The 144,179-nt window shown below is 44.5% G+C and overlaps 1 protein-coding gene and 2 long non-coding RNA genes across 3 annotated transcripts; 2 read left to right on the top strand and 1 right to left on the bottom strand.

Annotated features, from left to right (window-relative positions):
• Window positions 1–40,229: 40,229 nt before the first annotated feature.
• RTP4 (receptor transporter protein 4) lies at window positions 40,230–43,450 on the top strand. Its single transcript, XM_015064352.3, has 2 exons — window positions 40,230–40,532; window positions 41,459–43,450. The coding sequence occupies exons 1-2, from the start codon at window positions 40,282–40,284 to the stop codon at window positions 42,471–42,473; spliced, it is 1,266 nt and encodes a 421-aa protein (XP_014919838.1). The 5' UTR covers window positions 40,230–40,281; the 3' UTR covers window positions 42,474–43,450.
• A 37,099-nt stretch (window positions 43,451–80,549) lies between these two features.
• On the top strand, window positions 80,550–111,329 carry LOC128315220 (uncharacterized). The gene is made up of 4 exons (XR_008297757.1): window positions 80,550–81,321; window positions 107,982–108,174; window positions 108,829–108,899; window positions 109,264–111,329. It is a non-coding gene; the product is annotated as an uncharacterized LOC128315220 (long non-coding RNA).
• LOC128315219 (uncharacterized) lies at window positions 82,110–117,932 on the bottom strand. Its single transcript, XR_008297756.1, has 5 exons — window positions 117,285–117,932; window positions 95,912–96,051; window positions 94,527–95,236; window positions 93,292–93,447; window positions 82,110–88,186 (listed from the first exon to the last, which is right to left on the bottom strand). It is a non-coding gene; the product is annotated as an uncharacterized LOC128315219 (long non-coding RNA).
• Between the last annotated feature and the right edge of the window lie 26,247 nt (window positions 117,933–144,179).

Below are 144,179 nucleotides of genomic sequence, written 5' to 3'. Positions count from 1 at the left end.
ATAGAGAGATAGTCAACTTTTCCGATCCGAACACCAAAATTCTTCTCTGGCCCCTATTTCCGTCCCCATCTGGCTTCCATTCTCTTTCTCATTTTCTTTCCAGGTCAGGCTTCTAGAGGGAGGGAGAGCCCCTGAGTGTCCGTATTTCTCTTTTCCAGTTACTTCTGACCTTCTATCGTCTGGCTCTGTCCCCACTGCTCCCACAAAACCGCTTGCAGGATAGTCATGAAGGACCTCCTCATTGCCCAAAGCCAATCACCGCATTTTCTCTTCATACCTAATTTAACTTTCCTGGTGAGTTTGCTTTGGGGAACCATTCCGTCCTTAAAACAATTTTCCTGTGGTCTTATAGGCACTGCTTGTTCCCTTGTCCCTTCCTACCCCTCCAATTGGTCCTCTGTAGCTCCCACCACAAAGCATCTTTTTCACAGCCCCGTCTCTCGCTGTCCTTGGCCCTTGCTCCCCTCATTCTTCTCCAGTGGTGCCTCAAGTGCGGCCTTTGAGTCGTTTGTAGCAGAAGCTTAATTCTTGCTAAAAATGCCAAGTGCTGGGGCACAAGCCCAGACCTGCTGAGGCCGAATCCCAGGAGGGGCCCCGGGACTCTGCTTTAGAAGCTCTCCCTCCTGGAGACCCCATAGCACACTAAAGTTGGAGAACACCAGCTCTATAGACTTTTCCTGGGCCACGTTCTTTATTCTAATGTTTCCGACTTCATTGACCCCACTGCTGCCCAGACCCCCATTTCATTGTTGTCTTTAAAATCCTTTGCAGGGATTTCACCCCTAGAAACAGAGGCTAAGCTCCCATGTCCTGGCATGAGGAGCCCTTGTGAGTTGGCCCCCAAGTTTGCCTTTCTCATCCACAACTCTCACATGCATCCTGTACTCCAGATATACCCTTCCCACACCTACTTGTTCATATCTCTGGGGCTGGCTGTGTCTGCTGTCGGATGCCCTCCACCAAGGGCCACCTCCATTCACCTTCAAGTCTCAGAAACTATCTCGAGATTCACAGCCTCACCCCAGTGTTTTCTCTCTGCCCTTAGGGTACCTCTGTGTAGGACTCCCCACATCATATTGTGATCCATACTTGACCTTGCTGGGGCTCCTCCCTGACTAGAGCACCACACGATAAGGACCACATCTTGTTCTCTTCAGGACCCTGAACTATAAGGGGTCCACAGCATGGAGTAGGAAGACAGTGGTCATGGTGACAGGGGCAGCAATGGTGCTCCTGGCCCGCATGCATACTGTACTGCTCATCTGGGTGATGGGGAACTTCGTGCATCTGTCCGTGTGTTCCAGGCTCCAGGCTGGGTCCTGGGATACAGAGTGTGAACAGTCTCTGCTCTCAAAGGTCTCTTTTTGAGTGAGGGATGCAGAAAAGTCAGTAGGACAACCTGGGTAGAGAAGGCCATTGCAGAGGGGAACTTAGAGGGCTTTAGGAGCACAAAGGAGGGCATTCAGCCCAGACATTGGTTCCAGATGGAAAATTCCTGTCCTGGGAAAAGGGTGAAGTGGAACGAAAAGTTAACATTGCACAGGGTGGGAGAATGCTCCGGAAGGAGAATGGGAAGGCCTGAGCTTCAATGTAGTCTCTGCCACTGATGAGCCACCTGCTATATCACTTATGCAATCCCTGAGCTTCAACTTGCATGTCAGTAATGGGCGGAGTTTGAACTGAGTTCAGTTTTGAAATCGGTAAAAAGCAAAGTACAAACTTAGTGCTAAGTCTGTGTTGCAAAAGGTGCATTCATAAGTAGTGACCACCAGGTGGCACCAGAGAATCACTTTTAGCACAAACCCCGGGGTTTCGCCTCCTTTACTGAACCCTGGAAGGGGTGGGGCGGGGTTCTTTAGAATTTGAGGCTGATGGATGCCACCAGCTCAAGGCTTGGCTTCTATGTAAGGCTCTTCTGAGACATAGGAGCAGAAATCTCTTTTGAAACACGCCACTTTGGGGGAGCTAGGCATTAGTTGTCTTTACACGAAGTATAAAATCATCTTCTATGCCTGCTGATGTCCTCTGGAGCCTGTTCCAGCATTCGCATGCTACCGTTCCGGCTCTGACCCCATGTGTTGGACACGAGGAGGGAGAGGCATTGCTCTAGTCCCATTGGGACCACCTACTCACTTTTCATTCTCTGTGGGAGGCAGGCAGTGACCACAGGAAACAGCATGCATTGTCTTGCTAAGGACATGTCCCATCCCTGGGGCTTTGAGCAAAGCCAAGTAATTGGGAAGATGCCAAGTCCATTCTAGATCTTCATGTGGCTGGAACTGAATCAGAGACCCCTGTCAGGATCTGATGGAAGCCATGGACCCTCTCCTTCAGAACACTTACAACATGCATGTTGTTTCAACTGCTTCCAGACCTTTGCCTAAGGGACCCAGGCTGTGGTCCTTTCAGGGTTTCACTGGACCTTAAGAACTTAATGTCGTGTAGTCATTCTCGATGGTCAACTATGCACATTAGCCTCTTAATTTGTAGTAAGACTATTTCCTCCTGAGACGGTTATCTCTTCCAGAGAACAAAGAGTGGCAGTGATGGGTCCCGAGTCTCAGGATGGTTAATATCTAAACAGTGGACCGTGCACAGATGAGTTAGACATAACCCTGATGTGTTTGGATCTGGCTTTCATGGGAGCACCTGGGCTGCTGGAGGAGGCTCCATTCTGGAACTCTGCTCCAGGAGAGGCTGAAGAGCTGCGAATGTTCCTGGCTGGGGACCGCTTGCTGGGAATGCACCTTTGCTGCACCAGGAGGACTGGGAGCTTCTGGCCAGCTACTCATCCACATCTCTGTCCTTTCTTTGTGAATCTTGCTTGTTGCTAGAAAGCTCCAGAGGTTCTGCCTGTGCCCTGTACAGATGCTCCACACATAAATGCCTTCGGGATTCTTTGCTTCCTGAGGCTAATGACCTAGAAGCATCATAAGACAAAATAGCTAGCAATGACCTGGGGATGAGTGTCTCCACTTGGGCCTGGCTCTGCCATTTATTAACTGCGAGACTCTAGGCTTCAAATATAAAATGGGGATAATGACTTGTCTCCTTTGCTTCATAGCGTTCATGTATTCAACAAATACGGATTGGGCACCTGTTATGTGCCACTCACTGCTCTAAACACTGTGGATGCAGTGGATGAAACAGACACGATTTCTCTTGTCTTGATGAAGCTAACAGTCTAGGGCAGCTTGAGAATCAAATCTGAAAACGTATCTGAGTACCTTCTGTTGTCTCTGTAGTGTTGGGCTGGGCTGCCATTCATACACTCTTCTGACTCTTTGTCGTTGTTGTTTAATGGTTTTGTGGCCCACTGTGGCAGGAGACACAGACTCGGGCTCACAAATGTTACCAATGTGGGAAAGTTCCAAACAAAGTTGATGGCTCTCAACTCCAGTTAATGGGAAATTGTAAAGGGGCTGGCCACACCTGTCTTCCTTCCTCCTTCATAGTCTCTCTCCTGGAAGATAAATCGGTGGGACTGAGACTTCCATTATTTAAACAAGCCAGAAAGTCTATTGAGGTTTGGACAGGCAAGATCTTGCAGAGCGTGTAGGTAGGACACTTCCATCCCATCACCGTAGGGCATCCTGCGTTTCAAGTCTCTTGAGGGTTTCTCTCTCTGATCCCACTGCACTCACCGTATCTGATGCTGGGGGCGCAGCTTCACACCCTCCCCTACTCTGCACCCTCGCCTCTTGCTTTATTTCTTTTTTAGTGAAATTTAGTATGGCATGGGGAAGGAATCTTGTTAACAACCGAAAGGAAATAGAAAAGAAAATACCGAGCTGTACCAAATGAGACATGTTCATGGAGAACAGGGTCTTGAGCAGAAGCCAGCACTAACAACTTCCACCCGAATCTCCTTACTGACTCTGCCCCATCTTGTTTCCTGGTCACTTGGGCTTGGGGCCTACTCAAGAACATGTCCAAGTTTTTGACATGCGTTGAAGTCACAGCTGATGGGAAGCCACCTCCTGCTTTTCTCTGTGTTTCTTGTATGCATCCCCTCTCCTTAGCCCGCCTCTGCAGAGGATTGTTAGATGATATACAAGGATTGCTTCCTTGGATCTGTGCCCTCTGGTTGTGTCTCTCACATGGAATTTTGGCTCAGCCAGGACACTTACTTTGGAAAATGGAACACTAGCAAACTTGATGCAAGCAGAGGCTTTAAAAAATGCCTGATTTCTTTAGCTTTCACTCAGACGTGCTGAAACAGCAGCACAAATGTATGGCAAACAAGCCAGGTTGTCCCTGAAGGCACTAGCTCAAAGATTGGAAACAACCCAAAGGTTCCCATGTACTGATTTGAAAAGATCACCATGGTTTAGTATATAAAGAAGAGTAGTATATCCAGCATAAGAAGGTTTTGTGTCCAAAATATGGGAAAATAAGAACATACATTCATGTATGGTTGTGTCCTCGTTTAAAAAAAAAAAACAGTGGAGGGGTGCCTGGGTGGTTCAGTCGGTTAAGCATCCGACTTCAGCTCAGGTCATGATCTCGCGGTCCATGAGTTTGAGCCCCGCGTCGGGCTCTGTGATGACAGTGCAGAGCCTGGAGCCTGTTTTGGATTCTGTGTCTCCCTCTCTCTCTCTGACCCTCCCCCACTCATGCTCTGTCTCTCTCTCTCTCAAAAATAAATAAACGTTAAAAAAAATAATACAAAAATAATTTAAAAATAAAAAAACAGTGGAAAAGTATATGAGAAATGAATAAAAAAGTGTTATCTGTGGCTGGGAGAGGGCTGGGAGAATAGGGCAGACTGGGGACAGGAACAGGGAGGAAGATTTTTCACTCCTACCTTTTTACAATGTTGAACTCTGTTTTGATCAATTCAACTTCTGTATTAAAATGCTATTAAAGAAAATACAAGGAAAAAGTAAAAAAATACATAGAAAAAAAAAAAAGCCTGATTTCTCACTTAGGCCTCCGCCACTGCTCTGAGAACATGTTTGGGCTAGGCTGCTAGAGGGATGTGACAGAGAGCCGACCAGAGAGTCCCCAAGCCAACCTGCCCGCCGAACAACCACAGACACATGCATGGGCCCAGTCAGGATTGGTCAAGTAGGGCTTCTAGGTGACCTGTAGGTATTGAAAAATAATAGGGAGTTTTAGGGTGATTTGTTACTCAGCAGTTCCTAGCTGATACAACTGCTGCTCAGGCCATTATCATGCCTTTCTTAACATAGCTTAAGAAAGGTATTGGTAATTTAATAGTAATTCATTGGAATTTAGTGGTAGCTCATCTCCTGGCCTCCAGGCAATGTTCTTCCAGTCTTGCCTCCACTCTGATGTCAGAATGATCCACTCATGTTATGTTGGACTGAACTGAATTATTGAAGAGGCCATGAGGATCATCTGATCCTTTTCACAGATGAGGAAACTGAGCCCTAGAGATGGAAAGTGACTTTTTCATGTCACAAAGATTCAGGGACAGCCCCCATCAGCCTCAAGACGGGAATATACATCTCTGAGTGCCTGTTTGAGGCTCTATCCCTGCACTGGAAACCTGCTACATGATCAGAGTAGCTCCTTGCCATCTTTCACTCTAACAGGTCCATTCCTGGTAGTGAAGGTCTACCCTCTCTTTTCACTGAGGAGCATTGGGGAGGTCCAAATGTCTCTCCCCAAATGTCAAAGGAGAGAAGTGTGTGATGGCCCCATTCCAGTGACACCCTAGGAAATGACAGCTTCCCCCAACACAGCTCAGAGGCAGGTCTGGGCCCTGCTCAGTGTGGGAGGTGGGTCCTCTGTTCTGGGACAGCTGTCCCTAATTCCCTAACCTTTTTTGATGATTCCGCAGATATGACCGGTGAGGTCCCTTGCCAGACATGCTCCTATGGTTCTTCCCAGGGTTACAAAACATGCCCAGCTCGAAACTTTAATTCTATTTCATTGACTCCTTTAAGAAGGCAAATGGGACAGGATGAGGGTGATATTATCAAAGGAAAAACCTTGATGGCACCTTGATTTAGAAAGCAGTGAATCACCGAAGAGCTGTGTAGCACGGTGCCTCCAAGAAAGCACGCCCTTGTCACCAGGGTCGCGCGCAGGCTCTCTCCTGGCTGTAACCGAACCCATTTTAGGTGTCCTGGGCACTGGCAACAGCAATGCTTTTATGTCATGTGTGTTCTTCCTGCAACGCCCAAGCCTTCCAGGCAAAACGATTCTGAAAGCAACCAGTTCAAGGTTTCCATTTGATCTGTTTTGTGTGGTTCTAAATTCCCACAACCATAGGTGGTATAGACAAAGTACACTGATATTAATGGTGGGGATCTGCGAGACCCTGGGCCCCCACTTCCTGCTCTTACCCCCTTTCCCCTCCAGCAAGGCCGTCTTCCAGGCCAGGCTCGTCTCTGGGTGAGATGCTGTCGGTGAACAGGCTAACACTGAGTAGCAGCAGAAACCCAACAGCCCAGAGGACTCTGGACTAGAAATCAGGGCACCTCCTCACCCCAAGTGTTTGCAAAGGTAAAATATAATCCCTTTCCTCTCCCTAGGACCCTATCAGTCATTTGAATACCCACCCCTCTTACTGGGTGGGCTTTCAAACCACAATGTGGTTTGCAGAGGGGACCTGCACGTAAAGGGTCTGAGTGCACTCAGGAAGGGGCGGAGAGGGGGACCCGTCGCTAAAATCACCTTTTTATTGAAGAATAAAGGACTGGAGCTATTCTGTTCTGTGGAAATTATTCTGGAAACTAATTTTCTTGGACAGATGGAAAAAGTAGGGAACGCAGGAAAGAATGATTAGGGGTTCTGCAAGACGAGCCCTTCTCTCTTGTTTCTGAGAAAACTGAGGCACTTTGGTCCGTCCTGTTTTGAAGAAGACATAGGTGAAGGAGACGTGTACAAAACAGGTTACTCAATCGCCACCCTGCCTCTGTCCCCAACCCAACCCATGCACATACCTGAGCGCACGGAGAGTATCTCGGGAATCCTGTGAGCTGCTCTGAGGCCCCCATCCTTCCAGGCACTCGGCCCCCAAACTGTACTCCACACTCTCTCTTCAAAATTACAGAACACAAGGGTGTTCTGTAAAACACAAGCCACATTAAATCGATTCCCTTGCAAACCCTTTCATCAAAACGAAACCAAATTAAAACCCATTCGTATTCTCTACCGATGGCTGGACTGTCTTGCCGGGCTGTGCAGAATCTGCCCGTGCTCCGTTCACCAGCATTAAGTATCATCGGCTCTTGGGTTTGGGCCTAATTCTCTTATTTCCTCTGAAAGGCTGAAAAAAGTCCTGAAAATGACAGAACAGCAGAAATAGGCTGAGAACTCTTTGAGGTTATTAATTTTTATTTCCCGCTGGGTAAATTGGGCCCGAGGTTCTCCCGAGAAGCCCAGAGCAGTGATTTCAGGGGGCCCTGCCAGGGTAGGTCCAAGGGATCCATCCAAGGCTGGCACAGGAGAGCAATTGGAGGAAAACCAAAAAAGCCCATGCAAGTCAACTGGAAATAAATGAAGCTTGGATAAGCTTCATTGCCCGGCAAGTCTCCCCCCTTACCCAGTGTCCTTCCTTTAGGGGGCACGCTGCCAGCCAAGTTCCTAGATCTTCAGTCTACACAATCTGATCTGAATAATAGGAGGTAATATTATACAGGAGATAATGGCTAATAATTATTAAGCACTTACTTTGTGCCATACGCTATTCTAAACCATTTATACTCAGCCATTCATTTGTTTACTCCTTCAACAGATATTTATTGGCACTTAATACATATATAAATAAACACAAAACAGAAAAATAAACCCCTGCCCTTCACAGCTTACATTCTGGTACAGGGAGACACAAAATATACAGTAAATGCAATGAACAGGTAAATTGTATTGTATATTAAGAAGTGATGGGCTAAGGGAAGGAAAAGGGAGTATTGGAGAGCAGGGATCAGTTTTTTTTTTTTTTTGTAGCCAAAAATTTTTAAATTTTTTTTTATTTTATTTTGAGAGAGAGAGAGCACAAGCAGGTGAGCAGGGGGGAGGGGCGGAGGGAGAGAGGGAGAGAGGGAGAATCTTAAACAGGCTCTATGCTCAGCGTGGAGCCCAACATGGGGCTTGATCCCACGACCCTGGGATCATGACCTGAGCTGAAATCAAGAGTCAGATGCTCAACCGACTGAGCCACCCAGGCGTCCCAAGGGACCGGTTTTACATAGTTGGGCCAGATGGGCCTTACTGAGGAAGTGACATCTGAGTGGGGACAGAGGTGGTAAGGAAGGTATCTATGTGGTTAGCTGGGGGACCAACACTCCAGGTAAGGGAACAGCCAGTGCAAAGAGAACAAGCCGGATGCTCTAGGACCAACAAGGAGCCCCGTGGCTTGAGCGGAGGCAGCAGGGAGGATGGGGGTGTATAAGGTCAGAGATGTAAGGGTTTGTAGAAGCTGTGAGAGTCTTAGGGGGCCACTGTAAGGGCGTGGCTTTCTCTCTTACCAAGTAAGGAGCCACTGGAGGATTCGACTTAATGTGACTTACATTTTACAGAATCTCTCTGACTGCTGTGTTGAGCACAGAGTGTGGGGGGCAAGGAAGAAGTAGGGAGACAGTCAGGCGGCTGCTGCAATAATCTTGCTGAGAGATGATGATGGATCAGCAGAGGGGACAAAAAAGGCTTAGATTCCAGATATATTTAAAATTTAAAAAAAAATTTAATGTTTACTCATTAAATTTTTTTTTTTAAATGTGTATTTAGTTCTGAGAGAGAGAGAACGAGCACAAGCAGGGGAGGGTCAGAGAGAGAGGGAGACACAGAATCTGAAATAGGCTCCGGGTTCTGAGCTGTCAGCACAAAGCCCGACACAGGGCTCGAACTTACAGACCACGAGAATGTGACCTGAGCAGAAGTTGGACGCTCAACTGGCTGAGCCACCCAGTTGCCCCATGTTTATTCATTTTTGAGAGAGAGACAGAGAGAGAGAGACAGAGCAGGAGAGGGGGAGAGGCAGAGAGAGAGGGAGACACAGAATCTGAAGCAGGTTCCAGGCTCTGAGCTGTCAGTACAGAGCCTGATGTGGGGCTCGAAGTGCCGAGCTACGAGATCATGACCTCACAGTCATGCTTAACCGATGAGCCACCCAGGAGCCCCAAGATACCAGATATATTTTAAATGTAGAGTCGACAGAGCTTCTTGGATCTGTGGTCAGAAAGAGAGGAATTAAAAATGGATACCAGGTTTTGACCTGAGTGCTTAGAAGAATAGAGTTTCTTTTAGGCGAAATGGACAACGCTGGTGAATAAGCTTTTGGAGGAAGATCGGGAGTTCCGTTTGGGACATGTGGCGTTTACCAGAGCGGACAGTTGGATATGTGAGCCTGGAGTTCAGGGGAGAAGGCCAGCTGGAGCTATAAATTTGGGGGTCGTTGGCACACAGGTGGTAATTAAAACCTTGAGCTTGGATGAATTCACCCAGGGAATGTGCATAGGTAGAGGGTGGATCGAGGACCTTGGGGTGTCTCACATCCTGGGTCTGGGAAAAGATGAGGAACCCCCAAGAAGAAGGAACAGTCAGACAGGAAGGACAAAGCCAAGAGGATGCTGTCCCAGAAGCCAAGGGAAGGGAGAGTGTCAAGGAGGCAGCAAGGATCTGCTGTGTCAAATGTCACTTGCTCACAGATAGGAGCAAGACGGAGAGCTGGCCATTGGGTTTAGCAATGTGGAAGTCACTGGTGACCCAGACAAGAATGCTTCGTGGGGAGTAAAGGGCATCCAAACCTAGTCTAAGTATGTTTAAGGAGAAGTAGGAGAGGACTTGAACACAATGAGTACAACAACATAAGAATAGGTAGAGAGGGGAAAATAAAGGCTCTAGGAGAAAAAGACGAGTACTGTTGGAACCATGTCTTTGGGTCACCTAAACAGGGTTAAGAATCCAGTCACTTTGGATCACTGAAGGGCTGGCTTTGTCATAGTTTTCTAGGGCTGCCAGAACAAAGTACCACAAACTGGGTGGCTGAAACAATGGAAATGTACTGTCTCACAGTCCCAGAGGCGAGAAATCCAAGGTCAAGGTGTTGGCAGGGTTGGCTCCCTCTGAGGTCTGTGAGACTTTCTTCCAGCCTAGTGGTTTGCTAGAACCCTTTGTCATTTCTTGGCTTGCAGGCACAGGACCCTGTTCTCACCTTCTTGTTCATATGACGTTCTTCCCATGGACACGGCTGTGAACAAGTTTCCCCTCTGTGTAAGGATGCCAGTTGCATTGAATCAGGACCCTTCCCTACTCCAGTATGACCTCATCCTAACTATGTGCAATGACCCCATGTCTAAATCAGGGCATATTCTGAGATGCTAAATTTTTAGAGGGCACAATTCAACACATAATAGCTTTACTATTTTTTATTTCTTAAACTTTCCTTTTTTAATGCTGATTTAATTTTGGGAGAGAGAGAGAGAGACAGAGACAGAGCATGAGCAAGGGAGGGGTAGAGAGAGGAGACACAGAATCTGAAACAGGCTCCAGGCTCTGAGCTGTCAGCACAGAGCCCAACATGGGGCTCGAACCCACAAACCGGGAGATCATGGCCCAAGGCAGAGTCGGTTGCCCAGCTGACTGAGGCCACCCAGGCACCCCAACACATAATAGCTGTAGATAGGGGATGGGCAATATATCTTTCGTAACAGGAGAGAAGGTAGAGTACTTGTCCGAAATTGCTGCCAGGCTTATAGATACATTTGTGAAAGTCTGTGGACCTGCTCTTCTGATTGCTTTAATTTTTTCAGACGTGGAAATCAAGGTGATTAGCTGAGAGTGCTGGCAAAGGCAGATTGAGGAGAGGGATGTTGTCAAGTTGTTTCCAGCAGGGTGAGAGTGAGTGGTCTAAGGAAACACAGCATGACAGCTGGGCAAATTTATGGGCGCACCTGTGGTCCTTGGTCCTGTATCTAAAGCGGGGCGGTTTGTGTGGCGTTGAATTTTTCTCAAGCTCCCTTCAGCCACACAGGGGCAGCAGAGAGTGTGGGGAGGGTTGTGATTTACTAGGGCCTCGGTTTTACAAAGCAGATTTCAGCAGGGGAGGAAAAGGGGGGAGAAGGGAGCAGAGAGTAAGTGCAAGGAAGTTGTAATGATAGACTGTGAAAGCAAAACTGGCTAAGAGGGAAGAGAGGACCCTACGTGGAGACACTATGATTAAGCCAATTTTACAGAAGAGGAAAGGGATGGAGAAGTGAAGTACTTTTTCGGGTTGGATTAGTGGCAGAATCAGAATCCAAACCCAGCTGTGTGGCTCAGAGCCCACGTCTTTAGAGGTGGGACCAGAAAGGTGGGAGGAAAGAGGCAGGACGGAGGGACGCATCAGATTCGTTTGGGGACTGTTCATTCCAGTGGCTCAGCTTACAACCATTCTTAACCTACAAGCAAGGCATTCCTGATCCCTGTAACATGACATTCTATGATTCCAGTGGTTTCCTCCTCTTTGGAGAAGGATCTTCCTCTTTGATTCTGACAGAAATAGGTCTTTTATTTAGGACAGATATCTGTTTCCCTACTAACCTCCCACACTCACTTCTTTTCCTCTCTTAAATGTATATATAGAGTGTTTCATTGTTCCAAAATACTTTTATATTCATTTTCAGTCTTTGTGTCTGCAGCCACCCTACTATGGCAGTTATTGTTATTCCTATTTTCAAGATAAGGCAATGAGGCTAAGCCTCATTTGGAATTCAAGAGTCAGACAATGGGGCGCCTGGGTGGCTCAGTTGGGTAAGCGGCAGACTTCTGCTCAGGTCATGATCTCACAACTCGTGGGTTCGAGCCCCGCGTCCGACTGTGTGCTGATAGCTCAGAGCCTGGAACCTGCTTCTGATTCTGTGTCTCCCTCTCTCTCTGCCCCTCCCCTGCTCACACTCTGTCTCTCTCTCTCTCTCTCTCTCTCTCTCAAAAATAAACATTAAAAAAAATTAAAAAAAAAAAGAGTAGGACGTTGCTGTGACCAACATGATGATGGGCAGGAAAGAGGGTGTAAGCGGGCAGAACTAGGGGTCCTCTGAGCTTCTTGAAAGTTGTGGTAACTTCATCCAGGCTTGTGGTCAGTCTTGTGTTCCTCTAACCAACAGACAAAACCAAAGTCTTCCTGTTTGAGAGGGAAGTACAGAGGACTGGTGTGGATGAGACCCGGCCAATGACCTGCTGACTGATGGATTCTTGGCCTTCTATTTTTCCTCCCTGGGCCATCCTTCATAAATTACGGAGCTGATATTGCTAATTGTAATTGTTTTGTGCATGGATTATTTTTCTTTATACGATTTTATGTCTTCTGTACTTTCCAAATTTTCTACAATGAGAATGTTTTAACTGACTTTAAAATGTGAATGTATTAGTTAACCTTTACAAAAGTGAAAATGAAGGAATTGAAGTAAATGGCTTCTGAGATCCTTTCCAACTAAAAATATGACTTTATTATATTTTTAGAGAGAGGGAGGGAGGGGCAGAGGTAGAGACAGAGACAATCTTAAGCAGGCTGCACATTGAGTGGCTCATGATTTGAGCCAAAATCAGGAGTTGGACGCTCAACCGACTAAGCCACCCAGGTGCCCTTCAAAAATATGATTTTAAAAAAAGATTAGAGGGGCGCCTGGGTGGCTCAGTAGGTTAAATGTCTGACTTCGGCTCAGGTCATGATCTCACCATCGGTGAGTTCGAGCCCCGCCTCGGGCTCTGTGCTGAGAGCTCAGAGCCTGGAGCCTGCTTCAGATTCTGTGTCTCCCCCTCTCTCTATCCCTCTTCTGCTCACACTCTGTGTCTGTCTCTCAATAATAAATAAACTTAAAAAAAAAAACAAAAGGAAAAGTTAACTATTGAGGTCACGGAGCACAGAGCAAGCTGTGAGCTGCAGCTGAACAGTTACGCCAGCTCTTAGAGCAGGAGCGTCGACAGGTGAAACATCGAGCAGAAGGTCCAATTACTTGGAGGAAAGAGTCAGAAGTCCACCCTCTCTGTGATATAAGTTCAAGATGGAGACAGTGGACAACATGAATGAAAGAAAATCAGAGATTTCACTGAGGAAAACATCCCAGTACCAGAGAAGGGTACATAGGTACATAGGAACACACGAGGCTTCTGGGTAGAGTGAGGAGAAAACTCAGCCCTAAACTCGTCCGAGTGAAAGTTGGGGAAATGAAAGGAACAAAACCCAAACACAATCTAAAAGCTTTCAGAAAGAAAACAGATTTATCTACAAAGGAAAAAGAATCAGATCACCAAGCTTTTGATTGTCGATAATGGCTGCAAGAAATAATGGAATGATGTTTCGTGTTAAGAAAGAAAATGATCTTGAGCCTGGACTTCTATAATGACCCGAGTGATCATTAAAATGTAAGGTCAAACTCAAAGCATTTTAGGCATACAAAGTCTGTACAGTGACTCTCACTACCAGAATTTCTGAAAGCTCTAGTCTAGCAACCGGAAAAAAAGAACACAAGAGAAAATTATTGCAGAGAGAAACATTCTTGAGTAAAGAAACAAGGACAACTTAAAAATAAAATTAGTGTTGACTATTAAAAAATTAATACTATGCTAGATTTCAAATCCGTAATGATCCCTATGTCTAATCTGGGGTAAGAGGAGGTTAACATTTTTGTTAGAAATAGGGGGAGATACAGATACAGCTCAATTTTAGGGTATAGAAAAATAGACTTATTGTATTGTTTGGACTGCAGCACTAAGTGGGAATTGCTTTCAGACTTTGAAACGAAGATCGGGAAGTTACATATAAAAGAAAAAAAAAAGACTCTGCCATCAAAATGGAAATAGCAGTCTTACCCAACACCCCGATCGCTGAATAACTCCTTAATTTGCCTTCAACACCTATTGGTTGACTGGTTAAGAGTAAGGATGGACGGGTCTCAAGTTTTGCTGTACAATAAGATCAGCTGGGTAACCGTGTTTATAACTCTCAATAGCAGGTTTCACTCCCTATTAATAAGGTCAGAATCTCTGGGGTGGGACACAGGCATCAATAGTTTTTAAAACTCTCCAGATAATCCCAGCATGCAGCTGAGTTAGCTAAAAGGAAAAGGTCTCACTTCATGTGGAATTAGATGGCCATGTGACAGTGGTGAGGTCCTTGCACCTTCTGACATTCCTCTTACCCATCTCTGCGCCGTAAGAGTTAACATGGATGCCCGCCATGGGTTCTGCCAGAGCTGAGAAACTGATTGTCTAAAGCCAGTTCAGAAAGAAGAGGGTGTGTTTACTTCCTTCTGAAATGTATCACAGGGGACCCATCTGAGTACCATGCTCACCCCCTTCCTGGTCATCAGAGTTGGCACCCACATTATTGCTCTGTCTGCTCTATTATAGCCAAACTTGACCTCCTTCTCATTAGGAGCTTATTAGGTGGCTGCCCACAGCCACAGGTTGAAAAGCCTATCAAGACATTCTTGACCTAGAATAATGGTTAGCCTCCTTGCTGCGCTCTGCTGTTGGTCCCAATGCCAAGCCTGCAATACCTTCTCCTCTCCTCCCTGTCTATTCAGGACATACGCAGCTTATCTAGGAAGACACTGTTTGTTTTGTTTTGTTTTGTTTTGTTCTCTCTACTCACTATCTTGGCTCCTGAGTACATGCCAACCTCCTTTTTGCCAATTATTTTTAACATCCTCCAAATGCTTGTTTGATTGTAAATCTGATACTATGAAGAGGCATTTAAGCCTGCAGTCTTTGGTTTTTTGTTTGTTTTTTGTTGAGTTTGTTTGCTTGTTTGTTTGCTTGAAGTAATCTCTGTGACCAGTTTGGGGCTTGAACTCATAACCCTGAGATCAAGAATTGCATGCTCTGTTGACTGAGCCAGCCAGGTTCCAGGCTCCCCAAGTCTGCGGTCTTTAAATGCGTTCTCAACACAACCCACCCGAGTGTATGTCAGTCTCCTGCATGTCTTTTCCTCTTTGACATGGTGAAATCTAAATGCCTTTGGTGACGTCCATGCACTCATCAATCTAGCGCTCATCAACCTCATGAAACACCACTTTCTCTGCCTTCTGGTGAAATCCATTTTCCAGTCATGTCTCCAAGTCTCCATGCCTTTACTGCTGGGAGAACATGCTACCCACACAGCCTCTCCACTCAACTTCTCTGAGAAGCACTCTTGGAGGCCGCAGTCAGAATTGAGTTCACCTGCCTCTGTGCTCCCATACTACTCTTTTCCTCCCTCTATGATGGAAGTCATGACTGTGTGTTATAATTACATTTCTCATGTGTTGGTTTCTCTTGCTAGACCACAGGGAACTCTGTCTTCATCCATGACTATCACAGTGCCTAATGTTTAATAAATACTTATCAGATGAATGAATGAATGAGAGAAATGATTTCTAGATCCTGACTTGGCAAAAAAAAAAAAAAAAAAAAAAAAGACCTTGAGCTTGGTCAAAAATCAGGCTTAACGTGAGAGTGTGTTAAAATGCTTATTCCCAGGCTTCCGTCCATAAACGTTTTCATTCGGTAAGATGGGGATAAGACCTGGCAATCTGCATTTTCAAAAGCCTCCATATATGAGTCTGATTTGTCAGATCTGGGGACTTGCCATAGCCTGGGGGATTTTCCCTGGGAAATGATGTGCTTTTGCCATTCTTCCAGTGTGTGGAGTCCAGAGCAACAGGGCTGGTCATGGGGCTGTTTGGCCTCTCCCTTTCCAGGAGGTTCCAAGAGACCAGCTGCCCCTCCAGCATGCTCACCCGAGTGACGAAGAGTCTGTCCAGCTTAAAACGTTCTATGGGCTGTGCCCTAAAGACAGCAGACCTGTGCCCACGCAGACTTGCACGGTCATGGAGCCCAGCCTGACAGCGGATTTACATTTTGGCTGCCTTCTAATCCAAGAGGATCTGAGGAAAATAGAGCAACACTTTGCTCTCTGGGTCCTATCATCTTTTCACTTTCTGATGTGACTGACAGCCCGGGTGTGGGCAGTCTGTTTTTTCAGCCTCCATCCTTCTCTAAGCGAATATTGATGCTGTGTTTACCTCTAATTAATATTCATTGCAATAAAAGAATTACACTCATCACTATTAATTATATCCTTCTTGCAGAAACCGGCTTTTAATAACATATATTCCAGGGTGGAAAAAACAAGCTGCCTGTCCCCAGCCTTGTCTGGTGCCAGGAAAGCTGCCTCTGTGAGTGATACAGGCGGTTTCAATTTGTTTACTTGGTGCGGTGGGAAGAGCTGTGGGTGGAACGTTAGCTCCTCGAAGTTCTAGCTCCAGCCCCACGCAGCTACCGTGGGTTCTTGGGTTAATCCCTTCCTGCCCGGGCTTCACCTGCACGTCTGAAATGTGGTTGGACTGGATCATTCTCGTCTATGGCTGCACATTGGGATCACCTGGGGGAATTAGTGAACAAGGCCAAAGCCCGCACCATATTCCAGACGAAATAAAACAAAGTCTCTGTGGACTGGGCCCAGGCACCGGTCCTTTCTGGAAGATTCTCAGATGGAATTCTTTTGAACGTCGAGAATTTCAGGGTTGGTAACTGCTGACGTGGGAGTCCTCCTTACCAGTCTCCTAGTTGCTTATGGCTCCTGCACAGCGTCCAGAAGGACGCTCAGCTCTGCCCTGGTTCTCCCTTGTGCATCCTGGATTCAGCTTCGTGGCGTTCCCTAGGAGCGGAGAAGAGGGAATAATATTCACCAGACATCTGCTATGTGCCAGGCACATCCAGTATCTCATCTGTCGGTCATCAGACACATGTCTCATGTCTGCTATGCGCCAGGCATGGGGTATTTAATGTTGGCGAACAAGGAACCTTATGATCTAGTAGAGGAGAGAGAGTTTAAGCTGATAAGTAGCAATTAATTACAGGAGATTAAAGAGTTGCAAAGTAAAAGCAGAGGTTATCAGAACACATAACGATGATGCTGGGGAGTGTTGGTCCAGGAAACCTGCTTGATAAAGGCACATGTAAGATCTAAGGCCTAAGAACAAGCAGGGCTTAGTTCACTTAATCGACCGGGAGGAGCACTGGAGTCAGAGATAACGCCCTCACGAGGCAGATGCTGCGGTTCCTGTTTTACAGATAAGCCAACTGAGGTCCAGTGCTTTTCCTGAGGTCGAGGCAACCACCTGAGTTCTAACTTTTTGGCCGGGAGGGGTTATTAGACACCACTGAAACCACGTGATGGGGCAGAACGGGTCGAAATGACCTTGGCTGCAGCTGGACAGAGTAGGAATCAGGTTGGAGCGGGAATGGAGTGAAGCCACAGGCCCAAGGTGGGCTGCAGGTAGAAAACGCCACCTGCTTGGTTGTGCGGCAGACTGAGCGTGGTCCCGGAACACATCACAGTGTTCACGCCCATCTCGGATGGGAGTAGCGTTCTTGGTAAGGCAGACAGGACATGTGGGATGCAAAGAGGGGTCCAACAGCAAGGGATACTCGGATGATGCCAGCAACGGGTCTCCTCCCGTTAGCCTGGAGTTCAGAGATGGGATCCCAAACTCGGAGAAAGGCAAGACAGTGCCCTGCCAGTCAGGACTAGACAAGCCCAGCAATGCAACTGCCTCTGGGAACAGGGTAACACCACATCTTGACAACTGGCCAGGGCTCAGAGGTGAGAGTAAAACAGGAAGTCAAAGCCAGTGTAGCGCCGCCAGACTTGATGCTGAGGTCCAGAGCTTTGACCCACAGGATCGGTGTGGGAGGTTGTGGGAGGGCTTACCTGAAGATGGGAATCAAGTAGTTCCGAGTGTGGAGGGAGCAGGTATATGGAGGGGAGGCAGGAGGGGTGTGACTGTCCAATCCAGTGGTCCTCGGTGGTTATGCGATTCTGGTATCTCCTTAGAATTTTCTGCAATATGTCTGGGGTAGAGTGCAGGCACCTGCGCTTTTAAGAATCTCCATAGGCAACTCTAGTGGATGTAAGGATCACTGATTTAGACCAATCCCTTCAGTGTTGCAGATGAAGAAACTGAGGCCTACAGAAAAGAGACTTGCCCAAGGTCATATATCATACTAGCAGAAATAGGATTTAAACCCTGGTTTCTTCATCCCCAGTCCAAAGTACCTAAATGTTCAAGTTGGCAATTAACGTCAACAGCAGTAACAACAGCTCCTTAAGTGCATACCCCTAGGCCTCTGATTCCATCTGATCTTCACAATCAGGGACTATTTATGCCCCAGGTATCAGATCAGCAAACAGAGACTGTGTGTGACTGGAAATAATTTACTTGCTCAAGGCCATGTGGCTGGGCTGGGACAAGAACACCTTCTTTGCTAGTCCTGAGATCTTTCTCCGGTGTCAGATGATAAAAGTAGGCTTTTTTTCCCAAGAGGAAGGCCCGACCCTTCTCAACCTGGACAGTCTAATGGCCCCCAATCCATTTCCTGTACATGTCGCCAACAAGCCCCTAATGGAGTGACGCAATAAGGCCAAAGGGGAGCCTGGTAATTAGTGGCCTAGAGGCATAAGTGACATTTGGACAAGTGGACAGCTGGCTGCAGTGCATTTGGCACCCCAAGGGTTCCAGCAACCGGAGCTAAAGCGCCAAGTACATCAAACTCAAGTGTCACCAAGGTCTGAGCTCAGCTGCTCCCTTAGCATTTGCAAAATGTCCTGCCCGCAGTCTGCCCCTCGCATCCTCTGTTGGCCATTTTCAGGAGCAGATGAGCTGAGGTTACATGCAGCTGATCCCAGACCTGCTGGTTAATTATCTTGGCCTGTAATTAGTGTTTCTTATTCCTCGCTCCTTGCCAACTTCCGCAGTTAATGTATCATTCTCTCCCGGCAGATTCTCCTTTGGGAGGGCGCCGAGGCCACGGAATGAAAATTTCCGGTAGGGGCAGCCTTTTGGAGTTGTTCGGTCTGCGGACATCACCCCTGGCACCATCCCTGATTCCTCTCTCTGCCTCACAGTCTATATCAGTCACCAAGTCTTCCGGTCTCTCCTGAACGTTTCTGTACCATGCCTCTGTCTCCCCATCTTTGTGCGCTCTGATTTGCTCAGGCTTCGTCGACTCCTGCAGTATTTTCTTAATGCGCTTCCTGCCCGGGTCCTGCAAATATCTCCTATGTGATAAAGGCAGAATAATCTTTCTAAATTTTCTACCAGGCTGCATTACTCTCCCATCTAAAGCACAACCTTTTTAGTTGGGCATGTAATGCCCTGTGCAGTAGGCTCTATTTTTCAACTCTTTCTTTCACATGGTTTTTACACTTCACTAATTTGGAACTGCTGTAACTCTCTCCTCCTTCCCTTGCACATCCCAACATATATGTGTACATGCACACACACGTGCAGGCATCATCCGTCCACGCTGCTCCGTCACCGGGAGGATGGAAGAAGGGGCAGGAAGGGGGCCTGACTGATGTGGGTGCACCCTAAGAACCATCCCAAGGAAAGGGAGAAAAGACTCTATGTGGCTTTGGGAGATAGGACTAGAAGCTGTAAGTTCTTTTTAATGTACAGAATAATTATTCAATGGTCAATAGTGTTTGAACACAGGGTGGGCTCCCCCAGGAAATAGTGAAGGTGGCCCCTGGGGGATTCAGGAAGAGGCTATCTGTCCAAGCTGCTGGAGGTGCGGTTCTCTGTCTCGGCACAGTCTGGGAGTCCTTGGCCCTCCGCTGACATTCTAATCCCAAGGTTCCGTTAATTTCTGATACGAAATCCGCATGAAGTTTTGCTGGATCCACAACGAGTTATCTCTTCGGGAAAATCTCTCACCTCTCTGCACTCCGTTTCCCTAGATGCATGCACACAACTGCTCTGCAGACATCCCCGACATGGGCAATCTCTACGAGGCACAGGGCACTGCCTCACACAGCACGCTGCCTCACACAGCTTCAAGTATCTAGCGGAAGCTAGAGTCTTACACTCATGCAGCTACGCAAGCTTGAGGGAGAAGAAGAGCAGGAAAATCATTCGAATGATGCGGGGACGCCACCTGGCCTTCCACTTGGTACACAGGGCCCCGTGCCGGGGGAAGTGTGGTGGCAGGTGAGAGCGTGCCAATCCCTCATCACCATCTCATTCCCCGAGTGCTGCTTGGGGGTGGAAGGCACCCTCAGCGATGTGGCGATGACACCAGCCGCTTCATCTAAGGCATCTCCAGAAAGTTCCAGCCTGGAAAGGCCAACGGGCGGTGTTGGACTCAATGGGAAACATTACGTCAGGTAATGTGGGGCTTCCTGAGGGACTTTAGAGGGAAATTTGGGTGCAGTTTGATTTTCCCTCAGATGCCAACTTGAGTTCAGGTAGAACTCCGCTACGTAAGGCCTATCACCATTTCCAGTGTGGACCACAGAACTTCTCTCATCCTCCACAGAAGCCTGAGGAAGCATGGTCATGCCCACCCCCCCATCTCAGGAATTAGTGATGAGTAATTGTTTAGAAAACAAGCTACGTTAGTCTTTCAGGATTACTGTGGCAGAAAGAACATTACTCTAATGGTTAGTGACCCCAGTTATGGTCCCTTACCAGTTTTGTGATTTTAGGTAAATCTCTTCCTTCCTGGGCTCAGTCTCTCTATGTGTGTTGAGGGGAGGGAGGGGATAAGGGACTAAATGATCTCTGTTCTTCCTTCTGATATGAATGTGCTAGAATGCTCTGATTTCTCTATGTCAAAGGTCAACAAACTTTTTCTGTAAACGGCAAGATAGTTAAGAGTCTGCATGCCCCATGGTCTCTGTAGCATCTACTCAGTACCATTATTGCATGAGAGTAGCAATAAACTAACGATCGTGGCTTTGTTTCAATAAGACGTTATTTATAAAAACAGGTGGCAAGCTGAATTTGGTTTGCTGACCCCTGGTTTGTCGACTCTTGTTCCAGACGATTCTATTTTCCACAAAATAGGACTGTCTCCAGCCTGAAGTAAGCGGTGGGACTCCATTCTATTCCAGTAAGTTGACTCTTTCATGAAGGGACTCGCCCAAGGCTCCTTCCTTCACCTCTGCCAGAGTCAAGTGGTTCCAGCTTATAGTAAGCCTTTCCTTAAATCATCTCTGAGTTCTCTTGAATTCAGAACCGAGAGCCATGTGGTAAAGTAGTGGGAGTTGACCATTTTCTCTCTGTAAAGTAAGTCTAGGTTTTCAAGATTTCTCAAACCCCTATGATGAGTGGAAAATGTAGTGAATAATAGAGTTATTGAATCTTTCCAATAATACGATCTAGAAAGAATATCTCAAGAGCGAGGCACATTGATCTTAACTTGGCATTATCCTCTTGATCTAGCATCAGTGACTTTTATAAATATATCCTCCTATAACTATCACCGACTATTATATCAATTTTATCACTTCTAAGCTGGGTGTCTTCAAAGACGTTAATCTCTCTGGGCTTCAGTTTCTTAATTGAGTGAAACAATCTGTTTAAAGAGCTTTGCACAGCACCTTACTAGCACACAGTAAGCACTTGATAGATAGATACCTTGTCCTGTGAATATTCTCCATACTTACCCATCTCTGGGCCTTACTTGTCTTCACCCTTGCACATCTGCATTCTTCCCATTCTCCAAGATTAAGTGCAAATATTAATTGGCCAGAAAGTGTTTCTTAATCTTCCTGGTGAGAAATAAACTTCCCACGTCCCGCTAACCCCCTTAACGGAGACTCCTACTTCCTGGTTATTTTCTCCTTTGTCAGAGTGTGTCGGCACCTGTTACCATAAACCTGTTAGGGACAGAAAACCTCACCAGTTCTTGTCTGGATTCTCCCCATGGTGGGAGCCCCGTGCCTAAGCGCACAAAGGAGTCTTTGTTCGGGTTGGTCAAATTAATGAATCAAGTAAATGATGAAAAGCCTCACTAGCCAGATTCGACTTTCTCTTCCACTTTGCATTCTGTACTTGGTTTCGTGAGGATGGGGTCTCCTGTCAGTTTCCAGTAGAAATCTAACAAGGCTCATTCGTCTTCAGATTATATTGGATACGATAACTGACAGAGATGTGATTCTTACTCAGGTTCGTTTGAGTACGGGTGGATGGTTTTTCTTGATAACTTGCAGCTATGAACGCATCCATTTATACCACAGCCAGGCACAGACTGGAGACTTGGAATATGGGCCTGGGAGACAGCAGGAGCAGGTGGGCTTGAAGCCTAGGGCTCAAGAGAGGATTTGTCACATTTTGCTAATTAAGTCTGGGGCCCCTCTTTCCCTCAGCCTGTCAGGATGATGAGAATGGGCTGCAGCTAGCTATTTTACTAGAGAATTCCCATTGTAATATTTTTTTCCTTGTCCTTAGTGAAAGAGAAGTCTGTGTGCACTAGCCATGTATTGAGGCCATACTTTACCCCAGTTTAGAATGTATATTTGTTCCTACTTGACTTCCAACTTACAGAGTTTAGTTTAACTTTGGGGAAATTTTGGTTCCCAGGCCTATGATACTTCCACGTGTCGCATGAATTACAGACTTTTAGAAAATTGAAAAGGGACTCGGAGATCAACGACTCTGAAGTCCAATGCATTCCTTTTCCCCCGAACGTCTCTAAGGGAGGGCCATGCATCTCGCTCTGAATGCGCCCAAGGACAGGGAGTCTTACTGCTGTGTGACAGCGCATTTCTTTTTCATTGTAACACCAGTTCCTATTGATGTTAATAGTCACATCAGCTTGCATTTTCATAGTGACATACTTGCAACAAAGAATCTTCCTGTTCATAACGTTTTGACTCTCACAAGGTTGTTGGGAAGAGGCATCGGCGCATTCTGTCGGCAGTCTTCACTGATGACGGATGACTGCCACCACGCCAGGGGTCTCTTTTTTCAAAAATAACAGCTGCTTTCCCCTTCCGAACTATAAATAGTGGAGCGTATGTTCTCAAAGTGCAGAGGGGAAAGAAAACACTCTGTTTTGAACTCAGATGCTGTCTCAGTACTCCTTTCAGATGGCTTGACCACGTGGCCAGAGTTCAGGGACCAAAGGAAGCCTGGAAGAGGTCCCACCTGCCCTGACTGGCACTTCAGTTGCCATGGAGATGATTCAGGCAGTCACCTGGGATCTGCCTGCAGCGGGTGATGGTTCGCATCTCAGAGAGCCCGGGGCCAAGCCCGGGAGCCGCTGGCCTTGAAGTCAGTGCAGCATTTTCAGCCCCAGGACTGGCTCTCGGCCCCTGCTGGCACCAGCTGTCCTGGGTGGGCCAGGCCTGCTGAGGGGCGCTGCTCTTTTGCAGTGTCCTCTTTTCCTTCTCAATAGCCTGGATAAGTTCATGAACCCAGTGGCCTTCCCCTTCCTTAATTCAAGAATCCTAGCCTGTCTACCTGTTGCCATGGGTCTACCCGGAGAGGGTCTAATGCCTTTCAAGGCCTCAACAGCCCAGCCTTAATTGTGTTGAGGGAACCTACACTGGCTGATGGGGCTGACAGGTCTAAGCTGTGTTCATAAGAATGAAAATTAATAATAATGATAATAATAACGCTAGGCATTTCAGAGAATGAAAGGAAAGCTATAACACTGACACATAAAAATAAAACAGAGCCCATTTAAATAGAATGGAGGAAAGAGAGAGCAAGAATGAGAACGCTTTGATACAAATTTTGAGTGAGATTCAAGAAGATGTTACAAAAGAGAAATAATGAGAAATAACAACAATAGAGGCGCCTGGGTGGCTCAGTCCGTTAAGCCTCTGACTTCAGCTCAGGTCATGATCTCACGGTTCGTGGGTTTGGGCCCTGCGTCAGGCTCTGTGCTGATGGCTCCGAGCCTGGAGCCTGTTTTGGATTCTGTGTCTCCCTCTGTCTCTGCCCCTCCCCTGCTCGCACTCTGTCTCTATCAAAAATGAATAAATGTAAAAAAAAAAAATTAAGAAATAACAATAATAAGAAAGAACCCTCAAAAGTTAGGAAATATAGTTAAAAAAATTTTCTAAAATTGAAACTTCCCACAGAAGCAGTGATAATATATGCAGGGACTGAAAACTGGATTAGTCATCTAAGAAAGAAACCTAAAAATATAGTCCAGAATATAGACCAAAAAAGACAAATCAATGAAAATTTTTAACGCAAATAAAAGAGAAATGGAAGGTGGACTCAGGAAGTATAATTGACAAAGACAAACAGCTCCAGAAGAGGAAAAGGAAAGAATGGAGAAACAATAATTAAAAATTGTGATTTCTTGGAACTGAAGAAAGAGAAATGCTTTTGTATAAAAAGTCACAGGATTATAGATGTAATTAATAAAATAATACGAACACACATTTTGCGGTGAAGTTTTAATTTCCAGAAATAAAAAGTATATTTTACAAGTTTTTCAAAAAGAGAGAGCAGGTTACTTACAAGGGGAAAGAATGATTTTGACATTCATGTTCTTATCCGCAGCAGTGGAGGCTGGTAGACTTAGGAAGTATTTAAAGACGATCAGTGGAAAAGCAGAACTGTGATTCCTTTGGTCCTCCAACCAAGGGCTGCAAGGGCTCAAAAGAGTATGCACCTGTGAACATCTTACAAAGGACTTGAAGATCTATGCCTTCTAGATTAAAATTTAATCAGGAATAAAAAGTTCAGATTGGGGAAAATGAAATATACAAGAAAAAAATGCTGATTTTCAATGAATCCAGAAAATATCATTTTAAAATATAACTCAGGTTTCTTAAAAGAGAAGAAATCAATATTTTAACAACTCGGACTAAAAATTCCAATCCTGTTAACAGGAAAAAGGAGGATGGAGTGAGGGAAGGCACGCTAATAGTCTCTTTGTGAGGGAATATAAACACGGTTAGTAAAAGATTTGTAGTTGGATAGGTTAAAATAAGCAATCCCTAGGAATCTGGTTTTGGATGAATGAAGAAAATAAAAATATAAAGCATGAGGAGTGGGAAAAGTATAACAACAAGAAGACTCTAAATGAAACGCATAATTCTTCAGGAGAGTTGAAATAACCAAAACTGACTCCAGACAGGGCTCTCTGGCCCTCCCCACCGTGCATATATGGGTACAGGGGCATCTGTGGGCGGGGCTTTTGTGCCAGCAGCTTCCAGTGACTGGGCAGTTCGGTTCAGGAGGCCCCCATTTGGGCTGCAGAGCTCAGCATGTCCTTCGGGCCATTTCTGCCAGTATCGTAAGGTCTACTATATTTTCATTCCCTCCTGGGTCCAATGTCTACTTTTCCATGTAACCTGGAAGTGGAAGGGGGTGTGGATAATTAGCTTTCTAGCATATTCCAGAGTGTAAACAGAAGGAAAATTTTCCCGGATGTTTTAATAAGACTGGCATAGACCCGACACCAGAACTCGATAGAGAACACACACACACGTGCGCACGCACACACACGCACAGATACAGACAGCTCTGATTTATGAGTGTTACATTCATTTCGTCAAATGGACTTCGGGAAGACAATGGAGCTAACTCGTTCATGTTGCTAACAAATATGGGAGTGTGTCTTCCGGCATGCTGAAACTAGGCACTTGAAGCTTCCTGTGTGCTGCTTCCAGGCACCCTTTCTCCTGGGTGGGGCAAGGTGGTCCCCAGCAGGTGCAAGCCGGCAGTCTCTCAGTGGGGAGCCGCAGCAGAATAAGAGCCACGTCTGTACTGACAATTCCAGTACAAGTCCTGAGAAGGGAACTTATTGGTCCGGCTTGGCTCCCATGTCCATTACTGAGATTCCTTCTGTGGCAGATCTGGTGCTCCAGCAGACCCGGAGGGCACCATGGGTCCACGTCCAGACCAATGGTAGAGTTAGCGTAACCCGAGCCTCGTGGGCTCAGAATGAGTAAGCGGTAACTGTCCAAATGAAAACAGGGCCCTTTATGATGAGAAAGGAGAATGGATTCTGGGCAGATGGAACAAACACAAGTCAGACACACACAGACAACAAACAAAAATACAGAGGCGCCTGAGTGTTTCGGCTGGTTAAACGTCCAACTCTTGATTTGGGCCCAGGTCATGATCTCATGGTTTGTGAGTTTGAACCCCACATCGGGCTCCATGCTGACAGTGTAGAGCCTGCTTCGGATTCCCTCTCTCTCTCTCTCTCTCAAAATAAATAAATAAGCTTTAAAAAATACAAAACAACAGCAGCTAATGTAAGGTTAGTCATAAAAATCTTAGCAAATCAAATGTAGCTGTATATTCAAGGAATAGTACACTACTAAAGTAAAGAGTATCCCAGGTATGCAAGGATGGCTCAGCATTGAGAAATCCATCACTGCAAATCAGAACAGTAATTGTTTTAAAAACAAAAAACAAAAAAACAACAAAACAACATGTAGGGGAAAGGCATTGGACCTGATTCAGCGTCTATTTCTGGTTGACTCATTCCTCCGGCAAATATTTCTTGAGCACCAACTATGTGCTAAGCACTTTTCCAAGGAACAAAATGGAAAATGGAAAAGTGAACAAAATGGACAAAACTCCCTGCCTCATGGAGGTCATGTATTGGTGATTAAAACGTCATGCAAAAATAGTTAGAAAGTGAACCATCCTAATATTATGATAACAAATTATCTTTCAGATGCTAACAGTAAACTTTTTATTAAATGTTGAAGCACTAAAGTTCTTCACATCCTAGAGTTCTTATGTTATTTATCTTTCAGAGCACAATTTTAATAAGATTTCTGAGAAGCATCAATATAGGTACTGAGTCCTTGCTTGTTAAGAACATCTTTTTACCCCCTCGCAAGTGAAATAACTTGATATATTTTTCAGCCTTGAATATTTTCCCTTTAAACTTCCCAAATGTTGTTTCTTTTCCTTCTGGCTTTTAATATTAATAAGAAATGATCTGAAGCTAACTTGATTTCTGTTTCTTTGTAGGTGAGCCATTTCTTCTCCCGTTTGCTGGGATACCTGTAGGTTTTTGTGTTTCTTGTCTTCCTCTGAAATGAAAAAGAAAAAAAAAAAAAACTTACCAGAGTATGTGCACGTGTTAGGACTCTTAATTAATGATGGCCTTTCTGAATCCTTTCTTTCTTTTATTTTTTTTAAATAATGTATTGTCAAGTAGGTTTCCATACAACACCCAGTGCTCATCCCAACGGGTGCCCTCCTCAATGTCCATCACCCACTTTCCCCTCTCCTCCACCCCCCTCAACCCTCAGTTTGTTCTCAGTATTTAAGAGTCTCTTATCGTTTCAAACTGAAGCAGAAGTCTTTCTCTGAAGCGTAAGTCTTTCTTTTTCTGGAGCTCTGTATTCTTTGCCAGGGTTCCTTGTGTGACCTGGAAGTTTGTTGGGGGCAGTGGCCTCATTTGCCCGCCTTCAGAGTCCACTGGCACCAGGCTCATATGTCCTTGGTCATGCTCCAAAGTAAGTATACCCTTTATGCTACAAGGACCAAGAAACTTAATTCAAACATATTCGGACAATAAAGGGGAACAACAGTGCCCAGTTCACTGAGATAAGGTGAACTCTTGAAGAGTGTTTTGTCAGGGCCCAGTGATGTTGTCAAGAACCAAGTTTCTTTTGATCTCCCTTCTCTGCCTCTGAAGCGTCAACTTGACTCTGAGACTGAACTTCCTCAAGGAGACAGAGGAGGTGCATGCAGTAGGGTCCAGATATCTTATCTGTACCCTACACGACCCAGCAGGAGTGGGATCTCACCGGCTCAGAATGGGCACCCGAACTTATAACTGTTGAAGGGAAATGCACTTTCACTGATAGGTTTAGACCCATCTTGGCCCCCCTTCGGCCCCCAAGGCTGAGATGGGGTCCATTCACTGCTGTTCCTTACCCCACCACACCACAGCATTATGGGTGACAGGGAGTTACCTATAATATGTTCAGGTTTTTAATGTTTCTTTTAGTGTGTTCTCAGAGTTGGAGGCAAGTTCCAGAAGTGGTCTAAATACTGCAGAAGCTATAGTCACTTAGCTATGTGAGCCTATTATATTAATTACCCAGTTTATGAAAATTGTGTAAAGATTTTGAGAGTGAGATTTTGGGAAAGCCCCTTAGCCATTATTTTGGTTTTATTCCACTTTCATAGTCTGTCAATCCAAACATCGATGAGAGGGGAGCAAAGAGGCTAGACTAGAAGAATCTCATCGAATAACACTAAATTTCGATATTAAGAAATGGATGTTTGGGTTCATTTATTTCTGTAACAATTTTTTTTCAACATCTGCTACTTTCCAGGTATTTCATCCCTTGATGTGAGGGTACAATGTTGTACCAGGTAGAAAATGCTCCTGCTCTCAACGTGTTTAGAGTCATAGAAGAGATTGGCCCAATGTGAATTTATTTCTAAGTGGGAAAGTGTTATAAAAGGAAAACATCAGCTGCTCTGGGAGCACATGAGATGGGCACCAAATCCAGGCTCCGGGAAGGAGTAAATGCTTATGTATTATTAGAGAAAAAGACATCTGAGATCAGCTTTCTGGGAGGGGTGATAGTTGGCCAGGTGGAGATGATGAAGGAGTCTTCCAGCCAGAGAGAGCAACCTGTGGAAAGGGCCAGAAGCGAGAGGCAGTAGAGCAGGATTCTAGAGTTAGAGCCCATGGTTTCGAATCCTGGCTTAGCCGCTTAGCAGCTGTGTGACAGTGAACGAATGAAGTTCTTGGTGCTTCCATCTGCAAAACGTGAATAAGAATGGGAGCTACCTCATAATGTTGCGAAGAGGGAGCAAGTTAGAACAGTGCTTCATTTGTTACATAAGAAATAAACCTTATATAAAAACCAAAATACATCTTTCCACATTGCATCAGCCAACAGTGAGTAAGAATTTACTTTCTGGTGTCTCTCATTCAAGATAGCCATGCTTATTCTCTAACTTCCAGAGCAGTGGGTCCGGCTGCCTAAACAAGGCTGCCTGCTCGATCCTTCCCTGGACTAAACCGGCTCACTCAAGAGGCAGGCTAAAACACAAGACCAGAAGAGGAGTGAGTGGGAAATGCAGTTCAGTCAATAAGTCAGTGTGAAGGGGGTCAACGAAGATCCAGAGAGATGGTCATGGAACAACCAAGATGGCGGCAGGGGCAAGGCAGCAGTCAGTGAGCCACACCAGTGGTCCAGAAAGCCTGACAGCAGGTCCTCGTCAAAGCTTCTCTACCCTGTGAAAAGGCGAGCCTCCATCTCTGGGAGGCCTAACCAGGACTAAGTCAGGCCCAGATGCAAGGACACCACAATACAGGCAGGTTATCAAAGCAGTGACTCATTCTTTGATTCATTCATTTAACAAAAAAATTACTAAAAGGCTTAGCATGTGCCAGGCAACAGGTCAGGTCCTAGAAGTATTAATAATAACATGATATCTTTGCTTCTAGTTGTCTAAACTGTTCAGAACAGTGAGTAGGATAGATAATACCTAATACAGTGCTTTGATAAAAATATGCACAGGCAGGATGGTACCAAGCCCAAAGTTCTGATCTCACCAAACCCAGTTGCAAGGATGAGGGGAGAGGCAAGGAAGAGGGGCAGGATAGAGAAAGAGGATTACGAAGTCTTCACCAAGGAGAAACCCAACTACTAATATGAGATCAGCGCTAGCTGGCTTCTCGAATGGCCTGTTGAGGCCACTCTTTAATATGACTCTTTCTAGAGCTTAGGTTGGAGACTGCAGGTTGCAGTGTGCAAGGACAGAATCATATAATAAAGTTAGGGAGACTACCCAAATAAGAAAAAATGCGGAGTGTCCATAAAATATGAACAAGCCTCAGAAATATCATCGGTTAGAATAGTATTCAGCAACAAAAAAAGAGTGAAGCACTGAGATCAGGGATGCTGCTAAGTATCTTGCAATGCACAGAATAGGCCCCCATAACAGTTATTTAGCCCAAAATGTCAATGGCTGAGGCTGAGAAACCCTGGCCTGAAGAGGGAGGCAGAGGTCATGAAGGGTTATGGGGTCATGCCAAGGAGTTGGGCCTTCCATTTAAGAGTAGTAAGGAAACAGGGGATTCTGTGGTGGTGGGCGGGGGGTGGGGGGGGGTTGGCATGATAAGATCTGAATTTTAGATAGATTACTTTCAGTGCAGCACATTGAAGGGTCCTGTGGAAATCAAAGTGGAGGGTGGAGGCGGTCAGGAGACAATTGCAGATGAGGTTATGACACTCAAAGGGACTGGACCTGTAGGCGGGCAGCAGGGTGCATAAGGCCATTATAGGCAGGAAAGCCTGGGCTATCCTAAGAGTAGAACATCAGACAAGACGGCAGAGCTCTGAGGGCCACTGCTAAGCACAGGAAGAACTTGCACAGGAGGCTAAGAGAGTGGCTAGAAAGCTGAGCAGAAAACCAAAACAGAACAGGACTGTGTGGTATCATAGAAGTCAAAGGAGCTTTTGTTTCAAAGAGGCCGAAGCCCTGCCCAGAGATCAAGTCATATGATGACTAGGAATTACCCAGTGGGTTTAGGAACAAGAAGGGTAAGGGAGACGATGGTGAGGCTGGGATTAGTGGGGTGTAGGGGACAGAAGTCAGGTGTAGTGGGAGGTAAGGAAGTGGAGGCAGCGAGTGTGTGACTCATTCGAGAAAGTGGCTATGAGGGGGAGGCAGGATGTCAGTGATGGCTGGAAGGGGAGGTGGGGTCAACACATTTAAATGCCAAGTGGAAGCATCAGTAGACAGAGACCATCAGAAATATGAAACAGGGAAATGAAAACGTCAAGATTTTCGGGAAGGATGGGAGTCATTGCTCGACGTAGGTGGAAGGACACCTCATTAAAAAGCAGGAAGGAAGGACAGAGAGATGGGCACAAAGGAGTTTGTAGGTCTGGTAGCAGGACATTGAAGAGGTCCTCATCTGAAGCTTTCGGCTTTCCTGGTGAGTGGGATAAAGCCATCTCCTCAGCGTGAGCTGGGAAAATGGCAGGTTGGGATTTGGGGGAGAGCGTACACAGTTCGAAATAGCTGCAGTAGAGTGGAAGAGAAGGAAGCCGAGAATTTTCTGGACAAGGTAGAGGGCTCTACTGAGACCGGAAACATAAATATGCAATGGCATCCACAGGTGTGTGTTTTCCCAACAGCATCCGGCAGGCTACTTACGTACTTGACCAAAGCAGGAAGCAGGCTCACCCGTGGTTGGGATTTTTAGCAGTCAGATGGGACAAGTCTCAGTGTCAGACCACCTTATCTAATCTGGAGACGGAAGGAGGTGAAGGTGGCAGGGCAGGGGCTGGCAAGGTCTAGCAATAGCTTTGGTGGGAGTAGCCGAAGGAGAGAGCTGGTTGCAGCTGGACACTGGATAATCTGGGACATGACAAGGTCAAGTATGAGGCCGCGGGATGGTGTGGCTTAACTGAGTGGAGATGAAAGTCCCTGAAAATGACTAGAGCCAGGAATACAAGATAGATTTTCGTCATCAAAGCTGCCTTGTCTCGGGAGGCTAGAAGTAGAACATACCTTTCAAGGCAAGAGCAGATCCTAAGGAATGTCCTGTTTTCAGTTCTTCCCTGCATTTTATCTGTAAATCTAGACCCACTCGTACTTGTTACGCATCAAATCTATCTAGCAGCCGGCACTTAAGGAAATCATGCAGAGAAAAGTGGAAACATTTCTGAAGGCTACAAATGAATGCGGACCATTGTGTGCTCACTGACTTGAGGGTCAGAGCTACGGAAAGTGTGGTAGCCTAGACTTTATCATAATCTTTTTGCAAACAAGCACCCACTTAGCCCACTTACACTGACCCTTGGACTTGCACCAAGCCAAGCAGGGCCATGCCAGTTTCTCCTGCACTTTATTTTCAATACCAGGGGAGAGGGAGGTGCATTCAGAGATTTTAATAAATCCAGGGAGACGCCCTAGAGTCCTCTCCTCCAGCCGACCTTTGGTGGTGAACTGTTCAATATCCTCTCTATGGGGATGCCCTGTCCATTCCTGGAAGAGTTTGAATGTCAGTCCCCGTCTTTAATTCTTAATCCGGCCCTCTGTGTGTTACTCAAAATTCCTGCGATGCTGCTAGAGAGAGGGGCTGGTGGGTAGGATGAGCCACTCCGTCTCTGTGCCGCTTGGAATGACAGTCTTGTTCAGTTGTCCCTTACGTTGTATGAAAGCTCTTCTTGTAGCTTCCCTCTCGGGTCAGCCCTTGGCGTTCCCAGGGACAAGCTTGCATGCTTCTGCACACACCTAAGGTCTTTGCTAATTCTAGTTAGACCTCCGTCTAGTGGATCTTCCCTTCCTCAAGGTACATAGTCCTGTTTCCTTCACCACCCCTCCCTTGTCTTAGGCACCGACCTCTACACACTGTCCTCCTGAACGTCTAGATCTCCTCCTCAGCTTTACCTACTCCCCAGTTCTCTTTGAGGGAAAAGTAAGCTCTACCAGGAGGAAGGCTTTCCACCTTCAGAGAACTGCTCTAAGGTTCACTACCCTACCACCGCCTTGGGACAACCTGAGGCTGTGGATCACAAGAATCTGGGATATGGAAAGACCCTTTTGCACCCCCTAATGTGGATCCATAACCTCAACCCTCCCACAGAATGCCAGTGCTAGGACTGAAAGGGCTGAGCCCAAGACCATCTGAACCAATGCTTTATTACGCGGAAAGGAAGCTGAGGCAGGGAGATGCCCGGCAATGGTGCCTGAGCAGACCATGGCAATCTGCCGTGGATTCAAATCCGGGTCCTCTCCCCCAAATCCGATCCATTTTGTTTATCAATTTCCCTGGGGATAGTAGCTCGTTTTCTTCTCCCTAAATATCTGTGCCAGAATAATTTTTCAGCTCAGTGCCACACGGGCGTGCTCTGAATACTCATTTCCCGCGCCCCGGGAGCTTAACGAGAACAAAAAGTGGATCCGAAAGTTAATCGGTTATTGGGAGACATGGATTGTAACAAATGCAAAATGGGAGAAAACACACAGAAAGTAAAGCCTCGCAGTGTTTGCAGCCTTATGACATTCACCAGGCTGTGGCTGAAATCGGACACGACAGAGCATTATAAATCGTGGGGCTGGCAGGGAAGAGCCAGGGGAGAAAACAGTGCGGCAGTGCCGATGCCCGCAGCCACATCCGTCACCTGCAATCTCCCAGCCCGCCTGCCTTCAGAGCAGGTCTTGTGCACTGCGCGGTTTGTTCAGAAGCAGTTGCTCTCCTTACTCACTGAGCTCTCTGCGGACCTGACACTTGCTACTGATGCTCAATAATTAAAGGTGCTCCCAGGGCCAGCTGAGCCCCTCCTCACCGAAACAAGGTGATAATGAATCTGGATTTTGAAAACTGAAATGGAAAAGAAAAAAAAAATCTCTGAAGAGTTGGCAGGGAGAGAGAGAGAATTGACCTCTTTTCCTCCAACAACAGTGGAAAGCCTAACCCTCCATCTTGTGGCCAAGAATGAAAAGCGCCCCACAGGGAGGTATGGGAACCAGGCTGTGAAATTGATCCGGGGAGTGAACTGGGAGAAATCAATAACTTCGTGTAAGACTTTAGGTCAGATTCTGAGATGGCTCCAACACCCATCTCCTAAACTCTCCTTGGGGGGGGAAATATTGCCAAGCATCTACCTAGAGATCGGGATCAGGGATCCTTTAACATACTCCCCAAACCATCTCTGGGGGACCTGTGGCTTTGAGCCCGCTTGCCTCCTGCTGCCGGCCTGGCCTCTTGGCTGCTCTCAGCACCGCTTCAGAATTCTCGGTGATATCAGGATCTCCCCAAGGCCTGGGCTGCACTGTCATGGCCAGCCTGAGGCCGCAGAGGTAAAAAGCCAAGTTCCTGCTGATTGGAGTGACCAATCACAGCTGCAGGCCATGCAGTGTGTCTGCAGCTTTGCATCGCGATGGCCAAGGCTGATCTGCCTCCATTGCTCATAGCCCTCTTCCCTGGATTTGAGTGTATACCATTGTTGATTAAATTCGTACAGGACGACTGTGGCCTTCTCTTGGACTCCATCCATCAGAAAGCAAGCTGCTTTCTGATGCCAGGGCCACTCAGCCTTGGCAAGTCAACGACTGGACTAATCAAGGCTGACCTTGCCTTCCCAAATCACACAGTGCAAGAAAGTGCACAAGTGGGACTCAAAACACCTGGCTGAGCCTCCTGTCGCTGCCACTCAGAATGTTAGATCTTGGCGAGTGGTTCGGACTGCCCAAGCCTCAGATTTTTAACGTATTAGTGACTTTTAGGCAAGAGTGTATGCCAATATCATTCTTGGAGCTTTTAAAAACTACATGCCCTCTCCACCCCTCAACCTGCAGAATCAGAATTTTCAGAGGTGCGCCTGGACACCTTGTATTTTATAAAGCTCCATTAGATGTGTCCGTTCTGGAGCATTTCTTGTTTAAGAGTCCTAAGCCATCACGTTACTAGAGGGACAACATAGATGTGGGGATAAAGGTACATTCTAGCAGATGAAATGCTTCTACTTTTCTACATACAGACACAGACACAGACACTTTCTAAGTTCTTAGTCTGTGTCTCTTCTTTTCACAAGTGGGTCCTTGTCTCTTCCTTACTGTTGAATTATTGAGTTCAAATGCTCTGGCCCATCCAAGCACAACTATTTCAAGCTGCTGTATAGTCTTCTTTTTTGAAGTGATGCTACCTGATATTTTGTAGTTTTTTTTTTTTTTTAATTTTTTAAACATTTATTTATCTTGGGCACCTGGATGGCTCGGGTGGTTAAGCGTCCGACTTCGGCTCAGGTCATGATCCCACAGTTTGTGAGTTCAGGCCCCGCGTCAGGCTCTAGGCTGACAGCTCGGAGCCTGGAGCCTGCTTCGGGTTCTGTGTCTCCCTCTCTCTCTCTGCCCCTCCCCTGCTCATGCTCTGTCTCAAAAATAAATAAAACATTAAAAAAATAAAATAAAAACACATTTATTTATCTTACAGGATGGGGGGCAGAGAGAGAATGAGACACAGAATCCGAAGCAGGCTCCAGGCTCCGAGCTGTCAGCACAGAGCCGGATGTGGGGCCAGAACTCACAAACTGCGAGATCATGACCTGAGCCAAAGTCAGATGCCCGACCGACTGAGCCACCCAGGCGCCCCTAGTATTTTGTAGTTTTGATTCATATTTATATCATATTAGTGCATACATCATTTAATATAGTGGGATGGGTATTCCCATTTCATAGATGAAGACATTGAGGTTCAAAGAGCTTAAGTAACTCGGTAAATGTTAGAGGGGGAATGTATACCCTCGTCTTATTTGTAGCCCAAGCTTTTCCCCCACTGACAATTCTTCCCCCAAGAATTGTATCTGAATTTGCACTTATAATTCAAATGTTAACCATTACAAAGTGAACCAGTCAAGGATGGGACCTAGAGAGCCTTTAAAACCTCTTCCGTGGTTTGATGGTTTAATGATTCTAGCACATGTTTGGAAATCTTGATGGCTGACTGAATTCTTTTTTTCTCCCCCAGATATTATGAGCTGAGAGGAGAATGAGTTCGCCCTGTGTGGGACCTGGCTCCTCTCCCAGAGAACAGCCCAGGAGTAGTTCTGCCCTGTGGCGCTTATGCCTGGCTCTCTTCTCTCATCATTGCAAGATTGGTAGGTTTGTCCTTGCGGCAGGCAGAAAGGAGGTCACACGTGGGAAGCGCCGGGGTCATTCCCATGTGTATGGTGGAGGCCAGCTGCTGTTGGCTTTGGGTATTTCCCACCCGTCGGTTCAGTTAGGCTTTTATAAAATCCAAGTGTGATTTTGGTGACATAGCTTTCCTTGACAAAAGACCTTGTTAGGAACAGAGAGGTCTGGGTATCTTTAGGTTTTTTAATTTTTTTAAATGTTTATTAATTTTTGAGAGAGAGAGAGAGAGAGAGCAGAGGAGGATCAGAGACAGAGAGAGAGGGGACACAGAATCCAGGCTCCAGGCTCTGAGCTGTCAGCACAGAGCCTGACACGGGGCTCGAACTCCGGAACGGAGAGATCATGACCTGAGCCGAAGTCGGACGCTTAACCGACTGAGCCACCCTGGCGTCCCCCTGGGTATCTTTAAAAAATGGTTATTTTCCTCCTTCCCCTGCTGAAAGCACAAGAAGAATTTTGTCCGTCTTCATAGTGAAGAGACCTCGTGGGGTTCTTGGAGATAGAATTCACGAAAGGATGGGGATCTCTTCTAAGACTGGGCCCTCCTGGATTTTCAATTCTTAAGCTAGTTTTCGTTGAGCCCCCAGCAATTGGCCGATGACAGTTTCGAGTGTTCTGGCCAGTACTAGTTTCAGCTGTGGTGGCTTCTGCTCCTGGGCTTTTGGCTCTGGTAAGCTGTGATCCTCTGTGTCCCCCTGTTTGTCTCTCCAGTTGTCTGGGTAGCAGTTTGCCCTGCGTCCCCAATTCTCTAGTGAATCTAAGAAGAGTGGTTCGTTTTCAGTTTGTTGAGCTTTTTTCTTGTGAGGATGGCAGCGATGTCTTCTCAGCTCCTTATGCGCCAGAGCAGAAAATGCCTTTGTACTCAAAGGAGGGAAGTGAAGAAAAGTTACTTGGGCTCTTTGTCTCGGTTGGGGTTCAGGATGCACACCCGAGATCAGAGCGTGGTGTAGGTGGTTAATTCGAGAGGTGATCCCCGCGGGCTGGAACAAGTGGGTAAAGTGAGTCAGGGACAGGAGAAAAGCCAGTGAACCGTGTGGCGTTAACCTGCTGGCTTTCCGGCACTGGTGTGCCGTGTGGGTGGAAGGGTTTAAAGACCCTGCTTTAACATATCTTTATCTTCATCACAGCCTTGGAATAGGGCCTGACTAGTTCTGACTCTGGTTTTAAGGCTGCCTGTAGTGCAAAAGAGGAAGTGCTGTCAAGAATGGGAATGTGGGGGTAGGGGGCGCCTGGGCAGCTCAGTTAAGCAAAGGGCTCTTGATTTCCGCTCAAGTCACGATCTCACGGATTGTGGGCTCGAGCCCCACATTGGGCTCTGCACTGACCGCCTGGAGACTTGCTTGGGATTCTCTCTCTCCGTATCTCTCTGCTCCTCCCCTGCTAGCATGCGTGCTGTCTCTCCCTCTCTTTCTCTCTCTCTCTCTCTCTCTCAAGATACATAAATTAATTAAAAAAAAAAAAAGAATAGGACTCGTGGGCTCTACTCACAGGGGCTTCTGGGTGGCCTGTGGTTGGTCACCTTCCTCTCTGGGGCTCAGCTTTCTTCAAGCTCACGGAAGATCTTTTCTACTCCTAACATCCAAATGGGTGCCTATGGGGGGACACCCCAGCATCCTGCATGGACCGTGTGAGGCCTGAAGCCAAATACATTTTCACAGAAATTGTGAAGTAAGCTCCCCCTTTGAAAACTTGTGAGTTTTTTTTTTTTAATTTTTTTTAATGTTTATTTATTTTCGAGAGAGACAGAGACAGAATGCGAGTGGGTTAGGGGCAGAGAGAGAGGGAGGCACAGAATCCGAAGCAGGCTCCAGGCTCCGAGCGGTCAGCACAGAGCCCGACGCGGGGCTCGAACTCGCGGACCCTGAGATCATGACCTGAGCCGAAGTCGGATGCCCGACTGACGGAGCCACCCAGGCGCCCTGAAAACTTGTGAGGTTTTGAGTTGTTCTGACTTTACATAGTTCTTCTGATTCTTTCTAGGATATTTATTTATTTATTTATTTAGTGTCCTTCTGGTGTGATTTTTGCTCTCTGCAATGGCGTTCTCAGGGGGCCTAGGCCTGGGCCTGAGCAGCAGTTGGTTCTGGGGTTCACACTGCTTTGCTTCTTGGCTCACTTTTTACAGGTAGCTGGCTATCGGGACGGGGCCTGGATGTGAGTCTTCGGGGAGCACTGGCTTCACCCAAGCAGGTCCCAGAGTGGGGCTGGGGCTTACATAACAGCAGGATGACAGTCCTGAATGCATATCTGGAATATCTAGGAATGGATCTATCTAGGAACATATAGTGATAGGAATTCATATCCCTGCCCAGTCTGAATTCTTTAAAAAAAAATTTTTTTTTTAGTTTATTTATTTTTGAGAGACAGAGAGAGACAGCATGAGCGGGAGAGGGCAGAGAGAGAGAGAGGGAGACACAGAATCTGAAGCAGGCTCCAGGCTGTCAGCCCAGAGCCCGATGCGGGGCTTGAACTCACAGACCGCGAGATCATGACCTGAGCAGAAGTTGGACGCTCAACCGACTGAGCCACCCAGGCGCCCCATGCCCAGTCTGAATTCTTAAGGGGCTGTTGAGCTCTCTGAGTCCTTATGTGCACATTTATTTGTAGTTTTTTTCATCCTGTATACTATTTAATATATATATACATATATATATGTATATATATGTATATGTATATATATACGTATATATGTATATGTATATATATGTATACACACACATATACATATACATATCATATTATACATATATATAATAATTTTATATATTCTATATAATTTAGCTTTGTTTTTATCCTCAACATATTTAGGAAAGGCTTTATGGTAACTTAACAAGGAAACCTGTAATACAGCAACAACAACAAATTGCAAACGCTTCTGTCTGCTTGCTAAGCGCTGGTAACTATTTTTCAACTCATTCGATCCTCAGCACAGCCCTGTGAGGTAGGTGGTATTATTATCCCCATCTTTTAGATGCAGAAACCAAGGTACAGGGAAGTGAAGGCGCTTCCCTGAGCCTCCAAGGGAGAGAGTGGCGGAACGAGTACCCAAACCTGGGTGGGCTGGCTCTGGTCTGTGCTCTGAGCTGAAGGGACAAGTGGAGAAAAGTGAGACAGGGACGGTGAAGGTATATATCTGTCTTTCCTGATAGCCTGAGAATGAGGACGAAGAGATGACGGTACGTAATAGATGTGTTATTTGTTCTTTTAAAGACAACTGTCTAATTCTGCCTTCCCTGTTCTACGTAGTGGTGAACAGCCATAATCATGCAGCATAGGGGCAGTGGTGTGGAGAACCAACCCCTTCCCTTACGTTCTTCTATGACAATATGATTTCAACACCTTTCCTCCCCTCTAGGCTGATCTTTGGTTGAGAAGCAGTCCTCACTGGACCAACAGTCCTTCCTAGGATATGTCCAGGAGTCCCAGCCCAGAGAGGGCAACCTTCAGAAGAGCAGATTGAAGACCCCCATTTGGATTTCCCCAAATTGCTCCTTCTGCCTTCTGCCTATTCTTCTACCATTAGAAAACCATTCCTTCCTCTTTTTTTTTTAAATTTTTTAAAAATTTTATTTTATTAGAGAGAGAGAGAATCCTAAGCAATCTCCATGCTCAGTGCAGAGACTGATGTGGGGCTCAAACCCACGACCCTGGGATCATGACCTGAGCCGAAATCAAGAGTCGGATACTCAACTGACTGAGCCACCCAGGTGCCCCTCAACCCCTCCTTTAGACAAGCCCACACTTTCCTGGGATTCAGTGTGGCCTCAGAGAAATGTAAGTCTTCCACTCTGCCACTCATTCAACAAGTGATCCTGGGGTCCAGGAGGTAAAGGTATGGCTGGTGTCACCCACAAGCAGGGACCCCAATTCTAGTACTCATTTCTCCTTATTCTGAATCCCCAAAGCAGGAGATATGGACTTAGCTTAGGGGTCATCCAGCCTCATTATTCCCCAGATTATTCCTTCAAAATTTTCTGTTATCTGTTCTGCATATACCTATAGAGTTTCTGGGAGTCGAAGAGATGCTTAAAATTGAAGTAAAATTATTGTTACATCAGGGACTACATTTCTAGTTTCTTGTTTCTCTCCTTTGATCAAACCAAATCCTTCCAGCCCCTTCTACCCCCAAGCTCGAGTAACTACAGAAATAAATTATCAAGTGGATGACTGCCATAAAGAGAAAAAGTTGATGCTTAAAGGGCTTTCCAGGCTTTTTTTTTTTTTTAAGTTTATTTATTTATTTTGAGAGAGGGAGTGAGGGTGAGAGCAAGGGGGAGGGGTAAAGGGAGAGAGGAAGACCGAGAATCCCAAGGAAGCTCCGTGCTGTCAGCACAGAGGCTGACAGGGTGCTCGAGCCCATGAACTGTGCTATCATGACCTGAGCTGACATCAAGAGTTGGTTCCCTAACTGACTGAGTCATCCAGGTGCCCCTAGGCTGGGAGGGAAGAAGGGGAACATGTTAAAATCTAGAAAGCCAGAGAAGGCTTAGACTGATCCCATTTGGGACACAGTAACCCTAGTGGGGCTTCCAAGGACATGAGGTCCTGCTTGTCTTATCTCTCCCATTTGAGTTTAAACTCCAGAGTTACTGGGTGCATGAGACCAACATTGACCACACGCTCCCACACTACCTTCCCATGTCTGCGTGAGAATGTGAGCATCTGCGGGGGTAGAAGCTACTTTCTTAGTCAGTGGTATTTATCCCAGAGCCGAGCAAAGTGCTTGGCCTCGTGTAAAAATAAGAGAAAATTAAAATACTTAGGTAACTTACAAATGCCCCCAGAATCTAGAACAGAGCTCTGTATTCAGATATCTCTTAGAGAGTTCTGTTCACAAACTAGCAAAACTCTGCTGCCCTCTGTCTTCTGAACAAAGACCTGTTCTGTGTACTCAGTCTAAAACGAAACCTAAGAAAATAGCTGACGTGTGCTCCTGACAGAGAAACTGAAACTGATGTTTTTTTTTTTTTTTTCTCTTTCCCCTCTTGCAAGTTGCCAAGTAAAACTGAGTTACTCACCAGGCATGGCTCCCCAGCCTCAGGAGAAGAAAACGGTTTTAGATGTTGGGACATGGGAGCAGATATTTCAAGAACTGATGCAGCAGGAGAAACCCCGGGCCAGATGGACCCTGAAGTTGGATAAGAATCTCGATCCAAACTGCCTTGCAGAAGGGTGGAAGCAATACGAGCTGAAAGGATTCGGCAGGTGAGTGAGAGTTTGCCTTTCAGTGGGCATTCTTGGACGAAGAGGCCAGCTTAGCCTCAGCAGCATCCTTGGGTTCCTTCCAGAGCATGTTAAAGGAACAAGGGTCACCAGGATCTCCCTTTGCACGGTGTTCTTTAGGATGTAAATGCCTCCATTTTGTTTAACGCAGGAAGTTTCTTCTTTTACTAGGCTTCCTCCCTTAACCTGAGTGGAAACCACAAATGGGATGCTAGGGTTCCCCGGGTGGCTCAGTTAAGCATCCAACTTTGGCTTAGGTCACGATCTCACGGTTTGTGAGTTTGAGCCCCTCGTCAGGCTCTGGAGCCTGGAGTCTGCTTCGGATTCTGTGTCTCCCTCTCTCTCTGCCTCTCCCGCACTTGCGCTCTGTTTCTCTCTTTCCATCTCTCTCAAAAAAACGAATAAATATTACAAAAAATTTTTTAAATCTCACTGGCAGGGGGCAGAAGGACCCCTCCCCGTGAGACACCCAGAGATATTTTACTAGCAAAGAGGCAAACGTGGGGCCACATAGGATAGAAGCTATGGTGGCTCACAGGAAAAAGCTTTGTTAAAAACACAATCCCTTTCATCCTTTTTTTAAAAATGTTTATTCATTCATTCTGAGAGAGAGAGAGAGAGAGAGAGAGAGAGAACCCCAAGCAGACCCTGAGTTGTTAGCACGGAGCCTGACAGGGGCTTGAACCCATGAACTGTGAGATCATGACCTGAGCCAAAATCAAGAGTTGGACACTTAACTGGCTAAGCCACCCTGGCGCCCACCTCTCTCATTCTTATTTGGCAATGTGTCAATATCATATGGACTTTTTCAAACTAGAAGAGATCTCAGAGACTGAGGCCAGGCAGGCCAACCTGCTTCGGGTCAGCAATCACCTGAAGGCACACGGCCTTGTTCCTTTTATCTGCAGGTTCCAGTGTTCCTCATGCCAGCGGAGTTGGGCTTCTGCTCAAGTGCATATCCTATGTCACATGCACCTGGAGTCCCACAAATCCCAGGGTCAGGTGATTATGCGCCTCTTCGCTCAGAGGTGCAAGAAGTGTTCCTGGTCTCGATTTGAGAACCCTGAGTTCTCCCCAGAGAGTACCATGAGGATTCTGAAAAACGTGGTGCTGCGTATTCTGAAGAAATTCTATGACTTTAAGAAGCTTTCAGAGCTACCGATCATTCGGGAGGTGCCTTTGGATGGCTCCCATGACACGAACAATTGTGAAGGTTGCTCTCTGGGCTTCTGCTTACTGAGATTGCGAAACAACACGACGGAGCCATCAGTATCCCCATTCTCTCCCACTGGTTCCTCATCTCCCACTGGTGACGTGTTCAGCCAAAGCCAATGGAATGGGTATTATTATGTCTATAAGGCATCAGGGCCCAGCCACACCACTGCTGAGCCCAAAGGGGAGACCAGCAGGCAGCTCACCCCAAGTTCCGACAGGCAGGCTGCACAGGGAAATTTACAATCCACACGGGGGACAGCACCACAGGCCCCCTGCAGGACATACTCTGAGGTTGTCAGGAGGGTAGGACAACAGTCCACACAGCAGGCATGCTCACAAGCCACACAAGGGGCAGGTGTGCAGGCCACACGGGGGACAGACCCAAAGACCACGTTGAGGGCAATCCCAAAGGCTACATCAGGGTCAGACACTCAGACTATAGGGAGAACAGTCCCCTCTAGGTCAAACCTACAGCTCACGTGGACAGACTCCGTGGCTACACACGGGTTTTCGGCCTCCAGTGGAACTCAAGCTGCCTGGAGAAGTTCACCCAGAAATGTTCCAAACAGCTATCCCATATACGCTCCGGTAGTGCAACAAGATTACTTCGTTGATGAGGAGAGATTGAGCCTGTTCTACTTTCTCTGCGGTATTTGTATCATTGTCGTTTTCATAGCCAAATGGTTAGAAGAAGGAAGATGGCGATAAGCTTGTCTTCTTTTGTCTCAGTTCCACGGTAATCAATGAACTGGTTGCCATTTTAGTACGACACAGAACATGCTTTCAGACCGTGCAGGGTCAAGTTTGTAAGAATAAACACTAGTTTCCTAGATCTCCCTAGCAGATAGTCTAAAACATAACCTAGCAGATAATGGACCCAATAATAAATATTTGATGACTCACTAAAAGCTCTTCATTCATTCATCCACTCATTCATTTATCGGTATCTATAGATATCGATAGACACCACATCTTGACAAGAACTGAGGGTCACGAGTGTTATCAGAAAGTTATTGTGGTAGGCAGAATAATGACCCCCCAAACTTATCTGTGTCCTAGTTCCCAGAACGTGTGCATATGCCACAGGCAAAAAGGACTTTGCAGGTGTGATTACTTTAAAGATCTTGAGGGGCGCCTGGGTGGCTCAGCCGGTTGAGCGTCCGACTTAGGCTCAGGTCATGATCTCACAGCTCGTGAGTTCCAGCCCCACGTCAGGCTCTGTGCTGACAGACAGCCCGGAGCCTGCTTCGGATTCTGTGTCTCCCTCTCTCTCTGCCCCTAACCCCCTCGCATTCTGTCTCTGTCTCTCTGAAACATAAATAAACATTAAAAAAAATTTTTTTTTAAAGATCTTGAGATGAGGCGCTTATCCTGCACTATCTGCATGGGCCCAACATAATCACAATGGTCCTTACAGAAGGGAGGCAAGAATGTCAAAGTGAGAAAAAGGAGATTTAATGATGGCAGGAGAGCTTGCAGTGATGGGCTTTGAAGATGGAGGAAGTAGCCATGAGCCAAGGAACGCAGGCAGCTCTAGAAGCTCATAAAGACAAAGGAACAGATGTTCCCCCAGAGCTTCCAGAGGGAACCAGCTCTGCGGACGCACGACTTCAGCCCGATGAGACTGATTTTAGACTTTGGACCTCCAGAAGTCTATGATAATAAATTTGCGTTGCTTTAAGTCACTACATTTGTGGTCATTTGTTATAGCTGTAATAGGAAAGTAATAACAGCTATCAATATCACTCCAAGGATCAGGCAATTATGTTTTAGGTATGCTTCCGTTGAAACAATAATAAAAAGAGCATTTTGTAGATTAGAAATATCTATAGGCCGATCCCCTCTTGTTCTTCTTCCTCCCCTACTTAAATCTATCCAAATGCCCCGGTCCAGAAGAGACTCCCTTTGATCTGGTGACCCTTGGAGCTATCCTGTTCTCTCCCTTCTTCCAGCACTGGATGGAAACCTGGGCCTCAGTTTCCCCATCTATAAAACAGGCTAATGTCTTCCAGTGAAACATGGTAATTGAACACGTGCATTTCCCTCTGAGCTTTCCTGAAATCTTACTGAGTGACGGCGAAAAGGGGCGGGGGGGGGGGAGGCATCAGCACACAAGGGTAAAGAGAATGGGTAGAAGCCAGCAAACCGAGGGACCAGTGATAGGTCACTGACTTGGCAGAGTAGGGAGATCCGGAATAGAAATCAGGTGAGGGAAAACTGAGGCGCAAAGCAATTCATGCGGCACAATTTCAGAAAGTTCAAAACCGGAGGCCACAGCCACGCTGAAGGAAGCTGCTGGGGACGTGGAAGCAGGGGGATTGGCTGAAGGCGTTTACAGCACGTTTCTTTCCTCCAGCCCTCTGCAGCCCAGTCACCACTCTTAACTGACTCCAGGTTTATTCTCTGAAGACATTGACTTAGAGGGACTCTGGACTCAGGGACTAGGGTGATGTTATGGGACAGAGTGCCACCCAGCAATCAGAAAGGTAGTCAAAGTCTATACACTGACTATGGGAGTCCCTTACCCACTCCCAAACCTAGGAACCATGCCAGGCTTATATCCTACGCACCCACACCTCAAATACACAGAAGAGTGGATGGGTCCTCTTTGGGAAAACCTATCAGCTCAAGAGAAAAAACAATACATATCTATGAAAAAGGGTGGGGGGGGGCGTGGTGATGAGTTTCATCTAGCAGAATGACTACCCAAAGTAGCTCCAGAGTAAATCCACCAGATGCAAGAGCCCTGCAGAGGGTCGGACACCTCATGTGGACAGATTGCCGAGGGCTTATCCAATATTTGATATGTGTGAAGGGAAATACCAACTGTGAAGGCGAAGAAGAAAACCAAATTTTAAAAAAAAGTGGGGAGTCAGAGAAAACGGATACTTTAAAGATAAGAAAACAAACCAAAACCTATTTCAAAATGATTATTTATGCCTCAGAGGGACAAGAGAGGGTATCATCTTCGCGAAACATGAATTAGACCGATTCTCTGCAGCACTCTCAGGTGAGGCAGTTATCTCTGGCTGGGGGTGAGTCTTTGGGGGGAATCTCAGCTACAAGTCTTATGCAGGCAATGCTCCTGAAAGCTGGAGGAATGAACACCCTGGTCCTGAAGGCCGGGCTCTGGCCAGGGGACCACAGCCTCCACGACAGGCAATATTTTGCACCACTCCAATCCACTTGCTTGGTCTAAAATGCTCCCTGAATCCTCCAGGATTTTTTTCCTGAAGAAACGTATAAGAGGAAAGATAGCGAGCAAACTAAGCCCCATCACTGCATCTGTCTTGGGATGGCAACTATCTCCCTTTACTACTCATTCTCCATTCCCCTTACCTGGGCACCTCTGCCGTTCGGGTGGCTTACCTGCTCAGCCTTTCCAGACCTTCATCTTGGCGCTGTGGACCCTTCCTCACAAGGCCTTTGTCAGTTGTGGTTTCTGCATTTGTCCATCCACTGTCAAAAGTACCAAGTACCAAAAGAGGAAAGTACCAAGAGAGGCGCCAGTGGATCACTTGGGTGCCAAATATATTCTTCCTGGGCACCCTCCTCCCCGCGTCCTATTTCCTTCTGATGATCAGGAGAGTGATGCTTTTTTGCCTGCTGTTCTCTCGGCAAAAAAGTCTTCGAGACGACCAGCCGTCGCTGGTCATGCAATTCTTGCCACAGTCCCTAGTGGGAGCAGTCCCCACCCGGGGTGGCCAGACCTGCAGAGCCTTGGGTTGTGGTGATGGGACACCTGAAAATGGCGCCTGATTTAATGTGAGCGATGGGAAACAAGGTCGCTCCTACTTCCATCTCTTGATTTCCAGATCCATATGCTCCGCCACTGGGACCGCACACACAATGGTCATTGATTCAGAACGTGTACTACTCTGCCCCGGTGGACGGTGACTCATCTTTGCAAGGCAGCATCTCCAAGCAGCATTACAGCCACCTCTTTAAGGGGCTGTATCATTGATCCGTACCTCAGGCTGGCCGCTTCTGGGTGGTGTTGTAGTTGAGAAAACCAGGAAACTGCAAGGCCTTATCACCTCTGCTATAACTCTTTTGCTCCACATTTGGTCATTTCTCTAACGTGATAATATGCGATGCGTTAGTTTGCTAGGGCTGTGGGAAAGAATCCGTTCCGTGCCTCTCACCCAGCGTCCCGTGGATTGCTGGCAATCTTTGGGGTTCCTCGGCTTGTAGCAGCATCACCTTGCTCTCTCCTTTTACTTTCACGAGGTGTTCTTCACATGTGCGTTTCTGTGTCCAATTTTCCCCTTTATTTTTCTAAATAAAAAAAAAATCTTTATTTATTTTTGAGAGAGAGAGAGAGAGCAAGGGAGGAAGAGAGAGAGAGGGAGACACAGAATCCGAAGCAGGCTCCAGGCTCTGAGTTGTCAGCACAGAGCCCAAGGCGGGGCTCAAACCCACAAACGGTGATTTCATGACCTGAGCCGAAGTCGGACGCCTAACCGACTGAGCCACCCAGGTGGTCCCCCCCCCCCTTTTTTTTATAAGGACGCCAGTATGATTTTATCTTAACTAATTACTACCACATAATCGAACTAAATTACTGGTGAACCAAGACTGGCCTTTACCTTCCTCTATTGACTGGTCTTAAGTAACAATCTCTTCCTGACCATGTGATCAGCTGTGAGCTGAGGGAGAGGCGTGAGTGCACCAGTGGAGGCTGGTTTGTTTTGTTTTCTCCATCCCTGACTTCTGTTCAATCCCGGGCCCTGTCACTTCCATATTCTGATGTATTGTGCTGGGCCTGCTCAACCTTATGACTAAACGAGCCTTTCAGAATCTGGCTCACAATGGGCATCTCTGGCCCCATTACATTTTGATATGTCACGATCAGGAGTCTTACCTCTATGAGGCCAAGTGGCTTGTAGAAGTTGGTTTCTGAATGGTGTGTAATTCTCTAATGCGGATGGGCACCCTGGTACCAAAGGGTCAGCCGGGTCATACGGCCCACGTGGCAGGGCCACTTGCATTGCATTGTGCTTCCTTTTAGAGGTGTGAGGGTCAAGATGCTATAATTTGACCTTCCCGTTGGAAGCGCTATCCTGCCGTGCTCCAAATGACTGTGCCCCTAAAACCTTTACTGATATGGCAGGGAAACTTTGTAGGATTCTGTAGGACCCCCACCCTGTGAAGTGTGAGGTCTCCGATGCACTTGCCACTTCTTACTCCTCTTGTCTGATTAAAATGGTATCGTTGATGGAGTAAACCAATGTGACGTTCTGCAGAAAGTCCAGATGGTTCAGGCTCTGCAGATTGTATCATGACCGAGGATGAGAGAGAAAACATGGTCCTGGGACAAAAGCGTAAATGTAAGCTGCTATACTCTCTGTATGAATGTCCTCCAAGATTTGACTGGCTTCTATAGGAGCTAGACCGGGGAATTAATTGAGAATCGGCTGGAGATCACCACCTCTGTGTCTTTTAGGTCTGAAGGGTGACTCTAATCTCTACCATTCTCTGTGGGACATGATAGTTTTGGCTTTTATGGTACTGTATCATGGTTTTTTGAAAGAGAAATCTTCAGCTGTGCTCATTACAGTAGCTCTTACCCAGAGGAAAAAGAACCAAAGAAGGGTTCTACTTCCACTGCATGCGTGCATTCCAATTATCCATTCAGGGACTGGGTGAGCCCATGGATTCACTGTATTCATCATGAGCCTGACGTGAGCCGGGACTCAGCTTATAACGTGGCCCCCAGATACTTCTACTCAAACAGCAGTCCATGATTTGTTTCAGATCCCTGGGGATCAATATCAATTCAGATCCTGAACCTAAAAGCCCTCAATATGTCTAGATATTCCCCTTTCCCCAGCATACAGTTACCCAAATAAATGGCCATACATCTGTTTGAGGAAGGACCGGGGACTTTGCCTCATTCTTTCCCCTTGGGAACCAGCCTCTTTGTCAGCCAATGAGTTATGGGTCTGAAAAGTGGCTCCGATCTTACTAAATAAGCGTTCTAATTTTTTTTTAACTTTATTGCTTCAGCTTCCCTCATATTCCTGATCATCCATTTGTGGTTTCTTTTGATTGTATAAATTGAGAAATATTCTTACTGGCTGCCTACCTGTTTATTGTCTACATAAAAAATAGGAAATAGATACAACTAGTATATTGGTACAGAAGGCCCAATATCCAAACAATAGGAGCTCCAGAGAGAAAACAGAAAATGAAAAAACAAAACAAAACCTTTAAAAGCCTTTCTTAGAACAAAAGGACAGGACTTCCTGCTTGAGAGGGTCCCCGAGGGGCCACCTACGCAATGAATGGACAAGGGTCACATCTAGACACATTATTATGAAATTTCTAACACCAGATATAAAAAAGACTCTAAAAGTTCTGGAAAGAAAAACAAGACACAAAAAAAACAAAGACAACATGCAAAGGGCCTAGAGCTGTAATTACATTGGCCTTCCAACATCTCAATGTGTCTCAGTGGCATTCATGCTTTTGTGTATTTGCAGATGTCATTTTCTGATTCGGTAATGGCTCTTTCTTCTTTTTCTCAAACTTGTTTTGGCCTCTGTTTTTTGTGTTAGAGGATTTCCTCAAACATCTGGTAGTCCTTGGCTCTCCATCCAAGTTCAAATACAAGACACTAGAAAGTGGACTGGCATAGGGTATGCTGGAAGACAATGGAACGAAGCCTTCAAAATTCTGAGGGGAAAAAAGTTACTTCCAACATAGTATCTCATACCCAGCCAAAATGTAGTCAAATGTAGGTACAGAATAAACCTCATTTTCAGTCACGCAAGGGGTCATATTTTTACCTCCTTTCCTGCCGTGGATCCATTTCCAGGAAGCCCCTAGAGGATATTCCCTCTCTCCTCTCCCCACCGCAGTGTAGAGTGAACATCCGGAGTCCAGTCAGTAGGGGCTCCCATACGGCACAGGGACTGGGTGAGCTCCCAGAAAGCTGGAGAAGCCAGCTCCCAGAATACTGACTCCCAGCTGGCCTAAAAAGACAAATCCACACTGGAGCTGGCTGACAGAGGGCTCCAGGAGGGCATGCTTCTAAGGGGAACATGGAGGAAACTGAGAGGCTCCCTCAGGCACCTGCAGGTGTGGAAGTATGCAGGTTCACACTTCCAACAGAGTATGGAGATGAGGTAGACAGGAACACGGAAAATCCACGCAGAGAAACAGAAAATGAAGACCAAGGGGATCATTGATGGCAGGGCGAACAGAAACGGTTGTACAAGAAAGTAAATGCAATGAGACCATAGGGCTTAGCCACGAGAGCATTCAAACAGTCCTAATGTCAAATATCACGCCTGAAGGGTACTTTAACAAAAAATTAATTAAAATTAAAAGCAGAGGGGCTGAGGGTATAGACGACCGCGAAATCTGTATCTTGATGGTGGGAAACCCGTGCATGGTTTTGAAAAATCGAGAAGCAGAGACGTGGAGTTTAAAGACCAGAGACAAAGGCCATTGTTTCTAGGAAGGAAAATGGAAGCAGGGGGGCGGGGAAGGGCGGACTTTTGTAATAGACGTTACAGGACACTCCGCTTTTCTTGCAGCGGTGTATACATTTGGCTGTCCCCAAAATTAACATGAAACGCCACTTTTGAGGCATCTGATTAGATGTCCAAGCTCCTCCAAGTTTCCCCATTCTGAGCTGCTGGCCGCTTACTCTCATAGGCCTGTGCCCTTGGCTTTTCTCACATCCGGGCTCTTTTTCTTTTCTCCCACTCCTCCTCTGGCCACGAGGCAGACACTGTGGGAATGCCGGAGGGAGGTTTTCGAGGCGCAAGCCCCAGGCTAATGCGGCCCCCTCGGCCGGGCGGTGGGAGGCTACGGTGGGACAGGGGAGAGCCCTGGCTGCAGAGAACTTTAAATCGGTGATCACACCCGTGAAACGTGGTCAGCTGTTTAACCTCACTCGCGCCGCTAATTCTGAATTTCAGTGGCAAAATACTCCCCGAAAATAGTATTTTGGTGGCCTCCATTTTAGAACAAATTGCTGCGGTTACGGTGTGACCTTTAATATTATGTTTGTAAGCGTGGCTGCCGCCGATAAATCACTGCGGACAGATCCCCACCGAATGGCTCCTGGAAGTGACTGCAGAATATTCTGGCGGAGGCGGGGACGGGGGCGGGGGACACCGGTCCCCCGAGCGGACCTGGTGCGGGTCTCGGGCGCGCCGCCGCCCAGAATCGGGACCCCAGGCGGCAGGTCTGAGCTGGGCGGCCCCCGCCCGCCAGCCGCGGAGGGACCGCCAGGTGGCCGGGACGGTGCCGAAACCTGCGCGCGGGGCGCCTCCGTTGTCCCCGCTTCGTGCCCGTGCCGCGCAGCGGCGACCCACACCCAAAGCGGCGCGGGACCAAATCGGCCTCCCGCTGTGCTAGGTCTGGCTCGGGAGAGAAAGGCCCGCGGCGCAGGCGGTGCCCGGGCAGCCAAGGCCGCGGGGCGGGAGTGGGGCTGGGCGCCCTCGGGCGGGGGCCTGGTGCAGAGGGGAAGGGGAAGGGGAAGGGGAAGGCGGGGCGGGGGCGAGATGAGCACCCCTTCTGTCCTGCTCCTTCTTCTGCGCTTCCTCTCTCCCTGCTTGTGGTTGGGGGCTAAGCCACTCCGGCCTTTCATTTAGCTTTTTTTTTTTTTCTTGCTAAGGATGTGGTCCTGCAGATGACTTGTACCTGAGTTTTGTAAAGGGATGTGCGATCTATTTGGAGTTGGCTTTCCTTCTCAGAGACACAAATGTTCCTTCGCCCAGAGTATTTGGAGAAACTTCTTTTTAAACTGGAGTAGATGAGCCCTAAGCTCTCTTATAAAAGAAGAAGGGTGCTTTTTTTTTTTAATTTTTTTTTTCAACGTTTATTTATTTTTTGGGGGACAGAGAGAGACAGAGCATGAACGGGGGAGGGGCAGAGAGAGAGGGAGACACAGAATCGGAAACAGGCTCCAGGCTCTGAGCCATCAGCCCAGAGCCTGACGCGGGGCCCGAACTCACGGACCGCGAGATAGTGACCTGGCTGAAGTCGGACGCTTAACTGACTGCGTCACCCAGGCGCCCCAGAAGGGTGCTTTTTAAAAAGACCCATTCAGGGTGTTAAATAATACATCATTGTTTTCAGATTAGATTTCCAGGATAACCATACCCAAGCACTTGATGCTTGTGTTTCTATGGGATCTTGTGTAACCACTAGGTATCCAATAAATATTATGTGATTTGGCCCAAATTTCATCTGTCCCCCAGCCCCCGCCTCTCCCCACTGTCCCCAGCCCCACCTTAAACTGTTTAGTCCAAGAGCCCTGAAGGCCCAGGATGTGGCTGGCCTTCAGGAAAGCATGACTCCATCCCCAAGCTGAGGAATTAACTGGAATCCTGAAATAAAGCATGGGGATGTTCCTGGAGGGAAGGAACGTGTGCAGAGAAATTCAGCAGCACCTCGCCAAGCCATGAGTGTTATCAGTCAGGCCTGGCAGCCAAGCTGGAATCAGAAACAAAAATATTTATTTTAAGAACACTGTGAGCACCGAGCTGATTCTGAGGCAAACAGATCTGACCTGAGGAGGCTCAGCAAAACAAAACAAAACAAAACAAAACAAAAACACCCTCCTTTTAACAAAATCAGTCATCCCCTGAAATGGAAGAGTTTTTCTGTGTGTTGGATAGTCCGGGGCCAAAATCTGTGGATTTCAAGGAACACTAAATGCATCCAGTGGTCTCCTTGACCCAGCTTTCATGTTCTCTGACCCATCTCCCCTTCACATCTTCACTCCCATGAAGTCAGGGCACTTTCAGCTGGAGTATGATGGCTAAACATCCTCTGGCCAAGAAGGCAGAGGGAGAGAAGCCTCTGGAGGTTTGGAAGGACAGATTCATCAGATGTCAGACCCGGAAACAGGTTTCCAGAGCAATCCTGACCCGCCCCTTCGCAGCAGTGGGAATGGGGGGTGTCGCTGTTTGACCTCTGTTGCCTCGAGTGGCAGCCAAAAGGTACCAGCTTCCACTTTAAGATGTCAAATAGGTGAACACTCGGGGGAAGACGCCTTACCATCCAAATTAAACTAAAAGGCTGGGGATGTGGAACTGGGAGTTTCTAAGGTTTATATTGGGAAGCAGGGACTGGTTGGGGCAGGGAGAGGGAGAAAAAAAAAACAGGAAAAAATTCGGCAAAACAATGTAGTCCAGTTCCTGGGACCTTCTAGAACCACCTTTAGAGTTGCTGCAGGTAGGCAGAACAGTGCTCTAGTGTCATTTGACCACCTCTCTGGGGCCTGGGTGACAAATTGTCTGGCAGGCCGAATTTGTCTGCTCCAGAGAGTTAAGGTGGCCCTTTCCCTGGAGACCCCGGGAAGCTGGGAAAGAGGGCTCAAGGTGGTTTAGTGGCTCAGAGACCTAAGACTGGGCCCTTAGAGACTTTCTGTCCTAAGGCATCTTTTACCAAATAAGGAAACCAGATCTTTGGAGACAGAAGTGAGCTCCCTGTTAAACCATAATTTTTATTTTTATTTATTTATTTATTTATTTTTAAAAATTTTTTTCAACGTTTTTTATTTATTTTTGGGACAGAGGGAGACAGAGCATGAACGGGGGAGGGGCAGAGAGAGAGGGAGACACAGAATGGGAAGCAGGCTCCAGGCTCTGAGCCATCAGCCCAGAGCCTGACGCGGGGCTCAAACTCATGGATCGCGAGATCGTGACCTGAGCCGAAGTCGGACGCTCAACTGACTGAGCCACCCAGGCGCCCCAAACCATAATTTTTGAAAAAGATAAAAAGCCACGTCTTTCTTGCATACAGATTTTAAAGGAATACGTTGCAAAGATTTTATTGAGCTCATTAAGTAATGTGGAAAGCAGTAAGATTCAAAACTGGCCCAAAGAGCATTTGAAACACTAGATATGTGTAGGTAATCTAATGGCTTGCGGGGTTACAAGCTGTACAAAAACTGGTTTATGTTGAACAGGATCACAAACTGTAAACCTTGAGGCTCTTAGTTCCACTGGGAAGAAATTATTTGCATTTCTGTGGAAGAAAATTTTCCCAATGAGCCTTTGCCTCATAGGGAAGAAAACGAATCCAGTAAATAGGAAGTCAAGCCTGGCACTGAAAAAGTACCCAATAATCTCCTTTTCCTATTTCCAAGTTTCAGATAATTTTTTTTTAACTTGTCAAAAATCACACTAATACCTGCTAGGAGTGTAAGGGTTAAATTGTAGTGTAGGGCTAACCTGTAACCTTGGGAAATAACAGCTTTGTTTTGACACTGTAGGTTAAGAGATAACGGCCTTGTCCTATCAATCAAGGGAACAAAAGTTCAAGGGAAATCAACTGGATTGGTGTTTGATTGGATTGGGGCAAGGGCATGTGGAGAACTTTGAAAAAGTGGGCCAGAGGCAGGGTCAAGGAGGTCACCTGGTTGCAGCTTAACCGGCAGAAGGTCTGAACTGTTTCCACCCCCATCTGGAACTATTTCTTTGTTCTGTTCCCAGGTGATAAGATGATGTGGTCGGCTATAAAAACTCTGTACCTCGGCTGTTCGAGGCCGCACTCTGGTCAAGAGTGTCGGTCCCGATTGGTCGGCCTTGCCTCTCGTTGCAATAAACTTTGTTGTGACTGTCACTGGTGCCCGTAGAATTCTGTTTCAGGAGTCATGTGGAAGCAACAGGAGATGTAGGATAATCACTGAAGTCTCATTTTGGGCAAACCAATCTTTCTGTCCTTGCAACTCAATCCAGAAAGACCATGGCAGACAAGAGCCAAATCGTCAATGGGAAAAAGGACACCGCTTAGGAAAGTGGTACATTTCCTACTTCTCTTCTGTCCAGCCCATCTATTCCCTTAAGGTTCTGCTCATGCCAACACTGGCCTTTGAGGAAGCCCAAAATGGGTCCTCATTCCCACCTTCCCCAAACGCAAGGTACCTTCTCACTATTCCCTGTCTTCCCTATAGGAGGATTCCTTAATCGTCCCGTGACCTGCCCTTCCACACTCAGTCCTCATATTTCACTCTCTGGGCTGCTTTCTCACATAGTCTCTTTTGGAACCTTCATTAGATGTTTTCAAGAGAAGTTAGAGGACACCTAGTGAAGATGTTAACTAAGGGGATTTAAGTACGAATGTACTCAGTTGGCATAGGTATCTGTTGAAAACCCTTCTAGTTCTTAAACTCAAGCGTTCTGTGATTGTTTTCCCAAATGGGAGTGAGAACCTACATATAAAACCTAGAAGGCTTCCGGTAGGTTTGCAAAGCCAGCATTGACCTTTTGGCTTTAGAAAAACTCTAATTTCCTGGCTCTTCCTCAGAGTGCATACTAATGCCCTTCCTTCTGGGAGGCTCTGAGGATAAGTGAGTTACTACTTGCCAAGAGATTTGGTAGCCCCAGGCGAATGACACAGAGCTATGACAAGGCATCTGCACAAACATCCATTCTTTGGCTCTTGCCAGATTTTTGTGGGCAGCAGAGTTTGTAATAACTTCATTACCAGAGTCCATCAGACTCGCTAGTGTCTCCCTAAGATTGCCTTTTCCATTATCTTTTTGTTTGTTTGTCTACAATGGAATTCAGGTGGATAAGGAATGAGGGTAGTGCCGGGGTAGCTGTTAACTACATTCAAAAGATAACATAATGGGAATGAATCATCTACCCCCACGCCCGGATTCTGAAGCTTGTTTTTGCAATCTTTGTATCCTCTATATAAGAAGAAGAGAAAAATTCCAAGGAGAGTTCCTTAAGGCTAGTGACATTGAGAACCATCATGAGGTTTAGACCACAAGTTTGGGATGAAATGGGAACATTTTATTTTAAAAAAATTTTTTTAACGTTTTTATTTATTTTTGAGACAGACAGAGACAGAGCATGAACAGGGGAGGGTTAGCGAGACGGAGACACAGAATCTGAAACAGGTTCCAGGCTCCGAGCTGTCAGCACAGAGCCCGACGTGGGGCTCGAACTCACGGACTGATCGTGACCTGAGCCAAAGTCAGCAGCTTAACCGACTGAGCCACCCAGGCGCCCCTGAAATGGGAACATTTTAGAAGTGTTATACCCAAATTCTAATTTTGTTCTGCTACTCGTATGTTAGGGCCAAGGGGATGTAAGAGACTATGAGCGATCGGCATTTTATACATTTGGCAATGAAGACCCAGAGAAAGAACGTAACATGCTCAAGTTCACACACCTGTGTTGAGGTGCATGTTTTTGTGATTTATAGGGGAGGAGGCAGGAGGAACAAAGACGTTGACACTAGTACCTTGTCTGTTGAGCTGTCTCATTGATGAAGGATATTTCTCTGCGATTGCACTATAAAACAGAACAGAAATAGGAAGGAGTGGTTCCAGCCCATTTCTCGTCTCCTCAAATCAAACTTTACTCAGATTTTGTCCTCAAGGCCTCCAGGACCAGCTGTTATCTCTGCTGACCACCCCCCCCCACCACCGTTTTCCCCAACTTCTCCTACGAAATCATATAAAAATGGCCACTTTTATCAAATATCCATTACAAGTCCCACGCGCAAAGGATTCTACTTCTAGTATCTTGATGAATCTTCATAACAACACTGAGGCCAGTACTGTTGTCTTCATTTAATAAATGGGAAAACCGAGGCTCATTTGCATGCAGAGATTGAGTATGCAAGATCCTACGGCGGGTAACAAGAGAGCTGGGAGTCTTACTTGTCAACTCTCCGCTTCAGTTCTGTGCTTTGCGGTCTTCCACACTCCATACCATTTTCTCAAACCTGTGCCTTCTCTCATCTGGCTTCCTCCCCTGGTGAGTAAATTCCACTTCTAGATGGGGCGGGGGAGTTGGGGGGCCACTGTCATTGGATCCATGCTGGAATCCAAAAATCTGAGACAGGTAAAGGATGAAGCAGTTGAGTGAGTGCAGAGCCAAGACAGATCTAAAGATCTGAGTTCATGAGTACTGTGGGTTGCCTGCCCAGTGCCCATTTCCCATTTTTTCCTTATGGACATCATTTTTTTTTTTTTTTTTTCAAGTATCCATCCACAAAGTTCACGTGCTTCACCCCCCGGCTCCAGGGAAAGCCTAATTTATCCAAGGCCAGCGACTGGTTCATAAACCAGCGTCTGACACAAAGGTGGTCACTGAGATACAAGGAGAAGTTTGGAGAGGGCTTCTGGCAAAATCCTCCTATCTGCTTTGCCTGCTCTTGCACACATTCCTTTCCATGCATGTGGGATTGTGAAATACCAATTCTGAGAACTGGTTTGATGGCTCCAGTGTTTCCAACCCACTTTCTCGGCACAGTGGAGCGCTCCTGGCTTTTCATAAGCCAGCTCTAATTCGAGGTTTTGGGTCTAGAACCCCCTCCTGTCTTTAGTTGACAGTGGAGACTTTTTATTTTTTTTTTATTTAAAAAAAATTTCTTTTAACATTTATTTATTTTTGAGACAGAGAGAGACAGAGCATGAACGGGGGAGAGGCAGAGAGAGAGGGAGACACAGAATGGGAAGCAGGCTCCAGGCTCTGAGCCATCAGCCCAGAGCCTGACGCGGGGCTCGAACTCATGGATCGCGAGATCGTGACCTGAGCCGAAGTCGGACGCTCAACTGACTGAGCCACCCAGGCACCCCGACAGTGGAGACTTTTTAATGAGGTGGCCCAGGAAATACTGCCCAGTGTCTTCAACAGTAATAACTTCATTTGTTTCCGTAACTTAACAGAGGTGTCATGAAAATTAATGAGTGTGCTGGTGGAAATGAATTGTCTTCTGCAAAAGGTTCTCTGCACTCATCGTGTAGGAAATTGTGTGGATCTTTCTTTTCTTTCTTTCTTTGCATCTGGGGCAACATGTTTCTAGCTAAAGGGTACGTTTTTTTTTTTTTTTTTAATTTTTTTTTAACGTTTATTTATTTTTGAGAAGAGAGAGACAGAGCATGAGCGGGGGAGGAGAGAGAAAGAGGGAGACACAGAATCTGAAACAGGCTCCAGGCTCTGAGCTGTCAGCACAGATCCCGAGGTGGGGCTCGAACTCACGGACTGGAAGATCGTGACCTGAGCTGAGGCAAGATCATGACCTGAGCTGAAGTCTGATGCTTAACCGACTGAGCCACCCAGGCGCCCCTAAAGGGTATGTTTTGATTATATTTACGATGTAGAAAGTGGAGACTTGGTAAAAATCTTCTGAGCCTTTGTTTTGAAGAAGTGTGACATGGGGAGAAAAATAATCCCAAAGAATGAAAACCCAAAGGAATCATTTCAATCAAATGTTTCTCATGACTCTGGCCTGGGTATCTGGATTCTTCTTCAGTGCTTGGGTCTTTACACTCACAGCTAGGCTGAGACGGATTCACACTGAGCTGGAAACACAGCCAGGGTTGGAGAGGAAAAGCTCTGCCATGGGTCTCACAGGGTAGTTAGTAGAAGAGGTTACTGATCCTGTGGTCACATATGTGCTATGCTGTCCATTGCCTACCTTTCCTCCTCTCTCTTAAAAAAGAAAGAAAGAACAAAACAAAAACAAAAACCAAAAAAACACAAAAACACAAAAAGCAAAACTGGGCATGGGGATAGAACTTAGTAATGTATTCATTTGGTCTTGTAAATTTTCCACATTGAGGTATTTTAATGACGTTGAGTCAAGATCACAATTTTTTTCCCATTCTGAATGTGCCTTCATCTCAAATTTGCTAGTGTCAGGTAGCATGAGATAGATTGTAGGCTTTTGGGGGGGGTCTTGCTAGGAGGAAGTTGGAGATACATTGAGCCTGAATCGAGTAGGACACATTTATATATTTCACATATCTGAACGTAAATAAGATGCACCATTTTATGCAGAAAGTTGATAATGTTCAAATAAAACATTTTAGCTGCCATTTTAGAACATTTCAGTAAATCGGTGAGAATTTATTGCTTCCTGATTTGAACAGACATGAAGGATACCTTGCTTCATCCTCTAAAAATGCAAAAATGTATTGAAGAACTGAAAAAAAATTCAGATGAAAATTGGTGGATATTATACCGTTAAAAAAAAAACTATTTCGTGTGTTTAAAATCTTTCATAATAAAAATTCAGGGACTTTAAAAAAAATTAATGGAACACAGAACAATGGGGATCAACACAAGCAAAGGAACTGATAGAAATTTTCTGATCTTGAGAGGCAGGCAAATTGTAACAAAAACAAAAATCACCCAAGATAGTAATTCATTAAGAGAAAGAGATAGCTTTCCAATAAAATTAGCGAATAGACTCTTGGATGGTTTGATAAGCCAATTAACAAAGTGAAGTGAATCATGTAAACACACTGGAAAATTTTAAACTGTTCTGTAGACTTGACCTGGAATGATAATATCAATGAAGGATAAAAAAAAAAAAACTGATAATATACACTATAACAAGGACATCAACAACAATTTCATTTAATGAGTGGCTTGATTCAGAGTGCTTAAGATGAGTCACTGTACAAAGAAACCTGAAATGCCCTGAAAACTTCCTGTTCACACAAGAAAAAAACTTCATAAAAGTTCGATTGCTTGACAATAATCCTGAAACTTTGGATGGCGTTATTAATAAAGAGTTATAAAGGAACTTTCCTGAACTGTCAATAATACTTTCAAAAAATTGATTAACCATGTTAGAAGAAAACTGTATCATCTTTCTAGTCTATAGTAAATGATATTACAAAATCAAATGAAAATTCGATCAGATTGTAGGGGAACAGTAGACAGAGATGTCAATGTATGTCATTTTCTGGATTTTGTGGTACCTATTGGCATTTTAGAATTTATTTGTTGTGATTTTTTTTTTCATTCTAAAGATTCACTTTTGCTTCAATTTTGTATTTTTTTTCTTAAAGAGGGCCTGACTGTATTGTATAAGCTCAGACCCCACCAAACCTGCATGGTTCCAGCAGTGACATAGGGAGAGCTGATGTGGATTTGGGGGGCGGGGGTGGTATTTATGGGAACCTGAAATATAGGTACCAGTTATGGAGACAAGTGAAAAGAGGGAGCATCCAGGTGGCCAGAGACACCAAACTAGAGTGTTGGCTAAGTCAGGTTACCTTATAAATAGGAGAGGTCAAGAGTGGATTGGGGTGTTCCAAAGGCTCTTACTAACAATTACAATAGGGGCACTCGGGAGGCTTAGTTGGTTGAGCATCTGATTCTTGATTTGGATCAGATCACGATCTCATGGTTTGTGAGTTCCAGCCCTGAGTCGGCCTCTGCACTGACAGCGTGGAGCCTGCTTGGGATTCTCTCTCTCCTTCTCTTTCTGCCCCTCCCCTACTTACTCTCTCTCTTTCTCTCTCTCTCTATAAATATATATGAATAAACTTAAAAAAAATAGTAACAATTACAGACCACTTATTATATGTCACGCATTACATCAGAGGTCACAGCTATGGCCCATGGACCAATCTGGCCTCCCCTGTTTTGTAAAGAAAGTTTTACTAAATGTAGCATTTAGGTGTTGTCTATGACTACCTTTGTGCTACAACAGCAGAGTTGAGTAATCATGACAGAGACCACATGGCTTATAAATTCTAACATATTTGCTATCTGGTCCTTACAGCAGAAGTTTGTCAGTGATGTGGGCGTTAACTGCACTATGTGGGCATTAACTCTGTGGTAGATTGTTTTTTCCCATGTGTCCACATCGTATCTCCCAACCCATATACGCAGGTGAAAATGGGACCTTCTAACCCACCCCCCAACTACCTGGGTCTGGGCAGGTGGACCCTGTGGCTGCTTTGACCAATAACATTCAGTGAAAGGGATGCTTTGCCATTCCAGGTAGTGCTCCAATTTTCCTGGAAGCTTCTGCTTCCAGACTATTGGAGAAGCCAGCACTGTGTAAGTACAACTACCCGAGACCACCATGTTGTGAGAAGCCCAAATTTCATGGAAAAGCCTAGCATATTAGATGCCACGTGAAGAGAGAGAACAAGGACCATGTAGGCACCAGATATGTGTGTGAAGGAGCTACCTTGGAAGTAGATCCCCTGCCCAGATGCTCCCGCTAGTATCATGTGGATCGGGCACAGACCACCAAAACAAACCCTTCTGGAATTTCTGACCCACAGAATCGTTAGATGGATAAAGTGGTTGCTTTTATCCATTAATTTTGGGGTAGTTTGTTATGCACCAATTCATGTTATCTTCATAACTACCTCATGAGATATGAATTATCAGTCTCAACTTTTGCGTCAGAGAATCAATGGTTGGAGAAGCCGGGTTATATGTTCAATGTCACGCAGCTGATACACCACAGAGCCAGAGTTCAAAGCCGAGTCTGTCAGGCTCCAAAGCCCAGGCCCCTGCCATGCTTACCAGTGCTGACATTCCATGTGCTAAAAGCCAGCAAAGATAAGGAACAATGGACCAGACAGAAGGCTCCTGAGAAGATCACACTCCAGCCATAGTGGAGTTATATCCAAGGAGGGAGTTTTGAGTATCCAGCTTCCATAGAGTGGAGCAGCTAGTGTTATATTCAATGTTGGGGCCTTGGCAATTCTCCCGACAATGTTTCCTTTTCATTCGTATTATGTGTTTATTCTCTTCCAAGGCACGTTGTTTTTCAAAGTGCTTTCTTTTTAAAAAGCTTTACTGTGGCATAAAACACATACCACAAAATCCACCCATTATAAGTGGATAGTTAAGTGGTTTCTAATAAATATATACACTTGTGCAACCATCGCTACAATCCATTCTAGAACATTTCCAAATGTCCTAAATGAGGGAACATTTCCTAAAAAGGTCCTTCGTGCCAGATTGCAGTCAATCCCTACTCCTACAGCCAGTCCCTAGCAATCGTTGATCTGCTTTTTGTCTCTGTAAGTTTGCCTTTTCTTAAAATGTCATATAAGTGGAAGCATGTGATAGATGGTTTGTTGTGTCAGACTTTTTTTTAGTTCAGCGAGCAATTGCTGAAAGTATTGCGTTGTATGGATGCACCACATTTTCTTACAAATTCAGCCATTGACAGACGTATGGTTTGGTTCCCATTTTGTGTTTAGTCAGTGTTTGATTGTTTACGACTCATGGGACCCAAACTGACAATGCCTAACATCTATGGTTTATTGCAGGACAAGGATACAAAAATAAAACAACATTACTAAAAGACAGGCTCCGAGCACCTCCTACCATTTTCCTCAGAATCAAGAAGGTCTCTCAATGTTGGGGGAAGAATTGGGGAAATCGAAAGTGAATATCTGGGGCCCAATCTCCATCCTCCGGACCTTGCAGGCAGGACCCAAAAAGTTTCCTGTTTTTGTCTCTAAGTGGCAGGGTATGGAAGTAAACAAAGACCACCCAAATGAGGACAAGAAAAGGCTGTTATTTAGAGCTTGCTTTAGCAAGGGGGTCAGCTGCCATCATGCTGTTGGCAGAGACTTAAAAGGAGGCAGGAGAGTCTGAAAGCTTTATAGTGAGAAAAGGGGAAGCTTCGAGCATGCCCCAACTGGAGATTGTTGGCATGGGGAGCTGAAGGAGGACTGGTTATGGGTCAGAGTTCTGTTTTATATGGGTCAGAGTTCAGCCTGGCCACTGACCATTGACAATATTCGGCTTCTCAAGGGCCAGTCTTCTCTTAAAATCCCCTCCATCTATCTAACTCCAGCACATGGGTTTCCAGGAAACTCTTCTGTGATGCGATAGAAATGAAGGGCATTTTAGGTCAAAAGACCCAGCTCTATTCCATGGGAAAAAAAAAAAAAAATCACTTCACTTCTCTAAGATTCAGATTCTGTCTATCTTGAGATAGTACATAATGATAGTAATGCTTTATAATAGATATAGATAGATATAGATATAGATATTATATAATAGATAATAGGGTTTATAATAGATTGCTCTAAGTTTCCTAATTTTCTATCTGTTCCCATAACTGTGCCTTTTGCCACAGTTCAAAAAAATATAAAAAAAATAAATATATAAGGGTGCCTGGGTGGCTCAATCGGTTGAGCGCTGGACTTCAGCTCAGGTATGATCTCGTGGTCTGTGAGTTCGAGCCCCGCGTCAGGCTCACTACAATCATCGCTACAATCCATCTTAGAACATTTCCAAATGTCCTAAATGAGGGAATATTTCCTAAAAAGGTCCTTTCATGCCAGATTGTGGTCAATCCCTACCCGTACAGCTAGTCCCTAGGAGACTAGCTTCCACAAAAGGGAAGAGGATATTTCCCTACACCATGGCTCTGAGTTCAGCCATATGATGTGCTTTGGCCAATAAAATAGAAATGACAGCACGACAGTTCTGAGCTTAGCTCTTGAAAGGCCTTTGTGTTTTTACTTGCTCTCTGGTTGGCTTCCTGCATTACCATGAGTAGATCGTGCCTAGTCTAGCTCACTGGTCCCAGAAGGTGGAGCAGAGCCAACCTGTCCCAGTTGAGTAATCCTACAACACCTGACCCCTCACCTGACCCCTAGTTAACCCCTAGACCCCTGAGCAAACCCAGCTAAGATGAGCAGAATCACCCAACTAAGTCCCATCTATGAGAATAAATGATTTTTTTTTCAACGTTTATTTATTTGTGGGACAGAGAGAGACCGAGCATGAACGGGGGAGGGGCAGAGAGAGAGGGAGACACAGAATCGGAAACAGGCTCCAGGCTCTGAGCCATCAGCCCAGAGCCTGACGCGGGGCTCGAACTCACGGACCGCGAGATCGTGACCTGGCTGAAGTCGGACGCTTAACCGACTGCGCCACCCAGGCGCCCCTAAATTATTTTGTTTTTTAAGCCACCCAGATTTGGGGCGGTGTCTTAGGTAGCAAAAGCTAATATGATATAGAGCTGTCATGTCCGTCAAATAAAACAATGAGTGTGGAAGCTTTTTAGAAACTGCAAAATACTTTCCAAAATGAATTACCCTTATTTTTTGTTCCCGCATGACCTTATTTTCAATTATCTGTCATCCTCAAAAATGTATTAGCTGGGGACAGTTTAAGGTATGCTCTTTTACAAAGTTTTCATCTATATATTTATTTAAAAATTTTTTTAATGTTTCTTTACTTTTTGAGAGAGAGAGAGCGAGAGCGAGAGTGCGCGCGTGAGAGAAAGGCGTGAGCAGGGGAGGGGCAGAGAGAGGGAGACACAAAATCCAAAGCAGGCTCCAGGCTCCAAGCTGTCATTACAGAGCCCGACACGGGGCTCGAACTCACAGACCACAAGATCAGGACCGGAGCTAAAGTCGGATGCTCAACTGACTGAGCAACCCAGGCGCCCCTATGTATTTATTTTTTAAATATTTTTTTGAATACCAGCTATGTATTCTGGAGAATACAGAAAGACTTTTGAAATTCAAAGAAATATGACCTGGCCTGCTGTATTCTATGGTGGGCATCTATTCTGTATCTTGCTTTCCTTAAGAAGAAAGGGAGAGCCAAAGCTCTCTCTCTAGATGATGGGGAGCACAGAATTCTTTGGAGAGAAAAACAGGAGTAGAACTTCTTCCATCTGGTAAGGACTAGGGAAGAGGGCCTCATGTACCTCACGTAGAGAAATTACTGGGGAACCTTCAGTCCTTGTCATTTACATTTCTGAAATCAACACATTTCTTCAAAGTCCAACCCAAATTCGATCTCCTCCAAGCAGCCTTCTCTCCTAAGGCCCTTTGGGTAATACCTTTTTTCTTTACATCTGGGGCAATCTTTTTTTGTTACCTCTATTGTAGCCTTGGAATACCTCACTGCTTTCACAAAGATAGGAACCTAGCCAACTGTCTGGATTTGACCAGGGAATGGCTTGTCGTAGCTGAATGAGGCTTAAGGCAGGAGAGTGCAGCTCTTGGCAAAGGTTGGGACGTAGGAAGTAGAACACGGAGCCGCTGGTTTCTATGAACAATTCTTGGGGGAACCAGGAGGTCAAAGAGTGGCCAAGACTACTTTGGGCCATATCAGGGTCTTAGAAAGAATTTACCTCTGGCTGGGAATGTGAGGGCCACACCTGTTTGGAGATACTTACCTTCTGCACTGAGCCTCAGGTTCTTCAAGTGGCCAGGGCCCAGCCAGGGGGAGCCCTCAATAACATATTCCTCAGATGCTCCAATCAGATCTGGATTTTCTTGGAACGAGCTCTCCTTTTAGATGACTGGTGCTGAAGCATTACACAATGTAGAACATTGGCTTGACTTGACAATTCATTTTAAGTAGTGAATTTTTAAGAAGGGGTATCTCTAGATCTTTAGAATCTCAGGAGGCATTACAAATACAGTGGCTTGTGGTTGTGACAGCTGTTGTTAAAGAGCTAACTCACTTATGATGCTTTTGATAGAAGCAAAACATGCAGAGTTACTGACTTTTACTTAATTAGGGACGTGATCGGTATCAGTAGTAAAAGAGGACCCAACCGATCTTTAAAATGGCCGCAAGAAATATTTCGATACCATTTCGATACTCCTTTTATGGTAAACCAACGGTTTACTTTCTGATCCCATATGTCGATCTCATCCGGGAGCCTCTATTTCCCCCAAGTTCAGGAATTGTCTCATTTCTGTCAGCATCTCCTCTATGCCTAGTACAGTGCCTGGTGCATGATGAGAGCTCAGAATGTATAATTGCTGTCTTGAAGTGTTACCACCAGCTGCTTTTACAAATGCGATTCATTCACTTCTGTGCAACAATTTTGCAAAACATTCCCACACGGGTTTCCACGGAGGAAGGGACTAAGTCTCAGAGAGGACGATTTTGCTCAAGATGGGACCGTTCGTAAATGGCAAGATCAGGGTTCAATCCTGGCCTACTTTCTATGGAATCCTTCTCTTTAGACCGAGAAACAGGACACAGAAAGGAACGAATATGGGGCTTTCATTGCTATCTTGCTGTTGTGGATTTCACTCTTTTCTCTCCAATTCACTCCATTGACTTATCATATTGTACTCTTCAATTACAGCTGTCAACGTCCTCCCACAATTGCTCTGTATTCTGGGCTATAATTGCTCCTCACAGAACTTGAGCCCACATGCCTACAATTTCCCTATCAGCTAAGAAGCCCACACTGCCTCCAAGGGACCATGGCTGCATTAGCCCACAGAGGTATATGCACCTATAATTACTGCCATTTTCCACTTTAGTTATCCCAAGAGAAGCACTATTCTAGAGTGCTTTTTAAGTAATGTGTAGTGACAATATCCTGACGCGGGTAGGTGGCCAAGAGTCATTATCCCCCATGTTATTATTGGAGAAGTACCTTCAAAGTAAGAGCTGACACGTTCCCTTGCATGATTGAGGGGGGACACAAAGGTGAGTCCCTCTGGTATTGAGGGTCATTCTGTGTCCTTAATGCTGAGGGCACAAAGCTCTATCCTCGGTAATAAATGGAGCGTCCATTTAAGAAAAGTCAAAAGCTTTTGCTAACAAGCTCCTGACTTGCACTGTCCAAGAAAAATGTAGTTCAGAAAAAGAATGCCTCCAGTTTCTTCTATATAGAAATCCCCAAAATGCATTTCAAAAAAACTCAGGCAGGTCACAGAGCCCGAGAAGGAAAAGAGCCTTGCATGGCCAAAAGAACTGGGGTCTAAAGAGGGAATGGCACTTGGCCAAGTCACTCAGCAAATGGTAGACAAGAGCCAGATTTTAAGACTTCCAGGCAAGGGCCTTCTTCACTTTGGTTAAACTAATGGTTGAAAGGGAGGACTGGTGTCACTTGCACTTTCAGTCTCCTGGGTGCTTCTGACAGGGGCAGCTGTAGAAACAATGGGTCCCTGGGATGCAGCTCCTGGCATTGGTAACACCTTATGTCTAGGACACCGTGGTCCAGAACTCAGTCAAGAAACTCTCAAGAAACCAAAGAAACCAAACATTGCTGAAGAGATTTAAAAAAAAAAAAAAGAATAAAACAAACAAACAAAGAAATAAAACACTAAAAGGGCTCTTGAATGTGCTTGAGATACAGTTCCGTCTCCACCTCAGGAATGAGAAATTTCTCCTCAGGAAGCTGGTTTTAGGGACCTGAGAAGCTTCTGGGAGAGATGAAGAGATCAAGTATAAGGGTTTTCCCAACCAACTGGAAGCCCAGGGAACCAAGTCCCTGTCACAAAGGAAGGGACCCCCCTTTCCTGTATGTTAACTAAAATCAGAGAGCTAAGGAAATGCTAAGAACGGGTTCCCAGAAGATACTGGGAGGCAGGGACACTACAGAAGTAGCAGCTGTCTGAGGGACCTGCCTGGCATCTTGTAGACACAAAGCCAAACTGACACAACAGCAGCTAAACAACACTAAGAAGGGGCACCTTGGTGGCTCAGTAGGTTAAGCATCCGACTTCGGCTCAGGTCATGACCTCACGGTCCGTGGGTTCAAGCCCCACATCGGGCTTTGAGCTCAGCTCGGATTCTGTGTCTCCCTCTCTCTCTGCCCCTCCCCCACCCATGCTCTGTCTCTCAAAAATAAGTAAACGTTAAAAAAATTAAAAAAAAAATAAACAACACTAATGGAACAGCAACACGATTAAACTTTACTGAGCACTTATCATGTGTCAGACACTTTTCTAATTGTTCTATATACATTATCTCATTTGATCCTGACAGCAGCTTTAAAATAAGAATTAGGGAATATGGTGGAGTCACTTTCAAAGGTTCTGGGAAAGGATTATTATAAATTAAAAACATTTCATTAGAGGGCTGTTTTGAGATCCCCACAGCCTCTCTATGTATGCATAAATATTGTTTTTGATACATATTGGTTTGAGCCAGGGGAAAGTGCTAGTTTTGCAGAGCAAAAACATGGTCAATAGCAGAGATTTCATATGGTTCAAACGTATATGTAAAATATATACTCTTTATGGGAATTAAGTAAAAAAGTAACAGGCAAATACAATAGAGTGGGATACATACCAGTAGGTTCGTGCATGCTGAAAAACATACACGCACAAAAGAGGTTCTGGCTAAGGTTTCAGGGGAGGAGAACAGTCAGGGGGGACTTTTCAGGGGGAATGTTGAGATCTGATGGATAATGAACAGTAAAGGAAGTTAACTCTTGTGAGCCAGATACAGTAAGTCAGGGAGGCTTGGGGTCATCACAAAGTAACAGACATGGGACTTTGCACTGCCACTAGAAAGTGTAGGAAACTGGAAAAAATATGAAAAACAAAGAACGCTTTCAGACCTTGAACAATAAACATCACAGGACCATCACTAGGAGCAGGAAAATAAACAAGGTGAATCCTTCAGTTGATTAAAACCAGTAAGTCTTAAAAGACTGAAATCAAAAAGAGTACATTCTCTGTACAGAAGTCAATTAGAATCAAAAACAAAAATATCTAAAAAATAAACAACATCGTTTTTCAAAAAAAAATTAATGTTTATTTATTTTTGAGAGAGATAGAGAGACAACGTGAGAGCAGGGGAGGGGCCGAGAGAGAGGGAGACACAGAATCCGAAGCTGGCTCCAGGCTCTGAGCTGTCAGCACAGAGCCCGACATGGGGCTCGAACTCACAGATCGTGAGATCATGACCGGAGCTGAAGTCCGACACTTAACCAAGTGAACCACCCAGGCACCCCAATAAATAACATAGTTTTAAGTAACTCTTGGGTTAAAAAAAAAGAAACGCTGAGAAGAATTAGAAAGTATTTTGAACTGAACGAAACAAAAAAGACTACATATCAAAATTTGTGGGCTGTGGGTAGCGCAGTACCTAAAAGAGGTTGTGGAACTTTAAATGATTTAGGTAGAAAATAATACAAATCAAATGAATGATTTCAGCTTCCATATTAAAAAGCCACAAAAAGAGGAGACATTTCAACCTAAAGTAAGTGAAATAATACAATAGTAGAAATAAGGGTGACAATCAATCAGAGAATGTACAGATCATGGAGCAAATCAATGAAACTGAAAGCCGACTCTGTAAATGTCAGGTCCCAGCTGCAGGCAAATCATCTTCATCTAGAAACCCAGAGATGACAGTAGCTCATAAAGGAGGTCTCCCAATGGAATGTATACTGGCTGCAGAGGCCCACAGCTATGACCTGCCGCTTAGTGTATCTCCCTCTTGATTGGCTGCTGCAACAACATTTCAACAAAACTAATAACTACTATCTAAACTCATCAAGAAAAACAGGGGAGCAGACCAAAGTATCCATGTCAAGAAGGGAAGAGGGTACATTATTACAGATGCTACAGTAACTAAAAGGATAATAAGAACGATTGTGAACAACTTGATTCCAAAAAAAATTCAATGTCTGATATGAAACATAAGAAACTTTTGGGGGAAAAAAAAAGCCAAAACTGACTTGAGGAAATAGAAATTCTACACAGTCTTACACCTATTAAAAAATACTTGGATTTCTTATTTAAAATATTCCACAAAGAAAAATCCCCACCCAGATAGCTTCTCTGGTGAGTTCTTTCAAACATCTAAGGAAGAAATAATAACAATCCTATACAATGTCTTTCAGAAAATGGGGAAAGCAATAATACATTATTCTGTCACTAGTCAAAGAAATGAAAAGAGATACCAGCGGGACCATTTGGATCCTGCCTTCCTACAAGAGTCTTACGGCATCTGCAAATCCAAGAGAAACGAAAACATGTGCTCATAAAAATGCTGGTGTGCAGATCTTTATAGAATCTTTATTTATATTAGACATAAACCAGTAACAATCTAGATATACACCAGCCGAAGAAGGGATAAACAAATTGTGGTACATACATATGATGAAATACTACTCACGTTAAAAAGGAAAAGTTTCACAGAGATGCAACAACACAAATAAATCTAAGAAAGAAAAAAAAAACATGACACTGAATAAAAGGAGGCAGGCACAAAAGAATATATATATATATATATATATATATATATATATATATACTTCCCATTTTTATAAAAATTTAAAGCAGGTAAAGCTAATCTATGAGTGGATCAGTGGTTACCTGAGGTCATGTGTGGGGGTGATTAGCTATGAAGGTATATGAAGAAACTGACTTGCTTGTGGAAATAGTCTTTATCCTGATAGAGATGATGTTTCATATGTATATACAATTATCAAAAGCTCACCAAACTATATCGTTAAAATGGCCACATTTTAGTACATGTAAATTATATCTTAATAGAATCAGATTTAAAAAAATAAGAGAAATGGTAAAAACAAAGAAATTAGGGAGAATCACGTTGTCCCTAACGTTTCAATTGAAGCAAGTTGGTGGAGGACGGTTTCCCTCACGATTCTGGGAGGAAATGCTGGAACAGACCTGGTTTGAGATGAGGGAAGAATACTGATGGGGCATTATTGAAATGCTGAATTAAAGGTGCCTGTGGCAGTCGTGTACGATAAACCATTTCTCAGAAGGAGAGGAAATGGCTGGGGAGCCCTCATTGTAGCATTTCTTGATTTTCACGCCGTAAATGCTTCCATCACATCAACAGCTTTAACAAGCAGCTTGAAAAATTTCTGAAAATTTAGCAACAGGCTCTGGCGATCCAGGAGTAGCTGGCTCCAGCATACCACTGCCTGTGAATCATCACAACAAATATGTGGAACAAGCAGCTGTATAAATGGAAGAGTTTGCTGGGGTGGGGGGAGGGAAATGCAATCACATGTGAATAAAATCCTGCATACCTGGTAATAAAATCCAGGTAGGTAGATGCACTTAGAGCAAGAATTTTGAGAGAAAGATGCCTAGCATTGTACCTTAGGCTTGTTGGTTTCAAAGCTCAGCCAGGAAGGAGAGAGTGAGCAAGTAGAAGAAAGTGAGAAGTGAGGAGCTGAGACTCCGGAGGAGGACCAGGGCGGTATGGTGTGAAAGGAGCCAATGGCCAGAGCCAGGAAGTGCTTAGCAGTGCCAAATTCACCTTAGTTACGTACAACAAAGGCGGACACTTCATGGCGTGGAGTTGACGGTGACTTTTAAGGACACAGTTTCAGTGGATATTGGAAGCAGATGCTTTCCTCTAAAAGCCCAGAGGTGAAATAGCTTTGAAGGAGATCGGCTTCATAGAATATATACAGGTCTTTTTCTACTTATAATGGCATTACATTCGGACGAACCCATTGTTAAGTGGAAATATCGTAAGTTGCAAATGCGTTTAATATGCCTAACATCAGACCTTAGCCTTGCCTACCTTAAGTGTGCTGAGAACACAGTTGGGCAGAATCATCTCACATAAAGCCCTAATTCATAAATCATCATAACATAAAGCCACCAGAATTAATGTGGTGAATATCTCATGTAATTTATGGACTACTTTACTGAAAATGAAAGACAGAAGTGCCATCTGGGTACAGAATGGTTGTCAGCGTATTGGCCGTTTACCATCGTGATCCTGTAGCTGACTGAGAGCTGGGGTTCACAATCCCTGCCCAGTGTCCGAAGCGAGTTATTGTGCATATCAATAAGACTGAGAAAAGATCAAAATCCAAAACCTGAAGCACAGTTTTTATTGAACATGTACATCTTTCACACCATTGTAAAGTCCAACCATCCTAGGTCTGGGACCATCTCCACTGGCTACGGAAGCCTATAGCTATGAACCACCCCTGTGTGTGTCACTGCCCTGATCGACTGCCATAACCAACCCTACCTACTCTAACCAGAAACAGAAGGTGTCCTGAAACCCAAGCTAAGGTACCCAGGCCCAAACTTTTATAGTCAAGCATATCCCTAGAAACCTGAAGATCTCTTCATCCACTCATGGGAGGACTTCACAGTGGACCTGGGTTCTCTGTTCCACTTCCCAACTATCTGCACCACCACCAGGCCCATGAAGGAAACTTCTCTTTTCCTTCATGACCCATCAGCTCTCTAACCATGGCCCATGTTGTCCTTTTTTCAAAGAGGTAGTTCTAAGTTCTCCGCCTTAGCTCCCAATAGTATCTAGCATTTCTGAATAGGGATTCAGTAAATAATTATTGGGTGAATCGATGAACCATCTATACTGACTTCCACATAGAATCGAAGGGTCCTAAAATCAAAGGTCTATTCCCACACCAGTGTCACTGCAGATGTGCTCTGCAAAACCACATTATGCTCCTTGGAACATCCCCCCAAAGTGTGGCTTCTTCTCCTGCCAAGTCCCTATTTCTGAAGCACCATGATTACCCCAGTACCTCAAAGAGCCACAGGTAACTGGATAAGACTTGAGTTGTTCTAAATTCCTCCCAACGACAATGTAATCTCAGCGTCTTTCAACTTGTGGTGTTTTTACCCACTGGTGGTGACTTGAAACTATAGGAGAAATATCACATCTATTCTTGGAGTGTTAGTTTTGTTCAAAGCTGCTTTAGTGGGGGAGATACACACACACACACACACACACACACACACACACAAACAGGCATAAAAAATAAATACTGTGATGTACTGGGAAATATAAAAACAATAGATTTTTAAAAGATAAAGCCCTGGGGCGCCTGGGTGGCTCAGTCGGTTGAGTTTCTGACTTCGGCTCAGGTCATGATCTCACAGTTCATGAGTTCGAGCCCCGCGTCAGGCTCTGTGCTGACAGCTCGGAGCCTGGAGCCTGCTTCGGATTCTGTGTCTCCCCCTCTCTCTGACCCTCCCCCATTCATGCTCTGTCTCTCTCCATCTCAAAAATAAGTAAACATTTAAAAAAATTTAAAAGATAAAGCATGAGTTTTCAAAGAAGTTATGTTTGCAGCATTTACTTTAAATTTCTAGGACTCTTTCAACTCCTCCCTTCTACTCCACCCTTATATCCACCCCTCTGTGGGGTATCCACATTCATTCTCCTTGGTCATCAGGGAAACTTGGATGAATGAGTTTGACAGAGAGTTGGAGGCATATGCTGACAGGTGCGAAGAACCAGGACATGACTTCTAGCACCAGATGCCCTTCGGCTTTTCTGAGGTACCACCTATCCCCGAGGAACCTGGAGGACTGTTGCTTGGGGCTCTTCCCAGAGGAGGAAGCTGTCAGCCCTATGGTTTCACACTTCCCTTTGCTGTCCTTCGTATCACCCTATCCATATTCCACTGCTTCTGACTGCACCAGGTCTGCAAACAGCCCCTGGTCGACCGCATACCCAAGAACCCAGACCCAGAAACCAGAGAGGGAGCACAAGCACCCGAACCAGGAACTTCCAGGTTCTTGCTGACTCCTTTACCAGCTTCACTCACTGCCCGAGTAACTGGGAAAGAGTGCATATGTAAGGAAACTTCACAGTATGCCCATACTTCTGTGAAACCCAGAGCTTAACAAGGGCTTCTCAGAGCAATTAGCCTGATTTATGTAGTTTATATATATATATATATAAATATATATATATTTATATATATATTTGTTTATATATATATTTATATATGTTTGTTAATATTATATATATATAAATATATATGTATATTTATATATATATAAACTCTTGGTTTTATACACTTCTTTGTTTTAAACATCGTATGTCTATGAAAAGATATAAGTGATATACCCTGGAATTGAATAGTTCAGAACCTCTGCTGGCTCTGCCTCTAAATTCCTGAAACCCTTGCTAGCCAGACCAACATCCAGGTCTCTCCCAGGTGAAAAGAATTTGGACTGAAGGGACCATGGAAGTGGTTCGGTGGGGGTAATATTGCTTTTAAGGCATGTTTTGAAATTTTGTGGGGTCTTATAGTTTGCCACTGGTGTTCAGTGAACAGAAGCCAAGGGGGATAGACATCTGGCACCGCATAGGAGAGCTACAAACAGCTAAGAATTGTCCCGAATTTCACATGAAAATTGAACATCCCTTTTTAAAAAAAAATTTTTTTTTAAATGCTTATTTATTTTTGAGAGAGACAGAGTGTGAGCGGGGGAGGGGCAGAGAGAGAGGGAGACAGAATGCGGAGCAGCCTCCGGGCTCTGAGCAAGCTGTCAGCACAGAACTCGACACGGGGCTCGAACCCACAAACTGAGACATCATGACCGGAGCCGAAGTCGGACACTCAACCAACTGAGCCACCCAGGTGCCCCTGAACATCCCTTTTTATAAACGTCAGAGCCAGGCAGTTAGCGCTCTTTTACATATGTACCCACTAATGGTATTTGACTCCTCACCCAACACGCCTGTACTAGTATGCCTTTGTAATTATAGCCCTCAAAGTATGCAAGCATTTTGCTACTTGATTATGTACACTAGTTTACTGGAATATATTATTCTTATTACTTGGTTATAAATTACTTTCTTTTACGTCTTCATGTGTTAAATTCAGGGCATTATGTTGTTGTTTGTGAGATGACGTGTGTTGATAGAGTGTATCGGGTGTGATTTTCACTTCCAAAGACTAGGGAGGGCATCAACAACACGTTATTTTTCTTTATTTGTTTTGTATTTATTTTTAGAAAAAGAAGCTTTAGATCGACTAGTGTTGAAAATGACTGGGTTAGGTGATAAACGTCAAGAGCCTAGGCAAAGGACTGAGGAGAGGAAAAGGAAATCGTCGTGGATGCAGAATCGACAGAATTTGCAAGGCGATTGCATTCAGTGGGTTCAAATTAAGCTCTGCTTCAACTTTCCCTTCTGCAGGCTGCGTAAATCCAGAAGCCACCATCTTTCTTGGCTTCGCAAGCCTTTCATTATCTTGGTTGCTGTCTCCAGAAGCACTTCTCGGAGTCTCCACATGGTGTTTGGTTATAGAGGCCCACACAGGGCTTAACTGTATAGAAAGGAGGAGCCAAGACTCCCAACTCACAAACGAGCATGCCTTGCACGAGCCCACAGATCTGACATGTTCATGGATACACATACGTAGCAGACATTATCGGTAGCTCGAAACTATCCCCTCACTTTCTGTCTATGCTGAGGGACTTTCAACTGTCAGCATTTGCATTTCTTTGACAGCCTTCTTTGGCCACTGAAGCCTGCTTTGGTCACTGAAGGAGGATGAAAAAGCTGGAGGTAATGAATCTCCCCATCTGCTTAACTGCCCTCAACAAATAACTGACCGGTGTTGGTATATATGTGCCTTTCTCTTATAGTAGATGGATATAGTCAAAGAGCACAGGACTGGGAGATAGACATGAGTTCCAAGCCCAACCTGTACCATGTCACCATCTGACTTTAGGCTTGTTGTCTCTCTCTCTCTGTCTCTTCTTTTTTTGAGAGAGAGTGAGGGAGAGAGGACGCAAGTGAGCGAGGGGTAGAGAGAGAGAGAGAAGCGGGGCTCACCTGAAATGCAGTTTGTGCTCACCCAAAACAGGGCTTGAGCTCACCCCATGTAGGACTTGAACTCATGAAATGTGAGATCATGACCTGAGCCGAAGTCAGATGCTTAACTACTGAGCCACCCAGGGGCCCCTCTCTGTCTCTCTCTTGACTTCAGCTTCTTACTCTCAAAATAAAGGATTTTTACTACATTAACATTTCCCAGAATGTGTTCTTTGGAAGAACATTGAGTTTTGGGAATGTTAATAATTGTCATGGGGCAAAGATGAGAGAAGAAAGAAGGTTCCTGATCCGTAACCTGTGGCAGTCTCTATCTGCTTCTCAGGACTGTGATAAAATAGGACTGGAAGGCTTTGCTCAGTGCCTGACATATAGTAGACTTACAATGAATGGTGACTGATTTTAAATCCAAAGAAGTTAGCTCCTATTCTGTGTAGAATACATCATCATTAGAGAGGTGTTTTTAATATGAAGTCCATGCACTCTCTGAAATTGTAATAAAAATTGCATACCCTGTGCTCCTGTGTCTTTTTCTGAATTTTCTGGGTGTCTTAGATTTAACTGGGTTCTTATACTCCCTAAAAGATTAGGCTTGCCTTAAGCCATTTGTTCTTATCAGCTGTTTTAAAACGTAACAGCGAACCATTATTTCCTGGTTTTAATGCTCAATCAACAAACACTCAGTTCGAGTTTTACCTCCCCTTGGGGAGAACACTCCAAGTCTTTGTGCAGTGGTCAGTTGGGGGAATTCACTGAGAATTCCTGATATATGCATGCCAAGTGTATAAGTGACATGCAAATATAAGAATTCAGTTGATGTAAAAAAAAAAATTAATGGGTTCTAAAACTTCTGGGTTTCACAGGGAACTATATTTGTATTTGCACAGAAATAAAAACAGGTTTTTGTTTATTCATTATATTTTTAATTCTGGGCCATTTGTTGGATGCATGCTGTATGTTAGAATGGGGTGGGATATTCCCTATGTGGATTGGAACAACTGGGCTATTGTTGAATATTTTCCCTCTACTCTTCTCTCTCAGCGCAACAGATAGGCTACGGGTCTTGGGTTCAAATGCTTTGCCCCACTGTCCGACCATTAATTGGATCAATGCGTCCTGGTGTTTATTGGGAAAAGATGTTCGCTGTATCTCCCTGTGATATCCCCAAGTTTACACAGTCCCTCCTTGTCTGGAAGGCCTCAACAAAACTCTCTGGAGGGTTGGGAGACCTGGTATTCTCTCAAGCCACGTACAGTACAGCTGCCTTCGCACGAGGCACCTTCAAAGCGAATGGGACAAACCACTGGGGATGGTTCCAGCTCTGGTTTTCTCAGTCTTTCTCTCTCCATGAAGCCTAGTCTTTGGCTCTTCCTGCCAACGGCTGGGACCACATTTGAGAGTGCGGGCAAGGAGTTATGGGGAGGAAGTACAGGGAGGCGGGAAGGAAAGGTGGCAAATTGGCAGAAATGATTTCAAAAGACGCCTGTTTTCCCAATTACTTAAGCTCACCTGGTTCTGTCGACATCAAGAGAGGCATAATTTTCTTGTTTTTAAAAAACAAATTATGCCTTGGTAGGAAAATACGTGCATTATCATGAGTAAAAGGGAAATATGTTGTCAAGATAATTGCTATGGGAGATAGAATCCACTCTCAGGAAACTCTTGGGTTTCTTGCAAGTAGAAAACAGTCCTTTTTTCAGAACAAACTAACCAATAACGTTGGTATAGAGGCCTCTGACACACTTGATTATTTAAAATTCTTAGTTTAGTGGCCTTCATATTTTCTTTTTGTGAATATGGGACTCCTTTTAATTTTTTTTAATGTTTATATTTGAGAGAGAGAGAGAGACAAGAGACAGAGTGTGAGCGGGGGAGGGGCAGAGAGAGACGCAGACAGAATCAGAAGCAGGCTCCAGACTCTGAGCCATCAGCACAGAGCCCAACGCCGGGCTTGAGCCCACAAACTGCGAGCTTGTGACCTGAGCCGAAGTCAGGCGCTCAACCGACTGAGCCACCCAGGCGCCCCTGGGACCCCTTTCAAAACATGTCTTCAAACTGAGGATCGTAAAATGCTAGTAGTTGTGCATTTAGTACCTGTGAGAGGGAGAAAATATAAAACAGTATTCCAGTTATCTGTTGCTGCTTGCCAAGCCATCTGGTGGTTTAAATCTTAAATCTGGTGGTTTAAAACAACACCCTTGGTTTGTTTGGCTCATAACTCAGCATTTGGGCAGGGGCTGTCTGCAAGGACAGCACATTCTTGCCTCACACAGTGGATCAGAGGTAGTTTGAGGAGTGGAGGCAGAATTGTTAGTGTCTTCAGGCACGGACGTGTCTCGAGGTTGGTACCCACCGTCGGGCTTCAGCTGGGGCCGTCACCCACAAAACCTATACATGGCCCCTCCACATGGGCTCTTTTTTTTCATGACATGGCAAACTGAGTTCCAAGAGAAAGTCCCAAGAGGATCAGGTATCGCCCGTATTGCCTCTTATGACCATGGCTCGGAAGTCATATAGCTCCGTATCTGCTCCAGTGATGAGCCCACCCAGACTTAATGGGTACAGTGTCAATGTCGCATAGTAAGAAGAAAGTGGGATCAGCGTTATTGTTGTGGCCATTTTGAAAAATACGATCCTCCACAAATAGCAAAAAGGCTCGCATTAGGTAATGCTTTTAAATGAATGTATGAATGAGCCTATCGCCCCTGGTAATGATACCTCCTTGTCTAGGGATTACTAAATGTCACTGAGCACCTTGCTCAAGAACAAATGCAGGTGAAACACATCCCAACAGGGCCACAGCAATCTGTCACAGTTTGAGGCCCTGACCATGCCATGTTTCCACCCACAGAAGATGGATCTTGACTTCTGTTGAGCGTACCTTCCAGATCACTCCATATTCTGTTCATTCTGGTCTTGAATCCTTCTCCTACATGTAATTTATCCCTCGTTCAGCTCTTTCTTTTTTTTCTAAAAATACATACCTATTCACAAAACAAACCACCTCACAAACCAACTTTAGCTCCATCTGCCTGTAGAAATAACACACATAAGCACCTACCATTTTTGAGCACTTAAATGCCAAACACTGAGCTGAGTGCTTTCCCAGCATTAAGTACATTAACCATCATTGGGATAATACGGTAGTTTGTGAGATTATACTATTTCAAAAATTAAAGGAAAACAACACCCTAAGGTTTATAATAAACTTATCCAAAATCTCAGCCAGTAAGTTATGGATAGGGTCTCATGGAGACTTTGCTTTCAATCAGTATGATGCTATGGATTCCTGCACAGGATAAGCCAGTCTATTTCATGTGACATTCACGGGCTAAATGAAGTTTGGCTAGTTTTACATTGTAACAGTTTTCCTTCACCCTCATACAACCTGTTTAACAGTCATCTGGTGCTTCTTACTACACACACTTTATTTGTTCATTTGCTTAGTGTGTTTTTCTACTCCCCAACTAGCAAAATATAAATCCCGTGCTTAAATGCCATCTCCTCTAGGAAGTCTTTCCTGACTTCCTCAGATAGTTAAATATTCTCTCCTCTTAATTTCTATGACACCCAGTACGTGCCTCTACTAAATCTCCTCGGACACTAAAATTGCATAACTGTCTGTTCCACCAGGTAATAAGGCTGGGGATGTGCTGTTTATTTGTAAAACGTTAAAGACTAACACAGCACTCGGTACCAACTAGTCACATACTCTGATTGGCGGAGCATCTGTTTCCTGCCCTGATGGAGTAACAGATGCCACACTAGCCCTTTTGTAGGAAATAAATAGAAACCAAGACAAATTATATAAATAACCATTTTCTGATGTTGAACCAAAGGCAGTGCGGGACTGTGATCTCTGAGAGATGGTAAATAAACAAGGTCAGCCCCATGATTAGCATGGCTCCCTTTTGGAGAGGGGAGCCCCAACAGACTATAGCTGCTTCACAGAGCTGAAAAGACAGAGGTCAGAATTCAGGGCCACCGAGGCAGCTAGATTTTCTGGGACAGGGTAAGTGGGAGAAGTGAGCTAAGTACAAAGGAGCTCTAAAACTCTGCTCAAGGAACCCCTTAAACCTTTAGCTGGATACTAACCTGTGTATGTGGAGAGAAAACAGCATGAAGCCAGAATTAGTCTAACCCTAGGGCACTAGTCATTCTAGAACAGCTCTTTCTTTCTTTACTTTTTAAAGTTTGTCTTTATTTATTTTGAGAGAAAGAGTGAGCAAGTGGGGGGAGGGGTAGAGAGAAAGAGGGGGACAGAGTCCCAAGCAGGTCCCACACCATCAGTGCAGAGACCAATGCAGGGCTCAGATTCACAAATTGGGAGATCATGACTTGAGCTGAAATCAAGAGTGGGACACTCACCCGACTCAGCCACCCAGGCGCCCCCTAGCCTGGCTCTTTAAATGTTTCTAAACAAATCTTGAAAGGACTATGTCGATCCATGAGCAATTGAAACGCCTGCTGGAAAAAATTCTAAACTCTCTTATAAAAGAAGATAAAATCCTTTAAAAATGTAGTACCAATGACAAGCACACAATCAAATTTGCTAGGTATGTAAATGAGCATAAATATATGAGCCATAACCAAAAGAAAAAATCAGGAACAGAGAAACATAGCAAGAAATGAGAAAGATGATAAAATTTGCAAACAAGAACTTTAAAACAGCTTATGATTATAACAAATAAAGCAAAGGAAAACCTCAACCTAATGAGTAGGGAATCTTAAGAAAGAAAGAAAAACTTAAGATAGAAAACAATGAAAACTCTAGAACTAACAAATACAATATTTGAAATGAAAATCAATCATGGGATTTAACATCTGATTAAATAATACATAAGAAAGGTTGATGAACTTGAAATCAGAGAACAACATTATATGACTGGAAGCACAGGGAGATAAAATGCAGGAAAAAAAAATGAACAGAATCTCAGAGACGATTGCCTTGTGGTACAACATCAAGGAGTCTAGTGTATGCACAACTTGAGTACCAGAGGGGACAAAAGAGAGAAAATACTTACAGAAATGATGGTTGAAGAAATTTTAATGACATGGGAAACGTAAGCTCCGAGATATAAGAGGCTCAGTGTACTTCAAGCAGGATAAACACATACACCCCCCCCTACATACACATCACACCATGTTCTAATCACACTGCTGTAGACCAAGATGTGCTAAATAGAAGATTAAAAGGAATCTTAAAAGCAGCGGAGGTGGGGGTTGGGTGAGGGGAGGAAGACATTATAGAAAAACAAAAGAATACCTATAAAAATGACCACGGGTTTCTCATTTCAAATCAGAGAAAATTGGAATAACCTCTTAATGTGCTGGGGGCGGGCAGATGGAGAACCCATTAACCTAGAAATCCATAGCCAAAGAAAATATTTTTAAAAGAAAGGCAAAATAAAAATAAACGAAAGCTGAAAGAATTCGTCACTTGGGAGAACCGTTAAGGAAAGTTTTCCAGGCCAGAGCATAATGATACTAAGTAAAATGTATCTGTACACCTAAGATCTGATTGTGTAAATTATACTTTGTTACCAAAGAAGTCTTTCTTCTCAGGCTGCCCTTCAGATTTCAGCGCTCAGTCAACCCTCCTTGAAGACAACTGTATTTTTCAAGCGGATTCTCAGCTGGCTGGCAAGACCAGGGCCCCTATCTGCCTTCTCTACAGGTCTTCCTCAAATTCGCCTTTCAAAAAGGTAAGGGGATACCGAATCCTGGTGAAGATGTGGAGAAAAGGGAGCCCTTGTGCATTGTTGCCAGGAACATAAAATGGTACAGCCACTATGAGAAACAGTATGGAGCTTCCTCAAGAAATTAAAAATAGAACTACCATATAATGGAGCAATCCCGCTTCTGGGTATGTTTCCAAAGTAAACATCATCTTTATCTTGAAGAGATATCTGCACCTCCTGTTTATTGCAGCATTATTTATAATGGCGAAGGTATGGAAACAACCTAGGTGTCTGTTAACAGGTGAACGGTGAGGAAAATGTGAAATCCACACAATGGAGGGGCGCCTGGGTGGCTCGGTCGGCTGTGTCCGACTTCAGCTCAGGTCATGATCTCGCGGTTCGGTTCGTGAGTTCGGGCCCGCATGGGGCTCTGTGCTGACAGCTCAGAGCCTGGAGCCTGCTTCAGATTCTGTGTCTCCCTCTCTCTCTGCCCCTCCCCTGCTCTCACCCCTCTGTCTCTCTCAAAAACAAATAAACATTAAAAAAATTAAAAAAAAAAAGAAATCCACACAATGGAATGTTATTCAACCTTAAAAAAGGAGGAAATCCTGCCATTTGTGATGACATGGATGGAAGTGGAGGGCGTTGGGCTAATGCGTAAGTGAAGTAAGTGAAATAAGCCAGACAGAGATTGATTAATTCAATGGTAGAGGAGCCCTTTCCCAGTGTATATGTATATGAACTCATCACATCGTGCACTTTAAATATCTTACGATCGTATTTGTCAATTGCACTTCAATAAAGCTGAAAAAAAATCCTGCTCTTTCTCCCTTTGAAAGGCTCTCACACCAGGAGAGTTAACAGGGCACACGCTCAGAGGCTGGTGGTGAATTCAACAATCTGAGGAATTTTTATTAAAGAGACAGAGTTTTTCTTTTGGGTCCCAGGATTGGGTCTGCTGAGGATCTAGAAAGCTATGGCCCAAATCTGCTCTTCGGTTGGGAGTTTCTCAGTAAACCAGTTCCTTTCTCGACCCCCTGAGAAAAGATTGGAGGTTTGAAAACCAAAGCAAATGTGTCTCTGTCGGGCTTGGACCTTGCTTTGTGCTCTGTCGAGGGCAGGACACATTTGCCAGTGTGCGTTTCTACCCCACCAGCCCAAATGCACCATGAAGGGCATCAGGTCTTATATTATGGTTGGTAAAGTGATGTCATCAAGAGTCTTTTATCTTCACATCGGAGATTCTGCTTTTGTAGAATGGAGGTTACTCTATTCGGTGTGCATATATTAAGGAGGGAGGCCCTCGGAATGTTGGAGATTTATTTTGCAAATGGTCTTATCCATGTTTGAAATCTCATGAAAGGAGGGAACCCAGGAAGGAATTCACCAAATTTCTCTTCCTTTTCTTCACACATCTTTACAGTCTTGTCGAGACTATTATTTCATGGTTTTGTAGTTGACAAGGAACTTTCCCACTCATGTTTTCACACAAGCATTACAACCGTACCCTGTGGGAAAAACAAGGTTAGGATTATCGTCTCATTTTACAGGTGTAGAAACTAAGCTCAGAGGTTTGCCCAACAGAGCTAGAACTAAGTAGTGGGTCTTCGAGGCCCCCAGTTCATTATCGTTGCCATGACACTGGCTGGCACACCTTGACTGGGTTGATGTCTAGCCTGCCTCTCACTGTGGGCTGACACCCGGGGCTTACCTCCCAATTAGAACAGCCCCAACACGATGCTAACTCCCTTCCCTCGTCAAAACCCAACGGCCAGCTTCCTGTGCTTCTCGTTCTAGGACACAGCACTGGACTCTGGAGGAGCCTGGAACGATCCCATAAAGCTTTTCCAGGTAAGGAGCACAAATGTGAAATCGCAATTTCTTTTTCTCTTTTAAGTCTTACTGATTTATTTTCTAATTCCAGCGTCATTAACATACGGTGTTCTATTAGTTTCAGGAGCACAACTGAAATCATGATGTCTTAATCACAGCTTAGCTGCTTTTTTGGGTGCTTCATCTGATTCTGGGCCACCTTAAGTTATATGTTGCATTTCAGCTTGGTGCCTTCTCACTGGGCCATCATAACCCCACTGTCCTCCCCTGGCCCTTGAAGCTTGGCCATCCTCTCTGTGGCTTCTCTAGGTCTCTGCTTCCCAGCACAGAACAGGAGGGTTCCTTTAAGAGTGACAGTCAAGGTACAAACAGCAGATCACAGTTTGGTCCTACATGTGTTTTTTGTGGGTAAGGGGCAGCCTCCCTTGACCAGCCCCACCCCCTACACGGCCCATCTCTGATCTCAAAATTGGGTTCATTCAGTATGTGTCCCTTTGAATGCTTTGCAAACACAGAGCAAAGTTGAGAGGCTGTGATGCACCGATTTCACCAGTTCATAATTCTGCAAGGAACCTTTCCACTTTACAGACCAATGATCCAAGGTTCTGAGAGGGCAAGTGGCTTTCTGAAGATCACCCAGCAAGCTAGTGGCCGGACTAGGGCAAAGATTCTTTCTGTTGCTTCCATCGTGTCCCTCCTCTCCCCCGTAAGTTTTCAGAGTCAAGAGGCAATGATCCTGTTGGGAGGTTGACTGTCCCTCAGGCAAGATTCAGATTAAAAGAGGAGAGGACTACCAGCCTTCTGGTTGAACAGGCTCTATTTCTCAAGGGAAGACCCTACCTTTATTTATTCCTGAGGTTTAATTGTTTTGAGAACAGTTAAGTGCGTGTTTCTCACTAGTCACCCTTTGTTTCTTCCCTTGGACATATTTTTGCCGGGCTCCTTTTTATTTGCTTTGAAATACGGTTCTCCTGCACGCAGTTAAACCCTAAAGAGTTTGTTGATGGAATTTCAAATTGTTCTCTTCCAAGTGTTTTCTACTTCTGAGCTCTCCTTACCCAGTGAGGGTGGGGAGATGGAGTTAGAAATGAGAAAACTGAGTCTTGGGAGCCTCGCTGCGTTTCCTTAAAAAAAAAGAAAATCAGCACAGCCTTTGACGAGCATGTTACAAGGTTTAATTCTCCACCTTAGAGTGTCCGTGAAAGGCAGTGTGATGAGCACACATCAAGCCTGGAGCCTGTCTTATAAGGAGATTTTAAGAGGGTCCACCTGCTTCTGGGTGGAAGCGACGCTTTGCTATTGCACCAAACACATGGCTCGGCATTTCATGAAGGCTTTCTGAAGGGGGGAGAGAGACAGCTCATCTCAACGGCAGATCTGTTGCAGGCAGTAAGAGGCCAGTGGGGAGCTGGGTGCCTGTTCCAGTTATTATTACTGCTGTTGTCATTATTATGATCGTGTTTCAAATTCACTTAATGGCAACAACAGGGCCTGACCACCAAAAAAGAGACTCAAAAAAGATGTAATGTCTGCCCAAGGGCCTCGTTTTTGAGCTGAATGTTTTTCCAGTAACCATTCTCACAGTCCTTTGGTGGCTGTTGTGGGTACGTGTGTGTGTGTGTGTGTGTGTGTTCCGACCAGCCTGGCCAGATTAATGTCCATAAACCACACACGCAGAGGAGCTGTCTCGCTCACATACACTTTACTGCTGCTTTTGTTAAACCAGAGTCTCTTTTCAAGATAACATGACAGATTTATTGACATCATTCTGCTTATGCTGCCATCTTCTCAAATAGGACTTAGAGAACCTGACGGATGACTGGTGTTGGAAGTGATCTCAGAGAGCCAATGACATAGTGCTTAAGCCTGCCCTTCAATCACCCCTCTTGCCTATTCTTGAATACACCTGATGCTAGAGAACTCAGCACCTAATAAAGCAGTCCATTCCATTCTTAAACAATTCTGCTAGAACGTTCCTTCTTTCATTAGTGCCTTAGGTGTCTGCTCAGTCGATTTCTTTCTCCTTCCAGAGAGCAGCATTCTCTAATTCATGCAGGTTCCTTCCTCTCTTTGCTCATGGCTATGCCCCCTCTGGAGTGCTGCTTGGCACTGGGAGTTCTCTTAGTGCCTCTGGCTTTTCTATGGTTGGTCTTCCATTCCCCTGGGCATCATCTGGGGCTCATGTTCCAATAGGGCTGATGCTTAGTAAGTCTCCCTGAAACGTAGTGGCTTAAAACAAGAACAAATCGTCATTTGTTATGATTCTGAATGTTGGTAGGGACGTTCCTCTGCTGGTTTCTCCTGGGCCTCGACGTGGTGCATTCAGATGGAAAGCTGGGCTGGGGAGGAAAGGGCAAGATGACCTCACTCTCATGTTCTGCAGTGAGTGCTGACAGTTGCCTGGGATTCTTTGGCCTTCCTTCACATGCCTGCCCTTTCTTCATTGTGCTAAACTGACATTCCTCCCCTGGTGGTCTCTGAGGCAGTTTTCTAAGGGGGTGAAAAGGGAGTAGGGTCTCTTAAGGCTATTGAAAAGAGCACATTGTTTCTGCCACATTTCTATTGGTCAAAGCAAATCACAAAGCCAGCCCAATTCAGGTTGGGAAATTATTTGCCTCTCTTGATGGTTCTTTTGTCTAGCAACACCCTGTCAGACTGATTGTAGAGAAGGGACATAGAGACAGCAGAAGGTACAGATGGGCACGAGGGCGCCCCCTCCTCTCTCACCACTGTTTCTTCATTTGCTCGAGACCAGTATTTCTGGGTCTATAGTGACAACCCTCTTTTCTAAAGATTTTTGTTGATTTTGGAAGAGAATTATATATAGAGAGGAGGAAAGTATAATTGTAGCATAGGTGAACGTTGCCTTAAATCTCAAAGATGAAGACACTTAAAGACATGTGAAGAGCCTCTGTGGCCACTTTTAAGTTTTCAGCCTGGGACCTGCATCTTCAGATTCGACTATTTCCTCCTCTGTCATATCAGGGGTCTCATTGTCCAAGGGTCTCCATCCAAATCTCGACTCGAACCCCACCTCCTTCTAGGAAAACTTTCCTCTTCGTGGAGGAAGATTTTCCCCCCCTTTCCTGATATAAAATGACTTAAGCTTTAATGATGTGGTCTTAGCAATCCAAACCCTCATAATGGTGGTCATCAATCAAATTTCATAGACAGGCGGGCACAGGATGGGTGCTGGGTCCCTAGGGGAAGCAGAACGTGGAGCTGCCTTTTGAGGGTTCCTTTTCTCTATTCTCTTGTGAATGCTGTAGCTGACGGTTCCTCTTAATAGGACCTATTAAAATAGGATTCGCTCCCAAGGACAAACATCAGTTTTGTGTGCGAGTGTGCGTGTGTGTGTGCAGGCACGTGTTAAGTATGTCTGTGAAGTTCCTGGGAGTGATTCAGGTAAAATGGGTTTTACTCAATTAAAAATGGAATCAATTGCTCACTTAGAAGTGGAGTCAATGGAAGCTCCATTATTAAATGGAAAGTGTTTTACTTCTCTTTCTCTCAGTCTTGATCCCTGCTGGAATCATGACAGTTTGTGTCCCAGCCTGTCAAGTCAGTGGTTCCCACTCCCAACCAAAGACACATACACATCATTCTGAAGGGACGTCCACCTGCCAGTGGTGATTCTCCCCTAAGGACACACAGACAAGGTCTAATTCATGTTTTATGAGAGGCTTTCACATATTTCAAGCTAATTACCATGTCTGTCACAAGTCTGTTCTCTTAGATAGACTTTCAGGCTGGTTTAATGAAATGTCACCTGAAAAATGTTACTTGACCAATGCAAAAAAAAAAAAAAAAAAAAAAAAAGGAAAACATTCGTACTCACACCTACTATTTTGATTCCAGATGTTTCAGTCGTGCATCCAATAGGATTCCAAATGGTTGGACACACAATGTGGATAACATATGGGATATTGAACATAAACTGTTAAGTCATCAATCTGCTTCTATTTCTTTTCTTTTGTGTCCAGTACTGAGTCAAACAAAGACAAGGAGAAAAGAAGGCTCTGGAAGCAGATTCTATGTTCAACCTAATAATTATTTTCCCTAACTAGACAAGTCCTACAAAACTACTTGATAAATATTTAATATAATAGCCAGTAGTATTTAGTAATCACCTACTTTATATCAGTCACTGTGCATCAGACTTCTAGAAAGCCCTTGGTAAAGGCCTATTGGGTGAACACTAAGTATTACTTAATACATACAACTTTGTGAAGTAGAAATTATCCCCATTTTCTAGAGGAGGACAATGGAATTTGGGAAGGTAAAGTGAGTGGGCCCAATTTTTATAATTAGAAAGTGTAGAATCCAGATCCTTCTTCTCACTGAACTCAGGGCACCCCTATCCTGGGCACTGATTGGCAGGGGAGGTTTGGGTTAGAGAGAGTACAGGTGATTTTTCCTTGGTGTCTTCCTCTACATCTGAGGAGGAAAAGTCAAGGCTGAATTCAGGGAGCGGAGGAACACTGGGCTGGTCGAAGAAACAACGACGGTGGGGGGGGGGGGACTTAGTAGCCAAGATTAGGAGAGAAGAATGTGTTGGGGTGCTTGGCACATACTGAGTAGACCAGTCCAGCTGGATGTGGGAGGACTCATTTGAGGGTGTATCGGAGGTTGGTTTTGAATTCTGTGTTAGTTTGATGAGAGTCTTTGAAATAGTTTGACCATGGAGAGCTTTAAATAACAAATTAAGAAGGCTTGTTACTATGGAATGGTCAAGGCCAAGAGCACTGACTGGTCTTGTTTATAGAGATGTAAGCCTGTTCAGGGGAAATTCCTTCTTGGTGACGTTTGGCAAGTTATGGGCAGGCCTTTCCTCCCCTTTGGAATGGGAAGCTGTGTGATTCAGATTTAGGTTTGAGAATAGGACACAAGGTAAGTCTCTTGATCTGTTTCTTTGTCACTAGAATTTGGAAAAAAAATAAGAGTTTGTCATGTGATACCTGTCATATATTTTCCTTGGAAGTCCCTAAAACTGTCCAACAACAGAATTCAAGATTTAGGATCAGTTCTTAGGATCAGTTCTTAGGATCAGTTCATTCTTAATCTTTCCTTCAACCCAAGTCCAACAAGAGGAAGCCAATGAATTTATTCACTCAACAAATATGTGAAGAGAAACTACATGTGCTAGGTAGTGGGTCAAAGCTCAAAAATCAGGGGGTGGACAAACCAGATATAATTCCTGTCCTCAAATAATTTATAGTCTCTGTTCTGAGCTAATCATCTTATAACGTTATTGTGCAGCATTACAGTGTTAGAGGGTGATGAGATATTACTGAATTCAAAATGTCCAGCAAAGGGAAAGGATACTTGACCACATAGTGATCTCCCTGACTCTGGAGGTGATTCCTGCACTAAGTAGGAACTGGACTTAAATTTCTACTAAAATATCTTCCCAAAATGGGAATAGAAAAACCTAGAATTCATGTTTCTAAGTACATGCATCTGCGCCTGGGATGGGGCCATCCAGGATGGGACTGAAAAGGAGTAAAAAATGGAGTGGGGAGATATTTTTCTTCCTTCCCCTGGAGGAAAACCAATGTGGGATGGAGCAACCATAGGCCAAGTCCTCTCAGGAGAGCTGAACAACACAAAGAAGGGTCAGAGTTCTTCCACAACAAAGGGAGAATCACCCTCCAGGTTTAGCCTGATTCCAAAGTCAAGAAAGCTGAGATTGGTTTCCTTTTGAAACCAGGAGACTCAGCCCAGGAGAAAATGTAGATTCATTTTCGATCTTAAGAAGTTCACCATCAGGAGGCCGGTGCAAAGATGAATTTGAGGTCATCAGCTGATTTCTTGGCTTATGCCTGTAATGGCAGCATGCAGGTGCACTGGTCCCTTCTCGAAGTCTCGCGAGATTATTTTATGTAAACTGTCTGAGCCTCAGTTTTCCCGTTTATTTCATGATACTGATGATATTGTTTGCGGGGCACCATATGAACTAAATGACTCCGCTTGAGCAGTTGGCCAAACGTAGTAGCTGGCACCTGGCTAAAACCCAGTACTTGCCTCATTCCATCACATCTGGAATTGAAATACAGCTTTAACAAAGTACACATTTTGTGAGAGAGGTTTGGTAAGCAAGATAGGAAAGTATTCATTATTAACATTTTCTCCCGTCAGGTCCTCAGCTCCTTAAGGTATTCATTCCAACACTGGTGGGAGGGAGCTCAAATGAGGCAGCGCATGGGAAAGCCCTTTGCAAACTCTTCAGTACCCTCCTCACAGCGGGGACCATCTCGGACCTGAGGGTGCCTGTTCACTGGCTTTGCAGCAAGGATGCTGGTGTCATGAGGCCACCATCACTGCATGGAGGAAGACTTCGTTATTAGCCCCACGTGCCTGCTAATGATGACCACAGGCAAAGCAGTGGTGAGGAGGTTTTCCATTGTCGTGCCTTTTCCTAACCCCACTTTGGGCCACCTCTGGCTGCTGTGCCTCTGGGTGTCTGGGGCCCAGAGGCCGGTAATAAACAAGACCACTCTTGGGGAGCTTCCACTCATCTCCAGCCAGCGTGACTCTGACTTCCCAAGAGAAGATAAATGACGGATAAGCCCATGGAGAGGGAGGGAGACACTTGTCATTACCAACCCGGGGCGGACAACAGAGGGCTGGGCAGAAAGGCAGGAAGCAAATGGCACTGCTGCCCCTGTAGCTGCTGCCCTTCTGAATGCTTCCTGGTTGCAGCATGGGGCAGGGTGGTGACGATCTGTCTCACCGAAGAGCTCTCCGGAGGTGATTCCAGGGGCCCTTCTTGGAGGAGCAGAGGCAGATCCTGCCAGAGTTTGCTGATACCACCGACTCCATCGAGGGTGCCTTCTTGACTAGAGCCTTGAGGCTGGAGCTCGGCCTCCATTTAAGTGTAAACCTGCAGGAGAAGCCATCTCTAAATGGACTCACTTCAGCTTCCCCATGCTTAACACGTGTGCGCGCACGCACTTGTCTTTCTGTTTTTCTTCTAGGGCACTAAATGATTCTCAAATTTCAGTGTACATCAAAACCGCCTGAAGAACTTCTAAGTGTGCAGGAACCATCCCTCCACCATCACCAGCGCTACACCCCACAGACCTATGGAAATCAGGGGATCTGTGTTTTAAGCAGTTTTCCAGGTGATTCCTACATAGACGGGTCTTTTTAGAAAAATTTTAAAGTTTATTTATTTTGAGAGAAAGAGAGAGAGAGAGCAGGGGAGGGACAGAGAGAGAGGTAGAGAAAGAGAATCCCAACCAGGCGCCGTGCTGTCAGCACAGAATCTGACGTGGGGCTCGAACTCATGAGCCATGAGATCATGCCCTGAGCCGAAACCAACAGTGGGACGCTTAACTGACTGAGTGACCCAGGCGCCCCTCTACATAGATGATTCTTGCATCTCAAAAGTGACATCCTATTCTGGGGGTTCAACATTCGATACAGAACCGATTGTATAGAGTGTTAAGACCAGAAAAGACTTCAAGGTTATCTAGAACAACCTTTCATTCCACAAAGGACACAGTACCATATAGTGGATAAAGGCATAGACTCTAGCAAACTGTCAGAATTCAAATCCTGGCTCGGCCTCTTACAAGCTGTCTGATTTGGGTACAATCATAGGTACAATCAAGATACCTAAATTCTCTATGCTTTTTCCATCTATGAAAGGGAGAGAATATAAAATAGGATTATACCTACATTACAAGAAGTTTCGTGAGGTTTAGGTCAATTAATATAGGGAAATCATTGAGAAGGGAAATCATCATAGTCAGCATTCAGTAGATAGTATTTGTATCATTCAGGATTCAGAGAAGCAGAACTGCTTTGCGTGGGATAGAATAAGAAATAGATTGCAAGGATTAGGCCATATGCAATTGTGGGAGCTGATTATGTTGACTATTTACGTCTATAATGTCTGCCTTTGGTGTTGGGCCTGAAGTCTGCAGGGCTAGACATAGAGAAGGAAATAGACATAAAGTACGGATACCCAGAACAGACGAGAATCTGTAATATTTAGCTGGAAGGGGATCTGTCTCTCCCCTCCTTCAATCTCAATGATGCTGCTGACCCACAAGATGAGCTGACTCCCCGCATCACAGAGTAGCACCTACACCTGACCCGTGATTCAGAGGCGTTGAAGGAGAGCATCTTTGGTGCCGGAAGAGCCGAGGGCCCATCTGTACCTCATGGCCATCAGGTAAGCTGTTAGATTGGTGACGATGTGCATGAACTGAAGCCATGCCTGCCCTCACCGACTTTCAGAGTACAAAAAGGATGAACTGTCTCCCCTTCATGTCCCCCTTCCAAAGCTCACATGACCCTGATTCGGAACACTAACTTGCGGCCAACTCTAACGTGAAACCATATAGAGAAGGGAATTGTAGGATTTATAGTTCCAGCTTAGCTAAGTGGATATAGTGCAAGACCGCCATCAGAACACTGCAACAGAGAGGGAAAGTAATTTATTCGAAGTCACGCAACAAATTTGTAGGAGAAGATTGACAAGGGGCTGGACCTATTGTTTTCTATTCATGCTATTCAAGCCTCCTGGTTATCACAATGATCTTAAGAGGGTATCCATCTGAATAGTCTCTGGACCCACAGACAGAAGCCCCAAGGGGTGATGGATCTACTTCAATAATACATTAACCGAGGACCTTCTAGGTGTCAGATACTCGGCCCCTGGGCAGGTAGGAGTCCTTACTCTCAACCTGCTCACAGGGAAGACAACTGGATCAGTAAGTACGATAAAGGCTAGAGAGACACATGCTGCAAAAGAGGGACAGTGGCCATGTTTGGATAGAGCTTGATGGAAAGTGGGTTATCAAAATAATGTCCGGGCCTTTTTCCTAATAGCCAAAATTCATCACGTCCAACTCTTACTTCTGCGCTCTAATCCCTCGGTACTCCACCCTGGGAAGGTAGGGTTTATGGGTTTTCTGGAACTGAGGGTTTCCCAGGATGCAGGACTTCCAGTGCTGAAACTGGAAAGTGTCTGGCAAATGGGGGTAAGTTGGTCACCTTAAGGCCGAACAAAATAGAGTTAGTTTCTGAAGGGAAAGAGCAAGTAAGTAAAGCCAGCTAAGTACAGTATAATACTCTCTTGACTATTATGGGGGACTTAAAAAAAATAAAATAAAAAGGACCAAACCTGCAGCACTCAGTCCCACAAGCCCAGAACCACTCACAAACAATAAAGAAGCCAATCAAAGGAAGCAGGACCCTCCAGTCACTTTCTTCAAAAGTTCCCTCAACTTTCTTCAAAAGTTCCTGAACTATTCCACTCGGGTTCCCAAATCCTCTCACCTCCTTTTTGTTCTCCCAGAGGCTTTCAAAGACCACTGGACTTGGTTTTTGTTGAGTCTCTGTGGCTTTTACTTTGGGTCTTTCACTGACTTTGGCTTCACTGTCGCCTTTGTGATCCTTTCCAATCAAGAAGAACAAAAAGAGGACACTCCCACTCAAAACACCCAGCACTGCCAAGACGGAAAGACCTTGAGCAGAAAAGAAGGTACTGGAGTTCATGTTTGGTTGCCAGTGCTGACATGGTCACTCAAGGAATTCTCCAGCTCTTTGGATGGAAAGTTTGAAATAATCAGGGGTGCCTATCAGGACCTTTAACTTCCACTATACAAACCTCATATCAGATGAATCACCTTCCGGATCTACCAACCAGGGTCTTTGTTTGGCTTGCACAACTAAAATTAGCAGCTCATTCATAATCCATAACGGCTGGGGAATTATCTCATACACATGGGACAAAGGAGAGGGATCCGAAGAGGGGCCTCTTCCCTAAGTCTCATCCATGAGATTCTTCTTGTTAAAGAGGCACTCTCAAGCGTCCAATTTGCCGCAATTATAGCAATCAAAACAGCATTCATCCTCCTTCCGCACCTGACGAGCCAACTCATGCATTCTCCCCGACAGTGGTGGGGAGGATGCTAATGCAGCTCCCATCCCCCTGGTTCCAGCTATAGCCATCACTGCCGCCCCTACTCCCACCCTCACAGCTGGAGTTGGTTCACAGGCCAAGGAGCTCGGTCATGTCGACGCCCCATGGTAGACCTGTAGCTGCCCCGACCCACATGGGCTCACTGGTTCTCCAGGGAAAGAGGGCAATTAGCTTTTGATATTGGCTTATGTATCTCTACCCCCAAAGGCTGGATGCAAAAGAACTGATTAGAGGCAACCTCTTCCATTTTGTAAGTTTCTAAGGCTGATAAAGAAGTTCCTGCTGTGAAAACAGGTGCAGGTGTAGCACTATGGAGAAGCCGGGGCTTGTCTGATTGCTTCTTTGTGCCAGCCTCCCTGGCATTTGAATGGGCGCTTTGTGAGCACACAGTCTCCCCAGATTGCAGGAACCGGCTGCTGCTGGTGGTGGGTGGGGGGGGGGGGTTCTGTTGATTAAAGGCCCATTAACAGAGCACGAATAACCCTCAACTTCCTCCTCTCACCTGCTTCTTTGTTTTCATCTAACGGCTTTCGGGAGAGCTGAAAATGTTATTAAATTATTCCAACCCCCATGATGCTGCCATTATGAGTCCTGCCAGAGCATGCCTTCCCCAGCAAGGTACCTGTAAACATTCTTGTGAACCACTCCCGGGCTTACCAAGAGATGATGTAAGAAGTCTGCAGCTACTCTAGTCAGGCTGGCTTTGAATCATCTGCATGCACACCAACCCTGTGTTCCTCCCCGGAAGCACTGGCTACCCCACCAGTGACACACTTCCATGGACCTTCAAGGTCATTGACCACAGTCCTAAGGTTGTTACTCACTATGTTTCCCTCGGTCCCTGCCGAGAGTCTTTGGGAAACAATACACAAATCTTTGTTGTTATTAAGGATGATTACCAAGGCCAGTGGAACATTCTCTCACCTTTTCTCAGTGTCCTCATCTTTAAGTGGGGATAACGGGGATAACGAGAACACCAAAGCACTATTATGGGTCCCAAATGAGATCGTGTTTGCAGAATACCTAACGTTCAATTGTGTGCTCAATTCTTTTTTTCCCGTCATGTCAGCCGATCAGTTATTTTTAATAACCTCCACTGGAATGTCCTGCTGCCTCTCAATCTGACGAAAAGTTCTCCTAGAGCTGGGCGCTTCTAGATTTTCCATTTGTCCACACAATCTACCAGGCATCTCGAATGCGGAAAGAGCCAGGAGTCTCCGACTGGAGTGTTGGTGCTGCCCACTGTACCCCGTTCCTCTCTCTGGTTGTCTTTCAATCGTCCTTTTGTCTCTTCTGGGTCCTTACTCTTCCTTTCCTCCTTAAATACCCTGCCCTCTTATCTTGGCCTTGCCCTACGGCAATCGCACTCCTTCAGTTTAAAGCGATGTCCCACCTTGCATGAATCTCTTCCCTGGTGGACCCGGCCCACAGGGACCTCTTTTCCAGATTGCTAATCCCTTCACAGTAGCATCACCAAGCCTAGCGAGTAATTGCTTCCCAAAAGCCTCACATGAATGTAGAGAAAATGCGGTCCTCTTGACCGTTTTGCAAAACTCCTTCCCTTGCTGTGCTGTCTATATCTACGCAGCACTTTAAGCCAGAGGCTGGTAATCAGTGGCTCCATGGCCGAATCTGCCCTGCTTTCTCTTTTTGTCTGGCCTAGAGCTAAGACTGTTTATTTTCTTTAAATGGCTGGAAAATGAAAAGAGGAATAATGTCTCATGGCATATGAAAATTACAGGAAGTTTAAATTTCAGCATCTGCAAACAAAGTTTTATCAGAACACAGCTGTACCCATGTTTTTATGTATTGTCTGCAATTGCCTTCAGACTACAGTGGCAGAGTATGAATTATTTGCTCTCTGCCCTTCACAGAGAAAGGCTGCTGACCCTTGCCTTAACGTGTACAGAACCCTTCACATTTGCTCATGCATTCGGTCCTCATATTAGGCCTGTGGTAACATCTCCATTCTCAGAAGCTCAGAAAAGTTGAAGCCGTTCGCCCGAGCCGGCAACCCGTTGTCCCCACCCCGTTGTCCCAACCACACCTACCCCTGTACTATTCTTCATGCCAGGCATCATGGAGGTAACTCTTTGGCCTGTAATCCATTCTCTCTCACATGCCTCACTGAGCATCTCCAAGGTGCTCCCTCAGGAAATCTGGGTGTGTGGAAACGTGAGCTTGCATCAGTGGCTCCCCAGATGGCTCTGAAATGGGGTGCAGTTGTTAGCAAATGAAACTCATCAATAACTAGTAAATGGCCTCTGGTCTTGGGTGGTGCGGGAGCTGGGTGAACTGTGTCCGGCCAATCGTAACTCCTTCCTCAGCTGACTCTAGTAAGGCTTAATTAGGAGGAGGTGATATGTTGCTGGTGACCACCAATGGGCAGCAAAGTGTACAAATGAGCAGATGGAGATCCTGTCCCCCATCCAACCATTCTGAGGCAGCTGACTGCCTGCCCAACCCCCCTCCCAAATCTCCTGCTGTCCTCCCTCTTCTCCTGAGCTCCTGGGCTCACTGGCTGTCTTTAGCTACTCCCTCACTGGTCCTTGGTTTTGGGCCATACTCTTTCCTTAGGGATCTATCTTATGCTTTCCCAGGGGTTGGGTGACGTAGGGTGCATTACTTGCCCTCACTGAACACATCTGTTGAATGAGGATAATACCTTTATATTCGGCATAGTTGTGATGATCAGGCATGAAAATTTATGTAAAGTACACTTTGCACGGTGCCTGATCTATTGACCAGACTCAGTAAGTGATAGCACAGCAGTGTCTTCCCTTGGAGTCTCAACAAAGTTAGGAACAAGCCTTTTCTTAGGAGTCTGTTTCTTCTCCCCAGAGCTTTCTGACATGGGTATAACCTTCCCTCTCTCATTTCCCCCAGTCCTCAAGTTCCCCAACATTTTCTCATGGCTCCTTTGATAGGAAAGCCAGCAATGTCTGTTGATATGACTCCTGTCCTGGAGAGAGAGTGGTAGTTCTGAACCAGAGCTGAAGCCTCTCTCTGGGGATGCCAGGTTCCAAGGATGCCCTCCATGGCCACAGGGGACACTGACCAGGCCTGGCCCCCTCCCAGAAACCAGGATTTCCAGGCTCTCATTGGAAGGTTCCTTCCAAAGCCTTTCTGGTGTACCCATGAGTAGAGTCAAAACTAACTACTACCTTTGTAGAGACTTCCATTTCAGTAATAGCTACGGGACTAGTCAGAATTCTCCAGAAAAACAGAACCTACAAGGCGATATGTATATACAGAGAAACAGATTTATTAAAAGGAATTGGCTTACACGGTTATGGAGCCTGGTGAGTCCCAATTCTGTCTGTCGACAAGCAGTTTCAGGATCCAGCAGAGCTGATGGTACAGACGAACTCTGAAGGTAGTTTGACAGAATTCTCTCTTGCTCCAGGAGACTGGTCTTTTTGTGCTATTCACGGTCTCACCTGCTTACTCAAAGTTCACTGATTAAATGTAAAACTCATCCAAAAACATCCGCCAAGTTGATATAATATTAACCACTACAGATAATGGGCATAAATACTCTTTCCATTGTCTTTCTTGGACAATTCCTATTTTGTTTGTCTTTCTAAACAAGTATATTTTAGGAGGGAGAGCAGTTGGAGGGCCACGTGATGTTACTTCCTCTATCCAGAGTGGTCAAATAAGAGTAATACATATACCCTCCTAGGGGGGGTAAAACTCTCTCAACTGTTGAAAGCACTTTTCAGTCACATTCTCACTGGTGTGGGCCAGGCGTCAACGGGTCAAATATGGCTCATTTTTCAGAGAGGGAAACTGAGGCTTGGTTGAAAGAGGAAGCTTGGCCAAGGTTGTCTTACACAGTACATTTGTTGGTGATATAGGACAGCTGAGTAGGTACCCTGGAAGCCAGCCCAGAGTTTTCCCACTCCTTACCTAACATTGGTACAGTTGGCATGTCATGAAGCCAAAATTTGAGCAACTGCTTCAAGTGGGTTTGAGATCCTTTCAATCAAGGGCCTGTAAGGAAAAATTGTGAAAGCCTTTAATATTTAGTAGTTGTCCTGATTAGCTCATCCACCTAGGTTAGCTCTGATTCCTCTTGTCTTTGACTCAGCTGTTTTACAGCTCTGTACCGATAGAAATTAAGTTGTAGAAAATGGACAGGAACGCAAATAATTGCGGTCCACAGAAATGCAAATTGAGCCTAATGGGATGCGATCGATTATTGTGAGCGCTTTTGCGTCTCTTTGTCAATTCATTTCAGCTTTCTGTATTTGACTAAAAGTATGTGACCCCGTGAATTTGTATTTGAATTCACTGCAACGTCCACTGGCTTCCTCATCAATTCCTGAGGCAAATAAAATCTTTGGCATATATTCATTTTCTATCTGTAAGAGCGTCATGATTATATCCTCTTTTAAAACGCATCATTTAATAAGTCAGTGTAAACCCTACATGCACCTCGTCTGGCCACACTGCTCTGTGTTCCCACACCTCACCAAAAGAATAAATGGAAGTTTCTGTGAGCTTCGGAGCGTTCTGGGGAATTATGTGCTTTACAAAGCACCTCCACCTTTTATCATCGCTTTTGATTCCTCCAGTCCACCTGGGAAAGCAGATACCATTCCTAATTCACAAATAGAGAAAATGAAGGCCAGAGAAAAAACACGTTTTATTAAACCAAGATCTTACAGCTTTACGAGGCAGAGCCAGGACGTCAGCCTGGCTTCTCCTAGTCCTCTGCTCATCCTCTTCATAAAGCCACGTCTTCTATTTTGATAAGAAATGCTGCGGACTCAGCCTGGCAACTGGATCCCCGTGAGGTAGAGCTGCTGTTTCAGAAAAAAAAAAAAAAAAAAAAAAGAGCCAAGAATTTGGATATAACCGAAGTTCTGAGAAGTCACAGGTCCATCCCCAGGGATGCTGGTCAGAGTCCTTTTTCATTTTTCCCCTTGAGCACAAAAGCTAGTTTTACATTTTAATGGATTTAATTACTGCATGGAGATCTGAACAGATAGAAAAGGAACAGGCAGGGAGGACACAGTGATGGTCTATTGAGCAGCATTTGAATTAATTTGGAGTTTTCATCCCTATGATTAGTGTGGTTATTAGTGTTAATACTCAGAGTTCATGTTAGCAGGGTGTTATTGCGAGTTTGAAGCATTAAAAGAAGCCTGATTTCCTAGTATTTGTTTGTTTACTTATTAATCAGTCCATTCATAATTGCTATGGTGCTGACATACAAAACGGCTCCTGTGTTCAACTTCTCAGCTTGACTTAATAAAGGATAATATTGGGTCCCATTTAGTCAGTGTTTAATGCTAATAGATTGTCCTTGTTTATTTTGGTCACTTCCCCACTGTGGGCATTCTCTCTTTTGTCCTCAAACCACCGTGGAGACTCAGATAAAGCCTCAGAGCTCCCGGAAAGGGCCTAAGTTAGGGTTTGCGATACCAGATTTCTGTTGACTTGAGCTCCTGGGATGGTCTTGGGAAAGCCGCGCCTCCTCTCTGGCCTCCGTTTCCCCTCAATACACTAAAAGGTTTAAGTGAGATGATCCCTGTTTCCTTTCAGCTCTGTGGTTCAGGGAGCAAATCAAAATGGAGGGGTGACTGGAGTGTGATAGAAATGTGAAGTTGTAACTACGAGAATACCTCTCCTAATGCATTAATTCTTCAGTCTGCTGTTTTACTTCGAAGTACATAGGTGCGGATTCATTTTTCTCTTCTTGTTGCTCTGGATGCGTTGGAAATCTCCAATCTGAGCGTTTGTGTCTTTCTTCAACTGTGGGAAATTCTCGGACATTTTCTCACTGAATGTTGACTCTCTCCCTTCTCTTTGAGCCCCTATTAGAAGTTGGCAGACCGCAAAAAAAAAAAAAAAAGGCAGACTACATTCTGTTAATATCCTAAAATCTTGTCTCCCAGGCACAAGTTCCATCTACTGCTGTGTCTACTCTGCTTTCTGAACCCTCAAGCTTTCAACTTCAATGATTTTTGTTTCTAGAAGCAACATTTGTTTCTTTCTCAAATCTGCCTAGTCTTTTTTTTTTTTTTTTTCACGGAGCCTTATTTTTTTTCTTACAGTTCGATCATTCATTGCACGTCTTTAGTCATTTTAAGCTTCTCGTGGTCTCCATTTAGATGGCTTTATCCTGACTTCTTGATGTGCAGATCCCCCTGTGTATTGTACATGTTTACTTTGCCTTTCTTTTCTCGTGAATTTTGTGATTTTTTGAGTACGAGCACATGTTCTGTGACGATATGGGAGTGACTTCAATGCAATATAGGTTGTGAAAATATTGCTCTAGAGAAAGCTTTGCATTTGCTTTTGGTGAGTGCCTCAGAGGTATCATGATCCCAGAAACATTTTAATGTAAATCTTGAGGCTTAGGGATTCCTATCACATTAGGTTATATACTCTCTTACTCTAGGTCACTGCAGAATAGGACACATGGAGGCTGTTTTTTTGTTTGGTTGGTTTGGTTTTATTTCTACACAGAATCTCAGCCAAGACAGGTTTCCTGATAATCTCCCTGGGTGGGTGTGGTAAGACTGAATGATGACTACTAAAAATATCCAGGTCCTAATCCCTGCATCTTGTGAATGTTACCTTATGGCAAAAAAGATTCTATAGATGTATTGAAATCGAGGATCTTGAGATGGGAAGATTATCCTGGATTATCAAACTGGACCCTGAATATGATCACAAATATCATTGTAGGAGGAAGACAGAGGGAGATCTGACCGCAGAAAGGAGACTCCAACGTGGCAACGGAAGCAGACATTGGGGTGACGCTTTGAAAGTAAAGGAAGGGGCCGCAGACAAAAGAAAGCAAGAGATGCAGAAAAGGCTTGGAAAAGGCAAGAAGGCAGATCGTCCCCTAGAGTCTCCGAATCGAGCACAGTCTTGCTGGCATCTTGAATTTAGACTGACTTCCAGAAGCTCAAGAAAATAAATGTGTTATTTTAAAGCCACTAAGTTGCAGTAATTTGTTGCAGCACTAATGAGAAACAGAGCTGGTTAGCAGAGTTTTTCTGTTCCTCTTGGACTGAGAGCAGTCCTTCAAAGGTCGTCCCAAGAAAACTTGACCGGATTTTCCACGAAGGCAGACAAGGAGGATGTTGTCGATTCAGTCCAGCCAGGCTGGGAAGACATGGAATGACGAGATTCAACAACTCCTGTGACTGCAAATCAGCCTTCAGAGGGAGGATACAAAGACATGGTTTCTTGATTCTGAGCCTTTTTTTCACTGACCAAATCAATGTCTTCAAATGATATAATAACATAGTTGTCAGGGACGGTGGGATAGAAGTTGGTGTTTTGTATTCCATTTGTCTTATAATTTGCCATATGAAGAGAAAAAGCATCTTCGGCAAAATATTTACATTCTACACCTCAATTTTCTCATCTTTAAATGAAACTAATAAAGGTGCTTCTCTTATATTATCATGACGAGGCTCCCCTTGGATAGGGCATGTCAAATGGCTGGGCGTGTATATGCCTTAGCCTTGCAGATAGACTCAGGGTCCCTGGAGGATCTTGGCCCAGGATTCTTGTCCAAGAACTATGTGGAGAGAATTAAAAGACTCAAAAAGATTCATGAGAAGTTTTAAGGGCTCAAAGAGGAACAAAATGAAGTTTTGTCATCACCAAAGCCCTAGAAAACAGAAGATTCTGCTAATTTTGGAAGGAGAAGAGCTGATTTAAAATAGAAGATGTTAATGTGATTGCTATGCTGTTCATTCAACAAACATGCATTTGCAGGGTGGTATCCTATGTAAGGCTAGATGTCAAGTGCTGTGCAGAAGACAGACATTGACAGCCACCACAGTCATCCCGTTTCTAGCACAACCAACCATGCTGCTGTAACAGTTCACAACATTGCAAGGGAATTTCAGAGGCCTTCTCTGAGGTGGAGAGTCTAGGAACTGCTTGTGAGCATTTTACAGATGGGGAAACTGACCCTCAGGTTTTATAAAGTCAAAGTTGGCTCTCAACCTTGTCTGCTAATTCACTGCCATTGACCCTATATCACAGCTAAGTTGAGATCCCTGACCTCAAAGTGCTTAGAGATAAGACAGACAATCAAAGAGGACAGAGCACTAGAAGGTACATGTGACTACCACAAGATATAAAAAGAGAAACAAATAAGGTCCTTGGGAGACTAAGAAGGCTGTGATATGGAGTGGGGTGGGGTAACCTGGTAAGACAAAACATGGAAGACACGGTGGAGGGACATTAAAACATACACATTTAAAAATCCTTCACCTTCAAAAATAAAAACCAGTAACCCAACAACAACAGAAATGGTTTCTGACCGGGTCAGCATGTTGTACTACATGTTTTCATTCCATAAGCGATTATGTACCTACTATATGTGTGGGGTTGATCACAGTGACCCGGAAGTGATGGCATACTGTGGAACCAGCCTGATATAGGGAAAGGAGACCTGTGCTCCAGCCCTGACACTGAATGTGGCCTCTGGTTTTTTTGTTTCCCCTTCAGCTTGAGTTTCTTCTTGCATACATCAGGAATCTAAACTTCTCTGCTGCTCTGACATTCTAAATTTGAATAAGGAGGATGTTTATCTACTGCCCTGTCTTTTCTTTCATTATTCATTCTCTCTTTCCTCGGCTTAATAAATTATTTGCCTTCTCTCTTCCCCCCCGCCCCCATCTCTTCCTCCTCCTTCTTTTGAGATGGCTCCTTCCCTGCCCTCCCTCATGGTTATTCTCCTTCTCACGTTCAGGGTCTGCATATTTTCTTCCTCATTACCTAAGTACATGTAAATTGGCCACATTGCTGATGCGGAAGCAATTTTTAAAATTGGTTAAAATGTGCCAACGTCAAACATGACGAATTCTTCCACTTTTGGACTCCTCATGATTTTAATCATCCAAAATCAGCCATTTAAGAAATGACAGCATGAGGTCCAAATTCCCTTAGCATCATTTTTTTTTTTTTTTTGGTTGGGTTTTGTCCTTTGATGCTGTGTGCGTGTGTGTGTGCGTGCGTGTGTGTGTGTGTGTGTGTGTGTTGTGTTCACCAAAGTTGTCACCAGGTTTGGGCATTGTTTAAGTATAACATCGATCACTTATTGTGTGCAACACTGGCTGGGTATGTGGAGAAGGGGGGGAGATAAAAAAAAGGAATAACATTTAGTCTGCAGTCAGAATGGGACTTGGGGACTCGGTGGATGAGAGCACGGAGGCACGGTCAGAAATAAAGAGGGAAGCTTTGGCTCCATTATACTGGTATCTTGGCCCAAGATCCAGGAATGCCTGACTCTTGTCTTCAGCACAAGGTTCCTGGGTGTTGTCGAACACACGGCAAACTGTAGTATAATGGACACAAAACTACCACCTTCTTACCACTGAGGCTGGGGCCTGACAATCCCTGATAAGGAGCTGTCTGTTAAATACTGATCTGGAGGGGCGCCTGGGGCTCAGTCAGTTAAGCGTCCGACTTCGGCTCAGGTCATGATCTCACAGTCCGTGAGTTGGAGCCCCGCATCAAGCTCTGTGCTGACAGCTCAGAGCCTGGAGCCTGCTTTGGATTCTGGGTCTCCCTCTCTCTCTGCCACTCCTCTGCTCACACTCTGCCTCTCTCTCTCTCTCTCTCAAAAATAAATAAACATTAAAAAAATTTTTTTTTAAATACAGATCTGGAGAACATGAGTTAGGCTTGTTACCTGCCTTTCCAAAAGTGCAAATCTCTATCCTGGGTCTCGTATTTTCCAGAATATCTTTGTTAAGAGAAAGAAAGAGAACTGGACCCAAGAGGGACCTTAAACTTGCTTACTCAATCAGCCATGTGTAGGAGCCAAAGACCAACAAAACTGGCCAATCTGGCCTGGGGCCAGGCTTTACCTGAGTTTCAGGTTAAAAAGCAAGAGAGCGCAGCACAGGGTGCTGCTTGTTTAAGGTACAGTGAGTACTACAAATAAACTGGGCTTATTAAACGTCCTGGCCCTGGACAACCAATAAAGTCTCCTGTCTTTGGGGAGGGGGCGGGTAGCTGGGTATAGAGTTTTCTCCACTCCCAAGAGCAGGTGGCACTCCGTCAGTGCAGGAGCTCTGGATCCGATGTGGCCTGAATGAGGTCAGAGGAGGGAAAAAAACTGTTCCCTCCTCCCAACTGGACCTTGGAGAAGAGACAGTGCTCATGAGGTGGACAATGCAGGGGGTGGGGAAGAATGGGCTCAACCTCCCATCAGGTTATATGAGCAGGTTTAGAGAAGTAGGGCAAAGAATTGTATCTGGAGAACATGGTGAGTTACATTTTGGTTTCTGAGTAAATGCTCCAGTGAGCAAAGTGGCTTACCCGAGACAACGCTGTAGAACCAAGGAACAAATAGTCTTCTGACTCCGGGTCTGGGTTGCCTCTCCTTTTACCACGGCTGCAGGCAACTGATAGCAGGAGGGCTCCAGCAGGTGGCAGAGTACCTGGGAATGGGCTGACCATGAAAGATGGGATTCCTGTCCTTGGGGGAGGGCAGGACAGCGGAAAATGGGAAAAGCACAGCAAGGCCTTTGGGGTGAAATGATGGCTTCAAGGCTGGGTTTGCCCCCTCGCTAGCTCCATGGCTCCGAGCAAGTTATTTAACTTCCCTGACCCTCAGTTTCCTCATCTGAAGAGCAAGGATAACAATACCTACTTTAAGGTGTTTGTCTAAGGATAGGATGGAATCATCTGTGGCTATAGCATGTGGACATAGTATGTGCTCAGTGAAAAGTGCCAGTATTCTCTCTGCCATTCATTACAGGCTACAATACAAAATACACTAGTTGCCTGCAACAGAACAGTGATTTCTGAAGTCTAATGCACATAAGAATCACCTATAGAGTTTACTAAAAAATGCAGATTCTCAGTCCCATCCTCCTTCAAGAGATTCTGAGGTGGGACTCTGATATATGTGTTTTAGCAAGTCCCCCACCGCCAGTGATTCTGATAAAGTGGTTCAATGATCACACATCGAGAAGTACTGCATTGGGTTACATTAAAAAAATTTTTTTTTAATGTTTATTTATTTTTGAGACAGAGGGAGACAGAACATGAGTTGGGGAGGGGCATAGAGAGAGGGAGACACAGAATCTGAAACAGGCTCCGGGCTCTGAGCTGTCAGCACAGAGCCCAATCAGCACAGAGCCCGATCAGCACAGAGCCCGATCAGCACAGAGCCCGATCCCTCGAACCATGAGATCATGACCTGAGCCGAAGTCGGACGCTTAACCAACTGAGCCACCCAGGCGCCCCAGCACTGGGTTACATTTTAAGTTTAAAATCTGACTTCTCCTGGTTCATGGCTCTCACAACAGTCCCGGTCAGGCTTCCATTCTAAAGATTTCCAACCACCCTTCTTCCTTAGCCTCACCTCCAACCCCAAGCACAATAAGCCGCTGCTGTCATTGGCAACACCTTTGGGTGAGATTCCCTAGAGCAGTGGCTCTTAACTTTGGCCCTTAACTATTACAATCACTTGGAGGGCCTTCAGCCATCCTGATGCCCAGGCTGCACCGGGACCATCTAAGTCAGATGTCTGGGTGGCTCTCAGCATGAGGTTTTTGGAAGTCTGCCCAGAGATTTCACTGAATAGCTACGTTGAGAACCACTGCCCTTGATCCTCTGCCCTGCCTTCCTTTCAGATCCCCTCCACCTGGTTTCCATCCCATGCCTGCTATCTGGATGTTTCCCTTCTTTCAAAATTTTTGGCTGGGTTCACTCAGCCGATTTCCTGGTTTTCTCGTCATTCTTCCTGATCCACTGATGCCTCTCGCCTGGCTCTATTTGGCATTGATGTCCTACCCACCCGCCTCTCTGTTGAAACTTGCAAGAAACAACACTGTAGACTTCTGATGGCACTACTCTGCCTTGAGACTGGGGGCAACAGATGGAATCATGCCGCTGTCTTTCAAACTTCTTTGTCATTTTCTTCCACTGGAGAGTTTTCCCACCCCCCACCTGTTTATCCTGCCAGAGCTCATGCAAAGGCTTCCTATTCTAGGAGGCCATCTTTGATTCTCACAGGCCACAGTAGAAAGACCCTTATGAGAGAATAGCATTGAGACGGTGCGTTGTGACAGTCTATCTATATAATGAGAGGGGAGGATGTTACGGTGACAGTAGTCATTAGAGCTTCTTCTGGGAGGGAAACTGCACTTATTTGGAAAAAATTACGAGTGCTTGGAGTAGAAGTTTGTACTGAGAGGGATATAAAACAGGTCAGAACAACTTTGCTCAAATGTAAGGGTAATTGTTTAATACCCCAGAGAGAAGAAAGGAGGCCCTCCACTCCGTGATGTGACCTGCACCATGATTTCTTTCAAATCCTGAGTAAAATCTATAGATCATTCCAAAATATTTCATAAGAGGTGATTCCTCAGGGCACTGCTATGGGCCCAAGTCCAGGGTATTGAGGGAAAGACAGGCCACGTGGCACGGACAAAGAGACAAGAAATAAGCAGAAGATTCTAATGGAAGCTTGAGGAAGGGTTTGAGAGTATCACAGGTCATGGAATATGGGTTAAGGGTAGGTTTGACCAGGTATCCAAGGGGCATCTGGATTCCATTTAGGCATCTTCTCTGCCCACTGAACTGGAAGTTTTCTGATCGTAGGGTCTGTCCCCACCGCCTGTGAACTTTGCTAGTGCCCAGCACAATTCTTGGCACATGGGATGCTCTAAAAAGTGTCTGGAGAATCCACAATACAGAAAGCACATTAATATGGGACCACCAAGGAATTCATCCTGCCTGTGGCTATTTTGTGGTTCAGACTGAATTCTCTTTTATTCACCACTTAGATGCTATTGAACTTGTTTCTCCAAATGCAGTTGCTCAAAATTTGATTAATTGGAGCTCAAAATGACATTTCAAAATCCCCTCTTCCCAAACACATAGCTCATCAGAAATGCCTCCCACTATTTACAGTTTTGCTTCATTGAAATATGATGATGCCAGGCAGACAGCGATGTGTATTCAGTGGAATTCAATTTTCCTGATCACTGGCTCCATCGATCAGTCTGTTTGCAAAGGGCTGATGCAAGCATCAATTCATCTCTTATGGACAGTGGGTGAGCTGCTCCTACTATTTCTGCATGTGAAAGGGGTTGTTAGACTCTAAAGATGGGATTCTGGAGGATCGCTTTATTATTGCTGTTTTAAGCTTTATTGAGTTCCTATCATGGATCAGGAGTTTTTACTGTTTTCATATTTAATCTTTACAATTGACATTTTGTGGGAGCCGAATCTGGGACCTGGAGAACTTGGGGGGAATTGTCTGTGGTTACAGCATTAGTGATGTGTAGAGTCAGGATTCAAATGCAGTTTTTCGTCCTCAATGGGGAAAAACTGAGAACCTTTCCCTACGCTGAGGAACATGACAAGGATGTCCATTCTCACCATTACTATTTAACATGGTACTCGAAGCCTTAGCCTCAGCAATCAGACAACAAAAAGAAATAAAGAGCATCCAAATCAGCAAGGAAGAAGTCAGATTTTCAATATTTGCAGATGACACGAGACTCTATGTAGAAAACCCGAAAGATCCCACCGAAAAAATTCTTAGAACTGATACGTGAATTTAGCAAAGTCGTAGGATATAAAACCAAAGTGCAGAGATCGGGGGCATTTCTATACACCAAGAGCGGAACGGCAGAAAAAGAAATCAAGGAATCAATTTCATTTACAATTGCACCAAAAACAATAAGATACCTAGGTAAAAAGATCTGTACTCTGAAAACAATAGACTTATGGAAAAAATTGAAGAGTACACGAAGAAATGGAAAAGCATTCCATGCTCATGGGTTGGAAGAACAAATGCTGTTAAAATGTCGATACTTCCAGGGGTGCCCGGTGACTCGGTTGGTTAAACATCCAACTCTTGGTTTTGGCTGAGGTCATGATCTCACTGTTTGCGAGTTTGAGCCCTGCATCGGGCTGTGCATTGACAGTGCAGAGCCTGGTTGGGATTCTCTCTCTCCCTCTCTCTCCTCTGCCCCTCTTACATTCTCTCTTTTTCTCTCAAAATAAATAAATAGACTTAAAAAAATCTATACTTCCCAAAGCAATCTACACATCTGATGCAATCCCTATCAAAATACCACCAGCATTCTTCACAGAGATAGATCAAACAGTCCTAAAATTTGTATGGAACCAGAAAAGACTCTGATTGGCCAAAGCAATCCTGAAAACAAAAAACAAAACTGGAGGCATCCACAACTCTAGATTTCAAGCTATATGATAAAGCTGTAGTCATCAAAACGGTATGATACTGATACCAAAACAGACACATAGATCAATGAAACAGAACTGATTCCAAAAGTAAGCACCATCCATTTTGTTAGATTTTCTTGTTAGAGGTTGTCTTGGGGCTTAGGCAGGAGAGGCAGAGAGAGGTGACTGAGAAAGGAATCCAAAATAAGCTGAAGGGAAAGAAGAGTAACTATGGCTTATTATTCAACGTACTCACTGACTATCAGACCCTTCTGTGATCCCAGTCATGCCTGTAGAGACAATTGTCACTGCAGCCAGAAGGCCATACATGGCCGTAAGTGTGCCCCTCCTAGATGATGTGGGCTCCTGGCAGGTGCGTGCCTAGCAAGTGTACTCAGTGTGGCACCCGGACCAGAGGAGCAAGAAGCAAATGCAGTGCTAGAGAGGAAGTCTCTTAAGGGCAATGCTATACAGCTGGAAGCCCAAGGAAGGAAACTTTGTGGATCCTGAAGGAAAGCCGTTTTCTTACTCAGTTTTCCAGAGGGAAGGACCTGGGCATCTGACTCAAACAAAGGGCAGGAAACAAGAAGGAACCACCCAGAATTCCAGTACTCTTGGCAGTTTTGTCAACCCCAATCCACCTCAGGATAAACCTGCACAGCCCATTCGCTTTGCTACTCCAGGCAGAGTCAGGAAAATGCTCCCACAAGACTGCCACAGCTCTGTCAAAGTCCGGGGACAAGGACTTTCAAGTTTCAGGAAACTTTCCTTGTTGCTCATGATTGTGTCCCCAGAAATCTGTTATCTTGTAGCTATCCTCAACGCATGAAATGCATGAAAGATCTCAAAGGGAACCATGGTTTTGATCCCCCAGCAAAGTTTGGGAAAAGTTGAAAGCGGGCTTCTCTTTTCCGGCAATGAGTCTAGCTGACATCGAGACCCAAACTGATCAATAATTGCCTTCAATTTCTCTGAAAACTGAACTTTACATTATAAATACCCCCCCCCCTTCCCAAGCAGGATAAAGCCATCACTTTCTTTATTAGAAGATCTAGGTGTTTTCATAGTCCTTTGGGTTTGTCTGCATGGCCTGGTTAACAAAGGACAGGATCACATACGAGATGCAGAGCAAACTTGAAATAGGTGGGGCTGGTGCTATTCTTTCCAGTTCGCAGATGAAGAAACTGAGGTTCAGAGAGTCCATGTGGCTTTTCCAAGTTCACACAGCTAGGTAGTGGCAGCCCTAGGATCAGGACTGGTGTTCCAGTGTATGTTCAATGTCATGCTGCGCGTTAGAGCTTGACTAGTGTCAATGGCTTATGGCCGCCATCTTGTTTTTCCCACTCAACCTTGAATCCCATTCATTTCTCCTGGAAAAAGGAACCAGAATGGGGGCAAACTGCTGTTTTAAATACCATTCGACTCCACTCTGAATAGAGAAACTTGAGGAAGCCGCTCTGACGGGCAGCAAAAGTTCACAGTGGGTTCAGTGTCTGAAAAACCAATACAGATTTCAACACACAGGTTATGAAGCAAAGTCTTAGATAATCTTTCTAATCCCATTAATGGCTAACTCCTATTCCCAGCTCAGCTGATCAAGTCCAATACATTGCAGGTCAGAACGATCACTCCAGGTCGAATAGTTCATTGTTTTGCTCGCGCTCAGGCTGGATATTTGATTCCTTTTGGACAGCAAGTATCAGAGCTTCAATGTGCATGTGTGTGTGTGTGTGTGTGTGTGTGTGTGTGTGCAATTACATATTTCCAAGCCCTGGTAGTTATAAGGTACATTTTAAAGCAAATACTATAAAAGGTAGCTAGAAACTGATTAATCACCCTGACTGATATTTTGTGTTCCAACTGCAAGAGGGGCGGGGGAGAGAGGGAGAGAGGAGGAGAATAAGGAATAGAAATGTTTGAAAAGAAATGAACAGGCAAACACACACAAGATGAATAATGTCTAAAATTTATCCAGTACACTATAGTTTATAAAACTCATTCACCAACTCAATCACCAACTGTGACTCTCAACACTACCCCATGTATCAAGTAGGCAGAATAAGTATAAACATCAGCATTTTAATAACAAGGAAACAGAAATATAGAGCCAGATCCTGAGTCCTGGGTAGGAACCACAAAACTTTCCACAGAACATTCTGTGTGGTCCAGAACTCTCCCCTACACGGTCATTTCTGCATACACATCAGCCTTTACTTACATAGCACTTACCAGGGTAAGAAACCTTTAGAAGTGCTTTATGTTGACTCAGTTAATACCTAGATGTATGTACTCAGATTCAAAAAGCAACTGAACTCTATTAGTTTCATACAAACCCTCTACAATATAATTCATGATGTGTGTTGGGCAGGAGTGCTGAATACCAACATAAAACAAAACAAAGCAAAGCAAAGCAAAGCAAAACAAAACAAAACAAAACTACCTATTGGCTATGTAAATAGTGCAATTTTAAATTATGTGCGCTGCATTTGTACATTAAATACTCTTTCAATATACTTTCTCCCATACGGTTTCTTCTTATCCTCACCAGAGCCCCATGAAGTGGGGGGTATGATCTTGTTTGAAACAGAGGGGAAGCTGAGGCCTTGTCTCCTGGAACTAAGTGACATTTTGACAAGAAGCCACGCTTCCTGTGCTCAAGAGGCTATGCACTCAGATATTCTCCTCGCGGGGCCCTTGTCATTCTATCTGTACCTGTGCCTGAAGCCTCATAAAGAAAGAAGGTGGGTGGGGTAGGAGCTGGGAGACCAATAGCCATTGTCTCCTGTGGAGGCCTGATGGGATGGAATAATTCACAGGATTATTATTATTATTATTAATTCATGGGATTAATCATGCTTGTGTGACCACTCTTAATTCATGGTGACCACTCTGCTGCCTCCATAGCTGGATGCTGGGATTATCTCACCCAATTCAACACCCCACGGTGCTGGTGTCTTGGGTTAAGGTGAGGTCACAGATTGTAGTCCAGGACTTTAGCGTTCCAGCCACCGCTTGGCAAAATGTTCAGCCTTGTCGTTTAATTTTTCACTTTAACAATCATTCATCAAACACTGAAAATGAGCACCATTCCAAGGGCCGGGGACAAAGGTACGCGATCATTTATTTAACTCATACTTACATAACATTCACCATATGCTAGGAACCATCTCATTGCTTTATTAACTAATGTAATTGTCTCTGCACCAGTGAGGAAGGTTATTATCCCCGTTTCACAGATGAGAACACTGAGACATAGAAAGTTCAAGAAACTTGCCTGAGGTCCCACAGCTAGGGACTGGTAGAGCTGGAATGTGAATCCATGCTGTGTTGCTTGAGAGTGAATGCTCTTAACTGCGGTCTTTCGAAATCTCTGCCTTAAATACTTTGTTGTCTAGAGAGCCGGACAGAAGATGGTCATGGTCATGGGGTAGATTATTATGGTCGTTGTAACAGAGATGTGTGCAAGGTGCGTGCAGAAAGAGTTTCAACAGACTACTGCTCCCCACTTCTCCGGTCCTATCAGCTGCTATCCATACCTCCTCGCACCCCATTTTCACTAGCCCCCTACTGACATGGTCTCATATCTGACCCCAAAGACCAATCCTATCACTGTAGGGGGGGTGGGGGGCGGTGATTTAAGCTTTCCCATGCCAAGAGCGCAGGGTACCCAGCATCAAGACAGCCTGCTTATGTCCATGACCCCTAACTGGTGCATTTCTGTCTTAGTCTTCTGACCAAGCCCCATGCCATATCATTGGTCCATAAATTCGGCCCCTGGCTGGGCCCCCCTTGGCCTCTCTGGAAAGCATACCCATATCTCTCTGTTTCAGATGAACAAGAAGGGGATCTGGCAATAATGTATGAGCCCTGATCGAAGGACAAGATTCCATGCACTTCTCCAGCTACTCAAGTAGGCGGTCCCTTTCCCCACTTACTGCTTCAGGGATGTTTCTCCGATGCTTGGACATGGAGGGTGACCTTCCTCAGTCGACAGCCATCAGGCACTTCCCCACTGGAACTTCTAAACCAGCCCTTGAGTTCTTGAATGCCTTTCGGACTGAAACTCTGCCTTCTCGCTCCAGTGCCCTCTTCACGTCTGCATCTGACATCCTGAGACTGCTGCCCGATGTCACCACCATTGCCTGACTATGGCAGACACCTCCCTTACCATGCCCCTTCCTAATCACATGCCAGGACCACCACCTGTCTCCACACCCTGCACATCCTATGCCTCATTTAGCACAGCCCTCTTCTGCCCTCCGTAACTCTTTCTGTAAGATTATCCCGATGTCTCCTCCAGCAACCTCTGTAATTAGGAGCCAGTTACCAGCAATCTTCACGCTCAGACTGTTTATTTACATCAAAGTCTAGCCATCGGTCTCACCTTAATTTTTGTTTTTAGCTGTTTCGTCTCAAGAAAATCAACCATTCTTGACACTGAAGACACTGTCATTTTTCACTTAGCTTTTCTCTAGAGCCATAAAATAAAAGCTCTGATTGTATAATCAAAGAGAGCAGGAGATGGGGAGGTGGGTCCCAAAGCACTGGGATAAATACATTTGACATTTATTGAGTGTTTAAGTTATGCTAGGCACTCCGCTACATGTTTGTTTACATTTTATCATCGATCCTTTGCAAAACTCTATGAAATTGGTGCTTATTATAACCTCTTTGTAAATGAGGAAATGGCGGCATCCAATATTAAGTAATTTGATGGGGTCACACAACTAACAAGTGGCAGAGTCAGTTCTCTGTGTGCTTCGGTTCTAACCAGCAATGTTCTAACTACTTTACTTCTCCTTTCTGAGTCTTGGTTTCCTTACTGTAAAATAAGGGGGTAGAATGGATCAGAGGACTTCCAAAGTCTCTTTCATATCAAGAAGAATGGAAACCCATCCGTGCAGGTCAGAGTTCAAGGTGGAAAGCGTCTCCCTTGCCCTCTGCTTCTTGCGGATCTCTCTGAAGGAGGAACACTATTGTAATCGGGTCTGAAGGTTTGTTCTGTGAAGGGGGGAGCTGGCTCAGTCTTGGGGGGACCCAAAGCAACAGATCCCAGAAGGTAATCACATTCGACTCCGCAACAACTTTCCACCAACTGCAACAAATTTAGTCTTATGCATATGAGGAGTCTAATAATTTTTATGAGTGAATAGAGAGTTTGGAATTTAGAAAATGTGTAGCCAAGAGTGGTCTGAAGACAGACACAAACTCTGGCTTGGATTTAAACTCAAGTTTCAACAATGCTGAGTAATGAGGCCAATGGACTCCCCCCTCCCCCCCCCAAAATCGTAGAGTGGGAACGGCTTGAAAGATATTACCCAATACCTCTATTGTACATATGAGTGAATTGAGGCCGGGAGAGGGTAAAGAGTTGCCCGGTGACTCAATCATGGGACAGTACCCCCCAGCTGTTATCATCATCCCTTGTCATAGTTAGAAAAACTTAAAGGTGCTAAGCTTAATTATTGATGCGTTTACCTTAAGTACTGCATTTCACACAAAAAAGAGGAAGGACTGAAATCTGGATTGCAGCACCACCTGCTCCCCATGAAGATTAAACACCCACAGGGTACCTCTTCCAGTTGAGGCTCTGAAGGAAGGCCCTTCATCTCAAAGGCATTCATTCAGATGGCACTGTGTTTCTTTGCAATCTCAGCGTAGGCCTTTGTTTTCCTCAGGACTTAGAAGGATATATTTAAGTGTTAAACTCACTGAAGTTGCTCAGCTCTGTCCAATAAAAGGATTGGCCAAGATCAAATTAGCATTCCATCAAGTACTTTAAATACAATACAAGCTACTGGAACCCTGACGACAGGAGGTCTCAGAACTGATAATGTATTGAATTGCCCTTCAAATTAAAATTCTCCCATGCTTAGGAGGGAAGTAGGAGCGGAGATGTGGGTTGGCAAAATCAAGACACTTTGTCTTCGTCAGAGAAGAGGCGGCTGTTTGAAAAGCAATGGGGGGGGGGGGGATTTGTGTGTCAGAGTCAGTCAGAAGAAGTTCCAGAAAAAGTTGCCCAAAGCCAGACTTTATGTAAGATCTTTTGAGATCTCCCCTCGAGGCCCCTGTGAGAAGCTAACGGCAACACAGAGCAGGGCCAGCACTATGGGAACTTCTCTGACGTGCAAGCTGACTGGGACCGTGTGGCTGAGAGCTCAAACTGTGTCATCTGCAGGAATGTCAACACCCAGCTCAGCTGAGCTGGTGGTCCAGAACAGGGATCCAGCCTGGCAGGTAGGGCGTGAAGTAGGAGCCCGCAGGCAAAAGTGAGGTGATCTCTGGTAAGTAAGGCAGCAGGGTGGCATAGTCCCCATGAGCTGCTTGTTTGAGCAGAACCCCTGTACTAACTGGGGGTGGGGAGGAGAGACAGACAGGATCTGGTGCCCCAAGAAGAGGGGAATGGCAAGACACAGGCAGAGTGTCTAGGCTTAGTCAAAATGGCTAGGATTTATACACCTGCAGCCTCAGATGGAAATTGGGGCAGAAAAGTCTATTCGTGTTAACTGAGCAAGCATCGCAGGAAGCAGGTCAGGACTGTAACTTAAGTGAGGGAGCACGCTAGGCTAGCGCCCACCCTGGTATGGTACCTCCCAAGCCCCAGGAGCAGAAACTTCTCTTGGCCTCTCCTGGTCTCTACGCTTGACTCAGGGAAGAGAGGTAGGGGTTTCAATGCCCGCCAGTGCACAAGGGCAAGAAGGCAGGGACTAGAGCTCACACTTAGAAGGTCACTGCTCACCTACACAACAGCTGTAGCATCATAGAAGGGAAGATGGCTAATCTCTGGCAGGGAGGGAAGGCAGACACCATTCTCCTGACTTAACCTCAGTCTGGGCCTCTTTTTTATCACCTTTTGTTGGGTGACCTGTCAGGCACTCACCAACTCACCTCTGCCAGTGCAGAAATGGCTGCCATCAAGTCAGTGGGTTGTCCCTACCGGGTACCATATTGGCACTTAGTAAAGACACACAATCGCAAAAAAATACAGTCGCAAAAATGTAGTTCCTAAACCCAAGACCGGTATATTTTCAAGGGTGGTATAAATCTTGGGTTTCGGTGCTTGACTTACGAGGAAGAAGAGAGAAGAAAATAAATTAGGGGCCCGGCACAGGATGTTCCCTGTCATTGGCTAGTTGTGAGTCAGCAGTACCTTCTTTTCAAAGATTGCCCTGATCTAAAATGTATCCACTATAAAAACCTCTCATATTTTCTAGCACTGGAGCATTTCTAAAGCATTATGCAGTTCTATGATCGCAACCACTTAGAAACGTGAAATATATTTTAGTATCCTCATTTTGCACTTACAAAGTTAAAGCTTCAGGCAAAGGAGTCCTTTGTCTATAGCGATGTCAGTAGAAGAGTGTGAGCCCAGACTTGCTCCTGTGTCTTTCAAGTCCCGGAACCTGAGCTTGAGTAAAAGAAAAACTTCACACAGGACCCTTGTTAAAAATGGCAAGACGGACTTTATTGGAGCTCCCCTACCAAGGGGAGAGACTTCAGTGTGTAAACTGAGCTCAACCCCACCGAACAAGAAACAGGAGGCTTTTTAAATGCTGGGGTGTGCCGAAGGAGAAGTACCAAAGGACACTAAGGGCGGGTGGCCCATGTGCTGAGGCCTCTGTGGTTTTTGTCAAAGTTAGGCTGGCTCCCGCCCGCCCACAGAGATGGGGAGGCCCTGGCTCTATCTTCTTGCTGATTGTATTCCAAGGGATGGCTCCCAGGTCCTCGGGACAGATATTTCTGGATTGCAGAAGGTACGTCTCAAGGGACGAAGAAAGGATTCACAATTGCAAGTTTTCTAACGTAAATCCTCTAAGAAAAGTGAGGTCAGGGGCTGAGAGTCAGGTATTGGCTAGAACAAATAGTAAATTCTTTTGGCAGCTTTGATCTTTGTCAGGTGGCCATTTAAAGAGGACTGGAGTTGTTATCCCAGGGATATGGCCTCCAGCTAACAGAAGCCATGCTCAAGCTTGTTCAAGACTCTTGGTGTGGGGGGTGGATAAAGCCGAATGTGCTGAGAGTTTTGCGGTTTAGACTTGTCACCATTCCCTGTGGTCTCTCCATTTCAGTGCTGGATGGAATGGATCTAAGGCTGCTGGCGATGTCTTCCTTATGCCAGCTGTAGAGAGAAGCCCATTCTTATTTTGGAGTCCTGAAAACCCCAAGCCTCATGGAAGATCCATGCCTGCTCTCAATTTCTTACTTTCCTACTAGGGTCCAAGCCGAAGGATTACTTTCTCCTAGGCTAAAAGAAAATATCTACCTGCTTTTCCACCTCATGTCCAAGTAGTACCATTTGTCCTGTAGCTGTTAGACAACCGTAGCCTTGCACCCTAGAGAGAACCAAATTTTCCAGTGAATCTATTCACCATAGACTCTGGAAACCTGGCTAAAAGGCTCAGGGGGAAGCAAATGTATTACTATTATTTTCCACTGTTTGCTTCTTGTAGCCTTCATTAGATGATTACAGCTTTGGGATTTGATGGATGGAACAAACGGTCCTGTCACTATATTTCTGAGCTGGTCCGTAGCTACTCAATAATTACCAGGCAGCAGAGTGGGGCATGTTGAAGACGGCTAATGAATTATCATCTTTAAGCCTCATTAGGCTTCTTGATGGCAAAACCTCCCCTTGACAAGATCTCCTCTGACATGATTTTCCAAAGACCCTTGTTGCCTGTCAGGCATGAGACTATCTCTGCATGCATGAAGATAGTTTGGAAACCACCCCGGTTTCCTGCTATGCCATTGTCTCCCTCATTTGCCTTTGCTATAGCTTTGTATGTGTGCATCTGTGATATACGTGTGTCTACTCAGAGGTAGACTGAGGTCTCTGGAGAAAATAAAAGAAGGGCAATACTAAATTCCATCATAGAATTGAATTTTCTGGTTGGAAATTATTTTAGACTCATCCCGAACTATTGCTTTTCGCTTTCAAATCGATTTTCCTCCCATAAGTAAATGGCAAAATGATCCCCCCCACCCCTGCCCCAGTTCTTCTGGCCAAAAGCCCAGGCATTCTCCTTGCGACCCATTCCCTCTTAGCCCTCACATTCAATCCACCAGCAAATCCGGTTGGCTCTGCCTCCAAGAGGTATCCCCAAACTCTGCCCTCTTCTCTGTATCTCCATTACCATATCTCTAGGCTAAGCCATCCCCACCTCTCTCCTGACCTACTGAAACCACCTCATCCCTTGGTCTCCTGCTTCCATTCGTATCCCCTTAAGATCCATTATCCCCAAAGTAGCCAGAATGAGCTTTATGAAAATAAAGCAGGTTGTATCATTCTCCTGCTACAACCCTCCCCCCACCCCGACCCCAATAGCATTCTGTAGCAAGTAGAGTATAGTGCAGACTCCTTTAGCTGGTCTACACAGCCCTCTAGGAACTGACCCTCGTCTACCCTTCAGACCCCTCCTGGCATTCTCCCTACTTTTCACCACCCGCTGGACCGGCCTAGCTCATACCCACCTCACAGCTTTTGTGCTTCCTCTCCTCTCTGCCTAGAGCGTTCTTTCCCCTGGGCTTCACATGGATGACTCCGCTCAAATGCCATCTGAGAATAATTCCGCAGAGAACACCTCCCGACTTTCAGACACTTTGTAGAAGATCGCTCTATTTTATTTTCTTCCTAGTACTGGTCATGCTGCTGATTCTACTATATTTTTTATGCTTGTGTGTTTATTGCTTGCCTCCTATGACTTAAGTGTAAGCAACATGAGGGCACGGATCTTGTTTTTCCCACTCACCGTTCTATCTGTAACAGCCACAAGGATGCCTGGCACACAGCAGCGCTTACGACTTGCCGATTGAGTTGAAGGAACACATGCACAGGTGGATGAATGAATACAGTACAATTCCTTTCTTTTTCAAATGGGGAAACTGACGTCCGAACCACAAAGAAGAGACTCAATTCTCTTGCTCCTGAGTTTTACGATCTCTCCAACGTATCAAACTGCGTCTCGCCATGGTTCTCCGCCAGGGTGACTTTGCCTACCAGGAGACGTTGGGCAACATGTGCAGAGATTTCCAGTTGTCTTAACCGTGGAGAGATTGCCACTGGCATCTAGTGGGTGTAAGCCAGAGATGCTGCGAAACATTCTATAATTCGAAGGACAGTCTGCCATAACAAAGAATTAGTTAGGTGGGCAAAAATGTCTGTGGTGTTGAGGTCGAGATCCCCTGACAGCACTCGGAAAGGCAGCATACGCCTCCCACATTCTTTACTCTTCCTCTGAGCCCCTGGAAACCTTAGGGAGGACTGCTTCCATGTCTCTACTGAAAATGAGCAACAGCCCTCATCCAGGAAGGATGCTGTCTTTGACCACTAGATTAGTCTTTTCCCTCTCTCAAGTAAATCCTGCAAAATCTAATTAGCATAGGGCATGCTACAGAGTTGACATTCAACTAATAGAGGTTATGAAATCTGGTCAAGAAATTCGTTGCCCAAACCGTCCTTTCTGCTCATTTGTCTTCTACCTTTCTTTCCGTCACGAATTCTCCCACTTCCAGGAAGCCTTTCCCGAGTTCCAGGCAGAGTTCATGTCTCCCTACACCATATTCTCTTAGCACTCAATTTATATTAATTAAAATACTACCTTAAGCCCGAGAGTTGCTCATTTTCCCACCATTTCCGGTTTCTGCACTCCTTGAGGCAGGGCACAGAGTCTCAACAGGGCACTGGGCAGAGAGTGGGTGCTCAGCAAGTACCTTCTGGAAGGAAGACACATGTCTCGACAGGCTACGTATCCATTTACAGTGACAACAAAGAAAACCTTGCAAAATGAACACGAGAAAAGGAAAAACTTCCCCCTTTCACTGCAGCCAAAGAAGTTGGGAGGCAGGAGCGTTAACTGACACATCTTTTCAGAATATTGCTTCTCTTTTGTGGAGGAATGAGGCAGGCAAGCGGAATCAGCCCTCCCACCCACTGGGGAACAGTCGGGATGAGTAATTATCTCTAAGTTGGTGGTGGGGGTCCCTGGAGCTGGAGAAACAGCGTGGTCTCTGCAAATCCCTAAGCTGATGACAGGGACAGGGCGGGAGGCAGGCTGTGTTATCAGTACCCCAAGGGAGATAAGGAAAACAAAGTAGCAACCCTCATACTGCTTTCCCAGGAAGCCAGCCGGCTTGCCTTAAGCCTAGTGTGCTATTTAACTCAACACAGCTGCAAACAAACAAGATTAGAAATGAACGATAGATTTCCTTTTAAAATGTAACATGAAACAAAAGCACCTTTTTTTTTTCATCATCGGGAGCAAAAGATCGGAAATGCCTGCTTGAGGAAAACAATTCCAACATACCAATTCCTTCCACGTTAGCTCAAATTACTTGTTTAAAACACAAAACACTGAACCCTAGAAAGGCCTTTAGAAATATGGTGCTGTTCCTCTGTCTCTCTGTCTCAAAAATAATTAAACATCAAAAAAAGGGAAGGGGGGGCCCCTGGGTTGGCTCAATCGGTTAAGCCTCTGACTTTGGCTCAGGTCAGGATCTTGCAGTTTGTGGGTTCAAGTCCCACATCAGGCTCTGTGCTGACAGCTCAGAGCCTGGAACCTGTTTCGGATTCTGGGCCTCCCTCTCTCTCGCTGCCCCTCCCCCACTCGCACTCCGTGTCTCTCTCAAAAATAAACAAACCTTTAAAAAAAAATTTTTTTTTACAGAAGTATGGTGATGTGCCCATTTTATGGACGAAGAAACTAAGATCTGGAGAGAAGAAAGGACGAGCCAGGAATCACACAGCACACCAATGGAAATGAGAATCTCGAACTGACTTTCCTGTCCCCAGTTCCTATTGTGCATGTGTGGTGTGGAGCAAAGGCAAGGTTAACGGACCAGACAGTCTACATACCTGGGCTCCAGATTTGATCGAATGGTAAACTGTGTGATATTGGGCAAGCCACTTCTCCTTGCTTCACCTTCCCCATCCATCAAGTAATCCGTTTGGCCTGAATGACCTATAAGGCTTCCCCCAGTTCCAAAGTTGTATAACTATGACTTCAGCACATGCTAATAATAAACAAACACATCAAAATATAGAGAGTACGTCCTGTATACCAGATCCCGTGCTAAACATTTTTTTCACCCAATACCTCATGTAATTTTTTATAACCCTATAAAACAGGCATGTTTATTACTGCCGTTTACATGTGAGAAAGCTGGGAGTCAGGTTACCTAACTGGTCACAGTGGAGTCAATTGGTGTGTGTTGACAGTGGGATTGAACAGCTGCCTGTCTGACCTCAGGGATGGAAATTACAAGTTCAACAAGTATTTAAATGTTAATTCTGCTCACTTCCTCCAGGAACTGAGACCTCACACCCATCACCGCAAAAATCACTCTGGGGCACTCTGGGACAAAAAATAGCTTCTCTCACTTGGACCCATTGATCCAATGATACTCAAAACCACCAAGAAGTCTAACACTTATTCCATAAAACAGTTCTTTAAATAAGGGAGAATTGTGTTTGTGACCCTTATTCTGAGCATCTTCTCTTTTGTGAATTAAGATTTCTAATCACTCCTCTGGTTCTTTGTTTGGACCTACTTTCAACTCCCTTCTTACCCCAGCAGAATGCATCTGCCCACACTCAACGTATCTCACACTTTCAACTTAGAGTATTATTACTGATTAAATCTCTAGTGTTTGCAAAGAGTGGAAGCAGAGATGATGATTTCAGCACAATGTGAACAGAGGATCTTTGTTTGGGGCCGTGATAGAGTCACAAGACCTGCTTGTCCTCCCATCTGAAACAACATTTTCTTAAAGAGACCAAATGAACCAGAGACAAGAAATAGTAAAAGTGAAAGCGTATGAAATGAAAACCAGAATTATAATAGAATCAATGATTTGAGAAAGTGTTAAAATTGGTAAACCTCTAGCCATACTGATCAGGAAAAGGTAGGAAGAAAGGGAAAAAAAGAGCATCACTGTAGATTTTAATTGATATTAAAAGGATAAAAAGTAAATACTATGAGCAACTTTATGCCAGTGACTTTGACACAGTATTTGAAACGGACAATGCCTTGAAAAACACAAATCACCAAAGTTCACTAAAAAGAAAAGAAAACCCAGATATACCCAGGTTTATTAAAGAAACTGAATCAATAATAACCATCCAAAAAAATCACCATGCCCAGATGGTTTCATGGTGGATTCTACCAAGCATTAAAAGAAGAAATGATGATAATTCTCCATCATATCTTCCAGAAAATAAAAGCAGGGAGAACGCTTCGGAACTCATTCCATGAAGCCAACATTGTCCTTGATACCCAGACTAGACAGAGATATTACATTAAACAAACAAACAAAGGGTAAACAAACACCCCTCCTGATACAAAAATTCGTAACAAAATTTTAGCAAAACTTAGCAGAATAGAAAGAGGTCAACACATGATGATTAGGTAAGGTTTATCACAGAAATACAAGTCTCCTTTAACATTTGAAAACGAATCGGTGGAATTTACTGTATTAGTGGACTAAAAAAGAAAACCTGCATGATTATCTCAACAGACACAGAAAAAGCCTTTGACAGAATTTAATGTCTACCCATGATTAAGAACTCCTAGCAACCTAGAAATAGAAGAAACTTGTTCAAACTTATGAAGAGCCTTTATAAAAAGCTTTTGACTAAGATCATATTTGACAGTGAAGATCGAATCAGAGAAAAAGCAAGAACGCCTGTTCTCAATGCTTTTCTTCAGTGTTGTACTGGAAGTCCCAGCCAGTGCAATAAAGGAGGAAAAATTTCCATACAAATTAGAAAAGAAGAAGCAAATTATCATTATTGGAAGACGGTATAATGTATTTGTAGAAGATCTTAAGGAATCTCCAAAACAGCTGCAAGAACTGGTAAGTTCTTGACAAACTTGAGTTTATCAAATTTGTAGAATGCATGTTGTCTTCATAAAAATGGTTTAGAAGCAATAAAAATTAATTGTAAGTTAGCAATGGACAACCATAAAATAGAATTAAAAACAGCAGCTTATCATATCCTCAAAATATGAAGCCGTTACGGATAAGTTTGACAAAAGATGTGCAAAGCTGAAAACCACTGAAAACCTGAAAACACTGAAAACCACAAAACAACGAGGCATGTAAAAGAGCTCCTAACGGAATGGGATATACCACACACATAGATTGGAAGGCTCAATATTTTTAAGAAGTTAATTCTTCCTAAACTGCTCTATAGATTCAATGCAATCCCAATTAAAACCCCAGTAAGCATTTTTTAATACAAATATAACATTTCAAGACAATTCCAAAATCTGTATGTCAATTCAAAGGACCTACGAGGGCCAAAACAAATTTGAAAAGCAAGCATAAAGTCCTTAATACCACCCAATTCCAGAACTTATGAATCTATAATGATCAAGACAGTACAGAATTGGCATAAAGTTAGAGAAACCTATTAATGCAACAGAATAGAGTATAGAATTCCACCCACATGTAGATACGTGGTCAATGGGTTTTTGACAAAAACGCAGAGGAAATTACATAGGGGAAAGGATACATTGTCGACACATGTGCGGGTACAGTTTGATAGCCCTTTGCAAGGCCAGTTAACTTCAACTCTTACCACAAAAGAAAAAAATTAACTCACATGAAATATAGACTTAATTGTGAGCTAAAACTATAAAACATTTGGAAGGGAAAAGTCTTAGTGACCTTAAGTTAGTTAAGGACTTCTTACATAGTACGCTGAAAGCACAAAATATGCTTTATTATGAAATAAAAACATAGGCATGTCGAATGTCATCAAGATTGCTCTTTGAAGGATATTGTGGGTTTTTTTAAAGCTTATTTACTTATTTTGAGAGAGCGCAGGGTCCTGTGTGTGTGTGAGTTGGGGAGGAACAGAGAGAATGGGTGAGAGAGAACCCCAAGCAGGCTTGCGCTGTCAGCACAGAGCCCAGCTTGGGGCTTGATCTCACAAACTGCAAAATCACTACCTGAGCTGAAACCAAGAGTCGGATGCTTAACCCACTGAGCCACCCAGGTGTCCCATTCTTCAAAGGATATTGTTAAGAGAATAAAAGTGAAGTCACAGATTAGGAGATAACATTTGCATAATATATAGCTGACAAAAGGCTTTTATCCAGAAAATATAAAAAAGGGTTACAATTCAAACAGGAGAAGACAACCTAATTTATTTAAATGTGCAAAGAATTTCCACTGGCACCTCACTGAACAAGATATATAGATGGTTTATAAACTTATGAAAAAAATGTCTAATTTCACTAGTGACTTATTAAATGCAAAATAATGACAGGGACACTTGGGTGGGTCAGTTGTTAAGCGTCTGAAATTCTAGATTTCAGTTCAGGACATGATCTCGAGGTTTGTGAGGTTGAGCACCCCCCATCAGGCTCTGCAATGACAGCGTGAAGCCTGCTTGAGATTCTCTCTCTTCCTGTCTCTTTGCCCGTCCCCTGCTCACACACACACATTCTCTCTCAAAATCAATCAATCAATAAAAAAAAACTCTAAAATAATCACAATGAGATACAATTATACATTGACTAGAATGGCTAAAAATGTTTAAAAAATAGGGGCACCTGGTAGCTCAGTCTGTTGGTCACTGAACTCTTGATTTTAGCTCAGGTCATGATCCTGGGGTGTGGGATCGACTCTTTTGTCAGGTTCCGTAATGAGTGTGGAGCCTGTACCTGAGATTCTCTCTGTCTTGCTCTGCCCCTCTCCCCAGCTTGCACTCTCTCTCTCTCTCTCTCCCTTTCTGTCTCTCTCTCTCAAAAAATTAAAAAATAATACAAAAGATAATTCCAAATATTGATATAGATGTGGAGCAACCCGATCTCTCATACATTGCTGGTGGGAATATAAAATGTTATAACTACTCAAAAAGTTAAACGCACACCTACCATAAAACCCAGTCATTCCACTCCTAAGCATTTCCTCAAAAGAAATGAAAGTATATATTCACAATTGGAGTTGTATATGAATATTCATAGCAGTCCTATTTGTATCAGCCAAAAATTGGGCTCCACCTGTCTAATATCAAGGCAGTACAAACAATTTGTGGCAAATCCATACAATGGAACAATATTCAGCAATAAAAAGGAACAGATTATTGATATATGCCGCAGCACGGATAAATTTCAAAATATATTGAATATGAAAAGCCAGACAAAAAAAGAGTACACAGTGCATGATTCCATTTGTATAAAATTCTTAAAATATGAGGACTAATCTACAGAAGGCTAATCAGTGGCTTCCTGCAAATAAGAGTAGCGAGAAGGACATATTACAAAATGTCATGAGGAAAATTTTTGGAAAGATGAGAATCTTTGTAATATTAATTGTGATGTGGTTATAGGACATATCTATATGTCCAAACGTGTCCCCTTTTATGCTTTAAATGTGTGCAGTTTATTGTACATCTATTATACCTCAATAAAGTGGCAAATAATTTGTTTTAAAATTATTTAAATATTTAAAAGGAAGGAAAATATTTAAAAGGGAGGAAAAGAAGGAAGACTAAAAATTTTATAACAGTGAGGTTGACAGAATCCTCAATGAGAAAAGCGCAGAAGAGGAAAAGACATTGAGAAATTGGTGGGAAGAAAATCCAAGACAAAGTCATGATGTATTAGGGACAGGGCTTTGAATCAACAGCATTCGATCAGCCATGTTTTAAGTCCTAGGTTGGTTCATATTGGTTTATGCAAGAGATTGTCTGAGAAGGAGCTTTAGCAGTGGTTTTAGAGTGTAGGCTGCAATGCGACACATGATACCTGAGCAGAGCATAAGAAAGAATATGAAATCCTAGGCTTAAAAGTGTCACTTTATCACACACTCCTCCTCCAAGCAGAGTTTATGTTAGAGACTATTGGAGAAGAAAGCTGTACCACATCCATTTCTCCAAATGGTGTTTGTAGTATTGAAGAATATCTAACCACCCTCCAAGGGACTTGGATTCATTGACTCCCCTCTCTCTTCACCTCCTGTGGCAGCCATGGAAGAGAGCCTCCACCTGCAGTGTCCTTAGGTCCATCATAGCATTTGAGCTGAGGTCATTTTCTGGCAGTCTGTGGTCAATGAATGACCCTTACCACGTCTGCCCAATGTGGGATTCCCCACAAGATAATCCTGGGATCAGAGCTGTCCAATGGGTTGATCAAAATGCTCTCAGAGTTTCACCCAAATCTGTTTCTTCCTATCTGATCATCTTTCCTTCTCCCTCTCCCTTCATAGATATCAGGCCCACAGCATGGTCAGCTCTCCCTATCCGCTTTCTCTCCCTCTCCTCTTTATCTTTCACAGGCATTACTCTCAATGCATCTTCCGCACTTCTCTGTCTTGACATCTGCTTCCTGGCGGACCTGAACTAATATGCACCCTGTCACTCCTTCACATCAACAAAGTCTCCAAGTTCTCCAACGTCACTACCACTGCCTTCCGTCAGGCTGCCCTGATTTCACCGCCCAGGAACGTATCCTGAAATGGTCAGCCGTTGGACTTGAATTCCAAAGTTGGTGGTATGCTGGGAACAGAGTGGTTGCTTGTCTGGTCTGGAGATCGGAACAAGAAGGCTACACTTTCCTGAAAACAAGATACGATTTGGAATGGAGCTACTTTGCAGTCTGACTGCAAAGCCCTGCTCTGATAATTTAGCTGGCGTCTAATGTTCCACGTCCCAACGTTACCTTGCTTCTTTTCCATCTGAAACGAGAACAGTGTAATCACAGTCTCTGCTCTTCTTTGCAAAGAATCGGAGAGGCTGGTGAGAATCTTGTTTGTAGAGTGCTGAGAGCTCCTTACAAGTTCTGATAATCTTGTGTCTATGGATAAAAATGATGACCTGCCACTACGCCCGTATGTGCCTTTCATTCTGGCTCCAAATAAGGCCTGGCTGCCCGCGTCTGGTGCTTACAATTCTCCAATCTTGTCTTTCGGTACCCTTCTCCTCCTACGTCTGTTCCAGCCAAATGGAGCCACTCACTCATCCCCAAGCACAGTCAGAGCTTTCTCACTTCAGTAACTTCACTCATTATCTTTCCTCTGTCTGGAAACTCCTCGTCTCTCGCTCCCAAAGCTGCCTGTCCAAATTCCAGCTATCATTTAAAGCCTATCCAAAATATGATATCCTCTAAGAATCCTCAGAGGTACCTTCTCTCTCTGCTATGATTTCACAGTTTTTTTTTTTTTTTTTTTTTTTGTATATTTCTCATAGGTTCATTGGTTTCCATCCTGTCTTGTGTTTATTAGGCACATGTCTTGTACCCTCCCCCACTAGGGCTATCAGCTCCTTGCCCATCTTTTGATCCCTCTCCCAGTGCACCCACAACCTAAGGGGGCTGCACTGAATGCGTGCATTATTTTCAAAAGTGGTGATGGGTTCCCTTGCACATTTCCATAGCGTGCCTCTTTGAGACCCAAGGTAACAGCCTAGAAGGGCTGCTAGAGAGGGCTCTAGGCAGCTTTGCCAGGAAATTGTTTTTCCTGGGCAGGGCCTGCTGTGCAAGCATGTGAGCCTTGCATCATTATCACAGTCCTCTGGTCAAACTGGCTGAAACAGTAAAAGAGCCGAAGGTCTCCAAGATTCACATGAGGGTATGAATGACCATCATTGCTAAAACAGATCACCTTTCCCCCTGGGTCTGAGAAAAAGGTTTCAGGAGCTGTTGCAGGTTGGAGGGAGCATCCGTAATAGTAATTTCCATCCCATCTCTAAGACCTGCTGCATTCTGTGTTCTCTCATTCTATTCTCCAATCACCATCAGGCCTGACCTCTGGGCATTCACCACTCACTCTGGAAAGTCACAGTCAAAACAGAGATGAAATTCCAAGCGTGTTTCTAAGAGCTTGACAGTGGTCTTAGTCTTCCTGAGGGTCTCTCTCTCTCTCTCTCTCTGCTATGTGTATCCCAAACCAGCTTCCATGAACACGTTTCCAGCTCAGTAAACATTCAACCAGGAACATATGTTGAGGCCTATTGTGTGCCAATAACAGGGTTGAGCATACAGAGATGAATAGGACCCAGCGCCTGCAGTCAAGAAACACTCAGCGAGCCAAAACAGCTTGTAATCTTATGAAACTTTTTTTTTTTTTTTTTGGTTCAAAATTTTATGACCTTCTTGGATGATCCTACTCTGCCAATTCTCATTTTAAGGTTCGGTTCTGGAGTACTTTTGAACAGAGCAAAACCAATATCCTTGATTTAGATGATCAACTCTGCCAACTGTGTCTACCCAGTGCAGTGCGGTTCCAAACCACCACCCAGAGAAGCAATTTTACAAAAGCTCTGGGACAGACCATTAGCATAACACAGTGCAGTAATCCTGATGTCTGAGTGCAGACACATACAAAAAGGGGCAAGTTGTTCTATCGCTTGTTGGTCTATCCGTGCGGTGTAGTTGTTGAGTCTTTCCAGGTAAGAACAGACAATTCTGAAGACAGTGCGCAGAGACCTCAGGCAGATCATGCGCGTGGATGGTAATTTTCTCAAGTGGGGATAATTAGCTTTAGCTGAAAAGGCAAAAGTATTTCCCCCAGCAGAACAGGAACAAACCTGGTGTTTGTCTTAATTTGCAAAAGGTTTCTAATGGCAGTATTTTTAATCGACAGACCAAATAGCCAACAGCTGCTACCAGCCCGGGTCCCAAGGCTGGAATGCAGCCCGACGATTAATTTCCTGGAAGCCTAGCAAAACAACGTCGGATGCCAGATTCTCAAGAAAAGTCTCCTCTTCGAATAACAAATCTTCCTCCAGCTTTTTAACCTCTTCCCAATGTCTCCGCCAAGAGAAAAGAATCATGTCAGTGTCACCTTGGATCCTATCTCGCCACTGCTGAACCACCTGAGAAACCTATCGTGCTTACCAGCAGAGACTGGGCTTCATCTTGTCAACAGCTCACTGCCCTGGGATTTTCCATTCTTCACATCTGTCATTATCGAGACACACAGACATTCGTCAGTGAGCTGCGCCTAACTTTTAAAGAGCTGCTCCTGAGGCAAACCTCAAAACTTGGAAGCTATTGGCTGCGGGGAATGAACTCTGGGCTGGAACTGGGAGCCCGGCAGAACGGTGGAGTTTTAACTCCCCGTTCATCCTTAAGAAAGCTACGCTCTTTGCAACTGTGTGTGCACCCGAGGTACGAGAAAGCAGCACCCACCTTGCCTACAGGACATCTGTAAAACTCAAATGAGACCACGTATATGAGTATGAGGGCAAAAAACCCGAATAATTAGAGAGCAACCACTGATAGACAAGATGGATTCTCTATGTCAAGGGAGAGAAACTAAATTTTGTTTTTAATTTTTATTTTTGAGAGAGAGAGAGAGAGAGAGAGAGTGAGTGCACACAAGTGGGTAAGGGGCAGAGAGAGAGGGAGACAGAATCCGAAGCAGGCTCCAGGCTCCGAGCTGTCGGCACAGAGCCCCACGCGGGGTTCAAACTCACAGAGTGCGAGATCATGACCTTAGGTGAAGCCACTTAACCGACGGAGCCACCCAGGCGCCCGAGACACTAAAATTTTTAATCGGGCCAAATGACCATGAGGAATGAAACCAGTCAGCAAAGCCTGAGCTGACACGCTTGCACAAAATTCAGCCAAATTTGCAAAAAGACCCCTGCAACACATCCTGTTTTGCTCTCCAGCAGTTGAAACATCCTGAAACTGCTACCGGAAACAGTGAGCTGTATCCCACTTGCCACTCTGTTCCTGAAACTTGCAGTTTGGAGCTTGTGTCTGAGAAGTCTCCTTGAGGGACACGGAGCTTGTGTGGTTTTGCCTATTTACCTCCGAGCTCAATCCTTCCCCTTCAGAGCATACTTTTGGTTTGTTGCCGAAAGCTATGTCTCTGTGGTTTGCAAACTCCGTGGCAAGAAAGCTTTTCCTTGCCTCTGACCTAATCTTTGCATCCCAGAAATTGTTGTTGACACATACATGTGATAAAAGGAAAAAAAATCACTGTACAAATATAAAGAAATGATGCCGTTGATGGTTAATCTGTTTAACTTGTATTTGCCTGTATACATCACATGGACATAAATAGTTAGAGATATGGTCTTTGTTAAATAGCAAAAGAAAAAAATACATGCTAGGGTTAAGAATTAACACAGCTGTATGGGGTGCCTGGGTGGTTGAGTGGTTGAGTGACTGACTTTGGCTCAGGTCATGATCTCGAGGTCCGTGAGTTCGAGCCCCGCGTTGGGCTCTGTGCTGACTGAGCTTCAGAGCCTGCTTTGGATTCCGTGCCTCCCCCTCTCTCTGCCCCTCCCACCGCTCGTGCTCTGTCTCTCTCTCTCTCTCTCTCTCTCAATAATAAATAAACGTTAAAAGGCTTTTTTCAATAATAATAAAAAAAGAATTAACACAGCTGTAGCCTGGACCATATTTGACTTTTAGCACACCGTCAGGTACATGAAAAAATAAGTTTTCATTGAATGGACCTATGTGCACGAGTAATGGGATGCAATCTGGGTATCGGCTTAAACTCCATCTGTGCCTCAGCCTGTGTCAGGCATCTATCTCAGGCATCTCCATGCTCTTGGGGGGCTTTGCTAACCCAGGGCATGACTGTTAAGGAGCTCAGTGGAGGAAACCAACAAGTCTAGACACATTTAAGAAGTGTAGTTGGGTGTTATTCTGCTTAAAAGTGTTGGGAAAATATAATGAAAAACAAAACCTCTTCCCAACCCAGAAAATCTCTCCACAAGGGACATTAGAGAAAGCATCCACTTTAACTACTGACTAAGCATTAAACCATGTGATGCACATCACAAGGAATCTGCCAAGTGATTGCAAAGACGTAAGAGACTCACTCCCTTATACAGCAAGGTACAGGATACAAGTCATTAGACACATGTTCTCAAGGTCACCAATGACTGGTGCTTAAGTTAGAGGACCCGACAGCACCTTTTGTCTAACTTTACCCTGGGAATTGGGGAAACCACTCATGTCAGCGAATTCGCTTTACCTGGAAGAGAAACAAACTTTTCGTATCTTTACGACAAGCGGTAGCTTTTCAAATTGGAGCAACGTACCCACTGAAATCAGCCTCTTACCCTCCTGTGGGAACTGGGAAACAGGGAGTTACCTCCGCTGATGATTGCATTTCACAAAGATGGTTCCCAGGCCCTTGACCCAGACACTCCAGAGTGTCATAAAACTGACAACAGGTCTATCTAGTCTTCAACATTTTATTTATTTTTAAACTTTTTTTTTTTTTTTAACATTTATTTATTTTTTAGAGACAGAGACAGAGCATGAGCAGGGGAGGAGCAGAGAGAGAGAGGGAGACACAGAATCCGAAGCAGGCTCCAGGCTCCGAGGCATCAGCACAGAGTCTGACGTGGGGCTCGAACTCATGAACCACGAGGTCATGACCTGAGCCGAAGTCGGACACTTGACCGACTGAGTCACCCAGGCGCCCCAAGGTCTATCTAGTTTTTAAAGGAGTGCATGTCAAAACGATGCACAAGGACTTAGAACTACAAAGTTTCTAAGGTAAATGCTCTAAGCAAAAGGAAGGGAGGGAAATCTTTTCATTTTTTTTTTCAACATGGAAAACATAGACTCTTGCTTTTAACGTGTATTTGCCCTTACAACAGCCCATAGCTTTTTAAGCAGAAGAATTACATTGAAGACAATAGACGGAAGGTATGAATGGTGACTTCTCTGGTGACAGGAAATCTGGATAATGGTCCTTTCCTTCAGGGTTGGCTTTGGATTCCTACTTGTCCTATGGCAGGTCTCAGACCTTCTCTGATCTCATGACTTTTGAGCAACTGAAGGGGGTCAACTCTCACACATTAGCTTCTAGTGGCGTGTCTGCTACTTTTCTGGATATTTCAGCTCTGGATGCTGCCTTCTACATGCTCTCCACCATCATTGGTCTGGAGGGCCCCATCCTCCTTGCTGCCCCCACCTCTGCAACTGGTCTTCTGTAGACCAGGATGCTGGAGAGCTGCACCCCTACTGGTCACCCGTTGTGGTTCTGTGTCCATCACGTCCTCAGGTTGCTCAGGTTTCCCATGATGTTGCCACGGGTCAGGTGACAAAAGATGCTTAGGAAACTGCTCCCTTCACCACCATCACCTGCTTACCTCTCTACCTTCCCCACTTACTTTCCATACCCAAAGCTCTCTTCTACAAAGAGGGGTACACTTTCTCCTTTCTGCGTCCCACTTGGACCCCCAGCAATAGAATTCTTTATGTTTTCACAGGTAGTTTTCTCTCAAGTAGTGCATAGGCACCCTAAGGAAACTAGTTGGGACAGTTAACTAGTTGCCTCTAGGGCAACCCGAGTCCCTGCATTCCAAGAAAAACCATGTTTTCTAGCTCTTATGTGTGTAAATTACTTAAGAACCGAGACTACTTACTATTCATTTCTGGTCCTCCCAACACAAAGCAAGATTCCCATGAAGAGTAGCTTTTCCCTTCATGCTTGTTGGTTCCCTCTCTAGGCCCCCATCTTCTTCTCCAGCACCTAATCGATATTTAGGATTGTCTAGCAAATAGAAAAATGATGGTAGCAAACACATCTTGAAGTCATAGGGACGTAGAATTTAGAACTGGGTTTAAGAACGGCTGTGTATATCTCCAGGCTTCATATTGACCATCGAATGCTGTCGTTTGCCTTTAACAGTGATGGGGCTCAGGGGAGACCCCTCCAAAATATGCCAAAGTGGCATATTAATTATTTTGAATTAAAGTTACTTAAGAAACAGCAGGTTCAAGAAGGATGCTCTGACTCTCCTCCCTGTCTCCCTGGAAGCAGGAAATAAATGTCCCCTGTGAAAGTTATTGTCCCTGTACGAGGATGTAGAGAGACATCCTTATTGCCAGAGATAGAGAATTTATGGCCAAGAAAGCTACGTAAACAAACTCTGATTAACCTCTTCACTAATTAGCACCCAAGCCTAAGTTTCTTTGTCCGGTCAGTTCTCCATAAATTTATTGTTTCTTTGTCTAAAAGGTACATAAACATCCTGCTTTGGTCAATTCTTAGGTCCTATATCTGTGACACCTCCATACATATGTAATTAAATTTGTGGTTTTTTTTTTTTTCTCCCTTATTAATTGTCTTATGTCAATTTAACTCCCGGACCAGCCAAAAGAACCAAGAGGGATAAGGAGAAATTTTCCCCTTCCTGACAACAGCAAATGTCTTTTAGGTACACGGCATCACACTATGAACTCCCTGAGGTTAAGCAAAGAAAACAGTTTGCAAGGTAAACACATGTCGGTGGACATTCAAAAAATAGTGTTAGCTTAGGATGGAACATTAACTGAAAAACATCCATAAAGGACATAATTGCTGCCCCCCAAAAATGACAAATTAATAGTGTTATAATAAACACGATTTATTTCACATTTTGTTCTTCCTTTATGGTGGCTTTGTTTGCAGAGAGAGGAACAAAAGGAGAAGGTTTTAAGGAAAAAGTGGAGCAGAAAGATGGTAAAAGAGATGCTTAGGTAAACCTTTCATTATATACCACACCTAAAATAAGAGAATCACATGTTTTGTCAATGCACGGATGAGCTGAGGGGAAAGTGAGGAAGCCAGACGAAAAGAAAAGTATGGATCCCTAGGGATAGTTTGCCCTTGCATGAGCTCTGATTGGGGTGGCCTAGTGTCCAGCTTCTAACTGGAGACAAAGTCTGCACTTGGGCAGAGTGGGGATGGGTTACAGACTACCACATAGAGCTGGGTTTCCCTAAGGAGAAAATGCCACAACTCACGGAGGAAGAAAATGACCAATATTAGATTTTACTCCAATTGTGGGTGGAGTAGGAAGAAAATAAAAGGAAAGGAAAGGAAAGGAAAGGAAAGGAAAGGAAAAGAAAAGAAAAGAAAAGAAAAGAAAAGAAAAGAAAAGAAAAAAGATGAGACAAAGGGAGGGGAGGGGAGAGGGGAGAAGAAAAGGAAGGAAGAGAGGGAGGGAGGGAAAGAGAGCAGAGAGAGAGAAAGAAAGAGAGAGGAAGGAAAGAAGAAAGAAAGAGAAAGAAAGAAAGAAAGAAAGAGAAAGAAAGAAAGAGAGAAAGAGAAAAGTTTCATTTGAGAATTCCTAAACCTGGATAGAGTTTGAGAATTTGAAGCCAGAATTTACCCTACTTGTATGGTACCAAAACCCAAACTAAAAATTAACTTCAAAGTAGTCCTGGAGTGCAATGCCTCTTGATGACTGGAAGGAGCAAATACAAGTCTTCTCTGGAGAAATACACTTAAAACTCAGGCCTCCAAGGATTTCCAACCCATGATTATGGCTGCTATTGGAATTCCAGAAGTGGAATATAAAATAAATATAATTATTGTGCCTGAAGTAGTAAAAGGGGGCATTGGAATAAGACAAATGAAGATTGTAAAATTTGACCAGGCAGAGTTCAAGGAGGACCCACCTTTAGAATTTTTATATATCAAAAATATATAAATCAGCATTAGAAGGTTAATGGATGGATTAAATAGTATATTAGACACAGCAAAAGAGTTGTTGATCTCTAAGATAAATCTAAAGAAATTATATAGAAAAAAGAATAAAGAGACAAAAATGGACACGTTAAAAAGTTTAGATACACAGGTAATAGAGTATAAATCTCCAAGTTACTAATCAGAATTTCAGAAGGATAGAATGAAAGAGAGAAAATATTTGAGGAGGTAATGGCTGAGATTTTCTAGGATTAATGGAAGATACCAATGCTCAGATTTGGAATGAGTGGTGAACCCCAAGCAGAACAAATGAAAAGGAATTTACATTGAGACACATTGTGGAGACACTGTAGAAGTCTGAACACGAAAAGAAAGCCTAGAAGTAGTCGAGAAAAAAGATTTTCTGCAAAACCGGTAATTTGCTTCTCAACTGCAACACTCGAAGCTAGTGCTTCGTAAAGTGCTAAACGAAAAAATTGTCACAGTCGCATTGTAGAGGCTGTGAGATCATCTATCAAGAACAACAAAGAAATAGAAACATTTTCAGACCAACAAAAACTCTCACTAAAAAACAAACAAACAAAACAAACAAACAAAAAACCAATGTCAGGTTGATATTCTTCAGAAAAAGGAAAGGATTCCAGAAGAAAGATCTGAGAAGTGAAAGGAATACCAAATATAGAACAGTGTGGACTTGTGGATAAAAGCAAACAGATAATGACTGCAAAAGAAATTAACAATATAGTTCATATCCTGGACAACAATGGCATGTGGGATGAGGAGACCGATTGCCTCAAGTCATTTGAATTTCCTTCTCTTGTTCAGGAGGAAGAAAAATACTTTGTACTTTGAGTTAAAAATGGGTATGTTAACATTTTAAGGGTAGCCAGAAAAGTGGGATGTAAAACTTCTCAACTGGTGGAGGGTAGGATTAGGGGGCAGAGTCAATCTAAAAGATGGGGGAAAAAAAGATAGAATAAAAAAGAAACATTTAAAAAATGGAAAAGTGTATGGGGGCACCTGGGTGGCTAAGTCGGTTAAGAGCCGGACTCTTGATCGAGGCTCAGGTCGTGATCTCACCGTTTGTGAGACTGAGCCTGCATTGGGCTCTGCACTGACGGTACAGAGCCTGTTGGGGATTCTCTCTCTCCCTCCCTCTCTTTTCCTCTCTCAAAATAAGCAAATAAATCCCTTTTACAGAAAAGCAGAAAAGCGGAAAGCATGAAATAAGATGAAAGAAATGAATTCAAACAGGTCATTTATCTCAATCAATGTGGGTGAGCTGAACTCCAGTTGGAAGACGGGGGTTTTTAGATGGGATTTAAAACAAACTTAGCTATATGGTATATACAAAAGAAACAATGCAACCATAAAGGCATTAAGATGTTTAAATAAACAGATGGAAAAAGAAATTCTAAGGAAAAGTCAAACATGGTAGACTTTATGTTAAAAATATTACTAGCAATGAAAAGTTTTATTAAATATTAATAAAAACTTCAATTCTCTATGAAGATAATTCTAAACTTGTAATCACCTGAAAACATATACAGCATCCAGCAATGAGAGAATGCACATCATTTTTGAGCCCACATGGAATCTTTGCCGAAATACAGCTTCATTTTAGATCAGAGAAGTCTCAGTAAAATGTAAGGAGTTTGAGACTATATTCTCTGATCACAGTACCAATAAGTTAGAAAGAAATTTTTGAAAAAAGATGAAAATAGACCACTGGAAACAGGAATACTTTCAATGATAATTTTATCTCAAAATTTTCTTTTAGACTTTGCTGATGGATGATTTTAATAAATTTGTACCTTGTCATTTTCTGGAACTCTCTATCTTATTTTTTCTTTAATATATAAAATATTTTGTTGACGTGTGACCAGTTTGTAAATTGGTTCTCTGGTCACATAGCACATACGTGTGCATGTAAATATGTGCATGCTCACTCATGGGTTGATTAACCTAATTTAATTTTTTTAAATTTTTTTTTCTTAACGTTTTATTTATTTTTGAGACAGGGAGAGACAGAGCATGAACAGGGGAGGGTCAGAGAGAGGGAGACACAGAATCTGAAACAGGCTCCAGGCTCTGAGCTGTCAGCACAGAGCCCGACGCGGGGCTCGAACCCACAGACCGCGAGATCATGACCTGAGCCGAAGTCGGCCGCTCAACCGACTGAGCCACCCAGGCGCCCCGATAACCTAATTTAATTTTAAAAACAAGCTGAATTTCAAAAATTCAGCTTTCCATGTTAGTCCAGCCATTCAATACTCTATCAGTAATTTACATTTGTTTAAAAAAAAACTTCTTCGATGAATTATGTTTTAAAGATCAGTGGCATAAATGTTGGTTATTGTTGTACTATAAATTAAAAAAATACTGTTGTCAATATTTATGACAGAGTTCTTTTTCATTTGGGCTTGAAATACCCCAAGAGGTTTCAAATGGTCCCAATACATTTCATTTAATTTTAAATAATGTTATTATAAATAACAGTGCATAGAATTCATTTGGTAAAGATAGGATCTGTGAAGTTGATGATGATAAAAATGTATTAAATTATAAACTCCAGAAAAGCAAGAACCAAGTCATTTTTTTCTCATCATTTTGTCTTCTGTACTTAACATCATATCCAGTGCATAGTATTTACAATTTTTTAATATTTATTTATTTTTGAGAGAGAGAGAGAGAGAGAGAGAGAGACAGAGCATGAGCAGGGGAGGGGCAGAGAGAGAGTGGGAGACACAGAATCTGAAACAGGATCCAAGCTCTGAGCTGTCAGCACAGAGGCCGACGCGGGGCTCGAACTTGGGAATGGTGAGATCATGACCTAGGCTGAAGTGAAAAGCTCAACCAACTGAGCCACCCAGGTGCCCCGATATTTACAATATTTTAATGAAAAACAAAAAACGATCATGTAAGTGTAGAATGGTCAATGATTAAAGGCCAGAAATAAAAGGACTGCATCCAATATGAAGGGAAAAGCACTCATAACCATTAATTATTTTGGTTCATTCAGCCAGTCTCTACTGAGTGCCTACTCTGTACCCGCATATGTTGCAGGTGTCACTTGATGTGTTGATGGCCCGCATTGTTCCTTAACCAGTGTGGAATTTACTATCTGGGGAGATACAATCTGTTGGAATTGTGGTGGAATTCTTATATTGGAATATAGGGTGATTACAAGAATCAAGTTCTGAGCTTTTGAACAGTGTGAGAAGGATGTGGGGGAACTCAATTCATCACCTGCTGTAGGCATCTTACAGTGGAATTTTGATTTTACCCCAAATTTGACCATTTATAATAATTCTTTAATATCCATGGTTGACACAATACTTTAATATTCATTATCTCATTTGAAGCAGAAAGACTGAGTGTTATCACTAATTTACAAATGAGGAACATAAAGTCCAGATACAGGTAAATCTCAAGGTTGGTACCCAGATTTCCTGAATCCAAATTAGTAGAGATAAAGGCGATGTCACATTTTAAAGACTCGGTTTTGGCATGTGTTTGCTTTCAGCAAATATGTAAATTGAAAACAATCGTCTCCTATTTGCACTTTTCGAAATACCAAACTATCCGGCTTTGGCAAATTTCATTTCTGGCTGACTGCCAGAACTTTTCCCTTCTTGTCTGAGGATTAGTTATTTGCTATAGAGACACAGCCAGAAAGTCCTCGGTTATATGAGCAAGAGTCTTTGGAAGCAAGTCCGGTTGGATACGGCATTAGTCCCCTGTGAACTTCTTGAAATGAGACAACTTGATTACGCATCTCTGTGTTCCCAGTGTTCCCCACTTATGGGGCCGGCCAAATGAAAATGGGTCGGCAATAGAGCACGTCACTCCTCTGTGCCATTCCGGCTGCCTCTGCCCTTGTGACACTGCCGTTCAAATCATCTTCCAGAGCGGTTCTGTCTGTCATGCCTTCGCTCAGAAGCCTTACGTGGCTCTCTCTTGCCCACTAAATATTGACCAAATCCCTCAGTGTGTCATCCAAAGTTCTTCATCGTCTTTTTGAGGTTTATGGTGTTCCACTCATTCAATGCCTCTTCTCCCTGCCCCATAAGCTTTCTGGTCTCCAACCGTGCTGGCATCTCACTGTTGCCATAGCACACTTGATTTGCGACAACTCCGTGTCTTTGTTCGAGCTGTTTCCTCCGTCTAGAACAAGCTCTGCACACACACATATATGGAAATCTAACACATCCTTAACAATCTCTACTTCTCCTTGGATCCTTGACTCAGAGGGAATCTCCTTTCCCCATGACCCCACCATGAGCTCTGACTTTGCTTTGCCTCCATGACCCTTACCCTATTCCACCTGTCATCAGTTACTGAACTACATGTCAGGAGTTTAGGAATGGCTTGCCTGCGGCACCAGTGTGCCATTCATGATGACCCTGGCTCAGTTCCTGCCACATAGTTGATGTTTCATTAATGTTTCCTGAATTCCCAAAAGTCATCGCTTATACCACTTAAGGTAACCAGAAATGCAGAACCCACCTCTACATGGTCAACTTGACCCTGACAAAGTTTTCTCTCCTGAAAAGTGAGTGCGGTGATACAGAGAAGGTGCAATGTGGTCACAATCGCAAAGAAAGGGGCAAATGTAACATGTTGTCTGACCTCTATTTTGAAAAATGAAGAAGACTCAGAAACTCAAGATGGGCATTGGAAATTAAAACTGCTCAGTATTGCCAGAAGGTTACTAATGCAAATTGTCTAGAGATCCTAGAGAAAGTTTTGTCACTTCTAGGCTTGTTTTCCACATGTTACAAAGTTAATTTGTATATAGCTTCTCTAAACTTTTATCCTGCTGACTTTTCATCTCCTAAGTTAAAAAAAAAAAAAATATATATATATATATATATTGAATTGCTCCCGACATCTAGCTGGCTTGATCTGGAGTGCATGCATAATTTAAGCTGTTTGAATATTTTGCCACATTAGACTGAAAAATATCTGAATCCCCCAAACAGTAAAAGAAAATGACAGGCTCAAATGCCACTTGGCATCACCTTCCGTGATTTCCGCCAGGTAATTAGGGTAGTCTCGGAGGCCGGAATGGAAATCTGCCTTTAGCTACAGGATTCACTCATGAACACTCAAGGCCCAGAAACGGATGATTCTGTCTTTAGCTGATGCAAAGTCTTCTTTCCTTCCTTGGAAGCAAGATAAAATAAAAACATTCCTCAGATTATTTGCTTTTTTTTTTTTTTTTAACAGATTTCTTTTTTTTTTTTTTTTGAATTAATTTTCTTTTTAACCAAAGAAAATGGGGTTTGGAAGTTGCTTTCATTAGTAGAATTTACTTACCTTTGAAATATACCAAAAAAAAAAGACACTCCTAACGCCCTTCAGGTTTGTCAGAAAAACCAACTAATGAAGCACTCAGTCTTGTAGTCTCCCCTCCCCTCCTGAGCCTCTGACTCCTCTAACCCTATGTCACTCTCCTACCCACATGGCACAAAAGTGCTCACTCTTCCTTCGCCCCCCTCCTGAGAGTATGAAGACAAGGGGTGCTATTTGAATTGAGACCTGAATATAAAAAGAAGGCAACCAGATGCAGATCTGGGGATTTCAGGCAAGAGCAAAGGCCCTGAGGCAGGAATGAATTTATAGTCAGGAACAGAAAGGAGGGCTGTGTGCCCAGAATACAGTGGACATAGGAGTGCACAGTAAGAGGTGGGGTCAGACAAGTTCAAATCTGATTACCTCTACAGATGCTAAGAAAATAGAGTTTGGGCATCTGAGAAATGGGACACCAACCAGACCTCGGACCAAAGGTGTTTCCCTTTAGAATTTCTTGGACCAGCCAGTTCTAGACAACAATCCCTCATTCATCATCTCTCTTTCCCAAGAAAACACTCCTGTTCTCTGAACTTCCGAGGCAATTCTCCTAATACCCTGTTGGTTCCTGCCCTGGGCTTTCTGCTGTTCCTTTGCCCAGGATATCTTCCCCCCAGTCTCTGTGTGAAGAAATCTCAAGCCCATCCTTCCCAATTCAGCTAAAATAGCCTCTCCTATACCTATCCCAAATAAAGGGGAATGCTTCCACAGAAGTTTGTATAACTCTATTACACCATATTTGAAATCGTGTTTTGTTGTCTCTCTTTACTAGGGAATTAGGGGAGGGGGAGAGGAGGTGACTAGCATTCTCTCCTTGACCAAACTCTGCTCAGGCTCCCCGGCATTCTCCTCTCAGCTAGACCCCGACTTGAGGTTTCTGTGATCATCTTTACATGGCTCAGTTTTAGCAAGAATACTGCTAAGTTGATTTAGCCAGAATCTCCCACCCTCCGTAGCTGACTGTCCTTCATATCTAATCAGCCTCTTCCTCCTTTACCCTCCCTGGGTGATCCCCTGGCCCGACAGCAGAGTTCCTCCTACCCTTGATGTTTTCTCAGTAATTTTCCATCACTCACCCCCAGCTTGCTTCTTGGCTGTAAATTCCCACTTTTCCTTGTATTCAGAGTGGAGCCCCATTGCAGTGGTGCCTACAACTCTTGTGATAGTCCACACACACACACACACACACACCCACACCCCTTGAATAAAGTCTGCCTTATTGTCTTTAACAAGTGTCAGGAGTAATTTTTTTTTCTTTAACAGAGAGAGCAGGGAAGGAGGAAGGGAAGAAGGAAGAAAGAGGAGAGGAAGAGGGGGAAGTAAAAGAGAGGGAAGGAGGGATGGAAGAATTTAAGCTTCAAAATAAAGGAAGTAGCTCATTTCTGGAATATCTGTAGCAAAAAAAAAAAGGGGGGGGGGGCGGGGGGGTACTAAATGCACCATAAAGGATATTTTTGTAATTAACTAAGTTATACTGTATCTGGGAAACTCTTCTTTTGCCTTGCTAAGACCCAAGGAATATAAAATCCCTCCCACACTTCTTTTCAAAGGTATTTGCATATGAGTCCTGATTCCTGCTAATCCCAAATTACATAGAACTGCCTGCCAGCAATTAGGGGTTTAAAAAACTAGAAGCGAAGAAGGCAGCTGCAGAACACTGCGGTGGAAACAAAACCTCTGGCTAGTAACCCAGGGACTGGGTATCTACGAAGCTCATTCAGCAAACAGTCCTACCAGTATGGATCATATGGAATGCAGAAAGGGACAATGCAGAAATGAGATGATTTAAATAAAGGCGAAGCACCCCAGGCTTAAAATGGAGGATACTCCTAACGCTGAGGGTTTATTTTGGTGCCGAGAGATGTAGCAGATGTGGGAAAGGAGCCAAGACAGAGGACATCTGGTCTAGAGGGTTCCAGGAGTTCAAGCAGCCCCTGAGCCATGGTGGCATTGTTGTCTATCACAGTGATTCTCACCCTTGGCAGCTTATTAAAAATTAGACAAGATAGTTTAAAAACTATAGTGCCTGGACCCCAGACCATTTAAAAATAGGAATTTCTGGGGGGGCCCGGGTGGCCCAGTCAGTGAAGCGGCTGACTTCAGCTCAGGTCTTGATCTCAAAGTCCGTGAGTTCGAGCCCCACATCAGGCTCCTTGCTGACAGTTCACAGCCTGGAGCCTGCTTCTGATTCTGTGCCTCCCTCTCTCTCTGCCCCTCCCCTGCTCGTGCTCTCTCTCTCAAAAATAAACATTAAAAAAATAAAAAAAAAAAAGCGGGGGGGCGTCTGGATGGCTCAGTCGGTTAAGCATCTGACTTCAGCTCAGATCATGATTTCACAGTTTGCGGGTTCGAGCCCCCCATCAGGCCCTGTGCTGACAGCTCAGAGCCTGGAGCCTGCTTTGGTTTCTGTGTCTCCCTCTCTCTCTGCTCCTCCCCCCACTTGCACTCTCTCTCTCTCTCTCTCAAAAATAAATTAAAAAAAAAATTTAAAAATAGGGATTTCTGCAGATGGGGCCGTAGCATTAGGATTTTTAGAAAGCTCACCAAGGGATTCTATCAGACACACAAGTGGTTTAAATCCCTTTCCTCCGCCTCATTCGCAAAGCCCTTTCACACGCGTCGGCTTATTGAATCTGGTTTATACAGGAAGGTAAAACAGGAAGGTAATACAGAGCTCAGAGGCGGAAGGAAACTTGCCCCAGGTCACATAGCTAGTGGCAAGATTCTGACTTGGGCCTTCAGACTTCAAATTCAATAGGAACGGGTGTCAGTCCCGTTTAGGGAACTGCTTCTGGGGAATGTCTTGATGGAGGACAAACTGGTCCTGTGGGATTCTGCTCTCCCTTTGCCACCTCTTCTCCTTGATTCACATTCCTCTTTTCTCCCAAGCATTTCTCCCTCCACCCCTCTCATCTGAGCAGTGACTAACCACTCAGCAGGAATCAGGTGTGTGGGCAGCCTCTCTGGGGGGAAATGTTCTTTTTAAAAGAACACTGGCAGGGGCGTCTGGGTGGCTCAGTCGGTTGGGGGTCCGACTTCAGCTCAGGTCATGCTCTCACCGTCTGTGAGTTCGGGCCCCCGCGTCGGGCTCTGTGCTGATAACTCAGAACCTGGAGCCTGCTTCGGATTCTGTGTCTCCCTCTCTCTCTGCCCCTCCCCTTCTCGTGTTCACTCTCTCTCTCTCTCTCTCTCTCTCTCTCTCTCAAAAATAAATAAAACTTGAAAAAAAAAATAAAAGAACCTCGACCAATGAGGTAAGACGCAAATAGTCGGTGCAATGGGGGGTGAACAGTATATGGGAGTTTCTTGTACGATTCTTGAAGCTTTTCCTTAAGTTGAAAATATCGACATAAAAAGTTACGAGGAGGAAGGAGAGGAAAACGCTGGCAGCATTTAATATAGATTCAGTGGCCTTGGTGTGGAACCATGGCCTGAAGGTCTGAAGGCCTGAGTCTTCTCTGCTCTGAGACCTTGGCCAAGCCACGCCCTGTTCTAGGATTTTATTTTTCTATCGGGAAGATGAAGGGGCTGGAGTCGATTTTCCAGCTTATTCATTGCTGCACGAGCCAGCCCAAATCTTAGCGGTTTACAACAAAAATGTACGATTACATTTCATGGTCCTTTGACCAGGCTCCGCTGAGTGATTCTCACTTGGGGGACTTCCATGGGGTGGCAGATAGCAGCTGGGTCTGGAAGTACCTGGCCTGAATGGGCTGGACATCCGAGGTGATTCATTCACAAGGCTTGCAGTTGATCTTGGCTGTTGGCTAGGAACCCAGAGGGGGCTGTGGACCTCGAATGCCTGCCTACACTTTAGCTGTCCTGTTAAGTAGAAACAATGCCGTTGTCCTAAATTATGGCAGGCATTTTTTTTTTTTTAAAGGATGTGTGTTTTTCATAAACTGGAAGTTCTACACTCATGAAAATAGTTATTATTGCTGTTAGGTACGTTTTGCTGACCACTGGCTGTCCCAGCCTTGCTAACTGCCATCTGGTCAGATGTCTGGGTGCTTCTCCGGACTACTCCCTGTCTGCTGCTAATCTTCTGTTCCCACCCATTCCCCCCAGATGCAGCTACCTAGGAATCCCAGCCTAAACAATAAGGAAAAGTTACTCAGAAAAGTCGTGTGGGGTTTGCATTTGTACAACCTGTGATTATTCTTGAATATTGGTCGCTATTACAGGGAGAGGGGGGGCAACCTCAGTCCCAAACACATCCTGTCTCACGCTGTCCCCATGGTGGGTGAGGAAAATACATACACTGTATCTCAGTGCGCCCAGAAACCTTGCAGAATCTGAGAAGTGCACAGGCGGAGGGCTCATGGACTATTTGAGAAGGTTACCTTCTGCTTTTTAGTATGTTTGTGTACTCGTTTTCATCAAAGTTGCACGTTTACTTTTAGAGCCTATGATTCCACAAGATTTGTTTCAGAAAGGAGTAGTTCCTTTGTTGCTTGCCCCCTAGAGACCCCTCCCCAGAGGAGACCACTGTCAACTATCTCAGCTAGGTTTGTTTTGTTTTGTTTTGTTCCAGATATTGCTGCTTCTTGATTTTTCTACACCCACCCCCTTCCGTGATTACATATTCACATCCTTCCAGCCTACCCTAATCTTCTCATGACAGTCCCATCTGATTTGGGCCAGGCTAGTGTTCTGGGTGTATTATCACAACTACGCGGGCACTGTTCGCAGCTGAATCCTGCAGCATTCACCGATCGCTTTCCCTTTCCAAATCGCTTTTTGTTTTCTTTAGAATTAATGATAACTTGTATTTTTTTTTAATTTGTTTATTCTTCTTCATAGGTAACACCAATTCATCCCAACCTCTGCCCATTCATCCCATCTCATCTCAAAATGCTCAGAAACATCAGTTACCCCAACCGTTCTATCTTTTTGAAGAATTCCTTCTTAGGCCTTGTGCTCCAACCTGCTGATTTTTTGACCTTTGGGCCGAAGGCACAGTAGCAACTTAGGGTCTGACTTTTCAGTCATCATTAAGACTCCTTTCCTGCCTTTTGCATGTTGGCTCTTCTGTTTCTATAGCCATATCCTGTTTTGTTTGTTTTCTTCCTTGTTTAAGGGAAGTGAATCGTTTGGTAAAGCACAGCTCTCTGAAAAAGAGTATGGAAAGGTAGGGGTGCCTGGGTGGTTCGGTCAGTTAAGCAGCCGACTTCGGCTCAGGTCATGATCTCATGGTTCGTGAGTTCGAGCCACTCATCAGGCTCTGTGCTGACAGCTCAGAGCCTGGAGCCTGCTTCGGATTCTGTGTCTCCCTCTGTCTCTGCCCCTCCCCCACCCATGCTCTGTCCTGTCTCTCTCTCTCTCAAAAATAAATAAACATTAAAAAAATTAAAAAAAAAAAAGAGTTTGGAAAGGTAGAATTTTGAGAACTTGCATTTCTGAAGATGTCTTTATTTTACTCTCATACCTGACAGATGTTTTGGATGGGTGAGATATTCTAACTTAGGAATTCAGACTCTTGAAGCCTCCCTTCCATGATCTTCTAGCTTCTGGCATGGCTGTTGACAGAAACTATTCAAATTCATGACACTTTCTATATTATTGCAATTATTCTCCCCTCCCCTGTGCTCCCCTCCCCTTCTCCTCCTTTTCTTCCTTCCTCTCTCTCCCTCTCTCTTCCTCTCTCTCTCTGTGTCCCTCCCTCTTCCTCTATTATATTATTTTTATCCATTGTACTGGGTATTTTGCAAGTCCTTGCAATCTGGGAACTGATGTCATTCAGTTCTGGAAATTTGTCCTGACTTACTTGGTTGGTGTTTTTTCCTTCCGTTCCCTCTCTTCTCTTCCTTTGGAAACCCTATTATTTAGACATTGGACCTCAAGGACTGATCCTTTTATTTTCTCTCCTTTTCTTTCTATTTTCCTACTCGTCATTTTGTTCTGTTTTATAGTATACACTTTCCTCCTGGCTTCTTTCTCTTCTATTGAATTTTTATATATCTGCTGTCATATTTTCAATTTCCAAGTGCTCCTTTATTTGTCTCTTAGGATGCTTTTTTTTTTTTTTTAACAGTGTCCTCTCTTTTCTCATGGATGCAATACCACCTCTTGATGCTCTGAAGTCTGTGTGTGTGTGTGTGTGTGTGTGTGTGTGTGTAATTACATTTTTTCCCCCTTCAGGGTATCTTCTCCCTGAATGGTATCTGTCTTCGCTAAGGTTCCTGTTGTGTGTGTTTTATTCTCTGTCTTTTAAGTTAGAGATAGATGGTCATCCTCTGGGCACCATACGATCGAACTAGTCTAGGTCACAAGAAAAGTTTATTGGAAGCTCTGGGCTCGTGGGTGTGACTTTTTGCCCATGGGCTCTAATGGTAAGTTTGAGCCATTTTATATCAGTATCTGTAAATTTTTCCTCTTAGCTAATCACATTTCAAGGGAAGAATCCAGTCTTACACTGAAGAATACCATGTTTTCTTGGTGCTCTGTGGGCAGAGCTGGCTGGATATGTCACCATTTAGGGTACATATGTATTCTTATCCGTTTTTAGAAAGGTACCCTACTCTCAATGGTGCCTAGTGTCCCCTAGTCCAGGGTATATCTGTTGTATCCTGGGCAGAGAATACATTTCCAGGCTTCTACCAAAGTGGGGGTGGGTATCTGCCTGGCTATAAAGTGTGGGGGAGGGGATCTAGATATCTAAGTGAGTCATAAACAGACTCTTACGCAAGCCTGTTCACTCCCAAGTCCTGAGGTACTTTATGTGAATTCATAAGTTCTTGAGAGGTTCTGCGTATAAACAGGTTATTTTTCAACTTTTACCGGCGTTGGTTTAAGGTTTAGCTTCTCCTGGGCTACTAAATTAGTTGGCACACGTTCATTTGCATTTCACTTTCAAGAATTTTGTTCCTGGCAACTTTGTCTCTTTTCACAACTTTGTGAATGTTTGCCTTTTTTTTTTTAAATGTTTATTTGTTTTTTTTTGGGGGGGAGGGGCAAAGAGAGAGAGACACACAGAATCTGAAGCAGGCTCCAGGCTCTGAGCTGTCAGCATAGAGCCTAAAGAGGGGCTTGAACTCCCAGACTGTGAGATCATGGCCTGAGCCAAAGTCAGACACTTAACCAGCTGAGCCACCCAGGCACCCCAGATGTTTGCCTTTTAAAATCTATCTCTTGGGGTGCCTGGGTGTGTCTTAGTTAAGCGTCTGACTTCGGCTCAGGTCATGATCTCACCATCTGTGTGTTCGAGCCCCATGTTGGACTCTGTGCTGACAGCTCAGAGCCTGGAGCCTGTTTCAGATTCTGTGTCTCCCTCTCTCTCTGCCTCTCCCTCACTCATGCTCTGTCTCTCTCCCTCTATTTTTGTCAAAAATAAATAAAACATTTTAAAAAATTTTAAACAAACAAAAAACAAATGCACATTTCAATTTGCTTTCCCAGTTTGTAGACTTTGCAAAAATATCAAGGACACTCTTGCCCCTGTTGAGATGACAATAGCTACCATTCACTGAGTGGTTCCTCCATGATACTGCGAGCCAAGCATTTTCCAAACTTTATCTCATTTCGTCCTCATACCCACTGCATACGGAAGGTGAGTTTTACTATTTGCATTTTAGCTATGAGGAAAATGCTTGGAGAAATTAAATAACTTGCCCAAAGTCACAAAGCCATAAACTGAAGGAATCACGATTCAAACACAGATCTGTCAGGTAGATCGTTGCCGTCTTATGCTGCTTTTCTGGTTGAAGGCTTCTACCGCCTTGCTGATACAGCCTTCTGCTACCACGTGACAGCCCCCACCCCACCACCATTTCTGTGTGCCCCCCCCGTATCAATTTCACCGAACGTACCCAATAAGTGTACAAGTATATACATTTCAGAATGTTGATACATGGAGGTCATTATATTTAAGAAAGCTTTCCAGAATTTGAAAAAAAAATTTTTTTTGAATGTTTATATTTGAGAGAGAGAGAGAGAGAGATAAAGTGGGAGCAGGGGAGGGGCAGAGAGAGAGGGAGACACAGAATCCGAAACAGGC

The sequence above is a fragment of the Acinonyx jubatus genome, chromosome C2 (assembly GCF_027475565.1).
Source record: "Acinonyx jubatus isolate Ajub_Pintada_27869175 chromosome C2, VMU_Ajub_asm_v1.0, whole genome shotgun sequence".
In the NCBI taxonomy this organism is placed as follows: Eukaryota; Metazoa; Chordata; class Mammalia; order Carnivora; family Felidae; genus Acinonyx; species Acinonyx jubatus.
The sequence above is the reverse complement of the archived record's forward strand: the minus strand, read 5'-3'. Positions and strand labels throughout refer to the sequence as shown.

Excerpts from the sequence above, each read along its gene's own strand:
- RTP4 (XM_015064352.3), top strand. The coding sequence starts at position 40,282 with ATGTTTTTTTTTTTTTTTTCTCTTTCCCCTCTTGCAAGTTGCCAAGTA. Across the intron at positions 40,533-41,458 it reads GAGCTGAAAGGATTCGGCAG|GTTCCAGTGTTCCTCATGCC; the intron begins GTGAGTGAGAGT and ends TTTTATCTGCAG.